A 110,312-nucleotide genomic window follows, 5' to 3' on the forward strand; every position below is an offset into this window, starting at 1 on the left:
TTACTATTCAACTATCAGAAACAATGGTGATATAGCACCTCTTGTATTTTCCTGGATAGAGCTTCTACTAAGTGAAGTATCCCAAGAATGGAAAAATAAGCACCACATGTACTCACCAGCAAATTGGTTTCGCTGATCAACACCTAAATGGACATACAGGAATAACATTCATTGGGCATTGGGCAGGTGGGGGGAGGGGATGGGTATATACACACATAATAAAAGTGCGATTGCACCATCTGGGGAATGGACACGCTTGAAGCTCTGACTCCGGAGGGGGGCGGGGGAGATGCAACACACATAACCTAAACATTTGTACCACCATAATACGGTAGTATTAGGAGGGGGGCCACTGGAAGGTGGTAAGGTCATGAGGGTGGAGCCTTCATAAGTGGAATTAGTGCTCTACCTCTCCCGTTATTTCTGCCATATGAGGGTGAGAAGCAGCAGTTTGCAAGCCAGGAAGAGGGCCCTCACCAGGAACTGAATCTGCCGGCACCTTGATCTAGGACTTCCCGTTTCCAGAATTGTGAGAAATAAATTTCTGTTGCTCATAAGCCACCCAGTGTATGGTGTTATGTTATCACAGCCCAAACCAACTACAACACCAAGTTCTCAGTGTGGGCAGATGGGAGAAAGACCCGCTTTGACCCTAGGACTACGTTGTGTTCTGTAGCACAGTTTACCACAGATTCTGTATTTCATCCTTAACTAGTCAGTGGTTCTTGTGGACAGTCTTCACTCAAAACTTTAAACATGAAGAGCAGTGGCAAAGTGAACACACACTCACCTGTAACACCCAGGTTAGATTTCATGTGGCTTCTCTGTACCTTTAAAAGTAGCCTCAAATCCTTTTTAAACATTGGCAAAGTGTAAACAAATCACAGTTACCAAGGCCCATGCGTAAATCAGTCCCTTTGTAACTGCAATACCTCAGGAAAAAGCGTAACTACACTGCATAATTTTGTTTTTCCTTGCTTGACGTACATACTCAGTACCCTGTCCACTCTCCTGGGTTAGTATGAGATCTAAGAGACTATGTATGTGAAACATTTTGTAAACTGTTGAATTTATAAAAGTATAAATGTTCAAATACCCAGAGAATATGAAAAGATTGAGGGATGATACTATTTGAAGGCAAAGTTTAATCCTTTGCCTTCAAAGATATCAGTAAAATAACTAAAATTCTAATTCAAGTATTAAATTCATGTTAACAACTAAGATTAGTATTAGACATTTTAATACGTGGCAATTCTGAAATTATATCTAATAAAGTCTTTTATTGAATTTAATCAGAAGTATACAGTTTGAGTTTTTTTTTCAATTATAAGATTAGTATAGAAACAAGTGAAAAGTTAATTCTGTGACATTATATCTGGACCAACTTTCTGAATTTACAAAATGAATAAATAATACAGTTCTCATTTTGTCAAGTGACTTTGGCCAACAAGTGAAAAATACATCATTCCTTCTGATCTCCTGTGGGATGCCTATAATGTATTTCAAGTAAAGAATAAGAAAGAAAATGAATGTATCAAACTACAGAAGAACAAAGATTTATAGCAGAAGCACTGATTAAAATGACGAATGTCCCAAACGGTGGAAGGAGCATTTTGCCAGAGGATGCAGAAGGATGAGATTTGGGACCTGGAACAGGAACTGGACCTGTTAATGAGAATACACAGTCACTGACACATGTCATTTTTGATGTCAAGTATCATCCACCTATAAAGTATATCCTGAATATGGAGACAATGACACTAAACTTGAGTTAAAAATTTAGCTGAAATGAAATATATCCAACCAGGAAAATTTCTCAAATGCAGTTCATTACAGATTTCAGGCTGTATTCCCATACAGTTGACCCTTGAACAATGAGCAACAATCCCCCGTGCAATTGAAAAGCCACATACAACTTTCAATTTCTGAAAACTTAACTACTTAGAGCCTACTGTTGACCAGAAGCCTTACTGATAACATAAATAGTTGATTAACACATATTTTATACATTATATGTATTATGTACTTATCATTCTTGAATAAGCTAGAGAAAATGTTAAGAAATCATAAGGAAGAAATGATACATTTACAGTTCTATGTTTCCATTGTTCAAGATGAACTGTCTGAAATGACGAGCAGCTGCAGCCCTCAAACTACAGTGCACAGCAACTGAGCAGTTCACCTTTTTCTTGTAATGTCATGACTTTTCTCTGCTTCTTGGGAGCACGGGTTCATAATACTTGATAATGAACAACTGTGTTACTGGTTTATGTATTTACTATACTATATTTTCTTCTTATGTTAGACTGTATTCCTTTTTAAAGTTACATGTAAAAAAAAAAGCCTGAGGCGGTTCCTTTCAGGAGGTATCCAGAGGAAGGCACTGTTATCCTGGGAGCCGGCAGCTCCATGCGTGTTACTGCTCTTGAAGCCCGTCCAGTGGGACTAGATCTGGAGGGGAAGACAGTGACACTGGTGACCCTGTGTAGGCCTAGACTAATGTGTATGTGTGTCTAAGTTTTTAAAAAAACAATTTAAAAAGTAAAAAAATAAAATAAGATTTTAAAATTAGAAAAAAGGTTATAGAATAAAGATATAAAGAAAAAATATTCTTGGACAGCCATTTAATGTGTTTGCATTTTAAACTAAGTGTTATTATAAAAAAGTAAACAATTTTACAAAAATTCAAAAGTTTATACAGTAAAAATGTTAAAGTTAGCTAAAGTTCATTTATTGAGGAAAAAACGTTTTAATTTAGGGCAGCCTCAGTGTGCAGTGTTTTTTTTTTTTTTTTTATTCTGGTGTGTTAGCTTGACGTGTGCAGTGTTTATGAAGTCTGCAATAGTGTCCATTCATGTGCCAGGCCCTCACTCGGCACCAACTCATCCAGAGCAACTGCCAGTCCTGCACGCTCCATTCATGGTAAGTGCCCTACGCACGTGTACCATTTTTTATCTTTTATATCATATTTTTACCATATTTTCTGTGTTTAGATATGTTTAGATACACAAATACTTACCATGGTGGCACAACTGCCTACCGAATTCAGAACAGTAGCACGCCACACAGGTTTAGAGCCTATGAGCAACAGGCTACCCCACACAGCCCAGGTGTGGGGCAGGCTGTACTAGGTAGGCGTGCGTAAGCGCGCTCCGTCATGTCTGCGCAACAGTGAAACTGCCCAGTGACTTATTTCTCAGAACCTATCCCTGTCGCGGAGCAACGTCTGAATGTATGTTACTACAGACCAGTGGTTCTCAAGGGGGCAGTATTGCTCCCTGAGAGGCAATTTGGACAACTGTCAGGGCATTTTTTTTGACTGTTCCAACAATGGGGTGGAGGTAGGGGGCTAGATATTAATATTTTGCAATGCTAAGGACAGTCTTGGACAATGAAATATATTGACCCACTTCCTGTACAACTTTCAAATGCACTGACATACATGTAAGTTAAAAACCTATTTAAAATGATCAAACCCAGAACCTAAAGCAATTTTACACATAAACAAAACATTTAGGGATACTTTAAATAAATTTTAAACATTAGTTTTTATCTAGTGTCTGTTGTATTTCTTTACTTTCATTTTCTTTCTTTCTTTCTTTTTTTGAGTCAGAGTCTTACTCTGTTGCCCAGGCTAGAGTGCCATGGCGTCAGCCTAGCTTACAGCAACCTCAAACTCCTGGGCTCAAGTGATCCTCCTGCCTCAGCCTCCTGAGTAGCTGGGAGTACAGACATGCGCCACTATGCCCGGTTAATTTTTTCTATATATTTTTAGTTGTCCAGTTAATTTCTTTCTATTTTTAGTAGAGACAGGATCTCGCTCTTGCTCAGGCTGGTTTCGAACTCCTGACCTTGAGCGATCCCCTCCCGCCTCTGCCTCCCAGAGTGCTAGGATTACAGGTGTGAGCCACCTCGCCCGGCCTACTTTCATTTTTATACTTACTGTATACAATAGTTTCCAATCTTCTCTTAAATCCAAATTTACTTGCATAAATAGATATAAGCATCCTGCTACTTCATTATCCTTTTGAGTATAATCTAAATCTAAGTATTTACATATTGAAATGTATATAATTTGTTATAAATCATAGTCAGGACATTACATTGATCCTTATGGGTACAGGTACAACTTATCTAAGATCTTCCTTCAGTGTAAGGACTTCATAAGCTATTTGTTATAAAAAGGGAGAACTGAGTTGCAAGAGTTGAGAACCACTGTTCTAAACAGCATAGTCTCCAGCCACAGTTAAAAATGACTATTTAAGAAACAAGATCAAGTTGCCCCCAACATACACACAGACACACACGCATTTGGATACGACATTCTACTTTGTTATTATGATGCCTTAAACTCTGGCAACTTTATTCCCTTCACTAAGGAAAAATAAATTCTCACATTTTCTGTATTACAAAAACAGACATTTATCAACTGAGGAAATGAAGTATTTCTTACTAGGATTGTTGATATTTTCTTGAGCTTTGTCTTCTAAAACATAAAGAGATTTTGAATTAATTGCATTGTATACCTACTTATCCACAAGAGAAAGATACAATTAAAGATTTAGCAAACTTGGTTATCTCTGGAATGGGTCTGAGGGGCAGGGTAATAATAGGGTTACAGCAATGTGTGGGGTTAGGGGAAAGGCTTAATTTGTACTCATCTGTGCTCTGAAATGTTTTAATTATGAATATGTGTTTCTATTTTTAAAAAAAGGTTAACATTTTGTTTACAAAAAAGTACTTTTTCCTACATATTGAACTCAGATTCCCAAGTACAGCAGTAGCACCCGCCACTGACTGTGTTCTCCGTGCCATGCTTTATGTGCCTTGTTGCCTTCACTTCTCACAGTCCTGTGAGGTAGGCACAGTTAGCTGTATTTCAGAGATGTTCCTGAAAACATCTATGAAATGTTTTGAGGAGTGACAGGCATTACCACAGAGGTAGCAGAATCTCATTTCAAAGCCTTTGCTTTTAATTACTGTGCTATACTATATAAAGGCTCCTCAACTTACAATGGGGTTATGTCCCAATAAACCTAAGTTGAAAATATTTTAAGTCAAAAATATGTTTAATACACCTAACCTACCAAACGTCATAGCTTAGCCTACCTAGCCTACCTTAAACATACTCACAGAACACTTACATTAGCCTACAGTTGGGCAAAATCATCTAACACAAAGCGTATTTTATAATAAAATGTTGGTATCTCACGTAAGTTATTGAATACCATACTGAAAGTGAAAACAGAATGGGTGTGTAAGTGTTTTCAGTACAGTTTCTACTGAATGTGTATCTCTTTCACACCACTGTCAGTTGAACCATCCTAAGTCAGAAACTATCTGTAAAGTATTATAATATTATCATTATTTTGACAGCTCTGAAGCCAAATGCCAATTCTAGGAGCCCAGGATAGAGGTGCATAACTAAATCTGGCTGGAACACAAGTGTTATATAGCACAAAATAAACAAAACTTGAAAAGTCTGACTGGGAGTGGTGGTTCACACCTATACTTCTAGCACTCTGGGAGGCCAAGGTGGAAGGATCATTTGAGCTCGGGAATTTGAAACCAGCCTGAGCAAGAGTGAGACCCCCGCCTCTACACAAAAAATGGAAAATTAGCCAGGCGTGGTTGCTGTTGTCCTAACTACTTGGGAGGCTGAGGCAGGAGGATCACCTGAGCCCAGGAGTTTGAGGTTGCAGTGAGCTACGATGACACCACTGCACTCTACCCAGAGTGACAGGGTCTGTCTCAAGAAAAAGAAAAAGTTTGAGTCCTGGTTGTCTCTTTCTAGCCTCTTACACGTTCCTTAACCTTCCTGCGTTTTATGTCCTTATCTCTGAAGTGGCAGTAGCAATATCTACCTTACTCTATTAAATGAGATCCTGGGTACTATTTTCACATCTCATTCATTCATTCACTTATTTGAGACATGATCTTGCCCTGTTGCCAGGCTAGAATGCAGTGGCATCATCATAGCTCACAGCAACCTCAAACTCCTGGGCTAAAGCAATCCTCCTGCCTCCGCCTCCTGAGTAGCTGAGACTAAAAGTGCATGCCACTATACCTGGCTAATTTTTCTATTTTTTTGTGGATGTGGGGGCTTTGCTCTTGCTCAGGCTGGTCTCAAACTCCTGGGCTCAAGGAATCCTCCTACCTGGGCCTTCCACAGTGCTAGGATTACAGGCGTGAACCACCGCGCCCTGCCTGTAGAAGGCAATGTTAAGCAAACTTGTGTGGATAGATATAATTTTGTGAATGCAAAAAATCTAATTTCTTTAACAGATGACCGTTCCCATAGTAACAAAACCTACAAAAAATTATTTTGAAAGCACTACATGAACTCAGGAGAAAAGATTTTACGCATTGGACAGTGGCTCTGAACCTTGACATTTTGTGGTTTTATAGTCCTTACAGACATTCCTGGTGGTAAATTTGACAAGTTGGCCACATTCGAGAGATGACAATTCTGAAGCACAGAGAAGTCCACAGCTCTCTGGTAAAATATTGTATCACATCCACTTTTTCTTACTTCTCCTTGTCTTAAAAAATAGATTTAGTCTGTGGGCCTTTTTATGTTTTTCCTCCCCTATAAGCATGAGTTTCTAGGTTGTTCCAAGGAAGCTGACTGGGGTCGCTGCTCAGTTTCTTTGGTTACAGAAGCCCGCTCTGGGAGGCAGGGCCAGTGCAGAAGGCTGGTGCAGAGGAGCAGGAGAGGCTGGGAGGAGAGAGCCAGGCCGTACGTGAGAAGGGGGAGGGGAGGGTGGCCAAAAAATAAAATAAAATGTTCATTTGTATTGTTGTATCTTAAAGGTAGGTGAAATCTACCGTGGCAGATACACTGGAAAAGCACTCAAAGAACCACCTATGTTGAGGAACAGGTACTTGGTTAAGAGACCTGGGTCCTTCACTCACTTTTGTAGGCTTGTGCTAGGTAATCACACTTTCCTGCATGTCTAATGGTGATCGTTATATCTATACCTCCCCCCCAAAACTGGCACTTCCCCTCTGGCACACCTAACATTGCTTACCAGGTAGTGGAAAAGGTTCTGGAACTTTCATTCCTAAATGAAAAAGAAGTTTTTAGTGACCTGCAATTTACTCCAATAAGTATAATTTTCAAACTCTTGTCTGGTAAGCTCGAGAGATACAAGTATCAAATGTCGCACCGCGCTGCAGTTTCTGGCTTTTTATTTAAAAGTTCTGGCTACATAAAACCTCCATCGTGCAAATCCGCTTGAAGTTTAGAGAAATCTTCTGCCACTGCACTTCACTGAGTGGGTGTCTATGCCAGGGGAGTACTGTGTTTAGTTACCTGGAGATCCCAGATGAAGAAATTTGAGCCCAAGCTAAGAGTCAGCTTGTGCGTGAAGCTGAGGTTTCTACCAAGTAACGTTAGCGGCAGAAGCTGGAAGGTGCTGGACAGAGGCATCCAGCCGGTCCGCAGCCTTGCCTCGGCCACAGTCCCAGCAGAGAGCCAGCTTTCCTGCCCACAGACGATGCTCCGGAAGCACATGGAGGCTAAGGAGGAAAGCAACTTTCTCTACTCTCTTCCACAGCTCAGTCTTTGTAAGGGAAATATTCAGGAATGATAGTCTCACTATTGATAATACTCTCTTTAATGCCTGGGGAATCTTCCTTACCTCAGGCTCAGGGAGCAAATAGAAAGGTGTCTTACCAGGTATTTGGGTGGGTTCAAAGATTTTCATACCTAAAAGCAGAAATGAGTATCAGTTAATCAGTTATCTTATATTGTTAATGCTCCCCTCGTCTATACTTCCCCCATCGCCAACTATCAAATAAAAGGGAAAACGAAAGAAAAGGAAAAAGAAAGAAAAGAAAAGAAAAAAGAAAATGGCAACTACAAAAATTCTTTTCAATGGCTCTTCACTCTCTCATGAGAAAAAGTCCAAACTCCTTAGCCTGGACTTTCAAGACCATCTGTGATCTAGCCCCTACCTCTCTAACCTTATTCTTCATAAGGCAGTCCTAGTACATTGGTTTTTAAATGAAACCTACCGGGTTTAAGTCTCTGGTTGGTTTAGCACTATTGTCATTATAGTTATTAGCTCTGTGACTTTGGACAGGCTACTTAATCTCTCTGACCTTCAAATGCTCACTCTGCAAAAGAAATGCTTACCTTGTAGGTTTGTAGTGAGTGAGTGAGGACTAAAGGAAATATTGCATAAAAGTGCTTGGTACACTGTATGGAACATAAAAAGCACTCAATAAACAAAGTGCCTGTGTTCTAGCTCAACTCATTCCCCACACTCTCCATGCTCAGGTAATGTTCTTAATCCTAGGAGTCCTCCTAACCTGTAGCTAGTCTCAGAGAGTAAGTAAAAGATGATTTACCGGGTAAGACAGTGAGCTCCTGGCTTTTTTCCCCTAAGGATGAGAATAAGAACAATTTAGTAAAAAGTGTCATCAGTTTGAACATTAACTTAAGGTTATACTTGGCTTTATTAGTAGAAAGCTCCGAATGCTTTGAGAAATGGCAGGGGACAGGGTAAAAAAAGAGGAGAGAAGATTTAACCCACTAGAGCCTAGCTTATGGTAGGAACTATGGCTAGTAACCCAGCATCTCTCCAGATTAAGCAAACAGCTCATTTTTTTTTTTTAGATTCAATACAAAGACTGTGACCCAAAGTTGTCATGACTGATCTATATATTTAAAAACAAATTTTTAAAAAAAGAGGTGGGGTCTTCACTCAGGCTGGAACACAGTGGTGTGATCATAGCTCACTGCAGCCTTGAACTTCTGGGCTCAAGTGATCCTCCTCCCTCAGCTTCCCGAAGAGCTAGGACTACAGGTGCATGCTGCCACCTTGGCTAACTTTTTATTTTCTGTAGAGACAGGGTCTCACTATGTTGCTCAGGTTGGTCTTGAACTTATGGCCTCAGGCGATCCTCCCACCTTGGCCTCCCAAAGTGCTAGGATTACAGGTGTGAGCCACCACGCCCTGCCTGCCTGCCTGCCTGCCTGCCTGCCTGCCTGCCTGCCTGCCTGCCTGCCTGCCTGCCTGCCTGCCTATCTATCTATCTATCTATCTATCTATCTATCTATCTATCTATCTATCTATCTATCTAAATATATATATATAAATAATGTTTCCTAATTATATAATACATTAAAATTGTAGATAATTTCAAAAGATACAGGAAACTATTAAGAATTAAAAATCACTTAAAACTCAAATCTCTGATTAACATTTTTGGTGTATTTCCTTTCAATCTTTTTTTGCTATGCATTTATATGTGCATGTATATTTTAATATTGTATTCTATATGCTGTTTTATATCCTATTATTTACCACTGTATTATGAATACTTTCTTATATCTCTAAATGTTTTCAAAAACATTACAAAAATGAAATTTCTAAGTTGTTTAGTGCTTTATAATTTTATTTAATAATACCTAACTGTCAGACACTGAGGCTGTTTCTAAAGTTTTGCTACTGTCAAACAAAAATTATAGGAAGCCATGCTTTGGACTAAGTTTCTGTACTGGGTCCCAACAGACAAGACTAAATATCGAAATGGAGTCCCCATATTAAAGTGCCACACCACCCGAACTAAGCTGTCTGACCTTTGAAGAAATCAGCATAAAGAGATAACAGCCAATTTCCCAAACAGTCCAGTTTAAAATCTTCAGTCAGCTTGATACTGAAGTTCCCTCTGCTTTAATCCTTACACACACAGAAAGACAGCCTGATAGAACAGGACATTAACCCGCAGTTATTCTACTGTTCTAAAATTAACTAATACACTCTATTCTTTCCTTCTGCTTTCTTCAGCCCTTCCCTGTCTATAAAGCCAAAGTCTTGGTCAGCTCACTGGAACACTTACTCTGTTTGATGGAATGAAGTGTCGCCCAATTCCAGTATGGCAAATGAAATTTAAATTTGTTGTAATTTTGTCTTTTGACACTACCATGACACTGTGATAAACATTTTAAACTCAAATCTTTGTGTGTATCTCTAATTTTCTTTGGACAAATATCTAAAAGTGTTTTAACCTGGGTCAAAGGTATAAACATTTAAAAAGCTAGTACTGTCAAACTGCCCTCCATAAAAAATTGTTCCAATTTATAATCTCACCAGTAATTTATGAGAATGTTCCTATCCAGTACCCTTGAGGACATTTGAATAATATCATTAAAAAATATCACAAAAACAAACATTTGGGGATGAGTTATACTTTGGAATGTACTTAATAATCAAATGGTACAGCTGATAGCATCTGTTACTCAAATTGCTGGAAGTTGAAATAAATACACAGAATCATCATCTTTTTTTGTTTGTTTGAGATTAGGGTCTCTCACTCTGTTGCCCAGGTTAGAGGGCAGTAGTGTTGTCATAGCTCACTGCAGCCTCAAACTCCTGGGCTTGAGCAATCCTCCTGTCTCAGTGTCCCGAGTAGCTGGGACTACAGGCGGAGTACCACCACACCCAGATAATTTTTGCATTTTTTTGTAGAGATGCGGGGGTGGGGGTGGGGTGGGGGTGGGGGTGTGTCTTGCTAATTTTTGCTCAGGTGGGTCTCGAACTCCTGGCCTCAAGCAATTCTCCTGCCTCAGCCTCCCAAAGTGCTAGGCTTATAGGCATGAGCCACCTCACCTGGCCCAGAATCATCATTTTAATTTAGGAAAAAACGATGCTATCTGTTATGTCCTGCCCAACACCCAAGGTCACAGGAGTATGTGGAATAATGAGTCACATCTGTTTGCTGGGATGACCTTTAAAGATTGTTAGGAGAAACACACCTGCTGTGTCATTTCCATAACGAATTCTATCTGACACGCAGGTGGGTCCCTGATATGCCAAACTAGCAAGCTAAGGCGGGCCCTGCCTTCTTCCCATGTCCCCTTACCATGCCGTGCCTCCCTGCTCCTCCTGTGAAGGGAGGTACCCTGCAAAACGAAAGCCCCAGAGCGTATGAAAATGTCTTACCAGTGTCTTCAATCTTCTGGGTTTTCTCACCTAAGTTACAAAAAGAAATTTATCAGTTTTAACAATGGAACAAAAGAACCGGGAGTTACTATAGCTACAGCAAAACTATTTTCAGGTAGTATTGCCATCAAGAACCATTTTGTATATCCAGTAAACTACTGCTACTAAATTTAAATGTTAGCTAGAGTCTAAAAATATACCCTGGCTAATGGGCTAGAACTTTCCTCTGGCCCCTCTATTAAAAAACCATCACATAGGCCGGGTGCGGTGGCTCACGCCTGTAATCCTAGCACTCTGAGAGGCCGAGGCGGGCGGATTGCTCGAGGTCAGGAGTTCAAAATCAACCTGAGCAAGAGTGAGACCCCGTCTCTACTATAAATAGAAAGAAATTAATTGGCCAACTAATATATATACATAGAAAAAATTAGCCGGGCGTGGTGGCGCATGCCTGTAGTCCCAGCTACCTGGGAGGCTGAGGCAGGAGGATCACTTGAGCCCAGGAGTTTGAGGTTGCTGTGAGCTAGGCTGACACCACGGCACTCACTCTAGTCTGGGCAACAAAGCGAGACACTGTCTCAAAAAAAAAAAAAAAAAAAAAAACATCACATACAGCTAGTCTCCTGGGGATCTTGAGGAACCCAAAAATGTCTATTTTGAAGAATGAGCTGAGGTCCCTGTGAAGTGATCAGTAGACTCGTGGCTGTAATAGGCCAATAGAGGATTGCTAAACAAGTGTTCAGGGGCATAAAATGTTTCACTTCTATCAGGACAGGAAGTACCTTCCCAAACATGAAGTAAATTGCATGTTTGAGGAAAGGCTGGATCCTTTTCTCTCTTCAACAAGAAAAACTTACTGTAGACATATGGACAAAACACATAATAATGAACTTACATGCAAATAAATGATTTGGGCCATATCTCGCTAAGTAGAAACGTTTTTTTTTAAAAAAGCATCTAATCACCCAAATGTTTTAGCTAAATGATACAAAACATTAAGCATCAGCAAATTTGAGAGATGCAAATGTGCTGAGAGTTTTCTATCTTTATCTTCTGAAAGAAACTTTCCCCAGAAAGTTTCCACATCATTCAGATCTCCATAGAGCCAACTCTCTCATTTGAAGCATGTAAATTTCTCCAGAATAGGTTTTCTCCCCCCCCAATATAGTCCAAGTCACTGCTTTGTATCTGCAAAGTACTCTTCTGTGAGCTAACAAATGCTATCTGCTAAACAAGAAAGAGCTATTCAACATCCATGTAAGAATCGCATTTAGAAAATAAAGCACACTCACCAGCATTGTAGACATAGATGGGCTGAAAATACTCTGAAATACAAACATGTTTTCATTGTGTGGTACTATGCTCAGATGTGAATATCGGGTTCAGGCTATTATTAAACACTTACTAATAATAAAGATTTGAGTTGGCTTACATTTAAGATACATAAAACTACAGTTGTAAGAAATATAAAATTTCAAATCAAAGGCAAATAGATATGAATTCATTTTAATTACATGAAAAAGAATCTATGGAAAAACTAGCCAGGAAGACAGCTAGAAACAGACCCCTATTTTCAAACTTTTTAATAAGAAAATCTTCAAAAGGATCCATCCAGAGCATGCATCAACCCAAAGGCACTTTCTGGCAACTTTGGTTCACATCTATTGGGCCTATTTGATAATGCTGCTCCTGAATAATTGTGGAATTTCCTGTCTACCTTCCCAAATCTTTCCCACAGTCCTCTAAGACAGATTATTTTCTGTTACATCCTATTTTTCCTTAAGGAAGCTGGAATAGACCACATTGCCATTCTGTCATACCATCCTCCGTCCTTGAGCCATATTCATGCCATTCCTTCATTAGTCGCCCAAATGTTATTTCCTAAGATATCAAAATATAGGAATAGGAACTAGCTTTTTGCATAAGAGCCATGTGGGAAATGGCTGAAGTTGTAAGGGCATTTGGAAGTCCTCAAACTTCTGTGAGGCCAGGCTGGGGTGAGAGTGGCACGTTCCTTGTACGTCCAGGGCAAGGCCGTGTTTGAGAGAAGAGCCACAGGCGAACCTGGGTTGGGAGCGGAGGGCGGGCAGCAGTGGCTGCCTGAGGTGGTGGTGGCAGAGCACAACACAGCCGCGAGAGATGGTGGCTGCCAGTGGCTGGTACACGGGTGGGGCAGCTCTGGCCCTTGCCTATGACAAACAACACTGACAGAATCCCCACTGCAGAAGTAGTACTGTAAAAGCGTATCTTACCTAGGTTCTCAACACAGTTTTCGGTTTTCAGCCCTGTAACAAACACAAAGGTAAAGCTTTATTAGTTAAACATGACCTACCTTGGTAAAGATTTCAATTGGTCTGTGGCTGTTGGTAATCTAATCCCTCAACTTCTAGTATCAGACCCATGACTTAGTGGGATGCAAAGTGCAGAACAATTATATTTTTGTATTTATAGCATAGCCACCAAACACCTGTATGACCTTTGACAAAACACCTAACTCTTCTGAAATTCAGTTTCCTCACCTGCATCTTTTACTAAGATATTGCTTCATATGACCCTCAAGGGCCCACTCAAGAGTAATGCTTTAACATTCTATTCTATGGTTAGTTTGCAAAAGTTAGGAGAAAACTTACCTGTCCGATTAATCCTCTCTTCAGATACTAAATGTCCTCAACAGCAAATCTATCCCTCCACTATGTCACCTCCTATTCTCTGGAGAAAAAGCATCTCAATAAGATCCTCAAGATCCTTTAATTTGTGAACAAAAATCCTTCGCACTCATACACAGAAACAGAGTTGGTATGCCTCAGAACATTCATTTATATGTGAGGAAATCCACAGCTTTTGGAGAACAGGAACATGGCACCTAACAGCACCTTTGTAAGGCCCTGGACCTTCTCCCTGATGATGTCCTAGAAAAAGCCATTGGTGCTGCAGTGACTCCCCTGAGAACTGACAGAAAGGAGAATCTGCTAGCCTGCCCAACAGCAGTTAGGCAGGAAAGTCAGTAAGAAAGCACATAGGTTTGGTGCCAGTATGAGCCATATGGAGGGCGTTCCAGAATGCACCATGAAGGTCTAGATGCTTTATTGTCCCTTCTCCACACCTAACACACTGATCTAATCTGGAAGTTGAGCTACCTGAGGGATGAGCCTCTCTACCTACGACTGGGGGAGTCCCTGAGAGGCCTGGCTCTAGTACGAGATATGTGCTCTCCTACAGTCTTGTTCTCAAGTCCTGCTCTATTTGTGGAATTTGAACCAAAAAATCTAGGTAACTTGGTCCAGATTCTACTGGTCCAGGGAATAACAAATCAGTTAGAATATGGATGGTGTCCTGAGGCTAAACTCAGGCATTTGGCCAGACTAAAACACTAAAAATCAGTTCTAGAGGCTATTATAAAACGTCTTGGCAGCAGAAACGTGGGTGTAAGCCTCACCCAGGGAGCATAGTGGAGGGTGAGGTGAAGGTGAAGAGAACTGCAGATGGGAAAGCTACAAACAATAAAAAGATGCAGCCTGGGGTCTAGCTGGGCACTAGAAGGATTTTAAGAGCCCTTGTCTTTTGTCTGTAGCACAAGTTAGACCATGTTTCTCAAAGTATAGTTTTCTAGCCACATACTTCAGAATCACCTGTGTGCTTATTAAAATTGAAAATTCCAGGACCCTAGCCAGGAGTATGATAGAGAATTTCTGGAGGGGATGCCTTGTAATCTGCATTTTAAACAAGCACTCCAAGTGATTTTCATGCAAAAATTTTTTGAGAGCCTCCTAAATAGTAGATGATGGGTATCTTTAGTGTTTAACCAGATCCATTTTGTTAGATTGCATTTCTTCTCCCTATTTGACTCTAGATTTTTTTAGTATTTTCCGTTAGTATTTTCATTTTCCATTAGTATTTTTATTAGTATTTTCAGCAGCAGGAAAATAATCAAACTATTTTGAGTTTCTAAAGTTGTATGGGATTAAAAATGGACACGAGATTGATCCAGAAATAAGAGAAGGCACAAATATATAATGAATGAAAAGGGGGACATAACAATGAGCAGATATAAAAAGATATAAGAATGCTATGACCAACTTTATGCCTATGAAAATTTGATATACAAAGATAAATGGACAAATTCCTTGAAAAAAATATAACTTAGCAAAAATAATTCAAGAATAAATAGAGAACTTGAATGGTATTTTAACCATTAAGTAGTTAAAATTTTTTCCACAAGGAAAATACCAAGATAATTTGGTTTTTGTAGAGAATACTAGAGAGAGGGGGAATGGCACAAAGAACTCCCAGGACCTGCAGAGGGTTCCCCTCAATGTTCAGCAAAGTACTGATCAGTTTTTGAGTGCGAGAAAACTACCCGAGGCCAGAGAGAGAAGCCCTACAGTCAAGAATAGTGCATACTTTCATTAGCCAGACTGGAAAACCTTATAACTCATAGGCATTGGGTAGAGTATTCAGAAAATTATAGCCTCAGGAGTGATAATTAGACATAGATTAAAGTAACTCTGGTTCTGCCTAAAATAACTGCAAAGCAAGCTCTAAAAGAATCAAACTTTTCAAGAAACTTAACTATGTACCTGAACAAAGCTCAAAAATATTTTTAGAAATACAAGACCATGCAAACTGTAACTTTGGGTCTGCACTTTAAGTCTAGCTCCTACAAGGAAAGTCTGCTTGGTCCCATGTTGATGCTGGCAAGGATGGGAGGAGCAGGAGCTCTCATTCCCTGCTGGCAGTAATGCAGGTGCAGAAGGGAGACAAGACGAGATCAATGTTCTTCTGTTACCTACCCAGGGACATCTACAGAACTGATTCTTCCTTTTTCTCTTCAAACACTCACCATCTTACATTGTGTAAAATGTAGATTTCCTGGGCCTCACAAGAATGCAACTATTTGCCTCGCCCCCCCCCCCTCCTTTTTTCCTGTACACTTTTCCTTAAATACTGAAGTCCCCAAATTCCCCTTTGGAAACACACTCACAGATATGTCAGTGGTTTGTGTTTTTCCTGGGCACATCCTCAAACTTTGGCTTGATAAATCTCCACTGACTGAGATCTTTGCCTCAGTCACTTATTTTTCCATTGTCACTCTCGAAGGTCCCACCTGCAAATATCCTAGTGGGGAATAGGGCTTCACCACATGAATTGTAGGGGCTACAACACTCAGTAGACTAAAAGTTAGTACTACAAACAGGTGTTAAGTAGAGACATGGAAGATACAAAAGAAATCTAACTGAACTTCTAGAGATAAAAATCCTAAAATGAACAATACATTAGATGTAATTGCTGACAAACTAGACACTGCAGGAAAAAGGTTAGTGAACTTGAAGACATTATAGTCTACAGAATAATACCCTCCTAAAGAGGACGCTCTATCCCAGGGGTCCTCAAACTGTGGCCCGCTGAAGACATTTATCCAGCCCACCGGGTGTTTTTGCTGCTGCTGCCTGTCCTGCTTAGCAGCTGACTTGTCCCAGGCCCACGGTGCACATGTGTGGAATGTGCACAGCACTCTCCAACAGCCCTCCAACGGTCTGAGGGACAGTGAACTGGCCCCCTGTTTAAAAAGTTTGAGGACCCCTGCCTATCCTAACCCTAGAACCTTACGTGAATATGCATGCGAATATGTTAAGTGGCAGGAGATAATTAAGGTTGCAGATGCAAATAATGTTGCTAATTAGCTGACCTTTGGGTGGGGCAAGTATCCTGGATTATCCAGGTGAGTTCAATCTAACAACATAAATCCTTTGAGGTAGAAGAGAGAACCAGAGAGATGCAATGTAAAGAGGACTTGACATTCCGTTTCTGGCTTTTTGTTTTAGAGATGGGGTCTTGCTATGTTACCCAGACTGGCATGGAACTCCTGAATCAAGTGATCTTCCTGTCTCAGGCTCCCAAGTAGTTAGGATAACAAGTGCACTACACTACTGTGCCTGGCCCCAGTGAATTTTTTTTTTTTTTGAGACAGGGTCTTGCTCTGTCACCTGGGATAGAGCACAGTGGCATCATCATAGCTCACTGCAATCTCAAATTCCTGGGCTCAAGATCCTCTTGCTTCAGACTCACGAGTGGCTGGCACCATCACACCCAGCTGATTTTTCTTTTTGTAGAGGCAGAGCCTCACTATGTTGCCCAGGCTGGTCTCAAACTCCTGGCTTCAAATGATCCTCCCACCCCAGCCTCCCAAAGTGCTAGGATTATGGGTGTGAGCCACTGCACTTGGCCAATGGAATAATTCTTAACAATAAGGAATGGAACTTGACATTCTGCCTTTTTCACATTTTCTAGAAAAATAGTATGAAAGACAGTTAACCTGTGGTATTTTATCTTGGAAATCATAGGCAAGTCCACAACAGTAACACAGGATTGTGTTTAGCACACTTAATATAGTAACATCTTTTTAGCCCTTTTAGAAATATTGTCTTTCTTTCGTTTAGAGGCACAGTTATACCCAGTCACAATGGAGCAAGATTCTGATTACATCCTCCTGGCTGGAGCTTCTAAAACACCTGGTCACAAGGTTTCAAAGGCGCGTCTCCAAAGACCCCGTCAGTTTCGACCTGCGCTCCCACGGCCGACCTCTGGGTGGCAGCAGAGGGCCGCGGCGCGGCGGGTCGGACACGACAGCTGCGCACCCCGCGCCCTTCCCGCTTCCTCGCGTGGGCCCACGACGCCCTGACCGCTGGGGACCAGATCGGTGGCGCCCTCTCTTTGGCGCGCTCACAACCCCACTCGCAAGCGTGGAGGGCGAGGGCTCCGCCGCCCTCCTCCGCCCCCCCACACACACCCAGCGCTGCGCACGGCCAGGGCCTCCCTGCCTGCGTGGCTGGCCTGCACGGGTGCACCGGGAGCAGTGTCGTTTCTGCCGGCCCGGCTGCAAGTGGGGTTTGCCCGGGAGACGCTGTGCAGTGTCTCCTGAACGCCGATGATCTAGTCACCAAAGAAAGCGCCGTCGTCAGAGGATGGTAAAGTCTAACAGGCTCGGGGGCCGACGGGGGGACTCTGGCTTGCAGTGTTTGCTGATTTCCGTGGTGTGACTCCAAACCACAGCCAATGTCAAGCTAGTGCGATGTAGCAGGAACTGGGAAGAAGACACGCATGCCTCCCAACCAATTCCTGACAGCTTGTGTAAACTGACGACAGCTGGCTTGGTTTTTGGTTATTTAAGTAAAATCCCTAACATAATACAAATTTGTTAATTTAGTCCTCATGTAATACATTAGATCTCTAAACTTGTTCCTCCTACATACCTGCTATTTTGTATCCTTTGACCTACATCTCCCCATTTCCTCCCACTCACGGTAACCACTCTTTCATTCTTGATCTCTGTGTCTTTTTTTATATAATACATATAAATGAGATCATGCAATATTTTCTGTCTGGTTTATTTCACTTAGCATAATGTCCTCCAGATCCATCATGTGAAAAATGGCAGGATCTCTTTTTGTAAGGCTGAGTAATATTCCATTGTGTCTGTGTGTGCACATGTGTAACATACATGGCACACACACATACACCTTTTCTTTATCCATTCGTCCACTGATGGACATTGAGGTTGTTTCCATATCTTGACTATTGTGAACAATACTGCAGTGAACATGGAAGTGCAGGTATCTTTCTGAGGTGATGATTTCATCTTTTTTGGGTATACACTCAGAATACAGCTTGCTGGATCGCATAGTAGTCTATTTTTAATTTCTTTAGGAGCCTCCATACTGTTTTCCACGATGGCTGCACCAACCCACATTCCCACTAACAGTGTTCTAGAGTTCCCTTTACTCCACACTCTAGCCAACATTTGTTATCTCCTATCTGTTTTTTTCTTGTCTTTTGGATAAGCACTTTTTCTCTCAACACAAATTTACTCCAACCTTCACCTGCCTCCTTGACACAGGACTAGGGTGAGGCAGATGAGGTTCCCAGAATGCAAAATGTAAGGAGGCGGTCACGCTCAGGATCATGCAAGTGCAGGTGGCACAAGCGTGCAGCCCTAAGAGTGACAACTTCCTTACACTTTGTACCCTAGGCACCTCAGTACCTGCCATCCAGTCATAACCATATCAGCCCCTCATCCAGCTATTAATGTCTCAGCAGCACTACCCTACCCCAGCTTTTTAATCTCATAGTATGTTGGCCACATTGAGTCAAGGTCTAAAAGTCGATCCCATTTCTGGGGCCTACTGCAGTATTCACTCTGCTTGACTCAGCAGCATTGGTTTTTGGTTCAGCTAGACAATTACACTCACAGGACCCCAAACCAGTTTACTTTGTTTTGCAGAAGAACATAAGACAGGGAACACAGCATACTGTTTAGCAACAGGGCAGCATCAGATACATCCCTTCAATGCAAGTCCTCATGGCAGTCCAGGGCTATTCTATATCCCCCCAGAGGACAGCTTAGATACAAGGAAACAAGATTACACAGGAAGGTGCAAGAGCCTCCCTAGCCCAGTAGCTTCACGCCACATAAAAAAACAATGACTCTTGAACTTATGTAGGATTGGCACAAGAGTCTTGCTTTCCTTCCAGGACTTAACAAGGAGAACAACTGGTATGTCACACCACATTCAAGACAGCCCAAAGCTATGGCCTCCCCGCAAGTATTTATAGTTCATTCACAATCCTCCCAGCTCAGATGCCCTTTACCAATCAAGGGTTATGTTTACCATAGGCAGTGTTGCATGGCCACACAGCTGTCATTTCACCTTTAGGAGACTGCAGAGAAACAGTGCTAGAAGAAAATCAACAGGAGGCCATTTTCATAGAAGAAAAGAGAAAGAGTTTTTATTAACCCTTTACTCACATACACCAAAGCACAACACCATAAAATTTCATAATGTTGGGGATAAAGAAAATACTCTAAAATCTTCCAGATAAAAAAACAAGTCTCAAAGTCAGTAATTAGAACAGCTTCACACCTTTCAACAACAGCTCCAGAAACGAAGTCATTGGAAGAACATCTTCAAAATTCCAAGGAAAAATAATTTCAAAAACACAAATTCAAATCCACATAAACTATTATTCTAGCATAAAGCGGGATTTTCAGACATGCAAAGTATTAGAAAATTTGCCTTAATGTACCATTTCTCAGAAAACTTCTGTAGTACCCCACCCCTACCATACCGAACAAAGAGTAATCCAAGAAAGAGTTGCAAGTACAAGAAATAGGAGATCTTTCACAGGGAAGAAACCAAGTCTCAGAATGGTCATGAAGAGAGATTCCAAGACATTGAGCACACCTAAAGAGAGTATCACAGGAGCAGGATAATGGGGAAATTCAGGGAAGTATGTCCAGAAAAAGAAAAAAAGAGAGAAATGAGAGAGTATCTAATACATCTGGATGTATTAAGAGGAAATTTATATTTCTTTCAAAGGATTTGGAGGTGAATTACTGATGGGACATAAAAAACTAAGGAAACAAACAAATAATATGATAACCCTGGGGTAAAAGAGGTGCCTAAGCACAGAAAAACAACTCCCTGACTCAGCTAGGATCTATCTTTTCTACACTGAGAGAATGGGGAGGGGGAAATGGACATATGTTGGGAAGGAGAGGGGCAGTTATCAGATACTCTGGGTTACTGCCCTAACAGCCGTCTCTAACTCCCTCCTCCCTTGTCTCCGTACACTGTACTTCCCTTGGCTAGAAAGGCTCATTACCCCCTTCCCAAGCTTGTAGCTATGGGTTACCAAGAAACTGTTCTAGTTAATCATCTGCAATCAGAAGTTTAAGAGTTTCTAGAAAAGCTTTCACTTTCCCCAAACAATAAATGCTGGCATGGATGTGGAGAGTTAGAAACACTCTTACATTGCTGGTGGGACTGCAAATTAGTTCAACCTCTGTGGAAAGCAATATGGATCTTTAAATACCTTAAAGCGATTCAAGCAGATCTACCATTTGATCCAGCAATCCCATTACTGGGCATCTACCCAAAAGAACAAAAGATGCTTTATAAAAAAGACACCTGCACTTGAATGTTTATAGCAGCACAATTCACAATTGCAAAGATGGGGAAACAAATCAAGTGCCCATCAATACAGGAGTGGATTAATAAAATGTGGTATATGTATATACCATGGAGTACTATTCAGCTATATGAAACAATGGTGATCTAGCAACTCTTATATTTTCCTGGATAAAGCTGGAACCCATTCTACTAAGTGAAGTATCCTAAGAATGGAAAAATAAGCACCACATGTACTCACCATCAAATTGGTTTCACTGATCAACACCTGAGTAGACATATAGGAATAACATTTATTGGATGTCGGGTAGGTGGGAGGCGGGAAGAGGGGATGGGTATATACATATACAATGAGTGTGATGTGCACCATCTGGGGGATGGACATGCTTGAAGCTCTGACTTGAGGGGGTAGGGGAGACAAGGACAGTATACGTAACCTTAACATCTGTGCCCCAATAATATGCTGAAATAAAAAAAGAAATGTAGGTTTGGCTGTCATTCCCTTTCTTTTTGTCTTAGACATGGATTGATGCCTAGAGCTACAACAATCACACTGCACACAAGAATCACAAAAACCATGCATGTTAAGGATGTTGGAACATAAAGAACCTGAGTGACTTATGATGTACATGAGCCACTGGCACCAATTCGGGACAGCCTCCCTCTAGACTTATTCAATGAAATCTACCAGTCAGGTTTTCTGTTACTTTATAGCTGAAAGCAATAAAGAATTTTTAACTAACACATGGTGTATGTGGGCTAAAGACTCATTCTCTATAGTGGGAAGTCAATAGATAATGTCTAAAAGTTTTAAAATCAAAAAATAACATGTTGAATGAAGCATGTTATTTACTTAGAAACATGACAGTAAGTACCTGAAGACAGCTAAAAGAATTCAAATAGATGTCACTGAGGAGTGGGCACTGGGGACATGTGGGGCAGGAGACTGCTACTTTTCATTATAAGCCTACAGCAAGGCCTCTCAACATCAACACTAGTGACATCTTGGGCCAGATGATCCTTTGTTGTGAGGGGCTGCCCTGTGCACTGTTTAGCAGTGTCCCTGGCCTCTGCTCACTAGATGCTAGTAGAACACCCCTCCTCCCCAGTTACGACAACCAAAAACATTTGCCACCATTGCCAAATAACTCTACAGGGCAAAACTGCCTCTGATTGAGAACCACTGCCTCATGGTACTATTTTATCTTTTTTATTGTTAATAATATTGTAAATGTATTATTTTGATAAAATTAAATTATGGATAAAGAAACAGACCGTATGGAAAGAGCTAGACTGGAAACTGCCAATTGTCATTTCTCCCTTCAAATACTTCTCTCCTCAACTGACCTCTCCCTGGGCCTAAGAATCCTACTCCTGCCTCCTAGACGAGCAGAGCCAGAACAGAGGTACTTACCACCCAGAAATGCACACTGGTAATGGCTGCAGGTCTTGTTTATGCTTCGAAGGATAAGGTTATTGCCAGCCCCTTCCCGTGACACTTGAAAAACCTCACTCAGAGGTATTAAAGTAATTCTTTCACTTTCTTCATCAAAAAATTTTTCAACGGCAACTCCAAAGCACGTATAGATAGATAACACAACGAGCTGATCATTAGTAGCTTGAGGTTTGGCTGAATATGCCAAGGCGAAATGGCCAAACCTGGCCTGGTTTAGCCCTCCAAAGGTAAATGAGGTGTTCTGGCTTGTTCTGTACACCACATTTTTATAACTGTCATCACAAGGTCTTCTCAGAAACTGCAGGGCTCTTGTTAGGTAAAAATGAAAAGCTTTGAACTGGAAGCCATAGATATAATCTTTTCGAGACCGGCCAGCCATCTTCACAGCTTCATTGAACTGACGGTAGAAGGGAGTTTGCTCCTGGGCTTCAGAAATATATGCCTTCAGGGCGATCCCATGGTTATCCTTAAAATTCATAGGGAGAACAAGCTGTGTCTTTCGGGCTTCCCATTTGGCTTTTGCATTTTCCCACACAGTGTTTAAGAGTTGGTGGCTCACTTTTTCCTCCTTGAGCAGTTGAGGGACATGTTTGATTTCCATCCTGTCAGTACATTTCAGGTACTCATCATCAAATGCATTGTCTGCCATGTCTAACACTTCAGCCTTCACCTTCAAAGGAAAACGAAATGAATATTCTTGCAATAAGATATTTAGTGAATATCACTTTCTCTCACATTACTACCCCCACTCTCTCATTCCCTGCCAAGAATCTCTCCTTACTTATTTGGATATGTTTTTTATGTAGGAAGTATATTCCATCGCTATTGGTAACTGTTCTCTCTGTGACATTTATTTCTATGAAAGAGTAATGTCAGTGGGTGAGAGGCATGGGCAGGACCTGTAACTCAAACATCTGAACAGCATGGTACAGAGGAGAGAAGTGTGCAGTTAAAGAACAGGGTGGCAATCCTGGCTCTGAACAATATTCTTACCTAGATTTTCTCAAACCTTCAGAACTGTTGGGAATTTGAAGTATCGTGTTTGTAAAGCACTGCATATGATAGATAATACGTGATGACAAATATTATCCCCTTTCCTTTGGGGATGCCCCCCCCTTCTCCAGGTGGCTTGGCCAGAACTGATTTTGCACCCTCAGCCAAAAGCATAAGCAAGTGATCCAGAACACTCCTTGAGGGGAAAAAGATATTTCTTCCTGTAAAACCATAAGCTCTAAGGATAATACTGACTTGGGGCTTCCAACAAGTTATCCTTTTAGTCCCAAGGAGAATCCTGTCTGAAAATAAATCAACAAAGAGAGGCTTGCAGAGCTAAGAGGCAGAGAGAGATGAACCCCTAAAGACATACTTGAGGGTGAGTCTAGCTGTACCTAGAGACTGTGTTTTACTCCAGTCATAAGAATCACTAAATGCCCTAACTGCTTGAGCTAGTTTGAATTGTGTTTCTGTCACATACAACTGAAAAGGCCAAATGCATCTCTAAATGACACACACCCCACACCATAAGCATCAGGGCGGTATAATGTAATTAACACTAATTTGAAGCCAGACAGATCTGAGTTCAAATGCCATTTCTGTTACAAACTAGGTATGAGTTACCTGACATTTCTGAGCTTCAATCTTTTCATTTAAAAATAAGAATAACAGAAATACTATCTTAAGTGCAGGACTGTAGTGAGGCTTAAATTACATAATGAATATATGCAAAGCCCTTCCACCTCCATGCCTGGCACACCGTGGTTATATTTTTATTATTTCATGATAGGAACGTATGTATTATATTGTAAGTTCTTCAAGGGCAGAATATTTATTTTTGAATCCCATTATATTTATCTTTGAATTCTATCATATTTATCTCTGAATCCCAAGCACCTAGTACAGAACCTAGCAAAATATTCAAGTGCACTAAATAAGACCCTATACTCTGGCTTATGGATCAAATAATTGGATGAGCAAAATATACCCGGTAATACCATTTATGGGTTTCTGTAGATAAAAGAATAGTGCCTCTTTTTCCACCATTCTATACTTGCATGGTGCATGGCTGCACCAGTCTGCCTAGGACCTCGGCTAGAGACTTTACAGACACATCTAGCCAGGAGCTATTAAAATTACAGTTTTAAAGTGTGTGTGTGCACACATGCACATGATGAGAGAGAGAGAGAGAGAGAGAGAGAGAGAGAGAGAGAGACAGACAGACAGACAGACAGACAGACAGACTAACTTAAAAAAAGCAAAACAAAACCTGAGAGACAAGCTTAAAAAAGCAAAACAAAACTTGGTCACATGTCCATCCTACTCTAGTTACATCTTCTTTCCACTATCTCTCTTCTGCCCCTCACAACCAAACTTTTTTTTCCCCCCTTGAACTTCTGGGCTCAAGTAACCCTCCTGGCCTCAGCCTCCTGAGTCGCTGGGATTACAGGTGTGAGCCTGACACAACCAACTTCTTGAAGATGTCTATCCTTGCCATCTCCACTTCATTTCCCACTTATATCTCAACCCTCAACCATTCTGATTCCTACCCCCATTCCTCCATCCAAACAGCTCTCACTAAAGGGACATTTGTTCTTAGACTCCACTGCAGACCCACCATATTCTAGCCAGCCACTAAATGTTGGAGTTTCTCAAGACTACTTATTTTCTAACTCTCAATTGTATCCCTAGGTAATTATATACATGCTCACAGTTTCGATTATCATCTACATACCTCTGACCTGTCCTGCAAGTGCCAGGCCTATATCAAATGCCTACTTAACACCTCCACTTGAATGCTTAAGGACCCTTCAAACGGTAACCTAAGACCAAACTTATAATCTTACTTCAACTGCAAACACCTGGTCCTTATTTAAGATCATCTGTTCATTTGTGAGGTTTTCCTATTTCTCTCCTCCTCATTCACTCTGGGTGACCATTTCACCATTAAGGCCTCACAAACATCTCCAGAGTTCTTTCCATATGCCAGGCACTAAGTGCTGGATATACATTACCTCGTTTAATCCTCAGGGCAACCTTGTGAGGTGGGTACAATTATCAGTCCCCCTTTTTAAATAGGAGGAAACTAAGATATAGATTGAGGCTTATACAGAATTGGGATTTGAAACCAGGCAGTCTGGCTCCAGAGTCTTGTCCTCTTAATCAAAATCTTCTGTTGCCTCTAAAGAATGAGAATATTTCCAATGATGAAGACCACCGACATTTATATAGCACCTTTTTTTTTTTAAAAAAAAAGGTATAATTTTGTCTTCATAACCACCCTCATAAAAGGCTGGCAGTTATTAACATCATTTTATAGATGAGAGAACTGTGCCAGCATCAGAAACTGTCTTGATACCAACCACAGAGTCTTCTGCCAGGGAAGTCACTGAAACCGCTGTTAACTCCTGGGTTTGTAGGTCAGTTTCTTATTATGGGAATTTGAGCTTTAAGAGATCAAATCACTGCTGTCTCATGGCCAAGAAAGGCACTTTCTTTTGCAGCACAGAATGTACCAGGGTGCAGCTTGGGCACCAATGCCCGATTTATCTTCAAAACTTCAATACAGTGTAAGACACCAAATCCTGAAATCACATCCCACATTCCTCACATCACATCAGAGTTGATCTAATATGTTCCTGTCTTTTCCCTATGCCTCTAATCAGTCTCCAAACGTCTAATTTTAGACATCAAGCCTTTCTGGCCAGACACCACAGCTGATTGTGTGTTCCGGACACTGCGTGCCTTGAGTGGTGAAAAAGCTCTTAAATGCCACCACCACTCAGGGACAACGGAACGAATACTAAGAAATAGGTACAAAAGGCTTGGTGAACAAGCTGATTACATTTTCTTCCTCTGATCTATCCACTGAAACAAAAGCTCATTTCATGAAATTCAATTACCAAAAATGTATTACAGAAACATGGAAATGACCTAAAGTTCAGGAGAGAAATTGGTTAAACAAATAATGGAACATTCATAGGACAAATACATTAAAATTATTTTGCAAAAGAATATTGAATATGCAAATCAAAACCAAATGAGATACCACTTAACACCCACTAGGATGGCTATAAGGATAAAAACAAAATCAAAAACAAAAAGTAGGCCGGGCATGGTGGCTCACGCCTGTAATCCTAGCTCTCTGGGAGGCCGAGGCAGGCGGATTGCTCAAGGTCAGGAGTTCAAAACCAGCCTGAGCAAGAGCGAGACCCCGTCTCTACTATAAATAGAAAGAAATTAATTGGCCAACTGATATGTATATAAAAAATTAGCCGGGCATGGTGGTGCATGCCTGTAGTCCCAGCTACTCGGGAGGCTGAGGCAGGAGGATCGCTCGAGCCCAGGAGTTTGAGGTTGCTGTGAGCTAGGCTGACGCCACGGTACTCACTCTAGCCTGGACAACAAAGCGAGACTCTGTCTCAAAAAAAAAAAAAAAAAAAAAATAAGGAGTAAAACAAGGACCCAGAGAAATTAGAACCCTAACACATGGATGGTGGGATTGTGATACTGTGTAGCCAGACTGGGAGAGTTTGGCAGTTCCAGAAAAAAGCTAAACAAAGTTACCATATGACCCAACAATTCTACTTCTAGTTATACACTCAAGAGAACTGAAACATATGTTCACAACCAGTAATTCTATTATCATGTGTCATAAACTGTTGCTCCCTCAATTCTTTTTCACATATATATGTACTTCTGCATATAAAAGTAAACTTCACTCTGTAATACCAAATAACCAAAGAGTGCTTGCATTACCACCGTATATGTCAATAAAGATTATGTGATTACAAAATTTTTTAAAAAGAAAAAAAAACCCCTATGTTCACAGAAAAACTTGTATGTCAATGTTCAAAGCAGCACTATCCATAATAGCCATAAAGGGGGAACAGACCAAGTGCTCACCACCTGATGAATGGATAGGCAAAATGTGGCATAGCCATATAATGGGATATTACCTGAATATAAAAAAGCATAAAGAAATAATACATGCTACAACATGGATGAGGTTTTGAAAACAGTATGCTAAGTAAAAAACACCAATCACAATAGGCCACATACTGTATGATTCCATTCAGGTGAAATGTTCAGAATAGGCAAATGCATAGAAACAGGAAATCGATTAGTGGGTGCCAAGGAATGGGGGAAGAAGCAGAATGGGGCTGACTGCTAATAGGTAGAGGGTTTCTTTTGGGGTGATGGAAATATTCTTCAATTAGAAACTGGTGATGTTGCACAACATAATATACTAACACTTACTGAAGTGTATACTTTAAAATGGCAGATTTTTATGGTATGGGACTTATGTCTCATTTTAAAAACTGCATTACAGGCAACAGAATATACAATGATTCTAGATAAAGGATGGTTTAGAATATCAAACTCAAAAATGTGTAACATTTTAAAAATTTGAGGTATTTTAGGCAATTTAAGGTATGCTAGTTTTGAGCCCTGGGCCTTGTGAAATAGATGTAATTCACATGTCTCTTCACCTTGGGAGTCACACGAACTATTTTTCAAACTGCATATAACTCACACAGAGAAAACAAAAAATAAGAAAATTTTCATTAAACTAGAAAGGATCATTTTGTTTTCAAAGTTTTTATTCTATTTTCATACTAAAACACCATGGCCCCAAGGAAAAAAATGTTCTTTTCTAGCATGGCAGTCAATGTGTTTCAGAAGGCGTTTAAAATCAGTACACACACACACTCACCCAGTGCTGATGCGATAGCTAACAATGTGGAGGTGGGGCAGGAGGGATCAAGGGAAATACCTGTCTCATATCTTAAATAAAAATATGTTACAGAATGCTTGAAGATTCAACTACAAATAAAATTATGAAAGTTCAAAAAAATCATAAAAGTTCTATCAGAAAAAAATTCTGAACGTGATTAAAATTGTCATTAAATAATTTAATAAAAACCATGTAACCAAACAATGCAGCATTATATTATTGGGAAAAAAAGATATTTTCAGAAAATGTAATGACATGGATCAACATGTAGCATAGTATTAACTTAAAAAGCAAGATAAAAAATTACTATGTAGTGTGAACCCATGTTTATAAATTAAATACAGTATGCAGAAAAAAGCCAAGAAGGCTGTATATACCCACAGGTAAAACTCTGTCCCTCTTAAGGAGGGATTATGGATGATTTTTACTTTAATCTGTTTGCTTACTTTTAATTTTTTCAACTTTCCACAGTTAACAAGTATCACACATCTATAAAATGAAAAACAAAAGCTGCCTGTAGTAACATTTACCTATTCTACGCACTCTCGTTTCCATCATCAACCCACACAGATGCCTGAGCCAATGTTATCAAGAGTTTCCATTCTAACGTCCACACGCTTCCCATGCCGAAGGTTACCTGGAAGATGTCCATTAGAATCATGGCTGCCAGCAGCATGGTGACCATTTCAAAATGTCCTGTCTTCATTTCTCTTTTCTAAATTAAGATGAAAAAATTCCAATTAATAGGCTTAAAAGAGAAGTTTAGGGGAGTAGAACAGGATGACACTATATATATTTTCATTCTGGATGAGAATGATATCATGGTGGTCAGGAGGTGATTATCAATAAAGTTGTAATGGCTGCAGGAGGCATCAGGTTTTATCTAGTGGTCTAACATCCTTACCCTTCAGAAGAGGAAACTAAAACTCATAGAACTTAAGTGATTTGCTGAATATTCAATCTGTCCATTTCCATACTCTTCCAGATATGTCGTCCTTCCTACCATAGTCACTGGTAGGCATATTTTCTTTCTATCTCTAAATCTCCCCTCACTATGCACAGGAAACAATCAAACTAAAAAACAGCAGTTTTAATTTGGTCCCCTAGCTTCCAGTTTCTAAGAAGTCTCTGGAAATATCTCCATCCGTATCATCTATTCTCCTATCCTCTCTGCAAACTAAGTCATGACCATTTAGGCAGGATGGAAGAAATAGTAAGGCTAAAGCCAAAGAGGTGGCCTCCTTCCCCCAAGTATTCACAATCAAGAGAAGCCTAGGAGCAGAACAAGTGTCTGAGTGGGAATGAGGATACAAAGAACTAGGCAGGCAGCAATACTAATAAGATTATACAACTCTACTGACCAAATGCCCATATTCTTCCCAGTATTTATGATACTAAAAGGGATAAACAGGAGGGTAAGAGGCCCTCAATGACTGAAGCTGTCCCAGAGCCATTAACTAATTCAATTAAAGGCTACACCAGCCCAGCCTACAGTTCCTTCCACCTGCCTCCAACAAAACTGACATTACTGGAACTGAAATGAAACTTCCGTTTTATCCTAACAATCACCATATTCTGAATTTTGAAAATGGGAATGAACAGTAGAGAAAGGGAAACAGTCTTCCCTTTTATAGATCATTTTGGCCCTAGTTTCTCATCTTTCTTCAGAAACACTTAACTAGAGATACTAAACAGTAGCACCAAATTGCTGCTGTGTTAAACTTCCCCTTGAAAAACAGATTTGGAATATAACACTGGACAGATATCTGTCACATGGCAGCATGTGCCACGCAAGCTCTGGATTAGGATTTTCCTGAAAATTCTTCACTTCTGTAGTCTAAGTGTAAATAAGTCAAAATGTTTACCTGGCTTTTGTGCCTTTGGAGGAAGTGTCAATGAAGCTAGACCTCAAACTGACTCCCACTCTCAGTTGGGGTGCGTGTGTCTTCAGACGAGATCGGGCGCGTTCAGGGTGGTGTGGCCCTGCGTGTGTCTTCAGGATGGGACGTTGTTGACAGTGAGAGCTGACAAGGGAATGCTTTGCTTTTTATAAACACCCCAGCAGCAGCTTGGCAGTGGCACATTACCCCACTTGTGTTCTGCTATTTATATCTGGCCCCCACACTATGCCTTGGAATCACTGCTGTTAACACTTGAAATCTCTAAGAGGCTTGTGAAGCCACAGCAGCTCCCTTCAGTCCCACCAGCATGTTCGGTTCTCAGTCTATGGTTCTGGGCTTCTCTCAGAAAGAAACCACTTCCCACTCCTGACCCAGCGACACTGAGATGTCAGAATTAAAGCATGGTGATTCACATAACGAAGGGGAACTGCTTTGTTAATCACTTGCCATGGTGACACCTATCACCATTCACTCAACCAGCTGACTGTATTTTGGGTACTGTTTAGGTGCCAGAAGACACAAACAAGTAAAAGGAAGTAGTGAAAAGCATTGATGATCTAATAAAAGAATGAATATGCATACTTAACCAGAATACAACATGTTAAGAATCCTAAGTGTAAAAAAAAAAAAAGAATCCTAAGTATAGACCGAGTCCAGTGAAAACACTAAGAAGAAAAGGGACTTCATTAACGCCTACAACTACAGCTCTCATTTGCGTAAGGTACACATGGTAAATACACTGACTGAAGTGCTGAAGAACACTTAGGGTTCACTGACTATGGATTTTAAAATCCCACAAAATGCCCTAGGAAATTCATGCATATATACATCAAAATGCATTAACAGAAAATTGACAGTAGCATAATTCATAATAGCCCCAAACTGGAAACCATCCAAATGCCCATCAAAGTAGAATGGATAAATCATGGTATACTTATACAATGGAATTTAACATAGCATTGAAAATGAACAAACTCCAACCATAAGTAATACAATACAGATAAATCACACAGAATTTTGAGCAAAAAAGATACAAACATGTATATACATACCCATATGATTTAATTTATACGCAGTACAAAATCAGGCAAAACACATTTATGGCATTAGAAGTCACAATAGTGGTCACCCGGGGTGGTAGGTGACTAGTAACTAGAATGGGCACAAGAATAGTATCGGGAAGCTTGTTAGGTTGTTTTTTATTGTATGTGCCAATTATACTGATGTAGTCAGTTTGTGAAAATTCAACAAGCTCTATACATATGTGTATTTTCCTGTACACATACACATATTACTTCAATGAAACATTTCAAATTATCATGAAATACACCCATATTTACAAAATTCAGCTCTACTCTTCAGACATTCTAAAATTTCCAACCCCCTCCCACACCATTGGCTAAGCAATCTAAGATTAAATACACAAAGTAGACTCTCAGAAATATCACTTTAAAAAAATCAGATAGAAAGGAAAAAGAGGGTTTCTGTATGTCCTTAGGACTAAGACTCACACTGACCTGCTTTTATGTCCTGGACATGCAGGCCTACAGGGAATGAGGTAGTGAGCTTCTCCTGTCTTGGGGCCCCACAGACCTACCAGGTTTATCTATATATCATGCAAAAGACCGAGTTCGCCAAAAAGAACAAACACTGGATGAAGTCCAAGGTAAGTCTGGCCTTGTCCATCCCTAATATGGTTTTGCTCCATTCCTGTTTTGTTCTAGTTTTTAACTCTTAATTTCTTTCATTCATCCATTCAACAGATATTTGAGTCCTTACAATGTGCAAGGAACTGTTTTAGATACTGGGGGTACATCACTAAACAAAACAGATAAACATCGTGCCCTTGTAAAGTTTATGTTCTCATGGGAGGAAGCAGTCAAATAACTAAAATAAATATGTTATAATGTAGTAAGTGCTATGTTTTGGGGTTATTTTGTTTTGTTTTGCTTTTAGTAGCACAAAGGATATTAGGAGTGCATGGAGTGTTTGCAACTTGAACTGGATGGGTGGACTCCCTGAAAAGGCGATATATGAGCAATGAGGAGACCTGAAGGAAACGAAGGAAGCTCAGCCAGGAGGACTGTGGGGGTCAAGCAGAAGGAACAGCGAGTGCTGGAGCCATAGGAGAGAGAATGCCTGTTGTGTCTGAGGAACAGCAAGCAGGCCATTATGGCTGGAATAGAAGAGTAGTAGGGACAGAAAGAATAGTAGATAAGGTCAGAGAGGTAAGGGGGCTGGTGAGAAAATAACTAAAAGTCTTTGTAGGCCATTGTAAGAACATTGGCTTTCATTCTAAGAGAAACAGAGCGAATCACAAGTGTCAACTAAAGAATGATGATGTTAGTAAATTTGGAAAGGAGAACTTTATTTCTAATAAAGGGTGCTGAGCCTGCAGGCTGGCCATTCTGACAGGCTGGGAAGTGTAGCCTCAGGCCAGAAGTGAGAAAAACGATGAAGGGAACAGGAATTTATGCTAAGCCACTGAGCTTCTAGCTGCTTCATGGGTCCCCTGTTCAGAAAATGGCATTAGCATGATCGAGAGTGGAGTTTTCGGCCCTCTGACAGCAAAAGGCGAGGCAGAGGACAAGGCGGGCCTCTGTGCACAGCCTCCGTAGCCTGGCCAGAACCACTCCGTGGTCCCTGGGCTCTTATCACGAAGGAATGCTGGTCAGTTGTGTTGAAACCACAAAAGGGAGGAGCAGCATTAGGTGGCTGGTTGAAATCAGTGGTAGAACAAGTCTTCCCAGAGGGCTGGTTTCTGTCTAGCACTGAGGGAAGAAAATCTAATGGTGGTTAGTGAGGGAGGAGATATCACAAGGCATGTCTGACTACCTATCCTGTCATGGCCAGGAACTCAGTTTTAAGATTTCTTTGGGGCTCCCCTGGCCTGTCAGTCAGTCAGGTGGGGGACTCAGAATTTTCTTTTTATATTTTATAAGGTTCTGAGCAGAGGTATGACATGATCTGACTTATTTTTTAAGAGCATTACCCTGGCTTGTCATGGTGAGAATGGTCTGTATGGTGAAAGTAGGAAGACCAATTTGTAGGTTATGACAATAATGCAAAGATTATAGTGGCTTGAACCAGGACGGCCGCAGTAAAGGCAGTGAGGCATGGATGTGCATGCGTGTGCTGTTGCCACCGCGGTGGTGAGAAGTAGATATCTCAGTGTGTTTTGGTTGTTGCTTTGTTGTTTGCTTGGTTGTTAGAAATAGACCATTTTATATGAGCTTGTTAAAAATCCCACTTTTGAAGATTAAACACAGTATTTCCTATATAAGGAAAAGTAATTGTGAGTTCTAAAAACTATTATATTTTCAGAATGTAATAACTCACAAAAAGTAAATGGGAATTATCTATAGAGATCAATTTATTATATAATTAAAATGTTTGGCTTTAAATTCAGGATGTATTTTGAAGGTTGAGGCGACAGAATGCACTGACAGACTGAATGTGTGCTACAAGAGAAAGAGGAGTAAAGGACAGTTCCAAGATTTTTAGCTTAAATAACTGGAAGGATGGAGTTATCAGTGACTGAAATAAGGAAGACTGTGTGTGGAACAAGTACCCTGGAAGTCAAGTGAAAATATTTTCAGGAGGAAGGAAAGACCAAATGTATCAAATGCTTCTGACAGGTCAAGATGAGGACCGAGAACCGATCACTGGGTTAGCCACGTGGAGAACACTGACGGCCCTGACAACGGCAAGTCTTATGGGGCCGTGGGATGCACGCCTGGGAGAATGGAAAGAGACAGTCAATATCCTCAACCCTTTCAAGGAGTTTTTCTACAAAGGATAAAAGGGTATGAAGCAGTGGCTTGGTGATGGGGTTGTGGAAAAGACAAAGAGAAGGATCTAAGAGAAGGTTTTTCTAAAAAACAGAAAACAGCAGCATGTTTGGTTATGTTTCCAATGCAGAGGGGAAAAAACTGATGACACAGGAGAAGAGAGAGGACAATGACTGGACAAATGTCCCTGAGTAGGCAAAGGGGGATGAGACACAGCACACAAGTAGATGAGGTGGCCTTAGGTAAGTGTAGGAACAGTTCATCTGACATGAGCAGAAGGAAAGGCATTGTATATTGGCAGACGCTGGAAAGTAGTGGTTGTGATGGCGAGAATTATTTTCTAATTGCTTCAGTTCTCTCAAAAAAGTAGAGACAAAAGATAAAGGATGAAATAGTAAAAGTTTGAAGAGATTAGAGAAAGGATGAAACTATAAAATTTGAAGAGACTAGAGAAAGAATGAAATATTCATCTAGAAAAGCAGAGGAGTGAATGCAGTAGGACTGCTGGGCTATATTAAGGTCATGTGAATTTAACATGAAACCACTCAAGATGGTTGTTTTTCTCTCCAGCTGCACTGAGTTCCATGAGTAGACACAGAATAAGTAAAATTGGACTGAACCAACTGGTAGCTTTTTGAAGCAAGGAAAGGATTTTTTTTTCATTTTGATACGTTGCATTTTATTACTTTTTAAAATTATACAAAGAACACAAGTGCATGAGTTAAAAAACACAATGGAAATGTATGATGTTAAAAAAGAAATACAAAATGAATCTGAGACACAAAACAAAAAATTCCATTCTGTGAATCGAAATAAAAAGGTATTGCGCTTACTAAAAAAGCGTTATTTCAATATATTAAGAAGTCTTTTGATTAGGAATACAGCACAAGACTTTCTTCACTTATTCATTAACACATCAGTCTCACAAATAGAAGAGAGATCATTATGTTATCTTACCAGCCGCAGGCAGGTGAGTAAATGTGTATGGATATGGTACAATGTCTGTGAGGTATTACAATAAATAAATTCTTTATTATTCAATAAGTTAGCAGTGGATGTCACTGTCTCAACTTTCAATAGAGAGACCCGAGAGCCAGTCTTTTCTTCCTCAGATGACTTTCTGTGAGAGTCTTTCACATTTAACTAAAGTAGTACTCAGAGTTCTAAAAGTGGCTTTTCACTGTCTTTTCTTCAGCTTCTTCAGATCCTGCTTCAGATTCAGGAGGGGAATAAAACTGACCATCAGAAAGACCACCGGGTAAAAGTGCCGCACTCTCTGAAACATCCTGAACTATCAGGAGTCTGTTTTCTTCTGCTTCTTGAGGTAACACTTTGAAATCCAGGAACCATGTCTCAATCCAGGCAAGGATGAATGAAATGATGGGCAGCACATAGCCAAAAGCCCCTTGAGAGAAAAGCTTTGAAAGGATCACTTTTGCTAATAAAAAGGCACTGGTCACTGCTGTTGTCAACACTATTGCCCACCAATGGCGCAGTATGCAGACAGCATATGTAAGTATTAACACTTTAAATCGAAAAACTGCCAAAAGAAATTTATCAAAATAAGAAGAATAGTAGTCATACTGCACTACCTCCCTCTCTAATGTGTTTTCTTTTTTTTTTTTTTTTTGAGACAGAGTCTTGCTTTGTTGCCCAGGCTAGAGTGAGTGCCATGGCGTCAGCCTAGCTCATAGCAACCTCAAACTCCTGGCTCAAGCAATCCTCCTGCCTCAGCCTCCCGAGTAGCTGGGACTACAGGCATTCGCCACCATGCCCGGCTAATTTTTTGTATATATATTAGTTGGCCAATTAATTTCTTTCTATTTTATAGTAGAGACGGGGTCTCGCTCTTGCTCAGGCTGGTTTCGAACTCCTGAGCTCGAGCAATCCGCCCGCCTCGGCCTCCCAGAGAGCTAGGATTACAGGCGTGAGCCACCGCGCCCGGCCTCTAATGTGTTTTCAATGCCTCCATTCACATTTAACTCTATTTTCCACAGTAATGTTACAAATAAGAGGTCAAAGGTGACAAACAAACAAAGTCCTCCTGACATCATATGTGCCCTTCTTTTCCCTTCCTTCATAGGACTCAATCCTGGCCATGAGTTGTGTGGGGTTGATGGAATGGACGCTGCGCACAGAAGCATGGGAGCTCTGGCTCCCGGTAAGAACATCCTGCATGTCTTCTGGCAGGTGGTTCATCCCGGGGTGGGTTAAAGGAGCCTTTTTCCAACTTCACCATTCCTAGAGAGAAGAGATTGCAAGCAATTTCCAAACAAATGCTGTCAACTCTGGGCACAGGACTGGAGATCTTAGTGATCCAGATCTCACTGGGTGGTTCCCAGCGGGCTGCGCCAGCCCGGACTGCGGCCCCGAGGTCGCGCCCCAGGCAGAGGGGTGGGGCTCACCCAGGCGGGCGGAACCCAGTGCCGAGTCCAGCAGGCGACACGCAGACCACCACCACCTACAGTCAGCAGCCCCGGGACCTCCTCGAGGACCCCAGGATTTTTTTATTTTAATGATTGATTATGGGCAAAAGATTTGCACTGACACTTCGGATGTCAATGATTTCTTCATTTGAATGACAAGCAGGAAAAGATGTTCAATATCATTATCCATTACATAAATGCAAATTAAATAACCACTGTACACCCACTAGGATGGTTAAAATTAAAGACTGATAATATCAAATACTGATGATGGTGTGGAACAAATGAAACTCTTACATTGCTGGTAGGAATGCAAAATGGTACAACTACTTTTGAAAACAATTTGGCAATTTTTATAAAGTTAAACATATTATACTTACCATAAGACTCAGTAATTCTACTCCTAGGAATTTATCCAAGAGAAATTAAAGCATATGTTCACACATGTATTCAAATGTTCACAGCACCCTGACTCATAAAAGTCAAAAGCTAGAAACAATACGAAAGTCCATCAATTGATAACTGGATAAACAAATGGAATGTGACTTAGAAATAAAAAGGAACAAAATTCCTCCAAATAGAGATACCATTTGACCCAAAAATTCCATTCCTGGCATATACCCAAGATAAATGAAACACATGTTATAGCAATATTATTTATAATAGCCAAAAAGTACATCTAGATTTCAACCCAAATGTCCATCAGCAGTTCTAAAAATGATTTCAGTGATGGCTGCACAACTCTGTAAAACCATTTAATTGTAATCAAAACCCATTTAGTTGTATATTTTAAATGGGCAATTTGTATGGTATGTGAATTATATCTCAATAAAGCTGTTTTTAAGAAGAACGAACTACTGATACATGAAACAACAGAGGCATGAGGGAACTTTTTTGGGGTGATGAAATGTTTTATATCATGATTGTAGTGGTGGTTATATGATATACATTTGTCAAAAGTCATACAACTGTACACTTCAAATTGAATTTTACTTTATTTACATAAATCATACCTAAATACAGCTGATTTTTAACAAAAAACAATAACAAAAACACTCTTGTCACATACTCCTTGAAATGTCTTTGTGCACCCCCAGAGGTATACGTATCCCAACTTGAAGACAACTACAGTAAAGCATCTGGAATGTTAATGGCCCATGGAACAGGCTGAAAGAGAGCTGGACCATGCAAAGCAGCCTAGGGCTGTGATAAGATGAATACAAGGTACATGAATCTCAGAGACTAGAGGCCAAGGCATAACAGGATAGTAGTGAATGCAAACAAATGACAATCATCCAAAGACCAAGCAGAAACAGACCCATCAGTAAAGGCCAATGACCACTAGAGGCCAGTACCACAACAGCATACTCCTGGAATTGCAGGACTTAGATGGCTAGATTTCTCTTAGGAAGAACAGGAAAGGGAAAAAAGAACTCTGAATTTAACTGTTTATTTAAAAAAAGACTTCCAACTCAGAAATGACTAAATTTAATTGGCAAGATTGGCATTTATACCATTAGTGGACACAGAGGTTTCTGAACTAAGCTGATTTTCAATACAGAGAAATACAGATTCCTTATAGAGAAATACATGGTTCCCCACCTATACTGTGGCACTCTGAGAAAAACTATAGTTTGTTCTTCACTGGCTCTGTCAGTCTGGTCTCTAGCAATGGTGACATTTAATTGCAGGCTCAGGAACTCAGCATTTTCTATAGATTTTGGGTGCCTGTTTGGTAAATTTCCCCATCATAATCACCCGGCATTGGATATTCTGAAGATGAACGATTTCTATGCCCTCTCACCCTGTCAGATGGTCCTCCCACAAAGTCGAGATGAAGTACTTTGCCCTTGATGGGCATCTAACAGAGGATCATAAGCTGGTTTTTGCCCCAGTTACTTTCCTTAAGCCCAAAGGGAAACTTAGGAATTCCATCATGACAACTTTTTTTTTAAATTAAGGATATTATGGGGGTGCAAACATTTTGGTTTCATGTAATGTGTTTGCCTCACCCAAGCCAGGGCTACAGGCACTTGTAACCATGACAACTTTGATTTTGTAGAAAACTAGAAAGGAACCTCTGACATTTCCCAAGTCATTCTGCTACTGTGCTACTTCTGATTTGTTAGACATGGTGCTTTTCTAAGAGACTTTGAAAATTCTCTAGTTTGCCAAAGGAGGGGCAAGGAAAAAAAAAAATCTCCACTACTCAATGAGTCCCTGAAACACATCAAGGTATTTCTAAACTCCTATATCAACTCTTTCCAGAGTTTTAGTCCAGAGAAATCAGGATACAGGAATCTGATCTCACTCTTTCCCCCTTTTCTCTCTGTTTTAGAATCAAGTCTTCTATTCCCAATTCCTGTTAGAGGAACTTCCTATATCTATTTCTTCCTCTTCTATCGTATGAACCCCCTTGTTCTGGCATTATCTACAATTTCCTTCCTTTAGACCAATAATGATAATCTTAAAGGTGAAGGTGATAAAGAGTACAGATAGACTTTAAAGAAGAAATGAAAAACAGCTGATTAGTATTTTCAAAATAATGCAGATTATACCTATAATATTCAATATGATTATATTACTTTATTAGATTTAACATTGATGTTATATAATACAATATATTAATATATGTATATATTATTATATTTGTAGACATGGCCCTATTGGTATATTTTAGGCCTCTGGGCTTTAATTTTCAACTTTTTTCCTATTCCAGCCAAAGATACACTTTCTTATTTTTTGTTTTCTTTTCTTTCTTTTTTTTTTTTTTTTTTTTTTTATGAAAGGGAGGGTATAAGGAGGGGTGTTCAGTTTCCATGTTTTTTGTTGTTGTTGAGACAAAGTCACACTCCGTCACCTCTGGTAGAGTGCAGTGGTGTCACTGTAGCTCACAGCAACCTCAAACTTCTAGGCTCAAGCAGTCTTTCTGCCTCAGTCTCTCCCGAGTAGCTGGGATTACAGGCGTGCTCCACAATACCTGTATGGTTTTCTTCTTTTTGATAAAGACAGGGTCTCACTCTTGCTCAGGCTGGTCTCAAACTCCTGAGCTCAAGCGATCTTCCCGTCTCAGCCTCCCAGAGTGCTAGGATCACAGGTGTGAGCCACTGTACCTGACCCACCTTCTTATTAAGGATAACGAATCTCTATGGCAATGATTTCAAAGAGTGCGCATGTGCATGTTTGGGCATGGTGTGTATATTAGAGTGTGGGAGGTACATGATGAGAAACAAAATGGATTCCTGGCTGGGGCCACTGTCTGTGTAGAGCTTGTACGTTCTCCCCATGTCTGCATGGGTTTTTTCTGGTTACCTCTCACATTCAAAGGATATGCATGTTAGGCGAACTGGCATGTTTAAATGGTCCCAGTGTAGGTGAATGTGGGTGCATGTGTGAATGTGCCCAGAGATAGGATGACATCCAGGGTTGGTTCCCACCTTATGCCCTAAGCTGCCTGGACAGGCTCTGGCCATCCAAGACCTTGAACTGGAAAGTGGGTTGGGGAAGAAATGAATACAAATTATCGTAAAATCAAAATTCATCAAGTGTACAATAATCATACAAATGCCTGACAATAAACAACGCAGTACACACGCACTCCATAAGTCTCCCATATTTGTGATTGTTTTTTGAACTGTGTGATGATAGAAAGTGCTCCTGACAATTTTTGTTTTGCAAACGTTTGTTCTTTGATTTAACATACCACCACTATGACCACCATCACTAATTTACCAAAAATCAGGTAAATAATTATCTTACCTGTTTTATTAATCTTTATTAAAAGTATGTATAACTCACATTTATTTTAATGTTTAATATTAGAAGCACGTTGGGTCTTTAGTTAAAAGTTTGGTGATGTTTTTGTGACCAGAAATATGCCATAGGATCTTAACTCTTGTTTCTATCAATTAGCCTATGGTAAAAATGGTTTCATTATATGTCATTTTGCTCAAAGTCACAGTTCCCAAGAACCTACTGACAACATTAATTTAGGACTTACTGTATGGTATTTCAAAAGAAACTCCTTCAGATGTCCCCCATGATATATGTCAACACATCTTTGTATCTTCTAGAATGCTTAGTATGTCTTTCACACTATAAGCACTCCAAAAATGTTTGTTCAATAGGGAAAAGGAGGGACAAAAAAAGGGTAGAAAGTCAGTAGCTTCACTAGGCTTAAGAATTCCTGGATCAACATGATAGGAAAAGCATCAGCATCCTCAGTCAGTGAGGGCAACACACTAGACCTGATGAGTTCACTTCCTTGGGAAGGAACTTTACTCATAGGGACTTTCCAGCGAGATCTGGTCACCTGGATTTATAATTTTGGCTTCACTGAACACTTAGGTAAACTACGACTTGAAACCACATTACCCTAGGATTCAGCAAACTTATACTATGGGACCTGTTATATACACACACACACACACACACACAGTCACAAGTCCACATACAACACTATGTGCCAGATCACAGCATTCAATGTCAATGCTCTAATATCTGTATTTATTAATAACTTGATTTTCATCACTGTTGTGACAACACTTGCAAGTGGGAAGCACTAAATTATTGGGTGAGCATTTTCCTATGTGCTGGATGGAAACTGGAGCCAAGTGACTCGTGACTGTTCTTAGCTAACCTGTTACGGTGTTCTTACAAATCTTCTTTGCAGCTCTAGATTTCAACCCAGAAATTCTTACTCCATTGAAATATATATTCAGCCTTTCTTATATTTCTTAAATCAGATAATCTAGTTGTCTGTGAGGAATTCTAGACCTGCTGGGTACAGTGGCTCATGCCTGTAATCCCAGTTACTTGGAAGGTCTGAGGTGGGAGAATCTCTTGAGGCCAAGAGTCTGGGACCAGCCTGGGCAACATGGTGAGACTTGATCTCAAGCAAACAAACCAGATTCCCAGAGACAAGTATCAAGTATCTTTTCCTAGATTGCTGATACCTTTTCTCCTTTAAAGTACTTCATGAGCACAAGAAAGGAACCTCTCATTCTACTAATGTTATGTATCAATCCAACTCCTATCTTCCTCCCAACATTAACAATCATAACAGTATTTTTAGAATATTTAAAAGCATCCATTTTCAATGTTCTCTTTTTGGTACTCATTTTGTATTAGGAGGACGTTAGCACTATTACCCTTCCCTTATTTCCTTTCTGCCTTTCACCTCCCAACTTCTGTCAGTAGTTCTTTTATCTTTACACTGTCAAAATTTAATAACATTTGCTTTCTGTTTGTAGCCATAATAAAATCTTCTATGCTTTGAATACATGTCCATTCTGAAATTAAAAATTAAAAATATAGTTTACAATACTGCAACCACACAAATAATCCTTTTTTTTTCTCTTAAAAGATAGGGGAGGGGTCTGGTTATGTTGCCCAGGCTGAACTTGAACTCCGAGGCTCAAGCGATCCTCCCACCTTAGTTTCGCTTTCTGAGTAGCTGGGACTAGAGGTGTTCACTACCATGCCCAGCCAACCATGTAAATACTCTTTTGTATAAAGAGGACACAACTAGCATTTTATTTCCATTTCTGCTGTTGCAATGCCATGATCACTAGCACACTAAAAGCAAAGCATTCATGTCAAGATCAAATGAATAATCCTTTCCTGTACTTCACTAATCACTTAAACTCAGGCCCCATTTTGGTCTGTTTCATATTGGGATCATTAAAATGTTTTATTTTTCCTTGAGTTTCTAGTGCCTTTTTTCATTGTGGTGGCAGTAGTGGTAGTGGTGGTTGTTGGGAGAAGTAATATTTGTCTCCATCATATCATTAGTGTGTTTCTATTTCCAATTCTATTGCTTGGAATCCACTTGGTGCTTGTTTTTGAAGCCCAGTTTTAATATGGACCAACTGCTTTCCAGGCCAACAACTGAGACTAGAAATTTTTAAATTGTATTCCTGAGTACTTTTGCCATTTCTTGTATTCTACAGGTTCCTTCTTCATATTTGTTTTTGTGGATATACATTCTAAAATAATTTCCTCAGAAAAGACACACGGAAGGCCTGGCGTGGTGGCTCACACCTGTAATCCAGCATTCTGGGAGGCCGAGGTGGGAATATTGCTTGAGCTCAGGAGTTCGAGACCAGCCTGAGCAAGAGTAAGACCCCATCTTTACTAAAAATAGAAAGAAATTAGCTAGACAACTAAAAATATATATAAAAAAAAATTAGCCGGGCATGGTGGCACATGCCTGTAGTCCCAGCTACCTGGGAGGCTGAGGCAGGAGGGTTGCTTGAGACCAGGAGTTTGTGGTTGCTATGAGCTAAGCTGATGCCATAGCACTCTAGTGTGGGTGACAAAGCAAGATTCTGTCTCAAAAAAAACAAACAAACAAACAAAAAAAACACAGAAGAAAAGATGTGTGGAAGATAAACATTTATAGTGCTTTTCATTTTTTGAAATGTGAATCCAATTAACAGTTTGGTTGCTCTATAATTCTAGGTTCAAAATAAGTTTTCCTCAAATTTTGTATAATAGATGAATCTCTAAAAGATTTGTATAAATTCAATTTTTAGAATGGAAATTATTCCATCTTTCACTATCATTTTTTAAACTAATTTTAAAATGTAGGTTTTATAATACTTTTTTCCTTTTTGTTATGTTCTCCAGGTCTCCATCAAAGAGTTAAAGATATATAAACATATAGCTATTTAAATACCTATTTGGGATGGGTGTAGTGGCTCAAGCCTGTAATCCCAGCATTTTGGGAGGCTGAAGCAAGAGGATCACTTGAGGCAAGGAATTTAACTCCAGCCTGGGCAACATAGGAAGACTCCATCTCTACAAAAATAAAAAAAATTAGCTGGGTGTGGTAGCATGCACCAATAGTACTAGCTACTTGGGAGGCTGAGCCAAGAGGATTGCTTGAGGCCAGAAGTTCAAGGTTACACAGCAAGTTATGATTACATCACTGCACTGCAGCCTGGGTGACAGAGCAAGGCCCTACTTCTTAAAAAAAAAAAAAAAAAAAAAAAAGTTAAATACCTATTTAGAAATTCTCATTCAATGGAATATACGCAGCACAACCAGAGACACCTTATTGTATGTCAAGTTTCTAGTTTTTGCAACAGAAGTCAGCATTTTTTTTTCCTTTTTGTGAATCTTGTCTTCCTAACTAGATTGTAAGCCTTTTTTGCACTCCACATTTCTTTCCTTATTACTTCCAGCTTAAAACAGTATAATGTATACAGAATGTACTCAAGATGCATTTAAGAATAATTTGGGCCGGGCGCTGTGGCTCACGCCTATAATCCTAGCTCTTGGGAGGCCGAGGCGGGCGGATTGCTCAAGGTCAGGAGTTCAAAACCAGCCTGAGCAAGAGCGAGACCCCCTACTACAAATAGAAAGAAATTAATTGGCCAACTGATATATATATAAAAAATTAGCCGGGCATGGTGGCGCATGCCTGTAGTCCCAGCTACCCGGGAGGCTGAGGCAGAAGGATCACTCGAGCCCAGGAGTTTGAGGTTGCTGTGAGCTAGGCTGACGCCACGGCACTCACTCTAGCCTGGGCAACAAAGCGAGACTCTGTCTCAAAAAAAAAAAAAAAAAGAATAATTTGGATAATGATGCTTTTAATTCGTTCTGAATTATATCTCAAATCTAGTACATACTTATTTATAATTACATGATTTATGTAATTATAATTTATAATTTAATGATTCATTCATTCAATAAACTTAATCCACAAATCTTTCCTGAGCACCTACCATAGGCCAAGCACTATCCTAGCTGTTGGGATACATCAGTGAGCAAAACAAAGATCCCTGCCTACAGGAAGCTAACATGTAGTAAGTGACAGAGGAAAAAGAGGCAATAAACAAAGAAAATGAGAAATTAGCAATTATACAGTAAAAGAGATGAAGCAGAGTGGAATAAGCAGGATTAGAAGTGTGGATGGAGTGTGGGCGGCTGGGGCACACTTAGTACAATAGAGGGGTCAAAGTAGGCCTCCCTGAGAGAGGGTGAGATTTGAGAAAAACTTGAAGTAAGGGAGCTAGACAAGTGGGTATGTGTGTAAAGCAGTCCCTACAAAGCAGTAAAGCAGTCCCTACAAAGACAACAGCTAGAACTGCACTGTTCAGTAGCCACTAGAAATGCTACTTGGTAACAAAGAAACCAAATTTTTAATTGTATTTAATTTAAATTTAAAAACTGATTATTGATTTATTAGAAAAAGTTTAAGTATGTTTGGAACAAACTCTGACATGTCAATCTATGTTTCAAGTGTAAATTTTATCAAATCTAAATGCAAGGCCGGGCGCTGTGGCTCACGCCTGTAATCCTAGCTCTTGGGAGGCCGAGGCGGGCGGATTGCTCAAGGTCAGGAGTTCAAAACCAGCCTGAGCAAGAGTGAGACCCCGTCTCTACTATAAATAGAAAGAAATTAATTGGCCAACTGATATATATAGAAAAAAATTAGCCGGGCATGGTGGCGCATGCCTGTAGTCCCAGCTACTCAGGAGGCTGAGGCAGAAGGATCACTCAAGCCCAGGAGTTTGAGGTTGCTGTGAGCTAGGCTGACGCCACGGCACTCACTCTAGCCTGGACAACAAAGTGAGACTCTGTCTCAAAAAAAAAAAAAAAAAAAAAAAATCTAAATGCAAATCAATCATTTCTGATAGAAATTTAGTATCCAAATGAGAAGTGCTGCTGTTGGTGTGAAATACAGGATTTAAAATACATAGCAAGAAAAAAAATGATAAAATATCTCATTTAGATTTATTTGGTTAAATAAGATATATTATCAAAAATAATTTTACTTGCTTCTTTGTCTTTTAATATGGGGCTACTAGAAAATTTAAAGTTACTTATGTGGTTTACATTATATTTCTTTTGGACAACTACCTCAACTGACCTAGAATAGGGAGCCCGCCTGCTATGTGTAAGGAAAACCAGGGCTCAGAGGTAAGTGTGAGTAGAACTGAATGAGTTAATAAGTGTAGATGAGATCAAAGAGGTAAATGGTCCACGTCACGTAGGTCCTCATACACTTTTTAATTTTTTCTGCGATAATAATAGGGACTGAAATTGCAAGGTTGGAGGTGGAACTGACACCTGAAATCACTACCTCTGTTGTCAGAATTTTCTAGAAACCATTTGGCTCTGTAGTTGTGCCTCTATCATGCCAAGGTACTGTAACATGCCACAAGGAAGGATGGTGGTGAGCAGGGTGATTGAGCCTCACTGAAGTCCTGGCAGTGAGGACTGAAAGGCCTTCGAAGAGCAGACTAACCCACTTCCCTGATGTCAGGCCCACAGACAGAGAGACTCTACCTCCAGCAGAATCAAGCCAGAGTCAGTCCATTACTCCTTCCTTCATTTATTCTCCACATTCCTTAGTTCATTATTTCTTCCCATCCAAGGTTGCTTCTCCTCAAGTGTTTTTATTTGTATTTTTCCTCCATATAATACAAAATTGATTAACTGACATATATTTAAGAATAAAAACAGATTTTTTTTATTTCGGCATATTATGGGGGTACAGATTTTAAGGTTTCAATAAATGCCCTTTGCCCCCCCCACAAGTCTGAGTTTCCAGCATGACCATCCCCCAGATGGTGCACATCTCACCCATTATATATGTATATACCAGTCCCCCTCCCCCCTGCCCAATACCCTATTACTGTAGCACCTATGTGTCCACTTAGGTACTGCTCAGTTAATACCAGTTTGCTGGTGAGTATATGTGGTGCTTGTTTTTCCATTCTTGGGATACTTCACTTAGTAGTATGGGTTCCAGCTCTAACCAGGAAAATATAAGATGTGCTATATCACCGTTGTTTCTTAGAGCTGAATAGTACTCCATAGTATCCATATACCACATTTTATTAATCCATTCTTGGATTGATGGGCACTTGGGCTGTTTCCACAGCCTTGCAATTATGAATTGTGCTGCTATAAACATTCGAGTGCAGGTGTCTTTTTTGTAGAGTGTCATTGGATCTTTTGGGTATATGCCCAGTAATGAGATTGTTGGATCAAATGGTAGATTCACATGTATTGCTTTAAGGAATCTCCATATTGCCTTCCACAGAGGTTGCACTAGTTTGCAGTCCCACCAGCAGTGTAGGAGTGTTCCTCTCTCTCTGCATCCACGGCAGCATTTACTGTTTGGAGACTTTTTGATAAAGGCCATTCTCACTGGAGTTAAGTGATATCTCATTGTGGTTTTGATTTGCATTTCCCTGATGATTAGAGATGTTGAGCATTTTTTCATATGTTTGTTGGCCATTCTTCTGTCTTCTTTAGAAAAGTTTCTGTTCAAGTCCTTTGCCCACTTTTTAATAGGCTTATTTGATTTTTTCCTGCTGGTTTTCGTGAGTTCTAAGTATATTCTAGTTATCAGCCCCTTATCGGATGCATAGGATGCAAAAATTTTCTCCCATTCTGTAGGCTATCTGGTTACCTTCATGACTGTTTCTTTGGCTGTGCAGAAGCTTTTTAGTTTGATCAGGTCCAATTTATTTATTTTTGTTGCTGCTGTGATTGCCTTTAGGGACTTCTTCATAAACTTTTTGCCTAGGCTGATGTCTAGGAGAGTGTTTCCAACATTTTCTTCGAGAATTCTAATAGTTTCATACCTTAGGTTTAAGTCTGCTATCCAGTGTGAGTTGATTTTTGTGAGAGGTGAAAGGTGTGGGTCCTGCTTTAGCCTTCTGCAAGTGGCTATCCAGTTTTCCCAGCACCATTTGTTGAAAAGGGATTCTTTTCCCCAGCATATGTTTTTGTCTGCTTTGTCAAAGATTAGATGGCTATCTGAGGATGGAAAACAGATTTTAAATGGGATGGAAAATCAGCTATTGTCATTCACTTATCAGTTGTGAGGTATCCAAAATGACCAAAATAGGATTTTGTGGACTGAGGACACAAAGCAAGAGTAAACAGGATCTGACTTACTAATTGGAAAGACCCTGTGGAAGTTATGCCTTTCTTAGTAAAAGGGGGAAAAAGGAAGAAAAATTTTTACTTTTAGTTCTGTATATTTCCTTCTTAAATGCATGGACACTATTATTAATACATAGGTGAGTATTTTTTTTTTTTATTTCGGCATATTATGGGGGTACAGATTTTAAGGTTTCAATAAATGCCCATTTCCCCCCCTCGTAGGTGAGTATTTTACATAACAAAAAACAGAGGAAAAGTGTCCCTGTGCATGGCTAATGTTTTAATCAAAAGATTAATTATTAACTCTTTTCCCAAGGCTGGAAACCCCCATGAAGTAATTATTGTTGAAACATCAGTCAAACTAAAAGAAAACTGAAGATAACTTAATGCTTTTCATATAAGCTTATTCTCTTCTGAAACAGGAAATCCTAGCTTTTAGAAAAAGGGAAGCAAAACTAAAAGGGGTAATCCCTTCTGCAGATGAGAACAGTGAATGATTGCAGAGAGGTCTGGTAGCTTTCTTACATGTGTCTCACCACCCACAGCTGGCTTCCCCTTCTGAAATAGCTCTTCAGGCAGCTCCTGCCTGCTCCTACCCCAAATACCAAATTCAAATGCTCTCGTCAACCTTTACATAAAACTGACAAAAAGCTACCCTTAACCTATCCCAGAAACGTGGCTGTCTAAAATAGTCCTTAGAGTATCTAGGGAGCTGCTCGCGCCCCACGCCCCAGCTCGCCCAGCGTCCGGGCCACAGGGCACAGCCCAGACTTCAGCAGACCTCACCAGAACGCCAGCTCAAACGGAACGGGCCATGGAAACCATGATGCTTACATTTCACAAATTTGCCAGGGATAAAGGCTACTTAACAAAGGAAGACCTGAGAGTACTCCTGGAAAAGGAATTCCTTGGATTTTTGGAAAATCAAGAAGACCCTCTGGCCTTGGACAAAATAACAAAGGACCTGGACCAGTGCCGAGATGGCAAAGTGGGCTTCCAGAGTTTCTTTTCCCTAACTGCAGGCCTCACCACTACACACGACTATTTTGTAGTGCATATGAAGCAAAAGGAAAAGAAGTAGGCAGAACTGCACACTTACTCTACCCTAGAAGAGTTCTCTCAAACAACTGCTTAAGAAATCTGCCCCACAGCTTCTCCCTGTATAAGCATCTCATGAGCAGATCAGGACCCTTAGAAAATGTATAAATAAAACCCAACTCCCATTTGACAAGCAAAGAAAGAAAAGTTAATTAAGTGCCAGATAAGCTTTTGATTTTTATATTGTCTGCATCCTCTTGCCTTCAATAAACAAAGTCTTTTTTTAGTTCTAAAAAAAAAACCAAAAACTAGGGAAAGAGACTCTAAAAATTCATATGGAGCCACTTCTGTGGCTCACAATCCTTATGCTTTGGCATTCTTGTTGCTCTTTAAACCAATATTTACTGAGCCCTGTCAGACACTATAATGGGGGCTTAAGACACAAAAATGGGGGGAGGGGGGAAGAGGAGTCCTTTGTCCTCAAAGAACTTAGAGTTTATAGGGAGAGCATACCATATAAATAAAATTATAATACTGTGAGGCAAATACAGTGTCTGAAATATACATGGGGGGCTACGGGTCTATAAAGGAAGTCAACTACCTCAGCCTAGGATGGGGGGAGGTGCTGAAAAGAAATAATTCAGCTGAAGTTTGAAAAAAAAGTAGGAGTTAAGAAAACAGAGAAGGAAGAGCATTCTAGGCAGATATAAAGTTATGTATAAGACACTAATGGCATAAAAGGATAGCACATATTCAAGAAAATGTAAGGCGTTCAATATAGCTGGAGAGCATGATACGTTTTAAGGAGCAGAGAGAGTCAAAACTGGGAAGGCAAGCAGTGCTAGATCATAAAGAGCCTTGTAGGTAAGGCGTAGAAGTTGGAACGTGGCAGGGTGGGGTGGCTAGCCCCTATAATCCCAGCACTTTGGGAGTCCAAGGCAGTTTGAGCCCAGGAGTTTGAAAGGTTGCAGTGAACTATGATGACAGCATTGCTCTCAAGCCAGGGCAACAGAGTGAGACACTGTCTCAGAAAAAAGAAAAAGAAAAAGAGAAGAGAAAAGAATAGAAAAGAAAAAGTTGTTGGAACTTTACTAAAATGGCAATGGGAACCCATGAAGCAGGTAGGGGAGAAGCATGATCAGATTTCAAAGGTCACTTTGATAGAACAGAAAGATGAATTAGCAAGAAGTTTTAACCAGAGGCAGGGAGATGCGTTTGGCAGATTACCTGACAAATCCAAGTGAGAAGGTATGTGTGGTAGCCTGACCTAATTCAGTGATAACAGACCTGGAATCAAAAAGATGTGCTAACAATTACACAGGGTAGAGGTCTGTAGAGAAATACCATAAGAGAAAAAAAGAAGGAGTTTAAGCTAATTCCTAGATTTCTGGCTAAAGTATCTGAATGGACAGGAGCAACATCAATCAAGATAAGAAATAGGAGCAGGTTATAAGGGAAAAGTTTTTTCAACATAATGAATTTGAGGTTCCAGTAGGATATCATAGAGAAGACATCCAGTAGGCAGTTGCATTCACAGTTCAGAGAAAGAACTGAGATGGTAATTCACACTTGAAAGTAATTAGCAACATTAGTTTTCTATTATTGCTGTGACAAATTATCATAGACTCAGTGACTTAAAACAATAAAAATTTATTATATTAGAGTTCCTAGGTCAGAAGTCCAACACATGTCTCTCCAGGCTAAAACAAAGGCCATTAATGGCAGGGCTAAGTTACTTTCTAGAAGATCTAAAGGAGAATCCATCTCTTTGCTCACTCAGGTTGTTGGCAGAATGCAGTTCCTTGAAGACTGAGATCACTGTTTCTTTGCTGACTGTCAGCTGAGGGCTATTCACAGATTCTAGGGGCCATTCACATTCCTTTGTTTGTTGTCCCCTTCCTCTATCTTCAAGGCCAACAAGAGCAAGTGGAGTGTCTCTCACACTCAAATCCCCTGGGCTTCCATTTCTACTACATCCCTATGATTGACTATTTTATCTTCCTTTTCCATTTTTAAGTGCCCATGTGATTACACTGGGTTTACCCAATGTATATGTGTATTTTAAGGTCCACAACCTTAACTCCATTTGCAAGGTTGTTTTTGTCATGTAATGTAACATACTCACAGATTCCAGGGATTAGGGCATGAACATCCTTGGGAAGCACTTATTCTGCCTACTATGTTAGCCAATAGGTGTGTGGACTTGCATACAGAGAATAAAATGCCTTGGAGAATAAGGGCATTTAGGGGCAGATAGAGACAAGATTTCAAGGAGATTGAGAAGAATAAGCAGAAGCTTCAAGAAGAGAGATTTTCATGGGGGAGAAAACAGTTAACTGTCAAGGAACAAAAGAAATCAAACTAGACAGGAAACAAAAAGGGTCTTTTGGGGTTGGTTACATATAACTAATTAGTAACTTACAATAGGTTCCATGATAGGAAAAAAAATCTCACATCAGTAGGTTAAATCAAGAATAAGCCGGGCGTGGTGGCTCACGCCTGTAATCCTAGCACTTTGGGAGGCCGAGGCAGGCGGATTGCTCAAGGTCAGGAGTTCGAAACCAGCCTGAGCGAGACCCCGTCTCTACCAAAAATAGAAATAAATTAATTGACCAACTAAAAATATATATACAAAAAATTAGCTGGGCATGGTGGCACATGCCTGTAGTCCCAGCTACTCGGGAGGCTGAGGCAGTAGGATCACTGAGCCCCGGAGATTGAGGTTGCTGTGAGCCAGGCTAATGCCACAGCACTCACTCTAGCCTGGGCAACAAAGTGAGACTCTGTCTCAAAAAAAAAAAAAGAATGGGAGAAAGTGAAGACTATAAAAAGAGATTACTAAAAAGATGATGATGTCAGTCTGCTAGTGCTGCCATAAAAAAAGTCTGTGTTTAAGTCACAGACTTTGTGACTTAAACAACAGAAACTTACTTTCTCATAGCTCTGGAGGCTGGAAGTCCAAAATGAAGATTCTCGTAAGTGTGGTTACTCCAAAGGTTTCTCTTCTTGCAGTTGGCTGTCTTCTCTGTCTGCACGTGGCCCTTCCCTGTGTGTGTGCATGCTCCTGGCGTCTCTTCTTATAAGGACACCGGTTCTATCAGATTAGAGCCCTCATCTTATGACCTCATCTAACCTTTTTTTTTTTTTGAGACAGAGTCTCACTTTGTTGCCCAGGCGAGAGTGGATGCCGTGGCGTCAGCCTAGCTCACAGCAACCTCAAACTCCTGGGCTCAATCCTTCTGCCTCAGCCTCCCGAGTAGCTGGGACTACAGGCATATGCCACCATGCCCGGCTAATTTTTTCTATATATATTAGTTGGCCAATTAATTTCTTTCTATTTTTATAGTAGAGACGGGGTCTCGCTCTTGCTCAGGCAGGTTTCAAACTCCTGACCTTGAGCAATCCGCCTGCCTCGGCCTCCCAGAGAGCTAGGATTATAGGCGTGAGCCACCGCACCTGGCCCTCATCTAACCTTAATTATCTCCTTAAAGGGTCTATCTCCAAATAGTCACATTGGGGGTTAGGGCTTCAAACTGTGAATCCTGGAGTACACAATTCAGTCTACAACAAGGATGACAATAACAATATGATGATCACTGCTAACTTTACTGATCACTAAATATGTGCCAGGCAAAGTGCTAAGCACTTCATATGTTTATGAAATAAGCATGACACATAAATTGCGTCATTTGATTTTCAAAGCAATCTTATTAAGAACTATTATTTTTCTCATTTTATCATTTGAATAATTGAAGCAAGGTTACCCAGCTAATAAGCAGAAGAGCTAAAAAAACAAAAACAGAAACAAAACCAAAAAAAACCCCTTGAAATCTGGTCTTTTTAGCTTGAGTCTATGTTCTCAAATGATATGTTATCCCTCTACTTTTTCAGTAGCTTTAATGGAAAGGAAACAAATCAGGACAGGAGTTAAGTGAGAATATGGAGATGAAGGTTTTTTGTTTTGTCTTGTTTTTTAAGTCCAAAGCTAGGAATGACTTGAACAAGTTAATACTCTAAATAAAAAGAGCTCAAAGAAAGAAGTTTAAGACCATTGATTCTACTGCTCCACTGTTAGCTTCTGCCCTGATCTTGATGAAAATTGAAAAAAAGTTGCATTGCACAGCAATTTAAATCATTATCTCTACAAACAGTTCTTTTTTCCCCAACTTACTTTTTTAAAAAAAATTTCAGAATACTATGGGGGTACATTTTGGTTACATATAATGCCTTTGGTTCACCCAAGCCAGAGCTACAAGTGTGTCCTTCCCCCTTACAGTGGGCTCCACACCCACTAGTTGTGCGTTTACCCAGCGCTACCACTCCTCCCACCAGCCCTGCACCTGATTAATATAAAGACATCTGCATACGAATGTTTATGGCAGCACAATTCACAACTGCAAAGATGTGGAAACAACCCATGTGCCCATCAATACATGAGTGGCTTAATAAAATATGGTATATGTATACCATGAAGTACTACTCAACCATACAAATAATTCTTAACTACCTAGCATGTAACGGCCACTATACAAGAATCCAGTAAGACAATAAACAAAACCCAGCAAAAACTGTTCTTGCCCTTGTAACACTTAGAGTTTAATGGGAGAGGCAGGTACTAATTAGATAATCATAAAAGTGTATATAATAATGAATTGGGATAAGTGCTGAGAAAAGAACATACTTCTACGAGACCATCTAATCTACTAAAGGAACCTGATCTACCAGTGGTGGCGGATCAGAGAAGGCTACTCTAAAAGGAAGTTACCTTTGACCTCACAGCAGAGGATGAGTATTATGTGCAGTGGGGAAGGTGACAGGGAATGTTCTGGGAATAGGGACGAGCAAAGCAAAGGCCCCGTGGGATGTGAGGGAGGGATGATTGTACAGATGAGGAACTGTAAGGTTAGAGTGGCTGGTAGTCAAAGAACAAGAGGCAGAATGGTGAAAGATGAGGCTGGGGAGGCTGGCAGGGCCATGATAATAAAGTTGGTTTTGATCCTAAAGACTCCTGAACTGTTTTAAGAGTACCAAAGAGATACAAGATTGGATCTGCCTTTTAAAAAAATAACCCTAGCTCTACTATGGAGACTAGATAAGGAAGAAACTCAGAGGAGGTACATTGTAGAGGGAAAGATTTTATAAGTTTGGTTTTAGATATGTTGAGATTAAGGTACCCTTTAAATACCCAAATGGAGATGTTTCGTGGGAAGCTGTATATACATGTCTAGATCTCAAAGAAGAGGTCTGGATTAGAATATAATTTGGGAACCACTCATGTATATATAATTACTGAAGGATGATCATTGACTACAATGCCCAGGATATAGGTAGTGATGGAGGATATAAGATAGAAACTGATGAGAGACTGCCTAGGTCTGAATCCTGAAGATGAAGATACACACACACACACACACACACACATTTAATGAATAAGGAGGGGAAGATGGGTCTGCAAAGTAGGAACCAGAGAAGCAGGAGGAAAAGCATGAGTATAGTACATAAACCAAAGGAAGAGATTTCCAAGAGGGAGGGGTTAAGGTCACATTGACAGATACCAATGCACAGAGTTTAAGAGGACCTTATAAATCATGTGATCCAGTGCCCCTTTACTTCTCAAATTATGAAATTAAGATTCAGAGAATGCCCTAGTTAGCTAGGAGAATCTAACTTAAACCTATAATTCCTAGTATACAGGTCAATATCCTTTCATTCACTTATTTGCTTAAAAACTAGTAGTGGCCTCAGCCTCTCTTTCTGAATTAGTCCTTCAGTCTTTCACAGTATTTCAACAAACTTCTATTTTAATGTCATATTTCTGAAGCTTCCCCAAGACCTTAAGTCATAATCCGTTCTAAGAGAAGCATTCACCAAACTCCAAATTAGGCTGCTGACTGATCTAGAGCTGTAGCTAGAAAATAGGCTGCTACCCATTCTTCCCTACCCATTCCTACCACCCTAACCCATGCTGCTACACATCAGGGTCTCTCAGAATAGCATTCTATACTCTTTGTGTTCAAAAGACTGCTCATCTTGAAAACAGCCAGAAAAGAGACCTGAACATAGCTCTCTGGTTGTCAGAGTGGCACAGTCAGTCATTCTCCCTTGCCTTGGAAAAAGCTCCACTCTAGGTAGAGATGAAGGGAGAGAGGTATATAGGAAGGAAGAAAGAAGTGTTGGAAAGTAGGAACATGGCACACAGTCTCTTTTCCTTTTTTTTCAGTGATTTTACATGGCAGAGAAAATCAAAGTAATTATTGTGAGTAGCCAATAGTCAATTCTCAATATTTTGAATGGAGGGAAATACATTCCATTGATAATCAAGCTAATGGTGGATAATTAAAAACTCATTTGTTTTTAGAATATATTTTTACTTGTTTGCTTAGTAGCGGTGTTTTGAAAATAATCTTAATATGTGACTCTGGTCCATAGTACTCTAAAATAAAGAACTAGTTCTGTCAAAATATATCTCAGAAGAGGCTAGAAAGATCTCTGAAGTTTCTGTTTCCAACCCCTGCTCCTAACTCTACAGTCCCAATAAATAATGTCACCTTCCACACTGATGCACTCAGCACATCTGTCGTTTCATTTTTTCCCATTTATGGACATTCCAGTTGTTTCACACTATCTACATCAGTCTCTGGGATACAGGGATAATCAAGATTTTGATTTAAGAAGCTTTTTTCCTAAACTCCTAGAGGTGTAGAATGAATGAAGATTTTTCATGTATTAATGAAAGACTTAAGTAGAATATAAGACAATGCTAATAAAATTTAGAAATAGATTTGACTCTATACCTCAGGATTGCTCCATGGTTCAATCCTTCTGCACCATTGGGCATAACTGTTTATTATATATCCTTTACATACCACACAGCATCAGCATACTGGTCCTCTAGCCAAAAAGACCAACCCAGAAGCACTGTGTGAGATTCTGAGTTTTTCCATTTATTCATGCTTCTCTTTTTGTTCCACTGCAGATATCAGGTTTTCCTGAGATCATAGCTGTCCCAATATACTTTTCCTTGCCCTAGGATAAATTCAGGTACAGTCTGCAGTGGCTGGTGGCCAGAAAGAGGAAGAAGGGTGAGAGGGAAGTTGGGGTAACTCCTTACAATGACTCTGAAAGATCCTATTATTCTATAATGGTTAAGTTGGATAGTACAATTGGGCTTAAATTTAGGTATCTTCTGAGTTAACTAGATTTTACAAGGTGTGAACTAAGGAAATAAATTTATTAAGATTTTAATTTATGCAAGGCAAACAGGAGGAGATAGAAGATAAATCAGACAAGTTTCCTGCCCTGGAAGTATTTCTTAAGTTGAACAATCACCATTACCATTTTAATATATATGAAAGTATATTCTGATTTCCTAACCATTGACTCACAAAGAGATTTCCTGCATATCAACCCACCAACATTCTCTTTGCTAATTTTATAAATGTTCGTGTTACATATCCTATATTTGGCTAATGGTTTATTCTGTATTCCTCATCTCTTTGTCAAACATGTTCAAACTTGGTAGTTCTCCAACTTATTTTATAAAGTTTGCTTATTTTTTCTGTTAAGTAAATTCCCCTGCCCTTAATGCTACTGAACTTCACTAATTCATTTCTCTAAACTGTCAAACTCACTTGGTACTTTAATTTAGTTATCCATACAGTTTGGGATTGCCTGAATATATAATGAAAATACTAAATAGACATTTCTTTTTCGTTTGAAGTACTTGTAAGAGGAAAAGTAAATTTAAGATATAGATAAGCAAAAAGCCACTTAATTACAGGTTTTTAGAGAAATAAGGTTCAACTCACAACCTTTTAAATTTAAGACCAAGAAATAACCTTTTAAAAATAAAATTTACAGGTATTTTTAAAAATTCAATTCCACATTATCTTCAGTTACAAAATAAGGATGGAGAAAGAGTGAGAAGAAGGTTAAAAATGTGAATAAAGATTGGGGGAAAAACACAAGAGAAGGGAAGGAAGACAGTAAGAAAATTAAAAGAACTTTGACCTGTTAACAGAAAAAAAAAACACCCAAGTTCTGTAAAATAATTTAAAGAGGTTTATCCTGAGCTGAATATGTATGACTATGGCCGGGGACTATAGTCTCAAGACGTCTTGTGAAAATGCACCTCAGATGGGCAGGCTATAGTTTGGTTTTCTACATTCATGGAAACAGGAATTACAGGGAAAATTGAAACTGTCTATCCTAAAGTAATGTGGGGCCATAGGCAAGAACTGTGGTAGAAGTCTGAATTCTAAAGTAGTACAGGCATAGCTAAAAGTTAACCAGCCACTGTTTCATCGTTGCCACCCTGTAACTGCCTGCTGTTTAGGAGTCACGTATGCCGGACATAAAATTTGTAACTTCCCTAATCACTTCCATGGATAACACTGCTATTGTAAAACCTACGACTGGTGTTATTTTCTAGACTCTGCATTTGGGGGAGACCAGTTGATGATGCCAACTGGACCAGTAGCTGTATGTAGGGACTGACTCAACAGGTCCTGCGACACTCCACACAGGAACTGTCTCTGTGCATGAAGACAGTTTCTGTTCCCAATGCTATGAGTTCATCACCATCACTTTCTTTTGGGGGGGGAGCCTAAGAATACAGAAAGACAGAAATGAATATATCTAAACATATGACTCAGCACTGATTGATTCCTAGAATTATGAAGTTTATTGAGTCAGTAACTGTTAATACATGCATTTTATCAACTTTCTATTTAACTCGAAGACAGAGTTTTCCTTTAGAGCAACATGTACATTATGGAACCTTCTACCTCTGGAAGTTTAAGGAAGCTGGGTTTCTACATTAGGTAGACTAATTAGACAAAACTCAAGTAATTCATTCAGATTTCCTGAGGTTAAGCTACAGTAATTTACATCATAATCTTTCTTCAATTCTAAAGACTACTAACAAAGTCATTGTTACAATGGCTGACAAGTTGTTGGGTAGAAAAAAATGGGTGATTTCAATACTAAGATGAAAAAGGCATTCATACTAATCAAAGCATTCATGAGAGTGATGGCAGAACTTAGCTAAATTCCAAATGAAGTTTGATTCTACTTAATCTTATTGTAGGCATGAGCACCTAGTAGTTATGAGCAATCAACACTTTACTCATAAAGACTTCGACCAACTCAACAGGATTCCTTAGTCTCCAACACAGCTACTATCTACAATAGTCAGCGTGCCATGAAAAGATTCTGAAAAGAAAATAAAACATTGCCACAGCATAGCTCTGAATATTATTGATAAAAGCCAAAGAGGGCTGCTATCATTGTTCAAGAGTAAATTCTTCTTTGAAGGATTAAAAGAAAAACCAAAAAACTAGTAACAGAGATTGGCTCAGAGGAGGGTAGACATGTTTCTGGTATGTCTGAATTATTTTTAAACCATGTGCATGCATATATAGCACAGTGCAAGCCAGTAGACTGTAATTGATTTCTAGATCCAAAATGTTTCCGTTCAAATCCCAACTTGGCTGCTTTCTATGTGACCACTTACTAGCCATGTGACACCGCACATGTTTCTCACCTCTCTGTATTCAGGTTTCCTCCTATGTCAAATGGGGACAAAAACAGTTCCCCTCACAGGGATGTTGAGAGGATAAGAGTTAACAGATGCTGAGTACCTCTGGCGCATGGTGAGCACAATCTAAGTGTTAGAGATCATTATTTTTTAACTTTGAGTTAATTTTAGACTTACAGAAAACTAAAAATAGTAAAAGAATATCCTTACTTCCCTCACTCCTCTTCTCCAAATGTTAACAGCTTTTATAACCATAGTATAATTATCAAGAACATGTAATAAATATTGGTACAATATTGTTAACTAAACTTCAGATCTTCTTTGAACTTCACCAATTTTGCCACTAATGTCTTTTGTCTAGGATCCTATCCAAGACCCACATCACATTTAATTATTTCACCTTAGTTTCCTCTAATCTGTAATAGTTCTTCCTGGCAGATACAAACTTAAATGATCAAAGAAAGCATCACTAGTAATAACACATATCAATGTCACGAAACTTTTTTTTTCTTTTTTTGAGACAGATTCTCACTCTATTGCCCGGGCTAGAGTGCCGTGGCGTCAGCCTAGCTCACAGCAACCTCAAACTCCTGGGCTCAACCAATCCTCCTGCCTCAGCCTCCCGAGTAGCTGGGACTATAGGCATGTACCACCATGCCCGGCTAATTTTATTTTTATGTATATATATGTATATAATTTTTATTTTATTATTTTTTTAGTTGCCCAGATAATTTCTTTCTATTTTTAGTAAAGACAGGGTCTCACTCTTGCTCAGGCTGGTCTCGAACTCCTGACCTTGAGCGATCCTCCTGCCTCGGCCTCCCAGAGTGCTAGGATTACAGATGTGAGCCACCACACCTGGTCTAGCATCACGAAACTTGATACAACACATGAAAAAGGAAATATCACTGTATAGTTTTCTTGCCAAAAATGCATAACCTCATTCCAATTATGAGAAAACATCAGATAAACTTAATATATATTTTTCTGGGGAGCAATGTATTCTAGGTCTTAACCTGAGATGTCAGGAATATCTCTTTCACTTATTAACTCCCTTCCCCACAACCTGATGGGCAACAGGAACTTTAAACATATCCACCACCCTCTTTACCCCAATTACTCTGCTGCTGTTAAACACTGGGGTTCTTGGCAATTTACAGGCCTGCTGTCTCCTAACTTTAAACCTGCTACTCTTTTCTTTTCCCTTAACCCTTGATTCCTTGCTTTTGAGACCTATTTTTAAAGTCCTTGGTTTTAGAATATATTCACAGGCCTCTCTGGATTTCCAGGGTCACCTCTCGGCTCTGCACATTCTTCAGATTTTGGGACAACCACATAGGTAAAGGTAAAATTCTCCCTCTACTAGCTTAACCCTTAAGGAACTCAATCTACTAACTAGGCTGATCCCTGGCTTCCTTCCAAAAATGTAAACTCAAACTTCGAGGGTTCTGGAACATAAGAGGCCTGCAATGAGTAGAGAGGTTAACAACTAGGGTTAGTGGGATTCTAAGAAAGGATTTAGAACATACTCTAAATAAAAAGAAAGATAGTGGGATGGAGCAGCAGTCCCTAGCCTTTTGGGCACCAGGAACCAGTTTCATGGAAGACAGTTTTCCACAGACCAGGGTGGGGGTGGGAGGATGGTTTTGGGATGATTCAAGGGCATTACACTTACTGTGCACTTATTTCTATTATTATTGCGTTGTAATATATAATGAAATAATTACACAACTCACCATAAAGTAGAATCTAATGTCACCACTGATCTGACAGCAGGTGGAGCTCAGGCAGTGATGCGAGCATGGGGAGCGGCTGTAAATACAGATGGAGCTGGCCAGCTGCTGCCACCTCCTGCTGTGTGGCCTGGTTCCTAACAGGCCACAGTTGGAGACCACAGGGATGGCGGCATGGGTCTGATGGAGCAGCACTGTCACTGAACTCCTAAAGCAGCTTCTTTTCTTCCCTCTCTATCCTTCTCTGTTACCTCTGGAAGGACACAAGGCCTTCAACTTGTATAGATCCTCACAGCCAGGAGCCAAGTTCCTGGCTGCCTGTTCCACTGGCATCAGCTACTGCCTCCGACCGGAGTTTAAGTACACCTTAGCTAATTACAGAAACGAACACAGGCTTCTCCCCTTTTCCCCTGTCCCTGGAATAAGCATCGGTTGTTCTGAGGTTTTCTAACGGTTACTACTGCTATTCATGATTCAGAAATAGAGGATAAACATTGCTAACAAAGCGCAAGTTTTAACAAGTCTCAGGATAATCATTCTCCTGTTATTCAACGGAATGTAAATTAAATGGGGGTCTAGACCTTCTCCAGCTTTCTTAATTACTTTCTCACCAGGGCCCTCAGGATTCTATTTATCCCAAATTGTCCCACACTTAGTCTCCTGCTCTAATCTGCTTTTGCATTTTCTATTTTCCAGGGAGTCTTGGGTCTGGAAGTTATATAGCCAGACCTTTGAAGTTGCCATTCACTCCCGTTTCGTCACAGAAAGGAACTGCCATGTGCTTTTTTCATTGCTGCTATCCCCTGACTCTGCTTCTTACTAGATTTGTTAAATGACTTTGGGGGAGAGTTACATAATCTCTTGAAGCCTTGTTTTGTTCTTTTTTAAAAAGAGGATAACTGTGCCCTTTCTTACAGAACTGTTTTGAGAACTAGTGAGATGCTATGTACAATACCTGACACATATTACACCAACAATGGGAATTATTTAGGTCTCCCAGACCCATTCTGCTACCACCACATAACCAGTCATCAATGAGCGCAGATGCAGGGCTAGAGGCGGGCACCAGGCTTAAGGAGTGAGCTACACTTCTCTGACCACACCTTTTACTGCTCAGCTACTCATGCATCAAAAGAAAGAATAGGGAAGCAGGAAACACAGAAAGTAAGCTAGGTTGTGTGTTCTACAGTGGCACTAGGATATCAGAAAAGTCTTAGAAATGGAAAAATGATAGGAATGTTTTATTAGCCTTTCGTTAAAAAGGAAAATGTTCAGTATAATGTTTAAATAAAATGTTTTAAATAATGTTTTAAAATAAAAACATAGCCTATCTAAATATTTAAAAGTGTTTTTTTGTTTTGACTCCAAAAGAAATTTCAATGTCAAGATAATATAATTAATAATGTCTGCAGACAAAAAAATGTCTTTCCAATCCTTTTTTTTTTTTAACATTCCTGGCTATATCTCCTATTTAAAACATTGAGATTAGTTAACCCTTAGTTAAAACCAACAAACCATATGTACTGAAATGCTCCTTATAAGTGGCCATTTTATATTCTACTTTTAAAAAATACAAATAAATCTAATGCAGCTTCATACCTTGCAGACATGGCTCTTCTAACATTCACATTCAGGGCTCATCTCTCCAGACAAGATCCTTCTGTGCATTATTCTCTTCTCAACTAGCACTGAAATAACATTAGCCAGATTATTTCTCCTCCCCTCCGCTTCTCTGAGTAGCAGAGGCAATAAACTAATGGTAAGTGAAGCTACAATCTTCTCCCTTCTTATTGAATCAAGCTTCCTTCAGTAAGCTGTTTGTCAGGTTGCTCATTGCTAATCCCTCACATGTTTCTATCCCCTAACAATAGGCATGTTGTTACCCAACTTGGAAAATTAACATGAATATCCACATTGACCTGGCAGTTGTCAACTACAGTCATTTTCCAGGCAGCCAACTGAAGGCAATGCACAGAGCTGCCTTTGTTGTGAGAAAAAAACGGTTTCTCTGAAGTTTATGATGACGTAGAAGTTCTTTTGTACAACCCACTGCTTCTGGCTCAAATATATGCAAATGACAGCAAACATTCTGTGAAGGGTATAGAAAACATTAAAAAGTCTATTCAATAAGGTAATAATAGATCTTGATCATTTCTTCTGGGTTCTAAATTTTAACATGTGGATTTTTGAATTTTATCAAAAAGTTTAGAGCAAAGTAATTAGTTTTCAAATGTGTATTCTTTGGAACTCTTTCCAATAGCCACAAAGTATGTACTGTTTCTCTATGTCTTAATGATTTTTTTTTGTTCCTTCCTTATACAATTATTCCAAGCTTTTGGGAAAAATATAGCCTTGACCTAATGGCTGCCTTGAATATAGTCTGCAGGATCTGTTTGATTTTCGAAATGAATATTTTGATAGTGTTATAGGAAAATCACAGAAGTAGTATTCTATTAAGGGTTTCCAAAAAACCCACTGGCAGCTCCCTAACGCCTAAATCCCTTTATAAAAGAGCATCAGGTATTATATTATTGTACTTTTAGGAGTTCAGGAGTCTACATGAATCTGTTCAGTCTATTTATATTATTTTAGTGCCTATCACATGTCTGGTAATCTCTTCCCTAGGAGTAAGTCATGTGCCTTCTATAAACTCAAAACAGGATTCTGTTAAGTCATACTGATTTATAATAATACATTCCTTTCTTTTTTTCTTTTTCTGAGACAGAGTCCCAATCTGTTGCCCAGGCTGCAGGGCAATGGGCCGATCACAGCTCACTGCAGCCTCTTTAAAGGAAGGAAAGGATTGAGAAAAGCAGAGCAAAGTGTATTCTATGCTAGAAGAACCATATTATATAAATAGAATAGAGACCTCTCAGGCTCATTAGATGAGGGGATTTTTCTGAAAGAAATTAATCTTCCTCATGTGATATTAGCAAGTATTTAGGGCAGAACAAGTCATAATCCTGAAGACACACCTGACCCCACACATCTACAGAGCCAGCAGAAATCAGGCAGACTATATTTATAATAAGGCAGAAAGTTACAAAATTTGCAAGACACAAGACAGAACTTGGCTGGTTTTGCTCACTGCTCTATTGCCAATACCTGTAAGAGTGGCAGGCATGTGGCAGACACCCAGAATAAACGACTGTTGAATGAATGAGTAAAGGGGCAAAGGAACTACTATAGAAAGGGTGGTGCTTTCCAGGAAACGCTAAGGCAGGAACACTGGGAGGCAGTGGCAGTAAGAGGGTGAGAGTGTCAAGGAAGGCCAAGGAGAGAGTATCCATGTTAGCACCTGCCAATGCCTTCACTGGGCTTGCTTTTTATGTGGTTCAAGGAAATGAAGCAAAAAGGTTACAGCACAAAACCAGTTGTGCTACATAACTACGTGCTAACTAACTACATAATTTTAGATCTATCACCTGAAGACAAAGTAAGGAAGTAAATAAACCTCCCTCAGCATCCACACTGTGATATAGCTCTGAGGAAAAGCAGCCAAGGTTGTGTCCACCTGGGGAGGGACAGCCTCCTCTTGTAGCGTCACATGCGAGCAGCAGGGGCCCCTCCATATAGACTACTATGCAGCCTTCCTCACAGAGGAAGGGGAAGAAAATTTTTTTCTTTCCCTGTCATATTTTTTGTGGTTGTTGTTTTTGGGGTTTTTCTTTCTTTCCTTTTTTTGACTCTCTGGAATCTTTCTAGCCAGCTCCTTGCCTTCTCCCCTGCCTCTTCCTAAAATATCTGTAACTACAATATCCTGACACACAGGAAAAAAATAGAAGCCTGACATATGGAACTTGTCAGGTGAGAAGAGTATGTGTGTGTCTGTGTGTGCATCCAAAGAGGAAAAGAACCTAAAACAGTGGTTATCTCTGGTGGTACTATTATTCTTAATTTTATATATTCTCTAATATTTTTATAATATCAAATATTACTTTTGTAGTAAAGGAAGACAATAAAATAACATTCACAGAGTCCTGAGGAGAAAATTGTGACCCACAAGTTTTTTATACAGCTAAGTAGTAATTCACATGGGAGGGCAAAAGGGAGAGTTTAATCATGTTTTACGTAAATTTGAATTATGTCTATTTAATATAGTATGACATAAAAAGTTTTAAATAATGTCCATTTCTAGGGTTTTTAAAAAAATAATTGAGAATCCCCATTTAAGAAGTTGTCTTACACCAAAGCTACATGACAACGTAACTTTAGCTGGTAAACAGAAATATTCACTATTGTTTGTCTATGTTTTTTGAACCATGCAATTGTGTCTGTGTACTTTCTGTAAGTGATTTTCATGATTAGTGTGTATTTTAACATTTACAGTTATTATCATTTAAAATATCTGTATATCTTATAACAATATCATCCAATTCTAATCTTTCATTACATGGTTGTGTTTATGTTAATGCTGAAAAACAGCTGAACGTAAGTTAAATGTGGTATGTTGCTTTAGGAAAGAACACTGTAAAATATTAGGAATAAGAGCAGTTACTACTTTGAGTATTTCTAAAGGGTTTACATGCATTATCTCTTTTAATATCTTGCTTACAACAGCCCTCTGGAAAAGGTACTTTTACTATCCCAGTCTATAGATGAGAAAACTAATGCTCAAAAAGTTGAGGTAACTTGCTCAGAACCACACAGCTAGTAAATAATAGAGCATGGATTTGAACACAGGCTGACTCCAGAGCCTTCCCTGTTAACAACCATGTTCTACTGCATTTTTTTCTTTTCTTTGGGGGGTGGAGGGGGGACAGAGTCCAACTCTATCACCCCGGCTACAGTGCAGTGTTGTCATCATAGCTCACAGCAACCTCAAACTCCTGGGCTGAAGTGATCCTCCTGCCTCAGCCTACCAAGTAGCTGGGACTACAGGCCCATGCTGCCATGCCCAGATAATTTTTCTATTTTTAGTAGAGACAGGGTCTCACTCTTGCTCAGGCTGGTCTTGAACTCCTAAGCTCAAGCAATCCTCCCACTTTGGCCTCCCAGAGTTCTAGGATTACAGGTGTGAACCACCACACTTTGGTCTCTACTGCATTTCTAATGCTGAGAAAATAAACAGCAATGTTAAAGAAAAAAAATGGAAAGGATTTATGAGCTCCAAGAACATATTCCTTTTACTTTACCCACATTTATATGGGAAAATTAGTCTTGAATTACATGTTAAATGAACAAATGAATGAGAGAGAAAGAATAGCCCAGCTACTTAGAAATTAATTAAAATATAATACCACCCCCCTATCCTGGGAGGATACATCCCAAGACTCCCAGTGGATGCCTGAAACAGTGGATAGTAACAAATCCTATATATACCATGATTTTTCATATACAAACATACCTATTATAATGTTTAATTTATACACTTTAGTACAGTAAGATTAACAATAATGAATAATAAAATAGAACAATCATAATACTATACTGTATTAAGTGAAAACTAAGTGAATGTAGTCTCTCTCTCTCATTGTACTGCACTCACCCTTCTTCTTATGATCATGTGAGACAATAATATGCCTACACGATGAAATGAAGACATGATGGAGCCGATGGCATGAGATTTCATCACGCTATGTGCAACAGCACACAATTTAAAACTTATGAACTGTTTATTTCTGGAATCTCTCATTTAATATTTTCAGACTGCAGTTGACCACAGGTAACTGAAACTGGGAAAGCAAAACTGCAGTCAAGAGGGGATTACTGTAAAGAATTTCAGAGGTTTTAAAGACTGGTAATAGTTGTTAAAGGAATTTAAATGTAGGATTATGTCTAAATAAATATATGATTCAAGATAAAATGCAAATGGTAGTTATAATGTAAAAAATCTGAAAATAATAAACTATAAAATCTCAGATTATACCAATAAAACTAGGCAAAAGGAGAAAATGTCTGAAAGAAAGTTACAGTTATTTTCTTATCTTACAAAGAAAAGATCTGGAAGATATTTATGGTTGATGTAAATAATTAGAAAAATTCAGGTATTTTTTAAAAAAACTTTAAGGATTGGCCGGGCGTGGTGGCTCACGCCTGTAATCCTAGCACTTTGGGAGGCCGAGGCGGGCGGATTGCTCAAGGTCAGGAGTTCGAAACCAGCCTGAGCGAGACCCCGTCTCTACCAAAAATAGAAATAAATTAATTGACCAACTAAAATATATATATACAAAAAAAAAAAAAAATTAGCCGGGCATGGTGGCGCATGCCTGTAGTCCCAGCTACTCGGGAGGCTGAGACAGTAGGATCACTGAGCCCCGGAGATTGAGGTTGCTGTGAGCCAGGCTGACGCCACGGCACTCACTCTAGCCTGGGAAACAAAGTGAGACTCTGTCTCAAAAAACAAACAAAAAAAAAAAAACTTTAAGGATTAATATCAAAATGTAAAACAAAGCATTCCTTTCAAATCACATAAGAAAAAAGTTAAAGAAAATATATTTAAAATTAGAAAGACATCAAAGAAAACATTAAAAAGAAACAGCAAGGAAACATTAAAATATTCCAGATTGCCAATTATGCAGTAAATATATTTTATTAAACTTACCCACTAGAAAGTCCCTTGAATATGATTTTCTTAAGTGTCCATAAGTGACACACTTAAAACAAAGATTTAGAAAGCTTAAGAGGAAAAGGTAAAGACAAAAAAACAAAACAGGGATTACATTAAAGTAGAATCTAAGAAGTATAAACATCACATGAGGAAAGAGTATCATTTTTTTACAACCTATGACCCAGCTCACACAACTTTATGAAATAAATAACAGTGCTAAAATACACAGAGTAAAAATTGTTAAAAATGCAAAAAGAAATGGATATAAATACTAAGGTATAGAGAGACTTCAGACATGCAATTATACACAAAAATATAAAGTTAAATAAAGGTTGTATGGTGTCAAATAATAGAGGCCTTAATCTATGATAAGAGTTTAGACTTAAAAGCAAAAGGCAGATGATTAAAATTTTTTAAAAATAATATTCTTTTGTATAGTTTTGTGAAGGATGGAGGGTAAAGAACCAACAATCTTCCTGAATGAAGGGCAATCAGAATTCCACTGCCCAGAGTCATCCAATTTAATGCATTTCTAGGAAAAGCTACCCTAAGAAGGCTGGCTCCCATCTGAGTAATACAGCAACTTACTCTTTACAAAGTGCTTTCACATTCTCATCCCTTTCAACACTACAACAGGAAGAGACAGTGACATCTACACGAGAACAGAACAGAAACTCTTGGAAGAAAGGAGTATGACTCAAGGAGGGAAATTCCTGTTGCCATAAAAGGATGGTAGTGTATAAATGCTCTGTATATATCAATTAAGAATCTCCTTTCATGTTCAGCATTTCTACTCTCTCCAAGAACAGCATCAAAGCTGAAAGAGAAGTAGCAGCAGGAACAATAAACAAACATGCATGTGAAGGGCATGGCTATAGTCTCGGCTGTGATATTCTGTGCTGCAATTGTTCAAGGTAAATGGTACTTTTTACTTCAGCCTATAAATTCCTTTTCTAATGTTTCAAATGTTCCACTTTTATCCTAAAGGACATGATAAATTTGTATTTAATCTCACTTATTAGAAGTTACTATACAGCTTTGGCAGACAAATGTTGAAATGTTTAAGGCACTAGAGACGACTATTGAAACTAGAGATGATAAACTTCCTGGAATTTCTGGTTGGGTGCCTGTGGCTCACGCCTGTACTCCTAACACTCTGGGAGGACGAGGGGTGGATTGCTCGAGGTCAGGAGTTCGAAACCTGCCTGAGCAAGAGCAAGACCCCGTCTCTACTATAAATAGAAAGAAATTAATTGGCCAACTAATATAGATAGAAAAAATTAGCTGGGCATGGTGGTGCATGCCTGTAGTCCCAGTTACTCAGGAGGCTGAGGCAGAAGGATTGCTTGATCCCAGGAGTTTGAGGTTGCTGTGAGCTAGGTTGATGCCACGGCACTCACTCTAGCCTGGGCAACAAAGCGAGACTCTGTCTCTAAAAAAAAAAAAAAGAAACTTCGTGGAATTTTTGATTTGGCTACAGTATCTGGCGAGAGCCTTATAATAGTTAATAATAGTTTAATAGCCTATAATAGTTTTAAATGTCTATTAAGATGATTTTATATGTGATCATGTTATCAGCTTCCTGGGAAAATTCTTAAAATCAAAGGGCAAACAAGCTTCATCTCCAATAAACTTCATGCTTCTCTTCATTTTTTAATGGCTTGCTGACGAGTTTAAAGAGAAAATCATCAACATCTTATTTAACTCCTTTCCCATTAATGGTTGTGTCAATTGCTATTTTTGACAAATCAATGTCTTTATCCTTAATGAAAACTCTGCTCACATTCATCCCTAGGATTATAAACCACAGCCCTCTGTTGCAATCAGATGTATCACTAACTAATGCCATGATCTGTTCTAGGTTTCCCCATGTTCAAAAGGGGACGCTGTCTTTGTGTAGGCCCAGGAGTAAAAGTAGTGAAAGTGGCAGATATCGAGAAAGCGTCCATAATTCGCCCAAGTAACAACTGTGACAAAACAGAAGTGATGTAAGTAATGGACTTGCTGAAGGTGACAATGGTGGGTTTTTTTTTATATTTTTCCATCCAAACTTTAAGACTCTCTTATATCTCAACAGTATAACCCTGAAAGCACAAAAAGGACACCGATGCCTAAATCCCAAATCGAAGCAAGCTAGCCTTATAATCAAGGTAGGTTACGGAAGGATTACTTCCTATTATAATCTGTTTTAGCCAGGTCAGATCTTTCGAAAAAAGAAAATAGACAACCACAGAAAGATTCTGCTCTGATCCTGTGTGAAGCAGTCTGTTCAGGGTTCCTGGCTGTAAATGCTTCCCTTTTTTATGTTTTCACATGTCACTGAGAAGACAGGAACAGCCCAAGTAAATGAAACTCTCATTTTCTCATTACAGAAAGCTGAAAGAATTTTTTTAAACATCAAAATGTATAAAGTCCTGGAAAAGAGGATTTAAAAATCTTGAACAAGTTTAACTATGACTACTGAAACAAGAATTCTGTCATAAGAAACTGACTTTCTCCTGCCTGTTCCAACACATATTCATCCATTTCTAGGTCTAACCTAGAACCTTCAATAAAATGTGATGCTTATAACTATTTTGCTGTGACTATGAAAACATTTCTGTATTTGATCTATATTCCATATTACTATCTGTGGTTACCATGGAGACATTAACATTATTACTGGAGTAAAGCCGAGTCAAAACCATCCATGTGTTCTAAAACATTCCTCAAATAATTTTTGCTGCAAATACACATTTATTTCCTCAAATATAATGTAGCACATAAACAGCTAGAAAAAAATTTTACACATATTTTTTGTTTTATAAAAAGACTATAATTCATGAAATATACTATGAAAAAAACTATAAGCTATGGGAAACTGAAGGTATTTCATAATTGAATTAGTAGCACTGGTCTTTTTTCCCCCCAACTTTTTTTCATTGAGATTTCTGAAGTAATTAGGATATGTGTGTTTACTGTACATTTTGGTTTTATCTATGTGTATAAATGATAGCAGTATCTTGGATACATTTTAAATATAAAATGTTTCTGTCACCAAAAAAATGTTGAAAAATATTAAAAATATATATGCATATCTGGCAATCACCTTTACTTTGTGATTCTATTTGTTATAAAAATACATAATCTAATCCATTTCTTCAGTCATGCCTATATACTACAAAATTTGGGGATACCTAAGACTAGTTTACTTTGAAAAGAATCAAAATCATTTTTCTCTAATAAGCTACCACAATCCTTCTTAAAACAGAAACCATATACTTTATAGAACATTTAAGATGCCTTTAACAATTTTACTTTATTTCAAGAAGCACACAGCTCTGTCATCAGGCAGAATTTGTTTAGAAGTATACTTCAATGAGTAGTTGGGAAGGACGGCTGTTTGACTTTTGGGGGCTGTAGGGGAAGTCGTCTTAGTCCAAACCCCGTTCTTGCTTTGGGCAAATCCCTTAATATGTGAGTTGTGGTGGGGGCCAAAAGTTAGAGGCCAACTGCATCCAAAACTGAATTCAGGCAGGCTGTTCCTACCCTAGATGTTGAACTCCAGCTGGCACCATGAAGATGCTATCAGTAAGAAAACTAAAGAGGCAGCAGCAGGAAAGTTTTACTGTAGTGGCTTCCTAGCACGTGTTCCAGTAGCATGACTTTGGCTAGTCCCTGCTGCCACCTAGTTCCCTTAGGTCCTTCCCTGTCCACTTTTCAAGCCTGATTCTCCAGTCTTCCTGTGGATTCTTCGATTATCAATTAAATTCTTTTCCTCCTTAAGCCAGCCAGAGCTAGTTTCTCTGCCAAAAGCCTTTACTGACATAGCACTCTTTAAATAGGCAGCTATACATCTGAAAAATTGAAATATTTATTATAGGATTATAATCAGGTATACCTATATTATCTACTTATAATATAGATTTATAATAAATCTACAGTATGTAAATCTATATAAATTTCTATATAGAAATGGGACTTCTATATAAACTCCCTGGATAGTTTTACAACCTGAATCTAATCTTTAACTATTTATAGTGATTTTTTTTAAAAGTCTCTTTGAAAATAAAAATTCATTAAGGCTACATAAATTTTGTATTTTTAAAAGTAGATTAAATATTTACATTACTAACAAGACAACATATACCTAAATTTCTTGATTGCAAAATAAATACACATATTAACACACTTGAACCAAGATCCTTTCCACCTCTGTACCTTTGCACATACTATTCCCTCTGCCCATTTCTTCACTAAGCTAATGCCTACTAATCACTCAGGTCTCAGCTTAAATGACATCTCCAAGAGGCCTCTGAAACTAACCCTTCGACCTCAACTAGGTTAAGTGTCCTATTTATTTTCACAACACTCTCCATTTTTCCATCACACTATTTACTGCAAGTGTAACTAAAGAATTATTTGTGGGTGTGCCCCATCCATTCCCTCACTAGTGTGAGCTCAGTAAGACAGCCACTGCAGTCCTGGCCCACAGTACAGCATTGGGCACTATACAATCAGACCCTATTGAATGGCAACAGAAACTAAAGGGAAAGGAACTTAACAGCAGAACAAGGGCATGAGGGAATGCACAGTGGTGGGAAGTATAAAGTGATTTTTTAGGAACAGATTCATTTGGTTCAAGTAAGGGATGGAGGATATCAAAGGTGTAGATAAACAACCCTGAATTTTACTGTGTACAAAATGGGGATTCACTGAACATTCATGAGTAAGAGAATGACCCTGTCCAAGTTATTCTAAATTATTTGGGGAATTGCACAGAGGGTTGATTGGAAGCACAGTCAGTGGCATTGAGTGTATTCACAATGCTGTGTGGAAGTGGGAAAGACAGGGGAAAGAAAAATCAGTTGGGAATATGTTGCAATAGCTCAGGTCTGTATTTTCCAAATTTCAAGTCATTCTCACATTGTCTTTACAATTTTTACCATAGTTCTGTTCCATCTTTATTTTTACAAACCATGTTCCACTTTATTTTACTTAAATTTATATGAAGAGCAAACTTTCACTACTGTACATGTGAAATTAGTATTACATGCCATAAAAATAAAATGTAATGATAAAACAAAATACAATGAAAAATTACTAAATTCCAACCAGATTCCAACAATGTTTGTTGTTTGCCAAACATTCTAAGCCTCAGGCCGCTTCCATATTTGTTAAAAGGGGGATTAATATAGCTGGTGAAGTGTTTGAAAGCCATGCTAAGCCGGGCGCGGTGGCTCACGCCTGTAATCCTAGCACTCTGGGAGGCTGAGGTGGGCGGATTGCTCGAGGTCAGGAGTTCGAAACCAGCCTGAGCAAGAGTGAGACCCCCGTCTCTACTATAAATAGAAAGAAATTAATTGGCCAACTAATATATATATAAAATTAGCCGGGCATGGTGGCGCATGCCTGTAGTCCCAGCTACTCGGGAGGCTGAGGCAGAAGGATTGCTTGATCCCAGGAGTTTGAGGTTGCTGTGAGCTAGGCTGACGCCACGGCACTCACTCTAGCCTGGTCAATAAGCGAGACTCTGTCTCAAAAAAAAAAAAAAAAAAAAAAGCCATGCTAATACCAAGTTGAGATACTCCCTGACTTAACCAGAGGGACTGAAGTTAAAAAGAGAATAATTCATTAATACTAAATACTGTTATCAATAAGCCACCTGGTATTGTCCCCACCCTTTGGACAATACTGGTACGAAAATAGTAAGGGCTGGCTCTGTAATAAATTAAACTAAATTCCTATATAATCCAGAAATTCCATTCCTATGTATATACCCAAAAGAAATGAAATAGTTGTTCAAACACAAATGTGTACATAAATGTTCACAGTAGCATTACTGCCTCACAATAGGCAGAAAATAGAAATAATCCAAATATCCATGCACAGGTGAATGGATAATAAAATGTGGTATACACACAAAATAGAATACTATTATTCAGTCATAGTACTGAGCCATGAAGTACTGAGACACACTACAACATGGAGGAACCCTGAAAACATTATGTCGAGCAAAAGAAGCCAGACACAAAAGACCACATATTGCATGATTCCATTTTATATGAAATATCTAAAACAGGCAAATCCATAAAAACAGAAAGATAAGTGGTTGTCAGGTTCTCAGGGAGGGGTTAATGAGGATGACTGCTTAACGGGTATGGGGTTTCTGTTTGTGGTGATGAGAAAGTTCCGGAAGTATAATATGGCGATGGTTACACAGCACTGTGAATGTACTTAATGCCACTGAATTGTACTCTTTTAATGGTTAAAATAGTAAATTTTATGGTATGTGTATTTTACCACCATAAAAAGATAAGAGCTAAACTAAGGTGGTAATGGTAAAAATAGAAATATAATGAGAAGTATATTAAAAAAGAACCTATAGGACTAAGTGGTAGAGTGAATATGAAGGTTGAAACTGAGAAAAATAATCAAAGAAACTGTTAAGGATTTGAATCTCAAGTTTAGGCAGAGAAGGGAATTGAGAAAAAAAGCTAAACTTTTGAGGTTGAAAAGAATAGTACTGCCACTAATAAGAGTAAGAAACTCAGGGAAAAGATGTGCATTAGCAGAAAAAACTGCAGGTTAGATTTTAAATTACATGGAATGTGAGGTTCCAAACACTGACAGTGACTTAGAAATTCAGGACTGTTTCCTCTAATTAGCTTTCACACAGATGGAGTTTTAAATAAAACTGCTAGAAAAGGAAAAATTATATTATTTTCTGCTATTGAGTATGGTACCTAATATGTCCATATAAAATTAATATACCTCTTTGTTTCTTAAAGATTTTCACAGCCAACAATTATAAATCTTTGTGATGTGGTCAGCTCATTTTGTGGATTATAAGTAGTACACACACACACAACTGTTTGGGTTTTCTTGGGGGGAAGTGAGTGAGGCAATGTTAATGTTAGTCACCGTTTCTTGCCTTTTCTGCAAATTTTCTCTACTAGATGCTGCTAAATAAACTGAGATCATCATGTACACTGCAACTAGAGTTTCACTAAGTACCTAAGAAGAAAAACTATTTCCTTAAAATCCTGGCATTATGAATGCAGATACAGTTCCATGGTGCTGCTCAATAAACTGCTACTACCTTGGAAAATGCTGAGGTGAATTATAGACTTTATATAATTTACCATAAATCGTGACTTAGGATTCTTTAGATTGTTCACAAAGACAAACCGTCAACAAGAGCTTGAACAAAACTGAATGATGGGCCAGGTGCAATGGCTCATGCCTGTAATCCTAGCATTCTGGGAGGCCGAGGCGGGAGGATTGCTCAAGGTCAGGAGTTCAAAACTAGCCTGAGAAAGAGAGACCCCATCTCTACTAAAAATAGAAAGAAATTAATTAGTGAACTAAAAATATATAGAAAAAATTAGCTGGGCATGGTGGCGTGTTCCTGTAGTCCAAGCTACTCAGGAGGATGAGGCAGGAGGATCACTTGAGTCCAGGAGTTTGAGGTTGCTGTGAGCTAGGCTGACGCCACAGCACTCTAGCCCGGGCAACAGAATGAGACTCTGTCTCAAAAAACAAAACAAAACTGAATGATGATCCAAAATATGAAATAACATGCACTACTGAACTATATCATATCTTAAGATTCCTCCTCCTAAAAGAAAATACAACCAATGACAAATCAATTAAAATTAAAACTAGACATTTTCTGAAGCCTTTGATTAAAACTAGAACAAGATAATCATAAAATTCTAATTTACTTTAAATATATGATTTATGGGAAGGAGGGGACAGGCACCATGCTTCCCCAAAACATATTTACTTTCACAATGTCCTCAAATTTTATCTCTTCCTCCAAATGATTAAGTCTACCATATTTGTAAAAGTCCCATCAAATGCATGTTTCTGAGAAACATGGCACTTTATTTCGATGTGTGTTCATATCTGTTATCTACAGCAATTTCAAAATATAAAAAACTGTGGCAGTTCCATCTCTTCCTCTGTCTTGATCCTGGACCTATCTTTAACAAGGCCATATCCTCATGATTAACTACCCTGGTTTTATCACATCCCAAGTTGTCACAAGATCCTGAAAACAGAATCATCTAACTTGCCTTTAATATGTATCTCAGTATGACAAACAAATTTATCTCCATATACACATATGTTCCAGTCAGCACTTTAAAAAAGATAATAGAAATCAAGGATTAGGAAGCTCTTGCCATTTATATTCAGCATCTGCACAAAAGATATTACCTGAAAGTATAATTGACATCACATTAAATTTATCCAATTTATCCTTTCTCTCCCATCCCTATGCCTAAAGTTTTAGTTCAGGCCTAATCGCCCCTTATTGGGACTATTGTAAGAGCCTTCTTAGTTCCCTACCTCAGTCTCCACCCTCCAACACTACTCTAAAGGAACCTTTGACAAAGACTCTCCCCTTGACCAAACTTTAGTCAGGTTCCTCTGAACCCTCTTTTCAACTTTTGTGTTCATCTTTGCAGAATTCAGTTTTAGACAGAATCATGTTAACTCAATTTAGTGAGAATCCTCAGCCTTCAACATCTGATCACCCCTGGTATCTGGTCAAATTCCTCATCATTCACCTTCCTCCAGGTGGTATCTGAAGATCCAGGCTTGCCTTCAGCAAGAGTGTCGTTAAGTCAGTTTAGCCAAAATTATCCTATCCCCTTAGTAATTTTCATCCAGTGACACCTTCACCTTTGACTATAAATCCCCACTTGTTCATACTGTATTCAGAATTGAACCCATTTCTATACTGAGGTCTCTTCTCTCCTACTGTGGTAATCCCTGAATAAAGTTTGTTTTTTATTGCTTTAACTACTGTCCAGTTCTAGCTTTGACATCTTCTAAAAAGAAAATAGAGGCGGTCCCTGGGTTATGGACAAGATACATTCCTGAGAACTCTTTAGGTCGGATTTGTACGTAACTCAGATCCCTGATGAGTAGCGTATATGTGATGGTAATACTACTACTATAATGACTTGTATGTGATAATTATAGTGCAATACTGTAATAACAACAACAATATACCTGTACTGTAACAACAGTTACAGAAACTACTGTGGTCTTTCTTTTAATTCAAACAGAACATAAAAACAAATGCATACAAAAAGTTTAGATAGGAGATGGGAAAATTTTCAAAAAAGAATATCAAAGGTTAACACTCACCTAATGTTGCATCAATGTCTTCTTTGCTAGAAGGGGCATTTTTGAGGCAAGGAGGAAAGCAGGCTAACATTCATCAGAAGATGACAACGGAGATGGTGCTGGAGAATCAGGATTTGATTCTGTTGCTAGAGGAGAGCTTACTGTAGAAGTCGGTTTATTGAAAAAAGGTATCTAGGGTTGTTGGCACAACCTTTTTCTTTTTTTCATCATAAATGGCCTTGTAGCAGCTGATGTTCTCACTATCGACATGGTAAACCGCCTGATGTTAGGATCTTGCTCCTCAAGCTTAGCAAATCCTGCTTCAATGAGACAAAAGGCTTCAGCTAATTCTTTTGTTGTAAACTTCCTTGGCGCTGGATTTTCTGATTCTTTGTGTTCTTGTGTGTCTATCAGCTGCTTCTCTCTCTCTCTCTCTCTCTCTGACTATCTGCTAGCGTAAAGATGCTATGCCAATGAACCGCTTACATCATGGAGGTTTGTTTACATGCGTGGAAGAAATTAGTTCCCAAATTATTAATTGAATTATTTAATTATAAATTATCCTTATTGGGAGATGTGGGAGCCTGTTCGTAAGTACGGAATGCTGTTAAGTCAGATTGTCTATAACCCAGGGACTGCCTATAGATTACAGTCATCCCTTGATATATGCACAAGATTGATTCCAAGACACATACTAAAATCTGCACATACTAAAGACCTGTAGTCGGCCCTGAAAAACCGGTCTATATGAAAAGTCAGCCCTCTGTACGTGCAGGTTTTGCATCTTGCAAATTGCATTTGGTTGAAAAAACTCTGCATATAAGTGGACCTGCACAGTTCAAACCTGTGTTGTTCAAGGGTCAACTGTATTCTCCTTTTAAAATCTTTAATACCTCCTCATCGCCTTCAGAATAAAGTCCACATTGCTTAGCACAGTATCAGTATTTTTTCTGGATGCTGCTGTTAATTGTCACATCTTTGCATTCTCTACTCCAGTCATATTCAATTATTTGCAGTTTCCATGCTATTTTCTATCTGAAATTCCTTTCTTCTTTAGCCACTTGTCCAATACCTACTGCCAAGACTCAGCTAAAGAGTTATCTGCCATAATCCCTTCCTGAGGCATCCCACATATATTCTCTTTAGAACTGATCACCCTCTGCTTAGTACCTCCACTGTACATATATTTTAGCACTTACTGCAACATATAATTTTACCTAATTATAATGTCTTCCTTTCCCAGGAGGAAGACTCCTTTCAGCAACTACCAGATCTCTCTGACAATCTCTGAGCCTCCATGGATGGCCTGCAGATAATGGTTATCTCACAATATTTGTTTCTTTAGGATTGAGACCATGTCATACTCACTTGTACTTCTGTATGTAGCACTTGGCAGGTGCACAATTCTTGCTGGCAAAATAGGACTCTTTGTGCCTAGCATACCAGAAACCAAAAGGTTTTAACCAGGTTCCACATGAAGTGGTCTTACTGTTGTGTAAGTGATCTTCTGTGATCTACTGTTGTGTAAGTGATCTTCATCTCTGTATATAGTTGGTATATGTTGCATTGAATAACACTCTTAGAATACTTGTAGGCACCCTGAATACATAAGGTTTTCTAATTTGTGGTAGAGATGGTCTTGTGCATAATTTATATTTTTTCATTAATTTTTGTCACCATTGTTGTTTTTTATTTGCTCTGCATTAAAGATTCTAATTAATAGAATTAGAATATCATACATGTGCTTTCTGATAGTCTCAAGTGAGTCGCATGCATGTGAATGTCTTACAAGTGCTTTGTGATAATCTCAAGTGTTCAGTATGTGACAACCATGAATGAACTGAGTGAGCACTAATTATACCATGCTATGCTTCTATTACAGCAGTTCTCAAAGCGTGGCACTCTCTGTCCTCTCCCAGAGGTCCCTAGACACTTTCAAAAAGCCCACAGTCAAAACTGTTTTCATAATATTAATGTTATATTTTTTATTTTCATTCTGTCCTGAGTTTCCCAGAGATTACATGGCAAGTAATACAGTAACAAATTAAATGCAGAAGTAGATATGAGACTCTAGCTGATTTCTATTAAGCCAGATATGGAAAAATGTAAAACAATGCTATTCTTTTCACCAAAAAAATTTTTTTTGCTTTGGAAAAGAGTTATTTTTCATAAAAGCATGTTATTTAAATCAACATGTAATGGTGTTATCAGCTTCCAGTAACAGCATTTCCTATCTTGCCTCTTTCTGAGAGATGATAACAGCTTTCTATTGGATGCCCTCAATATCTCTTGTTGGTTCCTTCAGTCCTGCCCCATATCTCTGCAAGCAGAATCTTTACTAAATTCTTTTCATGAGTACAGCTGAGCATATCCTCTGTTTCCTCTTGATTCTGGTCAAGCAGCAAAAGAGCCTGCTTCTTCCTGAGGGAAAGTTAATGCATCTAATTTAAGATGACCAGGTGCCCTGACTTGTGGGTTCATGTCATAGATTTTATTTATCAATAGAGGCTGATGACAAAGTAACTCATAGAGGCAGTAAAGTGGTTGAGAGGCTCTGGAATTAGACTGCCTGCATGCAAATCTTGCTATGAAATCCCATTTTAGCATTTTTTAAGGCAAGTACACCTCACAGAGTAGGCCTTAAGATTAAATGTCATAAGTAGAACAGCACAGCCTAGCACAAGAGAAATCATGCACTAAGTATAGCTTTGAATATATTATTTTTAATAAAGTAAATTCTCGCCTGTAAGCCTAGCACTCTGGGAGGCTGAGGGAGGAGGATTGCTCAAGGTCAGGAATTAGAAACCAGCCTGAGCAAGAGCCCATCTCTACTAAAAATAGAAAGAAATTAATTGGCCAACTAAAAACATATATAGAAAAAATTAGCCAGGCATGGTAGCACATGCCTGTAGTCCCAGCTACTTGGGAGGCTGAGGCAGAAGGATCACTTGAGCCCAGGAGTTTGAGGTTGCTAGGAGCTAGGCCGATGCCATGGCACTCTAGTCAGGGCAACAGAGTGAGACTCTGTCTACAAAAAAAAAAAAAGAAAGAAAGAAAGAAAGAAAAGAAAAGAAAAAAAAAGTAAATTCTCATACTGAGCAATTTATGCAAACAGTTTAATATGAAAACCAGGTACACTTGACACTCTGCATTAAGAACCATGCATGTCTTGAGATCCCCCGTATTGGGACTTCTAAATGCATCTTAATCTGCAGTCTTCCAGCCCTGCTGAAGGGAGAAAGAGTTGGAGAGAGGGAGAAGGCGAGGGGGAGAAGGAAAGGGAAAAGGAGAAGGGAAAAGTAGAGGAAGAGAGAGAGGAAGACCAATTCCCACCTCCTGCTCTTTTCTGCCTATCTTCTGGTTTTATCTTCTGCCATTTCCTCTATGAAATTTATTTCACTAACCATCATCTTTCCAGCTCTCCTCCTTCAATTCTTTGATCTCTGGATTAATAACTCAATGATCTTTTCTGACTAATATGCTAACTTAAACCCTTCAATCGCTATAATAAACTAAAATATTGCTAAAATTTAATACAATATTCTTGGAAACTTCCCAATATTTAAGATATGAAATGACTCAGAAAAGTACTGGCATAATTACAACACATTTCTTTGGCTCCTCTCCAGAGAAGGAAACAGGGATCTAACACTCTTGCTATTTCCCTGAAATGAGAACTCTGTGGGAATTTAATTTGTTAATGGATCTCAGATATACAGATTTGGATTAATCTCTGACTCATGAATGGATATACTTATATGTATGTAATATAATGAAGACTCATGAACTCATTAATCAGGAACCAGAACATTAACATTATAATAACCTAAAATATAGCTATGTGTTTCTTCCCTATTTCATTCCTTTGCCTCCGTTAGCCCCAAGATAATCACTATCTTTAAGGCTGTGCTTTTCTAAAAAATTGTGGTAAAATACACACACCATAAAATTTACTATCTTAACCGTTTTTAACTATAGTTCAGTACCACTAAGTACATTCACACTGTTATGCAACTATCACTCTCTTGATTTTTTTTTTCTTTTTTTTTTTTTTTTTGAGACAGAGTCTCGCTTTCTTGCCTAGGCTAGAGTGAGTGCCGTGGCGTCAGCCTAGCTCACAGCAACCTCAAACTCCTGGGCTCAAGCGATCCTCCTGCCTCAGCCTCCCGTAGCTGGGACTACAGGCATAAGCCACCATGCCCGGCTGATTTTTATATATATATATATTAGTTGGCCAATTAATTTCTTTCTATTTTTATGGTAGAGACGGGGTCTCGCTCAGGCTGGTTTTGAACTCCTGACCTTGAACAATCCGCCCGCCTCGGCCTCCCAGAGTGCTAGGATTATAGGCGTGAGCCACCGCGCCCGGCCTCACTCTCTTGATTTTTAAAAATAGTTTTATCATTTAAATATACATACCTAAACAAATTAACTTTAGTTTTGCTGAATTTTATCAAAAGGGTAATCATACTATATTTAATATCTACATTATTTTATCTGATACCATTTTAGAAAGATTCATTTACATTTCATAAAAACCAGTCTTGTTTGACTTTTGCTGGTTTTATTCTTAAGTAGTTTATGCTTTAAGTACTCATTGTTGCTACTGTAAATTACTTATTTTTAACTAATTTATTTGTCATTGGTATATAAAATACAATACATTGATCTTCTAGCCATCCACTCTGATAAACTTTACTATTATTTCTAAAACTTGTTATTCTTTTGGTTTTTCTGTGCAATTTTATCATCTGCAAGGTTTTACTACTTCCCTTCCAATTCTATGGCTTTCTTTCTGTTTTATTAATCAAGCTAGCTAGGCCCTGAAGTACAATGAAAAGTGGTGAAGTGTGCATCCTTGTCTTGTTTTGTAAATTCACTACCTGCTTTCATTTACCATAGATAAACCGGGCTATTCAAATAAGCCCTTTTCTATGAGTAAATGCTACATGATTCCAATCCTTAGTTTGAAAAGGAGAGTCGGGCCTATGGCTTATGAATGCTATAGACTAAGAGGTACATCTGACCACATACATGGATAACTGCATCATCCAGAGAGAGAACCCAGTGTAGCTGCACCTAGGAGATAAACTGAAATCTGGCCAGAGACATGGCTATGTTTCTGACATTCTGGCCTGTGAAAAATTCATTCAACTTGTTAAAATACCTTTGTAATCTCCTGTCATCTTCATAAAAACCTGAAAAGTGGATGGTTTAGGTATCCTATTGTGCATTTGAAGGTAAGAAAACAAGCACAGTCAGACCTGACAATTTGTCCGAGATAACAGAGCAAGTGAGAGACAGACTATTATACTCTCTCTATACTCTATCTATAGTATATATACTCATATACTCTATCTCTAGATCCCCAGCTCATCTTATCATGCCATCCAGTGTGAAGAAAGCAAAACCTGTATGGTCCAAAATGTATCCAAACACAAATTATTCTGAGCTCTCCCCAGCATGATGATGATTATAAATGCTCCTCATGCTCAGGGCTATGAATGACGAGACACAGGTAATTCAAAAGCACGCAACCAGTGTTTACCAGACACTGCCAGAGGGAGTCTTTGAGAGCTCACAGTTAAAACGATGAAGGGGAAGCTCTGCTCTCCTCCTCTCCCATACTTTCCAAGGAGTATTCTACACCAGATGAGGGATTCTCAGTCTACAGAAATCACTGAAGTCATCCTGCTCTCTTTTTAGGAAATTTCTTCTAAGCATATTAGTTTCTCGGAAAGCATTTTTTCCTTGGTCTGTATTTACAAGTCTGTCAAGGCAAACTATATAGGGGTTTTTCTTTGTTGTTTGGTTGGGTTTTTTTGGCCTGATGCCATAATGAGAGGCTTAAAGATAAACTGACAGCAGCTGAAACTGAAACTAAAATGGGATAGTTCCTTAACTCTCATTTTCTTCCAAACCAGACTCTGCTCAGTGAATACTAGGAAAGTGAACGTACCAAAAGCCTTTCAAAAATTGAGAGAAATAAAAATTTTTAAAGAGTTATTATTTAGATTTTTATCCAAATGATACATGGAGGGTTGGTTTTGGGTGAAACAAGTACTAGTGAGTGGGCTTGCTATTGTTTCTAAAACTTTGATTTTTTTTTTCTGAATGATTTTCCACATTGATCATTTATAAGGTTTCTCCTCTGAGCAGATTCCCATTCAAACAAGACAATGGTCCTTTGACTCTATGCTCACTGAGCATTGTTCTAATACTAATGCAACTTCCCAGGTACTCTGGTCCTGGAAAAGGGATGACTTGGATACCAGAACCAATCATCCCAATCACTAGGAAGAACTTCATTATAAATGAATACATTGTCTTTTTAATTTGCATCTTAGTCTCTTGTGGATTTGGTTAGTGGAATTAACTCTGAGAACATGTTTATTACTCTGGATGATTAGGAAAAATGGATGTTTCTATACCTGTAAGACTGTGAACCAGATCCTACAGAATCCTAACAAGGCATTACTACCCCTATGAGACTCTACCAACCTTCCTAACTGGTTAGTTGGCTTCCCTTCTTTATCACTTAAGTATAATTCACACTTTAAGGTTTATCTGAGACCTAAATTTTTTTCAGAAAAATCTGCTGAGAACTTGTACCCTTAATGAGTACAGTCACCCACCAAACTTATTAATATTTATTTTCTATGCCAGTCATTTGGCATTGATCATACAGTTTCTTTTGTTGATAGTTATTGTTTCACAGTTTTTGGTCTTCTCAATTACAATGCAAGCCCAGCAAGAACACTGGCATTGGATTTTACCCCCTGACATTAGCTTACTTCCCTACACAAAGTACGCAGGCAATAATGAGAACAAATCCAATCCCCCTCATCGTTCTTCAAACACCATCCAAGGCCACAGACGTAACATGCACTGAGGAGATTTACATTCCTTCATTCATTCAATGCATAATTACAGATAACCAGAAGCTTTTGCATATTTACTGCAGAGTCCTGGGAATAAACATTCTGGCCTATAACTAACAGAGTATCTGTATTGATTTTACCTACCTAAATCTATGCTAACTTCTGGAGAAATTATAGTCTTAACTTAAACTTGGTTCCTAAAGTTAGAGAAAACAGTAACACTCATGACCAAACGTAGAAATCTGATGAGCCAATGAAAATACTTTTTGAAGAAGTACCTCTTTTATTTATGCTGTTATTCAAAGTCTGTAAGGGTCCATCCATCCATCCAATATTTACTGAATGCCTACCATATGCCATGTGACATTTTTGTTGTTGGCGATAAGACTGAAAAGATCTCTACTCTCCTGAGGCTTACATTCTAGTGAGAAGAAACAAACATTAAACAAGTAAAAAATAAACGAACCAAACATCAGATAATGAGAAATGCCATGCAAAGAATTAAAATAAGGTCACGTCTGCTTCAGACTGTGTGGTTAAGAGAAGGTACAATCTAGCTAAAATTCCAACTGTCCAGAAGGAACTAGTTACAAAAAGAACCGGGGGAAAGGCATTCCAGAGAGAGAAAACTGCTAGTGTAAAAGCCACTGTGACTGAAGTGTAGTAGCTGAAAGGGAACGATGTGAGATGAAGCTGGTGAGACAGGTAACAGCCAGATCACGAGGACTTAGTAAAACAGGTTAATTAAAAATTTGGATTTTATTTATGTATAAGTGAAAGTTGTTGAAGGGTCTTAAGCAGAGACTGACATGATAATTTATGTTATGATAAAAATATCACTCTGTTCTACTGCTATATATGTACCCAAGAGAAATGAAAGCATATGCCCTCAAAAGTATTTATACAAAAACCTCCATAGCAGCTTTATACATAATAAATAAAATCTGAAAACAGTCTAGGTATCCATCAATAAGGAACAAACTGGTATGTTTGTGCAATGGAATTATTACACAACGATAAACAGGAACAAATTACTGATCCATGCAACTACACAGATGAATCTTAAAAATATACTGAACAGGCCGGGCGTGGTGGCTCACGCCTGTAATCCTAGCACTCTGGGAGGCCGAGGTGGGCAGATTGCTCGAGGTCAGGAGTTCGAAACCAGCCTGAGCAAGAGCGAGACCCCATCTCTACTATAAATAGAAAGAAATTAATTGGCCAACTAATACATATACAAAAAATTAGCTGTGCATGGTGGCACATGCCTGTAGTCCCAGCTACTTGGGAGGCTGAGGCAGCAGGATTGCTTGAGCCCAGGAGTTTGAGGTTGCTGTGAGCTAGGCTGACGCCATGGCACTCACTCTAGCCTGGGCAACAAAGCGAGACTCTGTCTCAAAAAAAAAAAAAATATATATATATATACTGAACAAAAGATGTCTTGCACAAAGGAGTATATACTTAAATGCCTCTTAAGTTGTTCTACAACTTCCTATCAATGGGAAAAAACAATATATAGTGAAAAACAAGCATCTGTAGTAAAACAAAACTGGAAGAGAGGTTGTGTCAAGGGTAGAGGAGGTGGTGTAAGGACTGATTAGCAAGAGACATGAAGGAACTTTTTGGAATGGTGGTAATATTACATAATTTGATAGGCGTTCAGGTTATACAGATGAAACTCATCTAATGGTACTTAATATTTGAACATTTCAAAATATATATAAATTATCAAATATAGAGATATATAAATTATCCCTAAAAGAACCATTAAAATAAATCTGAAGAAAAAACTTCTGGAATGGGTATAGCAAGGACCCCTGAAAATCTGCTCCTCTATAAAAGCAAAAAGAATACTGGAAAAAAATTTGTGAAAACCAACTCTTTCAAATCTCTGGGAATCAGCCAAACGTTTGCAGTAATCCAAAGAATTTCTAAAAAAAAAAAAAAAAAAAAACAGCTGAATCTTGGTAAAAACACAAAGCTTGAGGCATTTTTAATCTGTCCTATTCTCATTCTCCTATCCCCAGCTCTGCAGTAGCCTTGAAAACTAACAGCCTCTCAACTTCGAGGTTCTGCAAGCAGCCTTGATGCCAATGGAGGAGCAGAATGGGTTTGGAACTCCCCGAATGCTCCAACCAATCAGATCTGATTATCAAACCAGATAATCGCTGGGTTATAATCGTTAACCAGACAATTATCACTATTTGAGTCATCCAGAATCTCCCTTAAAAGCTTCATTCTCAAAGCTTGTCTTTATTTGACCAAGAGCTCACTTGGTATGAATAGCCCTACCCTTAGGATGTTTGCTGAAAACAATCAGCAGCAATTGTTGATTCCAATTACCAAAGCCATTGGGTTTAACAAGAGGTTGACTAAAAATTTAAAAGGAAGCAAACGTAGGAAATAAGATGTATACAGGGAGCTTTGAAAAGGTATGTAGAAGGCCACATATGTTCAGGGACAGGTACGCACACACTCAGAAAAAGACCTGAGAAGCCAGGTGCGGTGGCTCACACCTGTAATCCTAGCACTCTGGGAGGCCAAGGTGGGAAGACTGCTCGAAGTCAGGAGTTCAAAACCAGCCTGAGCAAGAGCGAGACCCCGTCTCTACTATAAACAGAAAGAAATTAATTGGCCAACTAATATATATAGAAAAAATTAGCCGGGCATGATGGTGCATGCCTATAGTCCCAGCTACTCAGGAGGCTGAGGCAGGAGGATCGCTTGAGCCCAGGAGTTTGAGGTTGCTGTGAGCTAGGCTGACGCTATGGTACTCACTCTAGCCTGGGCAACAAAGCAAGACTCTGTCTCAAAAAAAAAAAAAAAAAAAAGATCTGAGAAGGCCCTAATCTCTCACTTCAAACTCACCTCAGGTTCTATGCAAACAGGAAGTGGAGGTTAAGGCAGAACTGCAAACTGCCTGCCAGAGCATTGAAGGCCTACCTCAACACACACAGAGAGCCCCTCAGTAAAGCAGACTTACTGGTTCAAAGCATTTAAAGTGATCTTAATCCTTGGCCGGGTGCGGTGGCTCACGCCTGTAATCCTAGCACTCTGAGAGGCCGAGGTGGGTGGACTGCTCGAGGTCAGGAGTTCAAAACCATCCTGAGCAAGAGCGAGACCCCGTCTCTACTATAAATACAAAAAAATTAATTGGCCAACTAATATATAGAGAAAAAATTAGCCGGGCATGGTGGCGCATGCCTGTAGTCCCAGCTACTTGGGAGGCTGAGGCAGGAGGATTGCTTGAGCCCAGGAGTTGGAGGTTGCTGTGAGCTAGGCTGACCCCATGGCACTCACTCCAGCCTGGGCAACAAAGTGAGACTCTGTCTCAAAAAAAATATATAAAAAAAGTGATCTTAATCCAATCATTAGGTGAAGACTAAGCTAAGTGAACATAGACTTCAGTGACTATATACAATAAAGACATTACAGGATTAGCTCAGGAAATTCATTAAACAAAACAAATCACCACCACCAGCAATAACAGCAAACCCTAAGGAGAAGAGGAATCTGATTTCCAGAGTTGCCACATTACATTGTTTTAAATATACAGTTCTCAACAACAAATTATAAGAAATGCAAAGAAAAAGTATGTCTCATACACATTTAAAAAGCAATAACTAGAAACTGTTTCTGAGGAGACCAGGCATTTTCTCATTGGACTTACTAGACAAAGACTTTAAGTCAGCTATTATAAATATGTTCAAAGAACTAAAGAATACCATGTCTAAATAAAGAAAAGTATGAAAATAACACAGGCCTATCCATACATTGCTGCAGCCTGACTATGAAAAGACCTCCCATAGGTTCCAAATATCACCTGACTCAGATCTCCCACTGCAGAGCGATGCCTGCATTTGGAACCAGTATTTCATCTTAGATCCCCTGTTGCCAATTAACTTGCAAAGAACACACCAAGGACCACTATATCCCTTGGATACTGCTGAATTTCCATTGTCGGGGCCAACACATGTTCTACTGTAGGGGTATCATATGCTTTCTACTGTTAACTTTTGTGAACTATTAACCAAGAACCACTGAATGCTAAGAAACCAAGTATTGTCCCCATTTGTCACCCAGTTGAAACTGTGCCAATTTCAATTATCATTGTTACCAGTTCAGTGGCTGACGCTTTTTATTTTGCTTTGCATTTAATAGTCTCTTGGAGCTGAATTCCATCCTGAATCAACCTCTGTTGTCTCAACCTCCTATCTCAAGCTGTTCTCCCAAGGTCTGTCTCTACTAATGCTCCTCCTTTTAAATGTATTTCCTCTAAAAGCATCCTCTGTTTTTTGCAATAACCCTATGATAGCTATGGAACCTCTTTTCACTCCATTCTAGATGCCACTTCATGTTGTTTTCATTCAGGGACTGCTGTAAGAAACTTGTTTTAACACACTAGAAACTGGATATCGAAATGAGTAGTGTTTTTTCAAAATAGCTATGTCGGAGGCTATACACTTATTCTAAAGATCCAAGAATTCACCGAATTCTTTAAAACTTGCCAGTTCCATATCTTTGACCTCGTTTAAGAAGACCAATCCTATTACTTTATAGTATTTGATCAAAGAGCACTGCCCAGCTAAGTAACTTGTCCTTATCATCAGATACAACTTGCTGTTACCAAAAATTATATCTATAAAAGATAAAAAATTTGTATTATAGAGAATATTTTTTAAAATAGCCTCTGAAAGTAATTATAAAAGTTTAAAATAAATGTTGAGAAAAAGCATCACAGTAAAAATAAACAGATGGTAACCTTCGTATGACCTAACACTGTACCTCTAAGTCTCCTCATCCATCTATAAAACGAAAATAACTTTTTTTTTTTTTTTTGAGACAGAGTTGTCCAGGCTAGAGTGAGTGCCATGGCGTCAGCCTGGCTCACAGCAACCTCAAACTCCTGGGCTCAAGTGATCCTGCTGCCTCAGCCTCCCAAGTAGCTGGGACTACAGGCATGCGCCACCATGCACGGCTAATTTTTTCTATATATATTAGTTGGCCAATTAATTTCTTTCTGTTTATAGTAGAGACGGGGTCTCGCTCTTGCTCAGGCTGATTTTGAACTCCTGACCTTGAGCAATCCACCCACCTCAGCCTCCCAGAGTGCTAGGATTACAGGCATGAGCCACTGCGCCCGGCCGAAAATAACTTTCTTACCTTCTTCACAGGGTTACTATAGGGATCAAATGAGACCGCATGACACTTCTGAAACACATAAATAATGTAAAATATTCTTATTCATGCCTTACTGTTGTAAACTAGGATGGATACAAAACAGGCATATTCATTTTAAAACTGTATTTAGGGCTCTGACTGAAGGGTTAAGTTGGTATATTTATTTTGCAGCATATGAAAAGTGAGAATTAAAGTTCCATTTTTAAAAAATGTTTGCATGTGCAATGAAATTCTGTTTTTCAAGAAATAGTTCATGTTTTGGAAAGTGAAACCTAACTCACTGTTACTGAAAAAAAAGTGGACAGAGGGAAATTCCGTAACTCAGAGGCCACAATAAATACAAATCATACCTTCGATTGTCCAACTTGGGACTTCCCCAAGGAACAGCCAGCAGGTTCTGCTGAGTCAACTACAATGTTATCCAATCAGAGTTAGGGATGGAAAGTGCCTATGCAGATAAATATTGTACACTAGCCCCACGTTTTCTGAGACACTCTCCAGCTGCTCTGACATATTCTGAGCCTACAGCAGAGGAATCTCCAGTCTCAGCACCATGAACCAAAGTGCCATTCTTATTTTCTGCCTCATCTTTCTGACTCTGAGTGGCACTCAAGGTAAGGAACTATAAATTTTTAAAATAGAGAAATAATGTATTTGCAAAAATTTCATTGCATGCCTGTAAGTAAGAGGGAAATAAGCAGAGATTTCCTGCTGGTCACAGAAGAGAAACAATTAGAATTAAAGAAAGAAGAAGAAAAGGAGGGAGGGAGGACAGAAGAGATGGGGAAGAAAGAGGAGAGGGAAAATGTGAGAGAACGAGGAGAGACAGGATGAGACAGAGATACCTCTTTACCTAAGTTTAATTAGCCACACGAACTGTGCTTAAGAATATGATTTTATAATCAATGAATTGCAATCTTTTTTTCCAGATAATCAATAATTTAATCATTCACAGCTATGTTATAATGGAATACATTCCTTCTCAGATTAAGTGACTATGCAATGATATGGGGATATAGGTTCTGCTAACTACTACCCAATCCACATTAAACACCTAAAATGAAACACTGTACTAACCTTCCCTGCTGTAGGGAAGGTTAGTACAGTGTTTCCCTCTTTTCCTGCAGGAATGCCTCTCTCTAGAACTGTGCGCTGTACCTGCATCAAAATTAGTATTCGACCTATTAATCCACGGTACTTAGAAAAACTTGAAATTATTCCTGCAAGTCACTCTTGTCCACATGCTGAGATCATGTGAGTAAAATCCTATCTGGTAATCGCCTTCCTTGTTGTAATCAATCTATTAAATATTTGATGATAATGGCAAAAGATCAGTAAAGGGTTTGCAGGGATTCTCAAACTAATGTATAGCAAAGGAAAACATGTAGAGTGAAACTTAAATGCCTGATTCCAGAACTATATATTCCATGTTTTAAATGTTGGGCATTTAACAATGGGCATTTAAACAATGCCCAACACTGTTTAAAATGTTTTCACCCTGTTTACTTCTATAGTGCCACAATGAAAAAGAAGGGGGAGAAGAGATGTCTGAATCCAGAATCTAAGGCCATCAAGAATTTACTGAAAGCAGTTAGGAAGGAAAGGTAAGTTTGCCATTTCCTTAAAAGCAATTCTTTGGCAAGTAACAGCAGTCTTGGGAAGTTAGAAATATTTGTACTGGGCTTTGCTAGGGGATCACTGGCTTTAAAATATGTTACCCTCATGCTCTCCCCTAGTTGTGTGGGAAGTATCTAAAGTTACCCTGATTACCTGTGCAGAAGTGTCAGCGGGTCACTTCAAGGTTGAGGGAGAGCTACAACTATCCAAGCAAAACTGCCAAATTCCCCCCTGGCCTAAAAAAGCAGCCCCTGCACCCCATGATAACTGTGCAGCAGCAGGAAAGCTCAACACATCCTTTACCTGAGGATCTCTGGGTTATTTTTTAACTCAAGATGTTCCACACAGAACCCAGACTGAAGCCAGAGTATCACACTTTTATACCCCTCTTCTCTTCTTACAGGTCTAAAAGATCTCCTTGAAGCCAGAGAGAAGAAAAATCACTGCAGTGCTGATAAGGATGGGCTAACAGAGAGGCTGCTTCTCCCACCACTGCCCTACACAGAGTGCACCTCCAGCCCCAATTGTTCGTGTGCAGTTCCCCTAAAAGACGACCAACAGTCACCAAATTAGCTGCTATTCCTCTTGAAGGAAGGTAGATAACTCATCATCCCTGGAACGATACTATAAGCTAAGCTGAGGTGCTACAGAGAGAATGTGCCAAGTTCTACCCCTGCTACTGACACCTTCCTCACCTTCATATCTCCCGAAGGTTATTAACAGATCTTTCTGCTTCTAGGTTTATCAGAGTTCTCTGACTCTCAAACAACTAAACAGTACGCAATCAAGGTGATAATATAGCCTGCTTTTTTTAGGAACAGTCTTTATTCCATGGATTTCTACTACCCTGTCATTCTCCCAAGGGGCCCATATTTTTTCAGTGGTTACATACACATAATTCCAAATACGTATAGGAAGCTAGAAATGTCTGGAAATGTATGTGTAAGTATTATTATTTAATGAAAGACTGTACAAAGTAGAATTTTTATATGTACATATTTCATATATTGTTTTTAGTGTATATAAAATAACTTGTGATTTAGGTACTACATATCAATGAGTAATGGGAAAAAATTTTTGATCTAGATATATGCTCTGTGTGTTATATGAGATAAATGTGCTGGATAGTTTCAAAATAAAAATGATGTGTTTTCCTGCAAATATTAAGAAAGATTAACTGTTGAGAGCCCAAAAAGGTAATAAAGTAATTATAACTAAGATAAAGTGTCTTGTGGGTCATTTGATTGGGACATTGATTTCATAAAATGGCTAGATTGGAGAATCCATGGCCTGGAGAAGAAGTTGGGACGGATAGAGGACAAATGAGTTGGAGAACCACCACACTCCTCCTAACTGTAGCCTCCTGAGAGGCCAAGCATATAAGATTCCTACAGGACTAACATGGCACAATAGATGGAGCCCGACCTGGGCTTCAAATTCCTACAGCCAAATTTCTATGAGACACATCTCCACCTCAGTATCTGATAGGGAGGTTAAGCTCCAAAATATCTTAAATTAATTCTCCCCTCCTCCAGATCTGTTTCTCCTCCTCTAGTCTATTCCCTAGTTTAATTGTATCATCATCTACTCAGTTCCCCAAACCAGAAACCTAGGAGTGATTCTATACTATTACTTCTCCCTCACCTCCCACATCCAATTAGTTACTAAGATGATACCTGGAATACATTTAGTTGACAAATTATTAGTATCTGGAATACATAAAGAATTCCCATGGATAAAAAAGGGAAAAGAGAAAACCAGTTGAAAAATGAGATACAGAAGTGAATAAGAATTTCACAGAAGAAAAAGGCACAAGCCCCTAACATGAAAAGATGTTCAGCCTCATTTGTAATCAAGGAAATGGACATTTGATTCATTATGGGATACCATTTCACACCTCCAGACTGGCAAAAATTTTTAAGTTGGATAATACCAACTATAAACAAGGATGTAGGGTAAAGGAAGACTGCCCCTCCGCTGCTGATAAAAGAAAAAATACTTTTAACTACTTTGGAAAACAGTTCAGCATTACCTCATAAAGCTGAACATGGCATACGCCATGTTTCAACAATTCTACTACTAAGTACACACCACAGAAAAATTCCTACACGGGACAAGTATAAGAATGTTACAGCAGCACTGTCTGTAACAGCAAAAATTTGGAAACAATCCAAATGTCCGTGAATGGATAAGTAAACTAGGGTATGTTTATTCAACAGATTATTACACACCAGTGAAAAGAAATGATACACAACCATACACATCAACACAGATGAATTTCAAAAACAATCATGCAAAAAAGCATGTCACAGAATACATGCAACATGCTTCTACTTATTATAAAGTTTCAAAGCAGGCAAATTTAACATTTTATTTAGAAGTAAAGACAAATATGGTGAAAAACAAAACACAAAGATATGATTCACATATAATTTAGGATGGTGATTATTCCAAAGAGAAAAGGGAATGCAATCAGAGAAGAAGGTATAGGGCCTTCTGGACTGTGATGAAGTCAATTTTTTTTTTTTTTTTACCTAGGTGGTGGCACATGAGAGTTTGTTCTTTCCTCTGTACCTATACATTTTCATTTTTTGAACATATGTTCTAATTTACATTAAAAAGGTAAAAAAGGCTGGGCGCAGTGGCTCATGCCTGTAATCCTAGCACTCTGAGAGGCCGAGGCGGGAGGATTGCTCGAGGTCAGGAGTTCAAAACCAGCCTGAGCAAGAGCGAGACCCTGTCTCTACTATAAATAAAAAGAAATTAATTGGCCAATTAATAGATATAAAAAAAATTAGCCGGGCATGGTGGCACATGCCTGTAGTCCCAGCTACTTGGGAGGCTGAGGCAGCAGGATTGCCTGAGCCCAGGAGTTTGAGGTTGCTGTGAGCTAGGCTGACGCCACGGCACTCACTCTAGCCTGTGCAACAAAGCAAGACTCTATCTCAAAAAAAAAAAAAAAAAAAAGGTAAAAAAAAAAAAATAGCAGAAAAACAAAGAATTCCAGAATATTACCAATTATGAGATGTCTTCAGAAATATCAAGCAACTTCACATAGCAAAATGGAAGAATGAGAAAATTACCACACTTTGGTATATGACAAAGGAATGAAGTATATGATAATTTCTATGTAAGCCTTAACTAGATCACAGTAAAACTGTAAAGTGGCAGAATTCCTCCTTTCTGCCTTCGTATTTTTTTTCCTGACTTCCTAAAGCTATACCAAAGGTCACCTATTATCTTATTCTGTTTTGTGCAGCTACAAAAAAATATCAGAGACTGGGCAATTTCTAAAGAAGAGAATTTACTTCCTCACAGTTCTGGAGCTGGGAAGTCCAAGATCAAGGTGCCATCACCTGGTGAGGGCCTTCCTTGTTGCATCCTCACATGGCAGAAGAGCAAGAGTGCCACACTCCCTCTATCAAGACCCTTCGTAAGAGCACCTAATTCCATTCAGGAGGGAGGAGCCCTGATGGCCCAATCAACTCTTAAAAGCCTCACCTCTTAATATCATCACATTGGCAACATCTGAATTTTGGAAGGGATGCGTTCAAACTATAGCACATATTTTACCCTCAATCTGACTGTCAATGAATTTTCAGGAAGCTGTTAACAGACAGAGGTTTACATCATTCTCTGTTTAAAAGTAGGATTCATTATTTATTTATTCCTACTGTAAACCAGGTTATAAGAAATGACTAAATCAAGAGTTTATAATGTACTAATAAAGACAAAGACAAAGTAAATAGGTCATTCCATGGACTGAAAAAACTCCAAATGTGCATAGAAATTAGGAGAAAATCAGGAAGCCTTTCCTGGAAAAAGTGATGGCTGATCTGGAATTTGAAAGATACATGTGTATCTGATAGGTAGAAAGAAAAAAGTGAATTCTACTAGAGGAAAGAGCATGTACAAAAGACATGTAAGTGTGAGACAGCATGGAGTGTTCAATCAGGAAGAATGTGATTATATGGTTAGAGCTGTGGATATTGTTAAAATCGATGGGTTCCTCAAAAAACGATATTGGAGAGACAGATAGGAATTGGATCATGAAAGCCTTTCTATACTATGCTAACTATGCCATCACCATCAATATACTTACATTTTTATAAGTTATATGCATCCTATAAAACATAGACAAAAAATAATGTATATGACTGCTATATTACGCTATAGTAACAAAACTCCCAAAATATTAAAGACCTAAAATAATGAAAGTTTATTTCCTATCCTAAAGTTCTATATAGTTTGACAAGGCCTCTCTGCTAACTCAGGAGTATAGTCTCTCCCTCGATCTCAACAGAAGGTTGCCATGACAGGAAAAGAAAAAGATGGAATCAACATACTGGCTTGTAAATGAAGTCTGCATCACCTTGTGCAGAACAAGTCACACTGACTTAATTTCAATCACTGCTAGATACTGTAGGCAAAGTTTACTTATCTCTTCCACAGATAGAAATTAAAAACAATTTTTTTTTTTTTGAGACAGAATCTCACTTTGTTGCCCAGGCTAGAGTGAATGCCATGGCGTCAGCCTAGCTCACAGCAACCTCAAACTCCTGGGCTGAAGCGATCCTCCTGCCTCAGCCTCCCGAGTAGCTGGGACTACAGGCATGCACCACCATGCCTGGATAATTTTTTCTATATACATTAGTTGGTCAATTAATTTATTTCTATTTATAGTAGAGACAGGGTCTCGCTATTGTTGAGCAATCCACCCGCCTTGGCCTCCCAGAGTGCTAGGATTACAGGTGTGAGCCACCGCGCCAGGCCTAAAAACAATTTTAATTATAAAAGCCAAAAGACAAGGTTCATGCAGGACCCTAGCTCAGACACAGAAAAGCCTAGACAGATAACTTAAAAAAAAACCAAAACATCTTCTTAGGGAAGTTAGATCAGAGATGAAGAACAGTGCTGGGCAATTATCAAGCTCTCTATATGAAACAGTGAACTAAGTATGGTGTGACAAAGAAAATTAAGAGACAAGATTACAAACGTTTTTCCCTTTCCCAATCTCCCTTCTATGTGGGAGGCCAGTATTCTTAGATCAGATGCAACATTTTGATGATGGTGGTCCACATATTTCCCCAGAAAAAGACGTTTTCACCGAGATTTATGACATGATCATACTACATGACCCCATACATACATGAACAGAAAGTTCACCATGTATGATGTAAATAAAATTTGACATACAAAGTGAACAAATGGACACATCAACAACAGTAAAAAAAAAAAGTAAAATTGAGACTAAACCATGAATGTACCACTGTAAATTGGCTAGATAATAGAACCATTTATCTTGTTTATCATGTTTTATTAAGAAAAACCATCACAGTAACAAATCCAACCATAAGAAGGGGTGGAACAATAAATAGTCTAGCTAGCTCCACCTTAGGAGAAGCTCTGGAGGAATCTGGAAGGCATCTTTGCGATGAACAAGGATAACCCAGAAAGGAATCCTAGATTATAGTTACAAGGAGGCATATTAGCATACATACCAATGAATTTAGGTCTTGCCAAGCAGTTGTATCTCCTGATGACCAGTTGTCAGTACAAATAAATGAAATGCATATGGACCCATGGTGTCTCATCTATTCTTACTGATACTAATCATTACATGAAAGGAATGCTAAAGGGAGTTGGGTAATAAACTTGACATTATAAATGTCAAAATAAATGTAAAAATTATTCAGAAAAGGGAGAGATGACCTTGGGCTGTGGTGTGTTCAGGAAGATTTGACAAAGGAAGCAGAATCTGAAGTAGTTATCTACTCAAAGTAAAAGTGAAGTGAAACTTGAAGTGAAACACTTTTTAAGAAGCATGCAGAAATTTAGCTTAGCCAGGGAGCAAGAATCACAGAATCAATTATTTCAACCATACACAGACACAGAACTCTGAAAATAGCTCAATATACCTCTGGGACTAAGGAATGCAATTATTTAGCTTAGAGAGAAAGAATGGATTGATGGATTGGGATAGAAATACCAGAAACATTAAAATCCCAAGTCTCCGATCCTCAGACACTGAAGCACCCTACGTGCATTTTGGAATATAAAAACAAAAACTAAAAAAATTAGAATTACATATTTCTTGAAAAACAGAAGTATGAGTAATGACATCATGTCTACTTCTGGCAAAATCATTCAAAATAAAAATTTATAATTGAGGTAACAACAAATGTAGTTTCACAAATGACATGAGAATATTAACTACAAAGTCTAATAAATACCATAATACTAGAGGAGAAAAGATAGAAAGAACATAGCCACAGTGGTGGACATAACACGAGTGGAAAATGTTAGAGCACAATTTTTAGCTGGGAGCACTACCATCATTCCTAACAAGAGAAATACATTTGAATCTTGAAATGAGAGGTAAATTGTCGCGCCCGCCTCGCCAGCAAGGAAGACGCGGCAACTGGAGTTCTTCTGACAGTGCTTTAATGGGGTTCCCTTTAGACTTACATGATGCGGAAGACCCTGAGCACAAGCTCTCACACACTTATATACTCTAAGGAAGGAGGGAAGTGATGGGGATAGGTTAAAAGCGAGCGAGGGTTATTACTGATAGGCCAAGCTAAGATCCTTCATATGCATACTTATAGAACAGGCCAGGACTTACTCTGCACATGCGCTGAACTTGTTTACTACAGGCGGGCCACCGGAAGTCGGCGCCATCTTGTAATGGCGTTGTCACCGCGCCCCACAGTAAATGCAGCTTGAAAATGTATATTCAGTTTCATAATTCGAAAAACGGTAAGAACTATTATTTTTTGATACAAACTACAATAAATACAGTTTATACAACCATCTTGGCTGATAGTGATCCTCAGACAATAGAACAGAACGTTTTTAGAGTAAGAGACTTTTTTTTGGAGATAGGTCTTGTCTATGGCCCAGGTTAGAGTACATCATAGTTCACTGCAATTTTAAACTCCTAGGCTCAAGCAGTCCTCCTGCCTATGCCTCCAAGTAGCTGGGACAGGTGTACATGCATGCACCACCATGCCTAGCTAATTGTTTTATTTTTTGTAAAGATAGGGTATCGCTATGTTGCCAAGCTTGTCTTGAACTCCTGGCCTCAAATGATCCTCCTACCTCAGGCTCCCAAAGTGCCAGGATTACAGGTAAGAGCCACTATGCCTGGCCTAGAGTAAGAATTGTCACTAAAACATTTTAAAAAATACATAATCTGTGTAGATACAAGGAAATATTTATATAAAATAAGATTAAAAGTTGTTTGGTGACAAGGGTCAAAGGTACATATAAGCATACGTGTGTAAATCTCTTCATGTCATTTCTCACCACTCCTTCATTATTCACTGTGTCCTCCACCCTTGCCAAAATACTTGCAGTTTCTGAAAGTGGCATACCTTCTCATGTCTCCTGCTCAGAACAGCTTTCCCCAATGACTTCTAGTAAAAAATTCCAACCATTTCTCCCTTTCAGACCTACCTTAAACAACTGTGTTTGAGCCCACCAACCAGGGTTGTGGATTTCTCTGCAACTCCAACTTTTCTGCACAAGGCTTTATCATAACACTTCTACACTAATTGTTAATCTACATCTTGCTTTCTCCCACTAAACTGTGAACTCTTGGAGGGCAGAGATTATTTTTCATATTTGTGTCCTAGGAGTCTAGAATCATAACAGAAGTTTGATGAATGAACTGAAATGAATGATAAACAGTAAATGAAGGGCTTTAAGAATGTGGATTTTCTTCTTGTAAAATTACTTACATATAGTAATTTTAAAGTAAAAATATAATCATCTTTTCTCCTTGTCAGGATAATGTTTCTTTAGGCTGCTCAGCAGCTTCTTAATGACTATGATCACATGTCATCATCAGACTGTAAACTGATTTGCCTCAAGTCACAGAGCAAAAATGTCATGTTACTGCCAACAGTTGGCCACAGCTGTCCTTTAAATGACAGCCTCAAAACAGTTTATTCACTAATCTAACTTACTCCTTAAGCTTTACATGAGAAATATAAACCAGGAGACTAGTTAGTAGTAAGGTTAGCAAAGGTAGAATTCATTATTTTCTCTTAGCGACCTTAGATGCAAACATGATATGAACCTCCCCCTCCCCCCACTATAATTGGCTTGCAGTGAATTTGCCGTATTATATTTTGGAAGGAAGGAGGGACTTCCTGCATGGGGAGAGAAGAGGGGGTAAGAAAAATCAGAAAGTTAACTCAGGGCTTCTGAGACTTTCAAGAAATAAACCCTTTTCAAGTAAGCATCCTTCAACGCCAGCAGCTGCTGCTGAGAGGAGGGGAAGTCCACACCATGAGAAATCCAAGCAGGCCTGGGGGTTTCATTATGAGAGAAACTTCCCCTCTCACAAGTAAAAAGACTCTTACTTTCACTGTGACAGGCTCAATCACACTCCATACATAATTAAACGGATCATACTGATCCTATAACCAAAAAAGACAAAAAGGAGGCTGAGCAACGCATGTGAAAACTAAGACTCCAGTTCTGCAAGGCTGACATCAACACTCGGTGCCTTGGGGGCACAGAACCGGAATTTTTCAATACACAAGAGGCTAAAACTCCAGCCCAAAGCGGAACTGGGACACAGTGCTGATTGCAACATCTTTGATCATCCTTGGCTCCTCTCCCAGCTCACCGTGGGAAACGCCTACACGCACCCCCCTTTCGCTAGGTTTCCCTTTCTCCTAAAAGCCTCGTGTGGCCGTAAACACCGCACGGATGGCGTTTTCTCATGCCCTCTGCCCAGGCAGGACGCGCTTTTCCCCAGAGTTTGCAAACTTCCAGAACGAGGCCTAGCAAGCATGTGTCTGCACGGCCCTCGGCAGAGGGCTGCAGCCCCGCAAGGCCTTCCTTTCCCGGGCTGGGCCTACTTGGAGGGACCCCGACACGGAAGAAGAGCGTCGCTCAACCGGGCCAGGCCTCCACGGCCTCCCGGTCCATCAGCCCCTCTGTGGTGGTCCATGGGAGCCGGCCCCACGGGCCTCCCGACTGACCCTGCCAGCACCCCTTTCTCTTGGCCCCTGTCGCGGTGAGCCGGGCCTCCCGGCCACAGTCCCGGCTGCCGGGCCCCACTTGCGGCGTCGCCTCAGCGCGGCCTCCGCGCCGGGTCTGAGAGACTGACAGGAGAGACGCCCGGGACGACACTACCTTCTCCTCGAAGTTCTCCTCCACTCCGTCCAGAGCGGCGCGGGCGGCAGAGACACACAGCGGCACCAAGAGCGTCGTGAACTCCGCCTGTAACGTCCCGGAGGAAGAAGGTTCTGGAAGCCCGTGGCTGGGCATGCGCAGTGCGCGCGCGCGCTGTTCAGGCGCTGGGAGGTCACAGGGCCTGTGGCGGCGCGCAGCTGGCCCGCGCTTCCGGGAGACCTGGGGGTGAGCTCGGAGCGTCCCTGCGCCTTCCGCGCTCGCACGCCCCTGGCCCCCAGCACGCGGCCCGCGCTCGCACGTGGGCCCGCACAGGACGTCCTCGCCTGCGGGAGGGAGAGCTGACCACAGGGTCGCGGGTAAATGTGACCTTGCCGTGGATACGGGGTCAGCAAGGAGGGGCACGCGGTGCCATGAGAACAGGTGGTGGCGGAGCCCGACCCCCTCCTGATCCCAGAGAGGTGCTCCCAGGAAGTGATGCTTCCTGGGTAACCAAGGTGAATGAGACTACTAAGTGGTAGGGTGGAGATGCGGGGCAAGCACAGCGGTGTTCAGGCAGGGAAACGGGTGGGCAGCAACGGTGCGATGGGAAGGAGCCTTGTCCCTCTGAGGACCTGGTAGAGGACAGGGTGATGAGAGCAGCGAACTATGCAAGAAGAGGCTGGGATGTGGGCCCGGCAGACTGTGTGGGCCTTACTTTTTATCCTAAGGAGTTTCCATCCTTCTTTCCTTGCTGGAAAGAATAGCCACTTGGCTCTGTGATGCTTTGCAGTTGATGATGTTTTCTTGCTGTTAATATTAACAACCTGTGAGGTCGGTGATAGTTTTCTCACTGAGCAAGCTAAAGCTCACAGAAATCGAGTATTTTGCAACCCAATCATTAAGTGGCAAAAGCTGGAACCTGACCTATCTCCACCGTATGCATGGTCACGGTCATTACCAAAATTAAGGATAAGCAAATGAATAAGCTGTATCAAAGGTCACCACACGTTTTCTCCAAAAATAATTCTGTAGTGTCCTATTTGAGCATTAAAATAATGCTTATAGAAACCAGTCAAAAAATGTGCATCATGTGACATAAAATGCTAATACCTGTTTACTCCCAAGGGGAACAAAAATTGGTTCTTGGAGGGCAAAAATATCTTAGTACGATGATTAGTGGCCTTCTAGAGTTCAACCCTATCCAACAAAATCTTATTTCTTAGTATTTAATTTCTCTCATTAGGGAGAAAATTAATTTAGATTTCAGTTAAATTTTTTTCAGGGCAGTGGGGGGGAATCCATAAGAAACATTGTTTTATAGTAATGAACTCTCCGATGTTTAGCTGGTCAACCAGAATAAAGATCACACTTCTTAACTTCCCTTGCAGGTAGGTGTGGCCATGTAACTAAGATCTGCCCCATGGGAGGTGATGGAAAATGATGGGTCCACCTTCTAGAATGGGTCTTAAAAGGAGGGACATGCCCTTTTTGTGCCTTCTCACCATCCTATACTTGGAAATTAGACATGATGGCAAGCCACCTTTGGCCATGTGCATGAGGACAGCAACCTAGACATGGTGGCAAAGCAACAAGATAGGAGGAGCCTAGAAGATCTCACGGGAAAGAGCTACCGTCTGAGTACTGATACACTGACCTCTGTCAGGGAGAAATAAACTTCTGTTTTTGTTAGTCAACTGCAAATTAGGGTCTCTTATTTTCAGTTGAACCCTATTTTAACTAATCTTAACAATTTAAAACCAAAAACAAATGGCGGCAGCAGTGACACAAAATGAGTTTACCACTAGTAGAAAATGACCTGGTCCGTGAAGAAATTAAGGTGCTTTAAGTTGTTGGGTGGGCAGTATAAGAAAAATGTAGCCATATGTTATACAAAAAGATATGCCATAAATAGTAAGGGAATTTGAAAAGTGTATTGCTTTTCTGGATTTTGATATGTCCCATCTGGAAACCACATCTCCAACCTTTGTCTAATGACATTAGCATGTTCCTTTATGTAACCTATTCTTCACCCAGGTTAGCACCTGTGAGTGTTCTGAAGGATACCAGTGCTGCTGGTTTCACATCCCTTACTATAAACTCCCCATTTATGTGAAAAGGAAATAAAACATTCAGAAATTCCCTCAGATTTGAGAGTAGGGTTTCCCCCAGCACAACCAAGTTTGTGGTCAGTTTTGCTAGATCAGCTAAGGATGCCAGCCAATCAGAGTTTAGGAGGGAAATAGATTTCCTAAATAAATATTCCCAAAATCATACTCTCTAAAGAATTTCTCAGCCTTGAGATTCAACACAGGTGTGACTTAGTAGAACTCCATTCTACCACTATGAAGAAAAGTGGTATTTCTTTCCTCTTGGGCATCATCTTCCTGGTTCTGATTGGAGTTCAAGGTAAGGGATTCTGAGTTATATTAGGTTAGTAAAGTCAGAGAAGTAATCACTTTCTGTAAAAGCCTCTTTATTCACCAGATAAAGGTGAATGTTCTGCATGCATTGGCAAGTAATGTTGGTCACTTATAAAAGCTTCTCAGTGATATGGTTGATTATCCAAAGTTTGTAACTTGGATCTGCCAAGTCAAACACAAGTCTTTGTAGTTTAAGTGTGTGAATCCTAGTAAGAGTTCAATAAATGTTTGTTAAACTTCATGATAATGAGATGAAACACTCTGTCTCCTAAATTATTTTCTTCTCCCTGATAAGTATGTCTTCTTTCTTGATAAGTATGTCTGTAATTAAGTATGTCTGTGTTTAAGCAATTAAGAATCTCAAGGGTAATCGGAGAGTCTGTCCCTAATCTGTTTGCTAACTACCTTGTTACCTTGGGCAAATTACTTAACCTTTCTAGATCTCAATTTCCTCATCTGTAAATTGGAAACTTAGTAGTTATGCTTTTCTACCTACTACACAATGTATAGCATATAGTAAGTACTAAGTAAATATATGTTGTGTGAGTCTAAAAATTAAAGATAACATTTTAAAGGGTTTTCAAAAGTTTAAAACACTGTTGAAAAGCAAGGCAAGGGGAGGAGGGAGGATGAGAATGGAAGTGATAATTGATTATTAAAGTAGTGCTTTCTGTCCAACACCAGCACCAATTCTATTCCCTAAAGTCAGGTAATAAATGGCTTTGGGAGCTGCTTAAGAAACTGACCGGCATAGCACACATGAATTAAATATCTGTTTGTCTGACCTGTGATAGGCATTTGTTAAATCTTGTGAAAGTCTCTTTTTCTCCTAAGGTTATAAGGTATGTTAATTCAGAACACCTTTGGATTCTGAGAGACCTGAAGCTGAAACCCTGCCCCCTAAAAGCTGTATGACTTTGTTCTTTACATTGTGTATCTGAACTTTAGCTTCCTTATCTATAAAATGGAGATAATACTGACTTCAAAAGTTTGTGGTGATGATTTATTTACAGGCACTCAGTAAGTGATAGCAATAATCATGATTAAATCAAATATGTCATTTTGATAGATCGCCTGAATTGAGACATTGTCCTGTACTGATGTGTTCTCTTTTTCTTTCCATTAGGAACCCTAATAATGAGAAATAGACGCTGTTCTTGCATCAACACTGGCCAAGGGACCATCCATCTACAATCCTTGAAAGACCTTAAACAATTTGCCCCAAGCCCATCCTGCGAGAAAACTGAAATCATGTGAGTAAAAATCCATCCAACACACATGTGCCATATTGGCAGGGACATGAAATTTAGTATGAATTTCACCTTTAGAGTGCTTGCTCGCACACAAAATTCAGATAATTAGTTCCTCCATAAATTTGGGCTGCTCCTTTCCTTTTTTTTCTCAAAAAAAAAAAGAATTTATGATAGATTAGAAGCCAAGACTGATATGTTAGCAAAGTAACATGTTTATTTTAGAAAATGATTAAGGCAGATAACAAAAGAAGAAAATAAAAACCATTTATAATCTTATCATCCAGTGACAAATACTGTTAACCCTTTGGTATATAGTCTTCCAAATCCCCTCATTTGCTTTGTGTGTGCAGATATAGATATAAAATATATAAGCATTTATTTATATACATAATATGTATACACAAATAAAATCATGCACTACATACTGTTCTGTAATCTGCTTTTTCATTAACACTATATCATGAACATTTTCTCATGTCAGTAAATCTCTAATAATGTTGTTTGTTGCTAATGTCATTTTTAATGGCCAAATTGTATTCCATCATGTGGATATACCACAATTTATATGAGCAATGCTTATTGTTGGAAATGTAGGTTATTTCCAAATTTTGCTATTGAAATCAAACTGTTATTGTGATAGTATTGTGTCTTTAATTCTTTCCTGTTAACACATTTCTAGAGATTAGAATTGCTAGGTTAAAGGATATGCATATTTTAACTCTCTTGATACCTAAGTCAAGGATGATTTATAAAGTGGCTGCTCTTATTCTCAGACTATACAGAGAAATTAAGGAAAAAATATTTAAACTATTCCTGAAGTGTCTGCTGTAAGTAGTTTAAAAATTCAACCAGTTTGTCCACTTTGTCCTAGGAAAATGTTTTATTATAAGTAATTTCATTAGAAAAATTCAGCAAAATTCATACTGATTTTCATTACTTCTGGAAAAGAGCATTTAAATTATAAACAAGGGAAAAATACCTTGTTGCTATTTCCTTGGCAGTGCTACAATGAAGAACGGATATCAAACATGTCTAAACCCAGATTCAGCAGAGGTGAAGGAATTGGTGAAAGAGTGGGAGAAACAGGTAGGTTGGTAAAAAGGAAGAACACAGCACATATGGGAAGTAAAAAAAAAAGGACGAACAAAATGTTCTTTCTTTTAGAAATTAACATTGGAAGACAAGATTCTGTGGTGTTCTTTTTTTTTTTTTTTTGAGACAGAGTCTCGCTTTCTTGCCTAGGCTAGAGTGAGTGCCATGGCGTCAGCCTAGCTCACAGCAACCTCAAACTCCTGGGCTCAAGCAATCCTCCTGCCTCAGCCTCCCAAGTAGCTGGGACTACAGGCACGAGCCACCATGCCAGGCTGATTTTTATATTATATATATTAGTTGGCCAATTAATTTCTTTCTATTTTTATGGTAGAGACGGGGTCTCGCTCAGGCTGGTTTTGAACTCCTGACCTTGAGCAATCCGCCCGCCTCGGCCTCCCAGAGTGCTAGGATTACAGGCGTGAGCCACCGCGCCCGGCCAATTCTGTGGTGTTCTTTTAAAGATAACGTTTTTCATTCATATTCTTGTGCTTCTATTTTGTTCCTAGAACAAAATTATATTCCTGCACATAGTGTCACTTGTCTGTCCCCCACTATGTGTTCCGTGAGGATAGGGAGCTTGTCTTTCTTTTTTTTTTTTTTTTTTTACTTTATTTTTATTAATTTTTTTTTTTGGACCCATTTATCTAGCTGAAAGGAGCTTGTCTTTCTTATTCAGTACAATAAATATGTAATAAATTGAATGGTAGACACTGAGTATAAAAAGGTAGAGATAGAGTCCCTTCCTTCTGTAGCACATGTGCTAATAATTATGATACACTGTGAGAAATACAAAGGTATGTACAAGGAATCTTGAAGACTATAGAGGAAGGAGTACTTAGCTTTGCTGTGAGGAAGGAGAGGGAGAAAGTATTAAGGATAGTTTCCCTTGTCAGGTGATACTTGATTTGGGTCTTAAAGGATAAGTAATTGACCAGGAAGGACAAAAAACAGTAGCATCTGAGAGAGCTCGCTGTGTTCAGGGAGCCCTCAGGAACGTGCCTAGAGTCTGAGTAAAGGGCATGAAGGGATTGGATTGAGGTAGAAAAGTAGACCAGGATCAAGTGGGAAGAATCCAGCATGACATGCTAAGTGAGGAGCTGGGAGTGAAGGGGGCCACAGCGTTTGTGGTTGGGAGATTGGGTTCTGGAGGCTGACAGGCTAGTGGTTCTTCCACGCACTCGTTGTCTGACTTTAGGCCCGGCACCCTCTCCAAGCCTTAGCCTCCTCATAGATAAAAAGGAGATCATAATAGTAGCAGCCTCATAGGGCTGCACTTGGGGCAGATGGGTGGGAAGCAAGGTTAGGGAGGGTAGTGACAAGTGGGGAGAATAGACAAAGGCGCCAGTGAGGGGATGTTGCCTCCTGTTCAAGTCAGCAAAGTCAAGAGAGTCGCCAACCGGATCCCCTCTGAGCGTGAAGCACCTCTATACTGGTTTTGGGGATAAAGACAGACCCCAGGCAAGACGGTCCGAATATAATAAAGGGGAAGTAAAAATGGTAAGATTCAGAAACATTGTCCTTTTCTCCCCTCTCTCCTCACAGGTCAGCCAAAAGAAAAAGCAAAAGAAAGGGAAAAAATATCAGAAAAACAAAAAAATTCTGAAAGTTAAAAAATCTCAACATCCTCATCAAAAGAAGACTACCTGAGAGACCATTTTACCAACAAGCACCTGGTGTTAAAAATGTTTTGTAATGATACTGAAATAATTTCAAAAGGGGATGGCATCTAATACAAAGGATTGTTAATTTGATTAGAAAATTTAAGGCATTATGAAAGATTTAAAATTTAAAGCATTATGAAATTGTAACTAAAGCTAGAAGGTTGGTTTTAAAAGTCCAAATGTTAAGAATGGTCAGAGGCTACAGTGTCTTTGTTCTCTCCCCCGACCAGCTGCATTCCACCGTGGTTGCGACCACAATGTCAGTGATCCCACATCTGGGCAGATGTCCACACAGCCGCCTCCCCCACACAGCAGCTGTCTGGGAGCAGCCGCAGGCTTGCTGGGCGGCAGAGCCGCAGCCTCCAGGGAGTGTTCCGAGGCAGGTGTCGGGAAGCCCCTGGCCTGTGGGCCTGCTGGCCAGCAGCAGCGTGGAGGGCTGGACCTCACCAGGCTGCCTCGCCGCCAGCGTCTGCACCGGAACCCACCTGCAGCCCTCACGCCCGGCGTGTCTGAGAGAGCCATGCTGGTTGTTGGTGGCTGTCACCACTGCTATCACCCCTGTTTGGCTTTCAGAGCCTCCTTTCTGGCATTTGAAGCTGTGTGACCCCATTGTGCCTGCCCGGATGGCTGCTGTTTGTTGCTGTTCCCCGGGGCTCCATTCAAGCCAGCTCTTCTCCTCCCTGCCACGAGCCAGAGCCTGCCTCTCGCCAGCCCACACGTCATGTTCTCTCGTCCACCCAGGTCTACCCCTTTCCCAGCTTTTCCCCAATACCCCCAGAAATGCCTTCTTCTCCCTGCCCATCCTCACTCAGTCTAGTCCTCTAGGCTCACTTCAAATCCTGCCTCTTGAACAAAACCTTTCTGGACACTCACATCATCTTAAAACCCTTATTTCACTTGTGCTCAGTACCATGTGGCCGAGCACTTAATCCTTATGTGATTAATTTGGGGGTGTTTATCCTACCTCTCCAACCGGACTGTCAGCTCCTTGAGACAGGGGCCACAGTCTATTTCCCTGGATCTGTCACCTGTCACCGTGCCTAATTATACTGTGGAATGAGGTTTTCCAGAATTTCTTGATGGCAGTCGTTCCAGGTGGGAGGCCCTAGCGGTTTCCTGGCTGCCCCATGTCAGCCACCCCGTAACCTCCTCCATTCATTATCCTCAGGCCACCAGCACCACAGGGACCAGGCGTGATGCAACATCCTGTGTTATCAGGACAGGATGCTAACTTGGCTTCTCCAACAAAGAAGCAGCACATGTTTAAAATACTTGTGGGTGTCCTGGACTGTATATTTATACAGGACACCTAGAATCCCCAGAATCTTACAATAAAAAGGGCTTTGGAGAGAAGCCAGTGACCAACCTTTCCCCACCCAATACAAAACTTTCTTCAATACCATTCCTCACCAGCTTCATTTTTCTATGATCAAACAAGACAGCCACCGAGATCCTTTCAAAACTCATTTTAGGCAAGTATGGATTTTATTGTCAGTTTGACTTGTTTTGGAGTTTGTATTGCGATTGTCAATTACCACACCAGCTCTCAAGGGGAAAGGGAACAGTGAGCTACCGAGAGCCAGACGGAGCAGCAACTTCTGCTAGTAGAGGGACGGTTGGAGTCGAGTTAGCCTCTGCAGGACTTGGAAACCTCCTTCGAAAGGAGATTCAGTGCACTGTGTAAGAAAGGAGATCTTTGGCCAGAATGTAAACCTAGACTCGCGCCTTCCCACAGTTTACACAGTTTTGACAGCCTTCATACTATGGATGATTTCGAGTGCTGCCCAGGAGTGATCCCACCCAAATGTCAAATTCTAAATGTTCCATAATTTGAAAGTCTGTAATCCAACTACCTTGCATGTCACAGTGACAGTGTAGAACTAATAACCAATGACCACGTTTTCACTAAGTATCTATGGGTAAATACACATACACTATAATTGTCTATCATTTATGTATACATGTATACTCTAAAAGCAAATAATTTTTAAGTTCAAAGCACTATTGGCATGTATACCTTGTACTTTGAAATATTTTCTTTGTTAAAATAGTATCAATAAATAGACTGTTGATCAGAAAACAAGTTTGATTTTTTTGTCTTGAACATGCCCTTCAACTATTGCATGTTTAATAGTGTCACATGTGCTTATTATTTACTTTTTAGCTTTCATCTCAAATAGGTTTAACATAAATTGAGATAAACACATGAAAGCCTTTTAAAGGGCTTGTTGGGGACAGGAGAAACCTTCTATGGAAAATGACAACACTGACTTATGACAACATTGACAACTGAGAGGTGGAATTCAATTTATTTCCCAATCCTCACAAGGTAACGCTATTCCAATGAGATATACATCCAGGAGACCCAAAATGTCCTAATTCTTTTCTATCTCCTAAAATTGTATATGTTCAAATATTAGAAAGCCTTGCTGGTCGTGGTGGCACACTCTTGTAGTCCCAGCCACTCCGCATGCTGAGGCAGGAGGATCGCTTGAGCCCAGGAGTTCAGGGCTGCAGTGAGCTATGATGCACTTCAGCCTGGGCAACGGAACAAGACGCCATCTCTAAAATATATATATACTATAAGGCCTTAAGTAGTTATGGTGGAGAATTAAACATAGGATAAGTTATTTAAGCATCTAGGAAACTCGGGCTGGAGACACATTATGCAATGTGGAGTCTCTAAGGAAGGTTGAGAGTGGACTGAACATCAGCACATACACTTGGGGCACACTTGAGAGGCCAGACAGCTGTGATGTTTGGACAGATAACAGCAGCTAACAGTAAACATGAATTCTCAGAAATTAACCTGAGAGGCAGCGGGACACTGTGGAAAGAACTAAGATCCCAGATTCTGGGATAGCTGGACTGGGATCAGGGACCTGGCGCTTACTAGCTGTGTGACCTCGATTCAAGGACACTGTCACATTTCACCGGTGCATCGACTGCTCACTCAGGATTGCTGCAAGGAACAGGCTCCGCAGAGGTCTCTGTGTGTCCCCAGTGTTTGCCCCAGACCCTCCCCGGCCACTTCCCTCTGCTCTCCTTCCTTGCAACAGAATGTGCCCCACATCCCATAGAGGGATGTTTAGAGGACCGAAAACATATGTTGGAGAAACAAAACTAAAAGCCTTCCTGACTAGCTCTTTTTTTGTTTGTTGAGACAGAGTCTCACTGTGTTGCCCAGGCTAGAGTGCCGTGGCGTCAGCCTAGCTCACAGCAACCTCAGACTCCTGGGCTCAAGCGATCCTCCTGCCTCAGCCTCCCAAGTAGCTGGGACTACAGGCACATGCCACCATGCCCGGCTAGTTTTTTCTATATATTTTTAGTTGTCCAGCTAATTTCTTTCTATTTTTAGTAGAGACAGGGTCTCGCTCTTGCTCAGGCTGGTTTCCAACTCCTGACCTCCAGTGATCCTCCCGCCTCGGCCTCCCAGAGTGCTAGGATTATAGGCGTGAGCCACCGTGCCTGGCCTTCATCTTTGATTTGACATATTGACAAGACACAGTGGTGTCCAGTGGATCCCAGCTTGCCTTTGCTTTCTTCCTCCACGTTCAGCTTGTCTTCACGACTGCTGGCCTGTGACGAATGGTGGTCCCAGGCCGTCCCCCAGATATGTGGCAATAGATCACAGAGGCCATGGTTACATGGAAGCAACAGCTCCCCTAGACTCTGGCAGTCCCAATTTGGCAGCTGGACAGCTTGGCTTTTTGGATTTTCTCACAAGCTCTCATTTGTTGAACTATTCCAGTGTTTCTGATGGACTTTCTAGATCTTTCTCCAATTCCCTGACTCTCCCTTCCTTTCATTCCCCAAGATCCTCTGACTCCCACATGCATGTGATTCAAGTTCTGCTTCTTCATGACTGCATTCCAGAATGCTTCTGGCCACGCAGAAATCTGCGACGTCCCTGTCATAAAGTGACTTTAACTATGAAGAATTGTTCTGATTAAAATTTTAAGTTATTTTGCTATACCAGAAAGCAATCTGCACCTTAACCAAGTTTATATACTAGAGCAATTGATAAAAGACTCAGTAAGAAGTATTTAATCACTATACTTTAAATGCTAGCGAATTTAAATGCTAGTGATCTCTAGGTCAGTAAATTGTAAGAAAGCTAATTGGGGTTTCTAACTTCCTGGGAAAATGGAAATTTGTTTTCTTATTGGAAGGGAAGATCAAAAGAGATTGTAATTACAGATGCTTTAGAGTACTGTTCCTTTCTTTTATGGCCTGTACAGATAGCGAATGAAGTTCAATAAGGAGGAGAAACAGGCAACCTTCTCACCGATAGGGACTTAATTAAGCTCCCAAGTCAACACAAGCGAAGAGGTCATTTGAGGCATTTCGATACCAACTTGGTTTAAAGTTCCCAAAAGGGCTTTTGACCCTACCTTTTAAGGAAGTGAGTAAATCACAAAGGAGCAGTCTAATCTAAATCTGTGAATAAGATTATGAACTGGGGAAAATTGATAAAAGACTAGAGGGAACAGTGTCAAGTCATATAATACACAATGATTTGCTTTCTTTAAACATTTGCTGTACAGATTTTAAAAATCTTTTCCTTTAAATATAATATACTGTTTCAAATCAACTGTTTTAATAAAGAATTTGCTTTGCTTAAAAAAAAAAAAAAAAGAGGCTGGGCTTGGTGGCTCACACCTGTAATCCTAGCACTCTGGGAGGCCGAGGATCGTTTGAGCTCAGGAGTTTGAGACCAGCCTGACCAAGAATGAGACCCCGTCTCTACTAAAAATAGAAAAAAATTAGCCGGGCATGGTGGTGCATGCCTGTAGTCTCAGCTACTTGGGAGGCTGAGGCAGGAGGCTCGCTTGAGCCCAGGAGTTCGAGGTTGCTGTGAGCGAGGCTGACGCCACGGCACTCTAGCCTGGGCAACACAGTGAGACTCTGTCTCAAAAAAAAGAACCTCTGGTATCCCCGTCTCCAAGGAGCTGGGTCTGGGCCTCTGCCTCCTGTGCGGAGGGCAGGATGGAGATGGCACGGCCGCTTGCCTTCAGCTTCCCTTGACCATTGCAGCAGACAACTTGAACTTCCTCTGGAGGGAGGAACTAAAAATCAAAATCTGTAAGATAAGAAGAGGAATGTCAACATGAACCATATCATAGAAGAAAAAACTGTGTTACTTAGAAATACCAGCAATCACTCCTAAAATATTGAAACCAGCATAATTCACAACTAAAATATTGAAACCAGCATAATTCACAAAGGGGCCGTGACCTCTTTTGTATGGAGCCTTTGATCAGGGCAGACTGACCTAGGAGTTTTTATGGTATGGAAGTTCAAGCAAAAACATTTCTCTGAATAATGAGGAGACAGGAATAATCGCTGGCAGCTGGGGAGGATGGTAGGGTTCTGGGGCGGCAGAAAGGGAGGCAGTGGAGGGGGAGGATGGTAGGGTTCTGGGGCGGCAGAAGGGGAGGCAGTGGAGGGGGAGGATGGTAGGGTTCTGGGGCGGCAGAAGGGGAGGCAGTGGAGGGGGAGGATGGTAGGGTTCTGGGGCGGCAGAAAGGGAGGCAGTGGAGGGGGCAATAGAAATATTAAGTATTTAGCACCAAGGAAACACTCAAGGATATTGGCTCAAACGCATTCCCTGGGTTTATTCATAGGTTTGTTGTAGTCCTTACTCTGTTAAAAATGTAGAAAATATGTGTTAGCAACACAAGGTTGAAATCAAGTACAGGGCGTATACTTCCTTCATTTCAGTTATTTCTGTCCTGTTTCCTCCAGGAAATAAGATGTTGTCCTTTTCGCCTTCTGATGTGAGTAGAGGTTTGTCAGCTCCCAAGCTGTTGGGATGGAGTTTACCTGAGAACCAAGTTGAAGAGCGCACGCTCCATAGGGAATTTCTGAAGCACAGTGTGCGACTGCAGCCCGGAAGGCGAAGGCCGAGGTGTGTCTGGCTGCGTGGGGCTGTCAGCCGACATGCGCAGCACCTGCAGCACCTGCAGCAC

At 39.7% G+C, this 110,312-nt stretch overlaps 4 protein-coding genes and 2 pseudogenes across 8 annotated transcripts; 4 read left to right on the forward strand and 2 right to left on the reverse strand.

Annotated features, from left to right (window-relative positions):
* Nucleotides 1–1,245: 1,245 nt before the first annotated feature.
* On the reverse strand, nt 1,246–98,023 carry ART3 (ADP-ribosyltransferase 3 (inactive)). 5 transcript variants are annotated; one of them, XM_012744191.3, is made up of 11 exons: nt 97,936–98,023; nt 28,739–28,816; nt 22,329–23,040; nt 13,202–13,234; nt 12,242–12,274; nt 10,953–10,982; nt 8,356–8,388; nt 7,679–7,711; nt 7,032–7,064; nt 4,454–4,486; nt 1,247–1,665 (listed from the first exon to the last, which is right to left on the reverse strand). In XM_012744191.3, exons 2-11 carry the CDS (start codon nt 28,805–28,807, stop codon nt 1,535–1,537), a joined length of 1,140 nt encoding a protein of 379 aa, XP_012599645.2. In that variant the 5' UTR covers nt 28,808–28,816; nt 97,936–98,023; the 3' UTR covers nt 1,247–1,534. The 5 variants fall into 5 exon arrangements, with proteins under 5 accessions (XP_012599663.2, XP_012599645.2, XP_075853874.1 ...); XM_075997759.1 differs by lacking the exon at nt 97,936–98,023 and adding an exon at nt 61,036–61,236; XM_012744246.3 differs by lacking the exon at nt 97,936–98,023 and adding an exon at nt 29,967–30,137.
* LOC142864729 (STARD3 N-terminal-like protein) lies at nt 34,884–36,516 on the reverse strand (annotated as a pseudogene).
* On the forward strand, nt 40,416–48,208 carry LOC105859980 (protein S100-A10 pseudogene; annotated as a pseudogene).
* Nucleotides 66,719–68,557, forward strand: CXCL11 (C-X-C motif chemokine ligand 11). The gene is made up of 4 exons (XM_012744282.2): nt 66,719–66,900; nt 67,848–67,974; nt 68,064–68,136; nt 68,359–68,557. Exons 1-4 carry the CDS (start codon nt 66,840–66,842, stop codon nt 68,416–68,418), a joined length of 321 nt encoding a protein of 106 aa, XP_012599736.1. The 5' UTR covers nt 66,719–66,839; the 3' UTR covers nt 68,419–68,557.
* Nucleotides 87,633–90,009, forward strand: CXCL10 (C-X-C motif chemokine ligand 10). Its single transcript, XM_012744297.2, has 4 exons — nt 87,633–87,782; nt 88,296–88,422; nt 88,683–88,772; nt 89,189–90,009. The coding sequence occupies exons 1-4, from the start codon at nt 87,722–87,724 to the stop codon at nt 89,205–89,207; spliced, it is 297 nt and encodes a 98-aa protein (XP_012599751.1). The 5' UTR covers nt 87,633–87,721; the 3' UTR covers nt 89,208–90,009.
* A 2,160-nt stretch (nt 98,024–100,183) lies between the features above and the next one.
* On the forward strand, nt 100,184–106,409 carry CXCL9 (C-X-C motif chemokine ligand 9). The gene is made up of 4 exons (XM_012744268.2): nt 100,184–100,320; nt 101,461–101,587; nt 102,589–102,673; nt 104,222–106,409. Exons 1-4 carry the CDS (start codon nt 100,257–100,259, stop codon nt 104,324–104,326), a joined length of 381 nt encoding a protein of 126 aa, XP_012599722.1. The 5' UTR covers nt 100,184–100,256; the 3' UTR covers nt 104,327–106,409.
* The last annotated feature ends 3,903 nt before the right edge of the window (nt 106,410–110,312 follow it).

Source organism: Microcebus murinus, chromosome 26, assembly GCF_040939455.1.
Source record: "Microcebus murinus isolate Inina chromosome 26, M.murinus_Inina_mat1.0, whole genome shotgun sequence".
In the NCBI taxonomy this organism is placed as follows: domain Eukaryota; kingdom Metazoa; phylum Chordata; class Mammalia; order Primates; family Cheirogaleidae; genus Microcebus; species Microcebus murinus.

Excerpts from the sequence above, each read along its gene's own strand:
- ART3 (XM_012744191.3), bottom strand. The coding sequence starts at position 28,807 with ATGAAGACAGGACATTTTGAAATGGTCACCATGCTGCTGGCAGCCATG. Across the intron at positions 23,041-28,738 it reads TTCTAATGGACATCTTCCAG|GTGAAGGCTGAAGTGTTAGA; the intron begins GTAACCTTCGGC and ends TTTCCTTTGAAG. Across the intron at positions 7,712-8,355 it reads GGAGCTCACTGTCTTACCCG|GTATGAAAATCTTTGAACCC; the intron begins GTAAATCATCTT and ends TTCTGCTTTTAG.
- CXCL11 (XM_012744282.2), top strand. The coding sequence starts at position 66,840 with ATGCATGTGAAGGGCATGGCTATAGTCTCGGCTGTGATATTCTGTGCT. Across the intron at positions 66,901-67,847 it reads CTGTGCTGCAATTGTTCAAG|GTTTCCCCATGTTCAAAAGG; the intron begins GTAAATGGTACT and ends GATCTGTTCTAG. Across the intron at positions 67,975-68,063 it reads TGTGACAAAACAGAAGTGAT|TATAACCCTGAAAGCACAAA; the intron begins GTAAGTAATGGA and ends ATATCTCAACAG.
- CXCL10 (XM_012744297.2), top strand. The coding sequence starts at position 87,722 with ATGAACCAAAGTGCCATTCTTATTTTCTGCCTCATCTTTCTGACTCTG. Across the intron at positions 87,783-88,295 it reads GACTCTGAGTGGCACTCAAG|GAATGCCTCTCTCTAGAACT; the intron begins GTAAGGAACTAT and ends CTTTTCCTGCAG. Across the intron at positions 88,423-88,682 it reads TGTCCACATGCTGAGATCAT|TGCCACAATGAAAAAGAAGG; the intron begins GTGAGTAAAATC and ends TTACTTCTATAG.
- CXCL9 (XM_012744268.2), top strand. The coding sequence starts at position 100,257 with ATGAAGAAAAGTGGTATTTCTTTCCTCTTGGGCATCATCTTCCTGGTT. Across the intron at positions 100,321-101,460 it reads GGTTCTGATTGGAGTTCAAG|GAACCCTAATAATGAGAAAT; the intron begins GTAAGGGATTCT and ends TCTTTCCATTAG. Across the intron at positions 102,674-104,221 it reads TGAAAGAGTGGGAGAAACAG|GTCAGCCAAAAGAAAAAGCA; the intron begins GTAGGTTGGTAA and ends CTCTCCTCACAG.